The sequence below is a fragment of the Chiloscyllium plagiosum genome, unplaced genomic scaffold (assembly GCF_037043375.1).
Source record: "Chiloscyllium plagiosum isolate Xiang-an unplaced genomic scaffold, Cpla_swu_hap1 HiC_scaffold_11, whole genome shotgun sequence".
In the NCBI taxonomy this organism is placed as follows: Eukaryota; Metazoa; Chordata; class Chondrichthyes; order Orectolobiformes; family Hemiscylliidae; genus Chiloscyllium; species Chiloscyllium plagiosum.
In genome coordinates, this window is record NW_028270149.1 from 5,764,173 (window position 1) to 5,900,346 (window position 136,174).

A 136,174-nucleotide genomic window follows, 5' to 3' on the forward strand; every position below is an offset into this window, starting at 1 on the left:
GTCTCAGTGAGTTTACATTTACACAGAAACAAAAAACATAGAAGGTAGGAGCAGGAGGAGGTCATTTAGCCCTTTGAGCCTGTTCAGCCATTCACCGCGATCATGGTTGATCGTCTAACTAATCCTGCTTTCTCCACATAACCTTTAGTTTCATTTGCCCCAAGTGCTATATCTAGCTGCCCCTTGAATACGTTCAATAAAATTATGGTTCTGTTTTTTCTTATTTGTGGTTTTGTTTTTGAATTTAGCCCGAAGCTGCTTATAATCACTCAGCAGATCTTCTTTCTTAGTCTTGCCTATGTATTTGATTCTTGCATGGATCATGACAACTGGATCTTTCTCCTCCCCTTCCATGTTCCTCTCTAGTCCATGACCTGAATCTTGGGATTAGGTAGGCAACATAGGATTGTCTGTCTTTTCTGTAGAGACCAGTACCATATTGCCTAACTATACTGTCCCATATTACTAATACGTCTCTTTTCTCATTTGAACAGCAGTCTGGACAATAGTACCATGGTCAGTTCACTCATCCTCCCTACAGTATGTGTGTGCCCTTGTCCACAGCAAAAACAAGAGCATTGTATGAACTGGCTGAAGCTCCACCAAAGTTAAATTCGGAATCCTCATATCTGTCTCACACTCAGTCAAAGCCTACTCTCCATGACCATGGACCAAATTTAAGGTAATTAGTCTAAGGGGTATAACAGCCTTCTGAAACACAATGTCTCCATACCTCCAATCCAGGTAACATCTTGATAAATATCCTCTGTACCCACTCGAGTGCAATCATATCCTTCCTGCAGTGTGGCGACCAGAACTGCCCACCAGTTGTGGCCTAACCAAAGTTCTGTAGACCTCCAACACAACCTCCTTTTTATAATCTATCCCATGATTAATAAAGTCGTGTCCTGCATGCCTTAATCACTCTATTAATCGACCCTTCCGCTTTAGGGATCTGTGGATAAGCACCCCAAGATCCCTCTGTTCCTCTGAACTTCCTACTGTCTTGTTATTCATTGAGTATTCCCTTGTCTTGTTACTTCTGTCAAAGTGCATAATATGAGAATAAGGGGTTGCCCATTTAAGAGGGAGATGAATAATTGCTTTTCTCACAAGGTAGTTAGTCAATCTGTAAAACGTTTTAACAGCCAGGCCTGTTGAGGCAGGTCATTACGAATGCTCGAGCCTAAGACTGATAGATTTATAATCATTAAAAGGAACAAGGTAATGGGAATAAAGCAGCAAAGTAGATTGAGAATGATTAGATCAGCCTTGATTTCATTGAATGGTGGAGCACATTTGATGGACTCAATGCACTACATACCTCTTCTCCTATGTCATATTAGGGAATTTGGTGGTGTGAACAGAATGGTGATAGGCATGGTTGGTTTGTCTCTTGTTGTAAATAGTCATTGTTTGGGACTTGTATGATGCAAATATTGCTTGCTACTTTTCAGCCCAAACCTGCATATTGTCCAGGTTTTGTTGTATCTAAATACCATGTATAAGTATTTGAGGTATTGCAAATAGTACTGAATATGCAGTTATCAACACACATTACCAGTTATGATCTTCGACTGGAGATAAGGTCAGTGATGAAGTAGCTGAAAATGGTTGGACATTGTGCAAATGTATCCTCAAACCCTAAGAGAGAAAATGCTGGAAAATCTCAGCAGGTCTGGCAGCATCTGTAAGGAGAGAAAAGAGCTGACGCTTCGAGTCTAACTGACCCTTCCTCAAAACCCTGTCCATCAGAAAAAAAGGCTCAAATCAAGAGTGTCACAGGATAATCTCTGTTTGTCTTTTTGTAGTTCCAACAACATTCAAGAAACTCCAATTCCATCCAGGATGAATCAGCCCATTTGATTAACACCCCATCTAATATCTTCAAGATTCATTCTCTTTATCACCAATGCTCAGTAGCAGCTGTGTGAACTATCCATAAGGTGTACTACAACAAATAACTAAATGCTTCAATAGTGTTTTCCAAATCCACGAGAAGAAAAGGGAATGAAGACACATGGGAGCATCACCATCTATAAGTTCCCCTTCAAATCACACAGCATCCTGACTTAGAGATATATCACTATTCCTTCATTGTTGTTAGGTCAAAACCGTGGAACTTACTTAATAACACTGTGGGAGTAGCTACACTAGATGGACTGAAACATTTCCAAAATGGAGCTCACCAACACCTTCAAAAGCAATTAGTAATGGGCAGCATGGGCTAGCTGGACTAGCAACAATCACATTGAATGAATAGGTCAGTGATATCCACATTGAACAAATAAAAAATAGGGGGTACCATCAGTAATTACAACCATGATGTCAATGCAGCCATTTCATATTTCTTCAGGTATAAGTTTACATATGAGGAATGTGGAGCTAAGACCTACGAAATTGTGGCAGAAGAAGTGAGACACCAGGAATACGTCAAAATGCAGATGGCATGAAGGTAATAAAGTATCTTGAAAGCAATAGTGTTGGGAATAATAATTGATACTTAAGGATGGCATGAAACTGGAAGATATTGGATTGTTTTGAAATTTTCTTAATTATTAACAAATTAAGTGAACAGTTTAAACTTGCTGTTTCCAGGACAATAAAGGCTAATTCAATTCATTTTAATTCAATAGTTAAGTACCTTTAGAGAAAGCTTTCAAGGTAATAAGAGATGAGATGGAGTTTTTAGACACTACTAAAACCTGGTCTTTAAAAATCTATGGGGACTGTAAGCTAAATGTTATGAGAAATCTTTTCTTAGTTTTCTGTTTTATTGACCTAAATAGTCAGAATGGAAAACTCTTGAAGGCATACAGTAGAAGCAGGTTTCTCTCTCTTGAATTTCTTTTTTGGAAGTATTCTAGGAACCTGATATAAAGTTTTTGAATATCAATATTTATGGCTATTTTGTAAAACTTGAAAAGCTGGATGTAACTAATTTCTAAAGGCTCGGAACCAGGATTTTTACAATTAGAACTGATGTTCTACTATGTATCTATGGCTGTCAGCAACTTGATTTTGTTTTCAGCACACCCAAGGATAGCTTGTGAGAAGTAATCACAAGCTATCCTTTGTTTCAAGACTCTTGACCAGCAGGGGGATATTTTTCCCTTTTGTTTAAAACAAATTTATCTGCAAAAATTGTTACTTTTGCAAGTGTGCTTATTTTAAGAATGTGTTGTCTTTATAATAAATAGGTTATTTTAAATGAATTAAGGAAGCTTGATGAATATTTCTTTCGGGAGAAAGTGAGGATTGCAGATGTTGGAGAGGTTTTGGGCATAAGCCCAAATGTTTCTTTTATTCTAATTAGTAGTAGTCAAGAGAAGCAATTGGCCATTTTTGTGATTTAATCAAAAATTTATACCAATGGCATGACTGGTGCAGTACTGGGGTTGATTATCAATGCATTCATCCCATCGCAATTAGAACAATAGTGAATTAAGTTTAATAAGATGGCACTATTGTGATTAACAAAATGCTCCAGCAAGGTTGATAGAGCAGTGAAGGCAACAAAGCTGGTCCATTTTGCTAGACCTACCAAATATACCCATTTGTCACATGCATTTTTAAAACTTTTACCTGCAACTTTAATCTTAAGGAGTGATCCAAATCTGTTTTGAAAGATATTATTGAATATGATTGTTTCAGTCAAAGCATTCTCAACCATAACAACTTAGCGAGTTTTGAGAAGACTTGTAGCTCAGGTTGAGGTTTTGGATATAGGTTTGCTCACTGAGCTGAAAGGTTCATTTCCAGACATTTCATTACCTTACTTAAGTAATATCTTCAGTGGACTTTATGCAAAGCAATGCTAAAACTACCTGCTTTCTATTTATATGTTTGGGTTGGTGATGTCATTTCCTTTGGTGATGTTATTTCCTGTGGTGAAGTCACTTCCTGTACCTTTTCTCAGGGGGTGGTAGATGGGGTCTAACATCGAGTTAGACCCCATCTATCACCCCCTAAAAAAAGTTACAGGAAGTGACTTCACCACAGGAAATAACATCACCAAAGGAAATGACATCACCAACCCAAACATATAAATAGAAAGCAGGCAGTTTCAGCATTGCTTTGCATAAAGTCCACTGAAGATGTTACTTAGTAAGGTAATGAAATGTCTGGAAATGAACCTTTCAGCTCAGTGAGCAAACCTACATCTAAAACCATAACAACTTGTTGAATAAAGAAAAACATTCTCAATTTCATGTTGATTATTTTAAATCTATGTTGATTATTTTAAATCTATGTTGTTTATTTATTATTGTTCTGCCAATGGAAACAATTTTCACCATTTGCTTTATCAAAACCCCTGTTAATTTTGAATGCTTTTATTCAATCTTCTCTGTAGCCAAATGGCCAATGGCCGAAACAACTCAACTGGACATAAGATTGGCTAAAGAACTTCTGCAAACAAGGCCTGATGAAATGCGATGAGGCCAAGATTAACACAGGTCAAAAGCAAACAAAATATCAGTCCGGATCAGTCCTACATAGAAAAAAAATGCTTGAAACTCATGAAAAAGTACTCAGCCAGAACAATAGGAAGAGACATTATGTCTGTGTTACCCAGTTTCACCCAAATCTCTTGGCATTGTGGAGTAATCATATCTTGAAAAAGGGATGGGTACATCTCGGATGACCTGGCCTAACCTCATTGAGTGTTGCGATCTTTGCCACATTGCCCCATTGACTGAAACCAGGGAACATTCTGGAAGGGCTCAAAAAGGGGGAACAATTGGCAGCCATTCCCTCAGTGAAGATTCAACCAGTGAAGACCCTTAAAGAGACCCCCTTTGTACGAAGACAGTGCCCTATCAATGGTACTCAATGAATTGGATTTATCAGCCCAATGAATTTCACCAGGGCATGCTTCTATTTTTAAAGCAGTCAGCCTCGTTCAGGAAGTGATAACTTAATTTGTGAAAGAGTTCCTTCTTTAACTTGTGAGTGTTTAATAAGTTTGAACTGGAATCCTTTGTTTATCTTATAGAGTAAGAGTACCTGGGTATCTGTGATGCATGATTAATAAAATCTCTGCATAGACTATTTCACAGGCAACACCTCCTTTGTCGTCTCTGCTCTTAAGATAAGCAAAGCCGATGCAAAAATTCTCTATTGTGATGGAGCTATTTTCTGGTTAATTAAGTCAGTATAATGTTTGTTTTTAAAAGTGTTTCTATGATATATTGTGATAACTCAAGAGTAATTCTTTAATTTTGGCACTGGCTTGCAACAGGGCAAGATGTGAATACACTATAGGCACAAATATTTACAGTGAGAGCTCATTGAGAACAAGAAACCAGGTGACGGGTACTGAGTGCCTCATCTGATTCCTGTCAAGCACTTAATTCAGCACAGGTACTCAATCATTGGTGATATGTCAGGTTGTACATATATTTTGCTAATCATATATTCTGTTCATTTGACTAATTTACTGAATAAAACAAATGTAGATTTCAGTATGCTAACAAAACATCGTTAACAAATAATCTACACTAGCTGAAGCATCAGAAAAAACTATTCATGATTATAAGCCTTTATTTGTGTCATTTTATCCAATCACTGATTAATATGTCTTCTAGTCATCTACAGATGCACACCGAATCATTGTTCAGTGATCTGCTGGAAACTAATAATGTTGCACTATGTACTGAATTATTAATTATATTATATATTTTTAAATCATAATTTCAATTAAAATTTCTCTTCCTGTTTTTTGATGAGGAAGCAGTTATTCAATCGCTGTTCGTGTGATCACTGGAATCATTAAAGAAACTACGAGCTGTATAGTAGTGTGAACTACCTGGTAAATTGATGTCACTGCCAATCTCATTGATGGAATAGTCACTGGATGGGCCAATATATTTATCATTGACTGAAGGTGAAGGTGGCCCATGGTACACACTGTCTGAGGAAGTTGGGAAGCTATCCTCAAAACTTCTCAGACGAGTTCCCTCTGTAGATTGAGAACTTATGCTGCTTGGTGAACCAATGGCACTGTGAAATACATCTGGATCTATGCTAACACTCAGTGCTTTTGACTGTTTTGGTGTTGATACAAGTGGTTGAGATCCATTTGGATATGTGAACACATCATCATCACCAAAAGAAATTTCACCTGGTTTGAAAACAAATGACTGAGAAACAGGGCTTTTAGGTGTCGATGGAAAAGAGTAATTTCTGTAAATGAATGATTGTGAAATAGGCGACATCTTCAAAAAATTACTGTCCTCAAATACGCTGCTCCGGAAGGAATCACGGGGCCTTGGACTCAGGCTGCCAGGAGGAAAAGTTGATATTATTTGAGGTTTAGGTCTTTCATGAAGAAGTGGTAGTGATAAAGGAGATAGTTGTTGAAATGCAGGGGAAGGAACCAACTGTGGCATTGACTGAGAATGATGAGATGGAGAGAGAGGTGGTGGTGGCACTTTAGGTAGAGGGCTGCTGCTTTGTAATGTATCTTGGGTTCGTAAATATTCAGCCTCAGGTGTTGATACCTGAAGTGAACTGGGTGCTACTGTTTGGTAAGATGGAAAAAATGATAATTGTCTGGTTGGTGAATACATTGCTGAAGGAGTCATTGAAGGATCAAAGGAATCCACTCTTGACTGATGAATATCTTGTGAACTACTTGCAAAGTCACCATGGCTTGGGATATTGCTTATACTGACCCCTCCCATTGTGGGGCTATCAGTGGAAATCCAGCCTTGTAATGATGGTGAGTGTGAAACTTGAACTAGAGGATATGGTGTATCCCTCCTCTGCAGTGAAGTATCCATCATGGATTGATCCTGAGTAGATAATGGTGATAAACCTCCATATGATAGTGAGGGTGCTTGTTGTTGTACAAATGAATGACGAGCTAATGGTAAGGTTGGAGAAGAAACAGTTTGTCTTTGGGGACGGAACTGAATGGGACATGTTTGTGCAACATTTCTGTAGCTCCTTTCTCCTGGAGATATTTGTTGACTTGAGGGTATATAAGCCATTTCGGATTGTTCGTGAAGATTTCGTGAAGATAAATCTGAAAGCTGTTGGCGCGATAAGGTAGGCGACTGGTATTGGGATTGCATCTGAAGCTGTGAATGTTGGCTAAGACCTTGTGGAAATGGAGTTGATGGGTGCATTGAGGATTGGCTAATAACTGGGGTTTGTATTCTCATATCACTTCCCTTTGGAATATAGTGTGCCCTGTGACCCACATCTCCTGATGAAATAGTACCTTGGTATACATATTGATCTGCTTGAGGGGATGCAAAAGGTATATTAACAGATTTTGCTCTGGCTCTTTGTGTTAGAGATTGGGAAGATTGGTATTTTGTTGGTGGGTGAGTAAATGAAACTGATATGGGTGCTGGTGATATGGAAGGTGCTATATGCCTAGTTTGTGAAGTGAATGGTGATGGAGGGGTTTGTGGGCCAACGTGTTGTGAACTTATGATTTGTCTGGAGCTTGGTGACATTGGGTCAGCATATGATTCAACACTTACGATGTCACCATCATCTGAAATATAAGCTGACCTGCTACTTCTCTCTAAGTTTAATGAATCACGAGATATTTGATGCACTTCAGGATCAGGCATGAAATTAATTGATTTTGTCCTCAGAATTGATGAAGGAGAATGAGAATCTTGAAATGTTGCATTACTTCTGTCAGCTTTATATAGAGAGGGTGTTTGTTGTTTCATTGATGAGCTGGTGGAAAGAAGGGGAGCTGATTGAGACAATAATTGTGCTGGAACTGTGTCTCGATGAATACTCCTGACAAGACCTCTGTCAGAAACAGAGCCTGGATGAATTTCTCTTGCTGAAATGGATGGTGCTAGATCATAGGATGGCACCATTTGGGTGGTTGAAAGAATTTGTGAAGTTTCATAACCTGGAAATGTTGAGTCTCTTTCTGAAACAGGTGATGCTACATTAAATGATGGCATCATTCGTGACGTTGAGAGAAGACGTGAAGTTTGATGATCTGGCAAAGCATCACTTTCTGAAATTGCTGATCCTACATCATATGATGACATCATTCTCGGGGTTGAGAGAAGACGTGAAGCTTGGCGATCTGGCATTGTGTCACTTTCCGAAACTGCTGATCCTGCATCATACGACGACATCATTCTTGGAACTGAGAGGAGACGTGATGCTTGGCGAGCTGGCATTGTGTCACTTTCCGAAACTGCTGATCCTACATCATATGATGACATCATTCTCGGAGTTGAGAGAAGACGTGGAGCTTGGCGATCTGGCATTGTGCCACTTGCCGAAACTGCTGATCCTACATCATATGATGACATCATTCTCGGAGTTGAGAGAAGACGTGAAGCTTGGCGATCTGGCATTGTGTCACTTTCTGAAACTGCTGATCCTGCATCATATGAGGACATCATTCTTGGAACTGAGAGAAGACGTGATGCTTGGTGATCTGGCATTGTGTCACTTTCTGAAACTGCTGATCCTACATCATATGACGACGTCATTCTCGGAGTTGACAGAAGACGTGAGTCTTGGTAAGCTGGTAATGTTGTATCTCTTCTTTCTGGTGTAGTAGTGGTCTTGGGTAGAGGTTGGTGTGACGAGGAAATAAGTGTTCGGGATTTTGGTGTTAACTGAGAAGATCTTGAACAAGGACATATAGGTTGAGGTGACAATGGGCGAGGAGAACGTGCACGGGAGATATGTGAACGAAGAGGTCGTGGACAAGTAGGTATTATCCTTGGTGGTGGGAGAGTAATTGTTTCAGTGCTTCTGTTGCTGCACTCACTTGACAAATTGGATGATATGGTTTTCTGAAGTTTTTGCTGTGTTTGACGTCGTGATGGCCTGAATTTTTTAGCATGGCAAATTGATGCGTCTGTCATTTTTGGCGGACAAACAGTATATTTTCTTGTTCCATCTGGAGATCCACTTTCTATAATGGTTATTGTAGGAGATCTGAAATATATTTGGATTTTAAGTATGAATTTACAAGCAAAGCTTTTTGTGAAGATATCTATTAGCAAAAATACTCAACTGTACACAAACTGAATTGTCCCACATAATTTGCAAGTCATAGTGATGCTAGAATTCACATATAGACTACATTCACATTCACATTAGATGTATACTTCTCTGTCAGTTATTTATACAGTCAACATGGTGATCCATATATCTGGTATTAGATTATAAACTCCTCCACCAGTAGTTACTACATGTCCACTTCCCCTACTTCCACCAGAACTAAATGGGAGTATGGGAGGCAGATTATACCATACAAAGTGCATCAGGGTAACAGAACAGAGTATAGAATACAGTGATATAGCCACAGAGAAGGTGCATAGAGAGAAATCAGAACTAATATTTAAGGGGTTTGTATAAAAGTCTGATAACAGCAGGGAAGAAGCTGTTCTTGAATTGGGTTAACTAGAGCCATTCATGGTTGGTCATGTATTATACTCATGGTGGAGTGAGGCCCACTTGGGAAGATGGCACATTTAGCTATGTATGCAGCTGTCAGAAAAAGGAGAGCGACATCTTTTGTGGGCTCATCAGAGACATCTACTCTCTGATTATTCTTGCATTTATTATTCTGTCCCAGCCTCTTGAACCTGGCCTCCATATCTCTATTAGCCTGATTCTGGCTCCTCAACATGGTGCGAGTACCTGTCGTCCCAGCAATGACTACCACTCCTGGGAACTGTTGGGACTGCAGGACGACTGGCTATCCAATTGATTAATGGTTCCTTGAGACCTCTTGAAAGATGGGTAAAAGTTGAACCTCCAACCACACAGCTTAAATTAGCTTCAAAGCATTTGGGGTCTGCTGACCTTTTAGCTTAGAGGATGGAACATTGTGGTGGTCTACTAACTTCATTCCATAAAACATGACCACTTTTCTTTACCTCATTCCCAGCCTATTTTTGATTGTGGTACACACTTTCACTATATTTTATATTGACTACATGTGACAATAAGGGATATTCTATTCTAAATATTCTAATATTTAGAATATTCCAAATATTCTTAATATTCTGAACCAGACTGGAACTAATGTCCTTGGAGGAGTTTTTGCTACTACTTTTGGGGAGGTTTTAAACTAATGTGGCAGGGGGCTGGGAACCAGAAGAGAAAACAAGTAGGCAGCGAGGTGGAAACTGGAGACTGTAAGAATCATGAAGTTAGCATTAACAAGGGGAAGAGTAGGCAGAGAGCCGTTGAAAGCAAAAGAACTGGTGGCCTGAAGTGCATATACTTTAATGCAAGGAGTACAGTGGGTAAGGTAGATGAACTTAGGGCTTGGATTGGCGACTGGGAATATGACATTATTGCAATCACAGAGACTTGGTTGAAGGAAGGGCATGATTGGCAATTAATTGTTCTAGGATACAGGGAGGGAAGTAAAAGGGGGGGAGGAGTTGCATTGCTAGTCAGAGATGATATCATGGCTGTATTAAAGGAAGACACAATGAACACAATGAAGGGCTTGAGTAGTGAGGTATTATGGGTGGAGCTCAGAATTAAGAAGAGTACAGTTACATTGTTAGGGCTGTATTACAGGCCTCCCAAGAGTGAGTGTGAGGTAGAAAAACAAATAGGTAAACAGATTATGGAAAGATGTAGAGGCAACAGGGTGGTGGTGATGGGAAATTTTAATTTTCCCAACATTGACTGGGATACACTTAGTGTCAGAGGTCTGGATAGGGAATTTGTAAGAAGCGTCCAGGAGAGTTTTCTATAGCATTATGTCAATAGCCCGATGAGGGAAGGGGCCATATTGGACCTGGTGTTGGGGAATGAGCCAGGCTAAGTGGGAGAAGTTGTGGTGGGGGATTTCTTTGGGAACAGTGACCACAATTCTGTAAGTTTTGGAATACTCCTATACAAAGACGAGAGTGGTCCTAAGGGAAAAGTACTAAACTGGGCCAAGGCCAATTATATCAAAATTAGAAAGGAGCTAGGAAATGTGGATTGGACACAGCTATTTGAAGGGAAGTCCACATTAGATATGTGGGAGGCTTTCAAAGATAGGTTAAGATAGTGCAGGATCGTCATGTCCCATTGAAAGCAAAGGATACGAAATGCAAGATTCGTGAACTGTGGATGACAGGAGAAATCGTATGAGTAGCCAAGAGGAAAAGGGAAGCTTGCATAAGGTCCAGGCAGCTAAGAACAGAACAGGCCCTGGAGGAATATCGGGAGAGTAGGACCAGTCTTAAGCAAGGAATCAAGTGGGCTAAAAGGAGTTATGAAATAGATTTAGTGAGCAGAATTTAGGAGAATCCCAAAGTCTTTTATTCTTATATAAAAAGAAAGGGGTAACTAGAGAAAGGATTGGTCCACTAAAGGATAAGGAAAGAAAGCTGTGTGCCGAACCTGAGAAAATGGGTGAGATTCTGAATGACTACTTTGCATCAGTGTTCACTGAGGAGAGGGACATGATGAATGTTGAGATTAGAGATAGAAGTTTGATTACTCTGGGTCATGTTGACATAAGTAGGGAAGATGTGTTGGGTAGGCTACAGGTTATGAAGGTGGACAAATCCCCGGGACCGGATGGGATCTATCCCAAGTTGCTGAGGGAGGCAAGAGAGGAAATAGGTGGGGCCCTGACATATCTTTGTAGCATCCTTAAACACAGGTGAGGTACTGGAGGACTGGAGGGTTGCTCATGTTGTCCCCCTGTACAAGAATGGTAGGAGGGATATTCTGGGTAACTACAGACCAATGAGCCTGACATCAGTGGTGGGAAAGTTGCTGGAGAAGGTACTGAGGGATAAAATCTATTTATATTTGGAAAAGAATGGGCTTACCAGTGATAGGCAACATGGTTTTGTGCAGAGGAGATCGTGCCTTACAAACTTAATAGAGTTCTTTGAGGAAGTGACCAAGTTGATAGATGAAGGAAGGGCTGTTGATGTCATATACATAGACTTTAGTAAGGAGTTTGATAAGGTTCCCCATGGTAAACTAATGGCGAAAGTGAAGTCACATAGTGTGCAGGGTGTTCTAGCTAGGTGGATAAAGAACTGCTTGAGCAACAGGAGACAGGGAGTAGTAGTTGAAGGGAGTTTCTTTAAATGGAGGAAGGTGACCAGTGGTATTCCACAGGGATCAGTGTTGGGGCCACTGTTGTTTGTGAAATACATAAATGATCTGGAAGAGGATACTGTTGGTATGATCACAAGTTTGCAGATTACATGAAGATTGGTGGAGTAGAAGAAAGCATAGGGGACTGTCAAAGAATGCAGGAGAATATAGATAGACTGGAGAGTTGGCTGGAGAAGTGGCAGATGGAGTTTCAATCCAGGCAAATGTGAGGTGATGCATTTTGTGAAGTCTAATTCTCGAGCGAATTATACAGTAAACGGAAGAGCCTTGGGAAAAGTTGATGAGTAGAGAGATCTGGGAGTGCAGGTCCATTGTACCCTGAAGTTGGCTGCACAGATGGATAGAGTGGTCAAGAAGGCATATATATGCTTGCCTTCTTCGGACGGGGTATTGAGTATAACAGCTGGCAGGTCATGTTAAAATTGTACAAGACATTGGTTCGGCCGCATTTAGAATACTGTGTACAGTTCTGGTCACCACATTACTGAAAGGATGTGGATGCTTTGGAGAATGTGCAGAGAAGGTTTACAACGATGTTGCCTGGTATGGAAAGTGCTGGCTATGAAGAGAGGTTGAGTAGGTTAGGCTTGCTTTCATTAGGAGAAAGGAGATTGAGGTCTACAAAATCATGAAGGGTATATACCTGGTAGATCGAGATAAGCTTTTCCCAGGGTGAAGAATTCAATAATGAGAAGTAACGCTTTCAAGGTAAGAGGTTAAAAGTTTAAGGGGGATACACGCAACAAGTACTTCACAAAGAGGGTAGTAAGTGCCTAGAACATGTTGCCAGCAGAGGCAGGCACGCTAGATTCATTTAAGATACGTTTGGACAGATGCAGGAGTAGGTGGGGAGCAGAGGAATACAGGTGCTTAGGAATTGGCCGACAGGTTTAGTCAGTGGATTTGGATCGGCTCAGCTTGGAGGGACGAAGGGCCTGTTCCGAGGCTGTAAATTTTCTTTGTTCTTGTACTATGTGCGAATCCGTCTTCTTATGTTCCCTGCCCCAAATCAACTCAAGGGGAGGGTGATTGGGTACGCAATCAGTAGGGAAAGTGCTCCTATGACGTGGAAACCCACTTACAGGAAAGGCTACCAGAGATGGCAATGGTACATGAAATGTCATTGGCTCTAGCTCTTGGTGAATGAGGAACAAAGTATTTAGCAATTGATTAGCAATGATACTAATGTGCTGGTGGTAAGAAAGATATTATGTGCTAAAATTTGAATAGTGAATAATTAGAAAGGAACTTCTAACACAACATTTTATGCATTTATGATTGAATAGTTGAATTAACATGACTCAAAATTTGTAATGTTGCCACTGTCTGAAATATAAGATAATCTGCTGCTCTCTGAACTATCTTCTTTGAATGAACTGTAATGTATTTGATATATCTCCATACTAGATATGATTCAATTTGACAACCCAAAATCTGGATGGCTGCAATGTTTCACTAATTAATCCCTTGAATAATTGGAATTATCACGCATAGTGAATTGGAACATTCCAACAAAAAGGCCATTTCCCTGTTATATATTTACTGTTTTTTTTAACTAATCAACTTTGAATTGTGAGTACACTGACATTTCTTTGGAGAAGTCACGCAACCTTAAACAAAATCATTTGTGATTACCTTTTCTTCTAAAAACTAACTTTAAATGTTTCGTCTACTTACTTATCTTTTTCTTTGGATCTGACAAAGGAGACAGTGTAAAACATTGCAATTAAAGCTAAAATGACAAAGACAGCAATCAGGCTGGCAGCAATTAGGTCTTCTACCATGTCTCTCAAAGACTGTTTGGAATCACTCCTACTAGATACAGGTGCATTTTCCTCTATGAATTCTATGAAAGTCAAGAAAGAGAAAATTGTCATATTAGTCATACCATCTGTTTAGAAAAACATAAGACAGAATTTAAGTCTCACCATCAGTGATCAAGTTGGAAGCAGGGGCTAGGCATTTAATCAGATAGGACGGTGCAAGATTGGGACCTTTCCAGCTTCCTACCTTTGCTCAGTTAAGTCCACAATGGGAAGGATTGTGGATAGATGTTATTGGAGGGCCCTAACTGAGGCAGCCACACAAGTGAAGAGGTTGAAAAGCAAACCCACCAAGGTGGGAAGTCAAAGTCATAGAGTCATAGAGATGTACAGCATGGAAACAGACCATTCCATCCAATTTTTGAGGAGAAAGTGAGGTCTGCAGATGCTGGAGATCAGAGCTGAAAATGTGTTGCTGGAAAAGCGCAGCAGGTCAGGCAGCATCCAGGGAACAGGAGAATCGACGTTTCGGGCATAAGCCCTTCTTCAGGAATGCCTGAAGGGCTTATGCCCGAAACGTCGATTCTCCTGTTCCCTGGATGCTGCCTGACCTGCTGCACTTTTCCAGCAACACATTTTCAGATTCCATCCAATTTGACAATGCTGACCAGATATACTAAACTAATGTAGTTCCATTTGCCAGCACTTTGTTTGTATCCCTCTAAACCCCTCCTATTCATATACTCATCCAGATGTCTTTTGAAAGTTGTAATCATACTAGCCTCCACCACTTCCTTTGTCAGCTCATTCCATTCACACATTACCCTCTGCGTGGAAAAGTTGCCCCTTAGGTTCCTTTTAAATCTTTCCCCTCTCACCATAAATCTATGCTTTCTAGTTCTAGATTCCCTCACACAAGGGAAAAGACATGGTCTATTTATCCTATCCTTCCTTTAAAGGCAACCAATTAGGAATTTGGCATTGGAAGGAGGGAATTGCTCATCTTTTCTTCCAACCTTCCCCTCCCACTCCCAGTCATTGAATCATTCCTTGACACCAAGCCCTGCCCTTACTCAATTGAGTCCTGAGTTCTTCATTGATCCTAGATCATAGGTCTCTCGTAGTTGCATTACTGGCAGCAACCACCATTCCTGGTGAGGCTAATGGGCCATAGACAGCAGTCTGTCTCCGACAGTGCAGTACCTCCTGGGGTGGGGAGGCAAGTTTTCCATTTCTGGGGTCCAATATCATGTTGAAGATCTGATGCAGGCCAACATGGGGGCACCTGCCAGTTCTCCAGCTGGTGGGTGAGAATCCCAATTATCAATATTAAATTTGCTCAGTGATTCAGTAGTCACTACAGCCATATCTTTTCATGCAAAGGTTTAATAAGAAGCTTTTGAATATATTTAATTTAGAAATACAAAATCAAAAATATTTTTATGTTTTTAGAGTGGTGAAGGAGATCACTGCTGCTGTCCAGTCAGATCTACAAAGAACTTTTATGAATTGAGAGTTCAGGTTTCTTTGGTCATAGCTGTGGCAGGAAAGTGATAATGTCATTGGAGTAATAAGCTAGAGACCCAGATCAATGGTTGAGAACATGGGTTCAACCATTAGATTTCACTGAATTCAATTGAAAAACCGTGAATTAAAAGCTCAATTAATGTTGACTGTGAAGCCATTCTTAGTTATCATAAAACAAACATCTGATTCACCCATGTTTTTTAGGATGGAAATTTATCATCTTTAACAGTCTGGCTGCAAGTGACTCCAAACTCATGGCAAGGCAGTTGTCTCTTTTCCTGTCCTCTGAAATGCCTAAGGAAACTGCTTAGTTGTATTAAAGCACTACACAGTCTGAATAAGGGAATGAAAGCAGATGGATCACCTGGACCAAATCTAGGTACCAGGAACAACTTGTTGACCTTGCACAGTCCCCAGTGCTAACATCTGGGAGTTTGTGCCAAATTGAGCAATCAGTCTCACAGACAATTAAGCAAAAGCCTGACACAGCCATTGTCACAGAATAATACCTTGCAGAAAATGTCCCAGGTACCATTATCCACATCATCGGGCATGTTCTTTTCTACCAACAGGACAGATCTACTAGAGGTGGCACAGTAGTATACAATGAAGAGGAGGTTGCTCTGTGACTTATTAACATTGACATCAAAGTCTATGACGTTTCATGGAAACAGGTCAAACATGGGCAAGGAAATCTCTTACTGAAGACCTCCTACTGTCCTATCTCAGCTGTTGAATCAGTACTTTCCCATTTTGAACACCACTTGCAGGAGCACTGAAAGTAGCAAGGGCACAGAATATATTCTTTGTAGTGGGTTTTAATGGGCCTCCTTTTGGGCTGTAACCATTATATAATTTAATTTTTGCATGCATTAAGACAAGCTAAATAAAGGTAGACAGACTTTTTAAAAAAGTTTTCAAAACTTGAGGTTTTTTTTAACCTTTCGTAGTAAAATCTGATATTCTATGAATTTTACCACCATTAACCCAAAAGTCCCGGCTAAGATTTTACTGTGTATTTATTTATAAATAAATCATTTCCATTTCAATTTATGTCTTTCCCAACCTTCAATATCCAACTATGATTTAGATATTATTTTTAACAGAAATAGGTTGTTTTAATAATATTTAAATCAAGACATATGCTTATACAGATGTCTACTGTTCTAACCTATTTCTGGCTCTGTTTCTTCTCCAGCATTCTCATTAATCACTTCAGCAACATCTGGCAAGCCATGAGGTATCTTTTTGCCTGTTAGTAAAAAAAAAGCCTTGACATTCTGTTATGTATTAGTGTAGTTTCCATCTGCTGATTAATAAAATTATAGTCATATAGCATAGAAACAAGCTGTTCAGCATTCCCCCCCCCCCCCCCCCCCCATGCCTTTCTGACTAACAAACACCAAATTAGACTACAGGCAACCTCGGTTATCCGAATATCAATTATCTGAATTTTGGATTATCCAAGCAAGATCTCAAGGTCCCGTAAAAGTTTTATTAACTTCAAATAAAAGCACAGTGAGAGCAGGCAGCCTGGGCTAGCAGCTGGAGCAGGAACAGGGTTGCCATGGGACCCTGTTCCTGCTATTGCCGCTGCCATGGAATGCTGTTCCTGCTATTGCCGCTGCCATGGGTCCCTGTTCCTGCTATTGCCGCCACCACGCAACACTGTTCCTGGTACTGCCGCCTCCACGCAACACTGTTCCTGCTATTGCCGCAACCACCGGAACCCTGTTCCTGCTGTAGCTGTCACCATGGGAAACCTGTTCCTGCTATTGTTGTCACCATGGCAACCCTGTTCCTGCTATTGTTGTCACCATGGCAACCCTGTTCCTGCTATTGCTGCCGCCACGGGAACCATGTTCCTGTTTATGCCACCGCCAAGGGACGCTGTTCCTGCTATTGCTGCTGCCATGGGACCCTGTTCCTGCTATTGCCACCACCACGGGACTCTGACCCTGCTAATGCCACTGCCTCGGGACTCTGTCCCTGCTAATGCCACTGCCTCGGGACTCTGACCCTGCTAATGCCACTGCCTCGGGACTCTGTCCCTGCTAATGCCACTGCCACGGGACTCTGTCCCTGCTAATGCCACTGCCTCGGGACTCTGTCCCTGCTAATGCCACTGCCTCGGGACTCTGACCCTGCTAATGCCACTGCCACGGGACTCTGACCCTGCTAATGCCACTGCCTCGGGACTCTGTCCCTGCTAATGCCACTGCCTCGGGACTCTGTCCCTGCTAATGCCACTGCCTCGGGACTCTGTTCCTACTAATGCCACTGCCACAGGAACCTGTTCTTGGCTATTTCTGCTGACACGGAAACCTGTTACTGCTTTACTGCTGCCATGGCAACCGTTTCTGCTAATTGCTGCCACCACGGAGCCCTGTTCCTGGTATTGCTGCCGTCAACAGATCATGTTCCCAGTATTGCCACTATCGCGGTAACCCTGTTCCTGCTATTGCTGCTGCCATGGGACCCTGTTCCTGCTATTGGCACCACCATGGGAACTCTGTTCCTGCTATTGCCACCACCACGGGACTCTGTTTCTGCTATTGGCGCCACCACGGGGACACTGTTCCTGCTATTGCCACCGTCATGAGACCCTTTTCCTACTATTGCCATTGCCATGGGACTCTGTTCCTGCTATTGCTGCTGCCACATGAACCTGTTCCTCCTATTGCCACCGCCGTGGGACCCTGTACCTATTATTGCCATCGCCATGGGAACCCTGTTCCTGCTATTGCCACTACCACGGGAACCCTGAACAGTTATCCGAACAAGCCGTTATCCGAACAAAGTACTCCTCACTTGTCTCATTTGGATAATCTAGATTGTTCTGTATTCCCATTTACCCACACATGGTCCATAAACTACGATGCCCTGGCATTTTAACTGTTCATCAGGAGATTCTTAAATTGTTGGTATTGCCGTCTTTAGCTGTGATGTTAAAGAAGGTCAAGGATAAAGTATCCCATAGTGCGATTCAAAGAATAGGGTTGGTGCAAATCGATGATGTTGCATATAAATTGTGTTAAAATTCTTGTATCCATCCTTTGATCCCAGTACTTACTAGCATCTTTGAAACCTTGATATGACAGGGATAGTTTTTACTTGTGGTCAATCAGGATTTGAAATTTATAAAGCATTAGTAAACCAAAGGCAGGATTTGTCTAATTTTCATCACTTAATACAAAATCATCACTATGTATGAAATATTTCTATTCTGTTAGAAGACTAATGAAGAGGATGAATTCAAAGTAGAGATGCTAATGCTTTGATCTTTAATTGAAGAAGTGTCATTTTTTGTGTCCATATTTAGAAAATTGAATTTGCATTTCATTTAATCCTTGGAAACATGGATTTGGGCTTATGAATATTAATTTTTTTTCCTCTCCTCTTTGAAGTTAAAAGTAAGTTGAACATTTTCACTGACTAAATGAGATTCATGCAGTTATATTTCAACATGTTAATAAATGTTAAAGTCCACAAAGCATCTAAATGAAGCAATATTTAGCTCAGATTGTATTTCCCTGTGAGTTCTCTTGCTTAACCTCATTGTAACATTATTACCTCATTTGTTTACATAATTACTCCAGCATTTATGCTGGATTTGGAAATTAAATCTGCAGCTGTAAAAAAGCCAACAGCAGATTTTGCAGATTTCAAGAACAATCTGGATGATACACAGATGAATTGTTTACTGGACTAAGTTCACAGTCAGGTTTATGTTGTTGAGGACATCTCTATGCACATTTCTACTGTATTTCTAAATTACATATGCAACTGGAGATCCTACCAGAAATTTCAAGAGGGCACAGCAGAATATTTCAAAGATGCAGAGAAAAGCTCTAAGATTTTTAAAGAGTAATCTACAATTCTATTTGAATGAGATGCAGTTAATTTGTATGCATGGTCAGTTTCTTTACTCCATCTTGGCTACTAGTCACTCTCAATAGAAAATATTTTAATTTGTTTTTCTCAGACCCAAAGCTGATAATTTTATACTTCACCACATTGAACTCCATCTGCCATAACTTGTTCAAGTATGTTATAACAAACCTCCAGAGACTAGGGACTTGAACTGTAACCTGGCACAGAGGTAGGCATGTTACCACTTACCACAAGAGCTTCTCTTAGATTTAGGAAAGCCATGTCACTTTGAAACTTACTCTTCTTATCCTAATTTACTGACATCTGCAAATGCGTATGTACAAATCTCTGTAAATTGAGTTCCAAAAAAGTCATACTGGACTCAAAACATTATAGTTCCTTTCCTTTCTGTACAGATGCTGCATAACTGCTAAGTTTCTCCAGCATTTTCTAATATCTTTTCATTTTTCTAATATCTTGTTTTTTTTCTTTTAAAATTATTTCACATTAAGTCATAAAAAAGATGGTGGAAAACTGAGAGCCCAGGATAAATCCCTAGGTGGCACCACCCTCTCAAATACAAGAACAACTGTTGATTTTTACAAGTTGTCTTTCACTTCCCCAATCAATTACCAACTTATCACAAGGTGATCCCTAATTCCATATTTTTCTCTTTTCAAGAAATCTCTCTTGTGCAGAATCTTATCAAATATATTTTATGTTCATCTAAGAGTCCCAAGACCAAAATGCATCTTAGCTTGCCATAATGGCTATGATCCCAGATGAAAGAGAGACTCATGCATATTTCTTGTAATTGCGGTGTTTCAAATTGTCCTGGAGTTTAGGCTTGTGGGAAACAAACGCTATTTTTCTGGTGTCTGATTGTAATTGTTTTTTGGCTCTTCAAACTTAGGTCTACTAAGCATTTTTTTTCTTTTGAATGATTTAAAAAAAAATCAGAATTACATTAACAATTGGATAGCTTCCCCACTTGTCTGTTTTTAAATATGAAAATGAATGAACAAACAAATGAGCGAATGAATAAATAAATGAAGAATGATTAAATTGCTTAAAATGCAAATTTAGTATTTGAATTAGACTTTATAATGGAAGTTGTTCAGACACTAAGTGTTTATACTGAATTCTATTTTCCAAATAATATTGGGAAGGAAATTCTAAATTGACATCAATCAAATGGACCTACAAATGTTTATAATTTCTTGTGAAACTTTCCAATTATGCCACCAAGGTAAAATTCTGTTCCTCAGTCCGTAAGGAATAGAAAATGATTATCAACATACGAACCCTGTGTTTGTACTGACTGCAACTTGTTGACACTGTTCTGAACCGCCTCGTCATCTGTAAGCTGGCGGGGCAAAGCATGCTTTTGATCTGCTTTTTCATATGACAAACAAAAAAATGCCAGATAATATTTGCATTCAGTTAAAAAATAATACCATTCATATGCACAAACAGGATAAATCAGAAATATTTTAGTCTTGTCGTTGCAAGATTTGGACCCCAGAGCAAATATCAAACAGCTCATTGATGTCAATTTATTATGCTGAGTACATTTTAAAATCATGAAATTGGGAATAATGGAAATGGGGTAATTGTATCTCCAACTGCTTCCATGATCCTTACTTCAATCAGTGAGACTCTGAATATGAAGCAAAGTTTTAAATTTGAAGTTATAATTCTTAGCCAATGTTTCTGTTGACAGTGGATCATTGGTACTTTGGTAATGGCTTGGCTCTCAACTTAGAATTCTGAGTACAAAGTAGAGATAGTGCCATAATTAATCATCTCTTCAAGCCTTTGTGAAAATAATAATAAAATTAAATTGTCTTCAAATTTCTTTGTCTTACCATTTGTACAAGCATCCGAAGAAGCAGTGAGAATCCAAAAGCTTGTGTTTTCAAATAAACCTGTTGGACTATAATCTGATGTCACGTGACTTTTGACCATGTTCAAAGAAACCAGCTTTTGAGATTTGTCTTATCTTTAGGTGACAGAAACCAAAGCTTGATGCACTTTTGTTACTGGCTGACATAGTTACTGATAAAGATAAAATCCTATTGTTTTAGCTTTTATACTTAACTTGGTGGTGACATTAATTTCTGGTGTTAAGATTGTTCAACAAACAAAAGCTATTTTAGTGCTAGGAAGAGGTGGTTACATTGTCTTGATGGATAAAAATTCTACTTGTCAATTAAGAGCATGTCAAACTATATCATTTAAACAAAGAACATTAGAAAATTCATTTTGAAATTTTAAAATACATAAAAAGGATCCATAATGTAACTATTTTTCCAACATGTTACACTGATTTTTTTATTTTAAAAACTATCAGATGTTGACTATTTGGAATAAAGGTACAGAAAAACAGTCATTGATAATTCCTAAGTATGCAGAAGGTGAAACCCTTTTTCCATATCATCCCTACCACATTTGCCGCATCTCATAGAGTCACAAAAGTCTTAGAATCATTGAGTGTATAGCACGGAAATAGATCCTTCGGTTCAACTTGTCCATGTTGACCAGATATCTAAAATAAATCTAATCCAATTTGGCACGTATCCCTTTAAACCCCTCCTATTCATATACCCATCCAGATACCTTTTAAATGTTGTAATTGTACCAGCCTCCACTACTTCCATTGGCAGCTTATTCCATCCACACATCACTCTCTCTTTGAAAAGGTTGCCCCTTAGGACCCTTTTAAATCTTTCCCCTTTCACCTTAAACCTATGCCCTCTAATTTTGGATTCCACCACTCTGGGGAAAAGATCTTGTCTACTTACCCTGTCCATGCCCTTCATGATTTTATAAACATCTATAAGGACAATCCTCAGCCTCTGACACTCAGGGAAAATAGCCCAAGTTTTTTCGGTCTCTCCCTTTAGCTCAAACCCTCCAACCTTGGCAACATCCTTGGGATGCTGTTGATGATTTTCATTGGTACAGGGTGAATATGGTTCTACACCCCATTTATGCCCTCCCTTTAAATGTGACCAGTGAGGAGAGACATGGATTTTACTCCATTATACTTGCCATAAAAAGGCACATCAGGTTTCATTGGGAAACCTTTCCCTAATTGCTTTTGTAAGACCTCATGACGATTCACTCCAATTGACATATACACTGAAAGGAATCAATTACTTCTTTGCTGGTGTCAAGATTCTATTTATGGAGTAGAGGTATCTAGATCAACGAGGCACATTATCAAAATTATAGCTTGGACAAATAGGAGTTAAATTAGAAAGGATATTTTCACACAAAAGGTAGAAATCTTGAATGCTCTCCACAGAACATGTGAACACTGGGAGTCCATGGAAATTTAAAAGATTCAGTTCAAGAAAGTGTTACTGGGGCAGAGTTCCAAAGGAAACGGATGCAATGAAGCTGAGGTATTAATGATCAAATTTTATGCCGTTCTAATGCTTTGAATATTTCAATGCTTCAATTATCTACATAATAAATGCATCTGTTGATTACCTCATACTGTCATCTAAGTACAACGGCACCAAGGCCAGGTCAGAGGCTAGGAATTTGCAGTAAGTAACCTACCTCTTGATTTCCCAAAGCCTGTGCACTATCTACAAAGTACAAGTCAACATTGTGATCGAATTCTCCCCACTTGTCTGGCTGAGTGCAGGGCCAAGCACTCAAGAGGCTTGACATCATCCAGGACAAAGCAACCACTTGATTGAGAACACATCCTCAAACATTCACTCCCTCTACTACTAATACACATTAGCAGCAGTGTATATAAACTACGAGTGGCACTGCAGAAATTCACCTGTGCAGCTTTGGCATCACCTTCCAAAGCTGTGACTACTACCATCTGAAAGAACAAGGGTAGCAGATACATGGGAACAGCACCACCTCCATCCCCAAGCCTGATTTGGAAATATATCACTGTTCCTTCAGTGCTGCTGGGTGAAAATCCTGGAACTCCTTCTCAAATTGCATTGTGGGTACACCGACATGAAATGGACTGCATCAGTTTAAGAATGTAGCTCACCACCACCTCTTCAAGAGCAACTTCTAAATTGAATCATTTAAATTTACACACACCCCGTTTAAGAGATGTATAATAAATGCTGGCTCAGCAATTGATACCACATTCCATGAATAGATAAGAAATCCTTTTTTTAAATGCTTTTCGTATTTAAAATAGGGACATAGAACAAGTTCATGGAACAATAATTCAGTTAGCTTAACATTGATGGTAGAAAAAGTAAGGTCATCTATACTCAAAGATGTAAAAGAAAGCATCTAGAAGTCAAGGATATAAAGAGTGCTTCCCAAAAGAGATGATATTTCGCTCATCCTAAATACCTAATTCTTTGAAGAAATAAAGAGTGGTTTGGAATAATATAGTAGATATTATTTTGTACATTTTCAAAAGGGCTTTGATAAGATTTTGTGTAGCATATAGTGAAGGTCACAGTGTGTGGGAAGTCAGGGTAAGTAGCAGAAGGGATAGTAAACAGGTAACAAATGGCAAAACAAAAGTCAAGATTCAAAGTTATTTCCACAGGTTGATACAAATTGGAAAGTGGTGTCCCACAGAAGTCAGTGCTGGGATCATTATTCGCCATTTGCATAATTACTTGGGATCTGGAATCAGTAATAGTGTAAGGACAACATGCGTTTTTATTTTTCTGTATTTTTGATTGTGGACTAAAATTGGAAAGGGACCATTTTAGAATCAAGTCGACTAAGGCAAGAATCACAGCACTTTTAGAAACAAGCCACTGGAACTCATTATGATTCTTGTTGATTTGCAAGCAGTGGGGAAGAAGAGAAAATGGTACAGCATTGTGATATGTGTTTGCACAGTGAGATTTGACTAGCAACAGGTTGTTATTTGGTTTGTAACCAGTCTTCAATGTCAGAGCCATCAGCCTCACGACAACTGATTGGTTGCTGGGCAGCTGTACAGCTTGCGTGTGTGATCGATATCGAGGCAGAACGTTTCCAGACTGGAAGAAGTAGTGACTGTCTCTATCTCTGCAGCTAAGCCTGAAGACAGTTATTTTCTTCCTACATTTGCTGTAAGCTATTGTCTGTAACCAGGGATTGTGAAATGTGAACATTTAATGTATACATCTCCTGTGCCTTTGGCAAGGACTGTAAGAACCTGAAGGGAGGAGTTTAGAGAACAAAAGGTCTTGGGAGAAGAAAATGAACACCTCATCAAAGCCCGCAGACTGGGGCTAGTGAACTGTGTTTCCTCACAGTTGCTCAACTGATTTGTTTTTGTCTTTGTGTCTGTCTGTACATGTGTGTAGGGGCTTTAAAGTGGTGTTAGAATTTGAACCATTAGAGTAATATATTGATGGCTCATAGTCATTTACCTAAGGCTAGAATTGACTTATTGGTAGTAAATACCAGCTCTTGTTAACTCTGGTCTGTTAACTAGCGGTTTTAAATGCTTTGATTAAGCATAATACTCAGCTTATTTGAAGCCTAAAAATCAACATAGAGCAGCTGAATGGCCAGTTTCTTTGCTGTAAATTCCATGTAATCATTTTCATGTTCATTCAATTGAAATATCTGTTTTCTCCATAAACACACACAGATAGCCCACTTCTTCGAATACTATTTAGTAAAACCATCAAAGACATAATCTTGCACGATGCTTTGCCAATATTTAAACAAAGAGAAACAGAACTCTAACCATGGGCTGCAGATGGTTCCAGTTCTTCCATAAGCACGTCAAAAGCTTCTTCACTAGAATCTATATCATGTTTTTCATTGAGATCGGTACTCTTGATCTCACTCATTTCACTGGTATCTGTAAAATATGTTTGTTTGGCAACAGATTCATTACAGATGCTCACAAAAAAATATAGTGTTTGCCTCTATCATTAATGTTTTCAGTATTGATTAAATTTGTGATAAGAACAGAGAAGATGATAAAAGAGGGGGAGTGTGGCATTGTTAGTCAAGGATTACGGTGGCAGAAAGGATGTTTGAGAACTTGTCTGCTGAGGTTAGAAACAGGAGAGGTCTCCCTGCTGGGAGTTTTCTATAAGCCACCAAATAGTTCCGGAGATGTAGAGGAAAGGATAGAAAAGATAATTCTTGGATAAGAGAGAGAGTAACAGAGGAGTTGTTTTGGGGGACTTTAACTTTCCAAATATTGACTGGAAATACATAGTTCGAGTATTTTAGATGGGTCAGTTTTTGTCCAATGTGTGCAGATGGTTTCCTGACTCAGTATGTAGTCAAGCCAACAATGTACAAGGCCACATTGGACTTGGTACTGGCCAGGTGTTAGATTTGGAGTTAGGTGAGCATTTTGGTGATCGTAACCACAGTTGGGTTATGTTTACTTTAGCAGTGGAAAGGAATAGGTATATACCAAGGAGCAAGAGTTATTGGTGGGGGAAAGGCAATTATGATGTGACTAGGCAAGATTTAGGATGCATAGGATGGGAAAGGAAACTGCAGGCGACGGGCACAATTGAAATGTGGAGCTTATTCACTACGTGTCCTTGATAAGTATGTACCTGTCAGGCAGGGAGGAGGTGGTTTACTAAAGTTGAATCTCATGTCCAGAGGAAGAAGAAGACTTAGGTTAGGGTGAGATGTGAAGGCTCAGTTGGGAGCGTGAGAGTTACAAGTTAGCCAGGAGAGACTTAAAGAGACAGCTAAGAAGAGCCAGGAGGGGACACGAGATGTCATTGGCAGATAGAGTCAAGGAAAACCCTCATGCTTTTTATAAGTTAATCAGGAATAAAAGAATGACGAATGTAACATTTAAGCCAATCAATTACAGTAATGGGAAGTTGTGCATGGAGTCTGAAGAGTTAGGGGATGCGCTAAATGAATATTTTTTTGTCAGTATTCACACAGGAAAAAAAACAATGTTGTCAAGGAGAATACTGAGATAAAGGCTACTAGACTAGACATGATTGAGCTCACAAGGAGAAGGTGTTAGCAATTTTGGAAAGTATGAAAATAGATAAGTCTCCTGGGCCAAATGTGACCTTGATGAGGGTGTAGAAAGATTGGTTAGTAAATTTACAGATGACAAGAAGTCAGTGGAGTTGTAGATAGTGCTGAAGGATGTGGAATCCCTGGTCAAGAAGAAGAAGAAGGCTTATGTTAGGACAAAATGTGAAAACTCAGTTAGGGCGCTTTAGGGTTATAAGGAAGTCAGGAAAGACCGAAAAAGAGAGCTCAGAAGAGCCACGAGGAGACATGAGAAGTTGTTGGCAGATAGGATCAGGGTTAACCCTAAAGCTTTCCATAGGTATGGTAGGAATAAAAGAATGACAAGAGTTAAATTAGGGCCAATCAAGGAAAATAGTGGGAACTTGTGTGTGGAGTCAGAGGAGATAGGGGAAGCACCAAATAAATATTTTTCGACAGTGTTCACTACAGAAAATGAAAATGTTGGCGAGGAAGATACAGAGATACTTGCATCTAGACTAGAAGAGATTGAGGTTCACAAGGAAGAGGTATTAGAAATACTGCAGAGTGTGAAAATAGACAAGTCCCCAGGGCCAGATGGGATCTATCCTAGGATCCTCTGGGAAGCAAGGGAAGAGATTGGCGAGCCTTTGGCATTGATCTTAAAATCATCATTGTCTACAGGAATAGTGCCCTAAGGATAGCAAATGTGGTTCCCTTGTTTAAAAAGGGTAGTAGAGACAACCCTGGTAATTACAGACCAGTGAGTCTCACTTCAGTTGTTGATAAAGTGTTGGAAAAGGTTATAAGAGATAGGATTTATAATAATCTAGAAAAGAATAATCTGATCAGGGACAGTCAGCACGGTTTTGTGAAGGGTAGGTCGTGCCTAACGAATCTTATTGACTTTATTGACAAAGTGACCAAGTAGGTAGATGAGAGTAAACCAGTTGATGTGGTGTATATGGATTTCAGCAAGGCATTCGATAAGGTTCCCCACAGTAGGCTATTATACAAAATGTGGAGGAATGGGATTATGGGAGACAAAGCAGTTTGGATCAGTAATTGGTTTGCTGAAAGAAAACAGAGGGTTGTAGTTGATGGAACATGTTCATCTTGGTGTCCAGTTACTAGCGGCGTACCGCAAGGGTCGGTGTTGGGCCCACTGCTGTTCATCATTTTTATAAATGACCTGGATGAGGGCTTAAAAGGGTGAGTTAGTAAATTTGCGGATGACACTAAGGTCGGTGGAGTTGTGGATAGTGACGAAGGATGTAGTAGGTTGCAGAGAGACATAGATAGGATGCAGAGCTGGGCTGAGAGGTGGCAAATGGAGTTTAATGTGGACAAGTGTGAGGTGATACACTTTGGACGTAGTAATCGGAATGCAAAGTACTGGGCTAATGGTAAGATTCTTGGGAGTGCAGATGAGCAGAGAGATCTTGGTGTCCACATACACAGATCCCTGAAAGTTGCCACCCAGGTTGACAGGGTTGTTAAGAAGGTATTCAGTGTTTTGGCCTTTATTAATAGAGGGATTGAATTCCAGAACCAGGAGGTTATGCTACAGCTGTAAAAAGCTCTGGTACGGCCACACTTCGAGTATTGTGTACAGTTCTGGTCACCGCATTATAAGAAGGATGTGGAAGCTTTGGAAAGGGTGCAGAGGAGATTTACAAGGATGTTGCTTGGTTTGGAAGGAATGTCTTACGAGGAAAGGCTGAGGGCCTTGAGGCTGTTCTCATTAGAGAGAAGGTTGAAAGGTGACTTAATAGAGACATACAAGATAATCAGAGGGTTAGATAGAGTGGACAGAGAGAGCCTTTTTCCAAGTATGGGACGGCAAACACGAGGGGACACAACTTTAAAGCGATGGGAGATAGTATAAGACAGATGTCAGCGGTAGTTTCTTTACTCAGAGAGTAGTAAGGGTATGGAATGCTTTGCCTGCAATGGTAGTAGATTCGCCAAGTTTAAGTGCATTTAAGTCGTCATTGGACAGGCATATGGACGTACATGGAATAGTGTGGGTGGGATGGGCTTCAGATTAGTATGACAAGGTGGCGCAACATCAAGGGCCGAAGGGCCTGTACTGCACTGTAATGTTCTATGTTGCAGGTTATAAATGGACATAGATAAGCTGCAGAGCTGGGCTGAGAGGTGGCAAATGGAGTTTAATGCAGTAAAGTTTGAGGTGATCCACTTTGGAAGAGGTAACCGGAATAAAGAGTGTTGGGTTAATGGTAAGATTCTTAGTTTAGATGAGCAGAGAGATCTCGGTGTCCATGTACATAGATCCCTGAAAGTTGCCATCCAATTGATAGGGTCTTTATGAAGCTATACAGTGTGTTAGCGTTTATTGTTAGAGGGATTGAGTTTCAGAGCCACGAGGTCATGCTGCAGCTGTACAAAATTCTGGTACAATCACATTTGGAATATGGCGTACAGTTCTGGTCACTGAATTTTCAGAAGGATGTGGAAACTCTGGAAAGAGTTCAGAGGAGATTTACTAAGATGTTGCCTGGTATGGAGGCAAGGTTTTATGAGGAAAGGCTGAGGGACTTGAGGCTATTTTGGTGAGAGAGAAGAAGGTTGAGAGGTGACTTAATTGAGACATATAAGATAATCAGAGGGTTAGAGGGGGCGGACAGTGAGAGCGCTTTTCCTCAATGGTGGTGGCTAGCACGAGGGGACATAGCTTTAAATTGAGAGGTGATAGACGTCGGACAGACGGCAGAGGTAGTTTCTTTACTCAGAGAGTAGTAGGGGCATGTAATGCACTGCCCGCAACTTTCCGGGCATTTAAATGGTCATTGGATAAACATATGGATGAAAACGGAATACTGTAGGGTAGATGGGCTTCATATTGCTTTCACAGGTTGGTGCAACATGGAGGGTCAAAGGGCCTGGACTGCGCTGTAATGTTCTATGTTCTATGGTCTAAGTCTCCTCCACATTTTTTTCAGCATTTTAAGGAAAGATCTCCTCTCTCCGTGTATTACTAACTGTACCAACACGTTATGAAGGTTTCTTCTTAGTACTTTTGGTGGCTTTGCTGAAAGCCTGAAGATTTTCTGTGCTTGCCTTATGTTAGGGTAGGTGTAGAGAAGACATTTCCACTTGTGAAAGTCCAAAACTAATTTTTCTAAATGTAAAATTGTCACAATAAATCTTATAAAGAGTTCAAGAATAACCTCTTTAGCCAAGTTGTGGAGGTGTCAGTGTTGAACTGAGATGGACAAAGTTAAAAATCACACAACACCAAGTTATCGACCAACAGGTTTATTTGGAAGTACTAGTGCTGCTCCTTCATCAAAAACAATGACTGCAGATGCTGGAAACCAGATTCTGGATTAGTGGTGTTGGAAGAGCACAGCAGTTCGGGCAGCATCCAAGGAGCAGCGAAATCGACGTTTCGGGCAAAAGCCCTTCATCAGGAATAAAGGCAGTGAGCCTGAAGCATGGAGAGATAAGCTAGAAGAGGGTGGGGGTGGGGAGTACAATGGGTGAGTGGGGGAGGGGTGGAGTGGATAGGTGGAAAAGGAGATAGGCAGGTAGGACAAGTCCGGACAAGTCATGGGGACAGTGCTGAGCTGGAAGTTTGGAACTAAGATGAGGTGGGGGAAGGGGAAATGAGGAAACTGTTGAAGTCCACATTGATGCCCTGAGGTTGAAGTGTTCCGAGGTGGAAGATGAGGCGTTCTACCTCCAGGCGTCTGGTGGTGAGGGAGCGGCGGTGAAGGAGGCCCAGGACCTCCATATCCTCGGCAGAGTGGGAGGGGGAGTTGAAATGTTGGGCCACGGGGTGGTGTGGTTGATTGGTGCGGGTGTCCCGGAGATGTTCCTTAAAGTGCTCTGCTAGGAGGCGCCCAGTCTCCCCAATGTAGAGGAGACCGCATCGGGAGCAACGGATACAATAAATGATATTAGTGGATGTGCAAGTAAATCTTTGATGGATGTGGAAGGCTCCTTTGGGGCCTTGGATAGAGGTGAGGGAGGAGGTGTGGGCGCAGGTTTTACAGTTCCTGCGGTAGCAGGGGAAAGTGCCAGGATGGGAGGGTGGGTTGTAGGGGGGCGTGGAGATAACTAGTGGGGCAGAATTGTAAGACACAGAATTTACAGCAAAAAAAATCACAGTGTCATTCAATTAAAATGATATATTGAACAAACCTAGTCTTTAATCTTTTAGAATGGATTGCAGGTTTCAGTTCATTAATATGTAAATCCCAGAACTTCTTTTAAGTCACATTCTTGAGATAACTTAAATGTTTCATTAAAAAAAAGTGACATCTCAGCTCAGATGACGTATTAAAAGTGTGAGTTTCGAGTCTATCTTTATCCCAATCTTGATTCAGACAGGTTCTATTTCCAAAGTAGGAATTTATAAAATGTGACATGGATTGACTGCCTGCACTGATTGCCTGCAGGTTGTGCGCTTTTTGAGCAAAACAGAATCTATCTGCAAATATAATTCTGCAAATGCAAATTCACCCCACAGACTTATATGTGTATGTGTATGCGTGTGTGCACGTGAGGGAGAGAGAAAGAGAGAGAGTATGAGTGTGTGCATGTGAGTGTGCGTGTTCATGAGAGAGTGAGTGTTTGCATGTGTGTATGCTTGGTAGAGTGTGTGTGAGAGTGTGATGGAATATAAGCTTGTGAGAGGGTACGTGTGTGGGTATGAGTGTGAGAGTGTATGTGTGTGTGGCTGAGAAAGAATGTATGTTTGAGAGAGGGTCTGCATGAATGTGTGAGTATGTTAGAATGTGTGTGGATGTGTGCTTGTGCGTGTGAGAGTGTATAGTGTAGCAGGGTTGCCTGTCGTGTGAAATGGACCCAAGGTCCCGGTTGAGGTCATGCTCATGGGCTCTGAACTTGGCTATCACCTCTGCTTAGCCACTCTGCATTGTTGCATTACCTAATGTCCTGCAAGGTGGACTTCGGGATATGCAACAATGCAGTGGATGAGCAGAGGCTGATAGCCAAGTTCAGTACCCATGGTGATGGCCTTACCCGGGACCTTGGGTTAATTTCACACTACAGGTGACCCCACTACACTATACGCTCTTACAAGCACACATACACACACACTTTTACATACTGATACACTCGTGCAGACCCTTTCTCATATACATACTCTTTCTCAGCAACACATACATACAACCCCACACTCACACCCATGCACAAACCCTCTCATAAGCTTATATTCCGCCACACTCATGCACATACTCTACCAAGGACGCACACAGGCAAACACACTCTCATGCACACTCACTCTTACACTCTCACACTCACACTCCCATTCTCTCTCTCCCTCACATGCACACACACGCACACATGACCATTTAAGTCTTGCAGATGCATTCTATTTTTGTTCAAAAAGCATGCAACCTGCAGGCGGTCAATGCAGACAGTCAATCCATATAACATTTTATAAATTCCTACTTTGGAAATAGAATCTGTCTGACTCAAGATTGGAATTCAGACAGACTTTAACTTTACACCTTTAATACGTGCACTGAGCTGAGATGTCATTTTGTTTTATAAAGCCTTAAGTTATCTCGAGAATGTGACTTAAACAAAATTCTGAGATTTACATATTAATGAACTGAACTGAAACCTGCAACCTATTCTAAAAGATGAAAGATTTAATACCAGTCCAGATTTGTTCAATGAATCATTTTAATTGAATGACACTGTGATTTTTTGCTATAAATTCTATGTCTTATGATCCTGCCCCACAAGTTACCTGATGAATGAGCAGCACTCTGAAAGCTAGTACTTCCAAATAAACCTGTTGGACTATAACCTGATGTTGTGTGAGTTTTTTTCTTTCCTCTTTATCCAAAGAATGGCAAGAGGGTCGAATGTGCAATTATTTGGATTAACTTTGTTTATCATCATAAACTCATTGAAGGAAAATCTACATAAATACAAAAGGAGGAAAAATAGAAGGAAATAGGGTATCAGAATGGGGTAAGATGAACTGGAGCATAAAGAGACCACCATGGAGCATACTCGCTGACATTGAGCAGCTGGGTTAATGGTCTGTTTCTGTGCTGTAAACATGAGGTAATCGTTTTCATGATTCGATCAACACAGACATATATTTGCTCCATGAGTGTAAACCTATTGTCCACTCCTTTAAAACCTGATTTAGTGACAGAATCAAAAAAGGTAACCTGGCATAATGCTTTCCTGATATTTAAACAGAGATGAACAGACATCTAACCATGGGCATTTGATGACTCCAGTTCTTCCACAAGCTTGTCAAAGGCTTCTTCAATAGAAGAAGCATCATGCTTTTCAGCAAGGTTGGCTCTTTCAATTTCACTGGTATCTGCAAAATATGTTTGATTTGACAACAAATCAATTATGGGTGCTTAATCTTTTTTGCCTCATTCATTAATGCTGTCTGCGTTGATTAAGTTTGAGAATAAGTTTCTCTGGAGATGCTAGCTATTGTTAAACATGTTCAGGGAAGATTTTATCTGGTCTCTATGTTATCTGTTCTTATCTTGTATTATAATTTCCTCTGGCCACTTTTACTGATTGTGTTCAGTCCGTTTTCTTCTTCTGATTGGGGTGTGATATTCGCTGTCCTAACACAGTTAGAATATAACTTTTGTTTGCTTTTTGGGATTGTGCTAACAATTGACAATTTCCTCCATTCCCTTTTGATGCCAGTATTAACAAGTTGAATATTTTTTCTGGTTGTTATTGTTCAGGTAGATGTCCAAGAAATATTTCCACTTGAGCTCAAAGATAGAGCTCATTATAAAATGATCACTAACAAATATTAAGAAGAATTCAATATTATCCAGGGATTGGTTAGAATATGCAATTTGATACCGCATGGAATGGCTGAGCTAATACCACTGACAAATTAATGTGAACTATAGAAATTCAGGAGGAAGAAAATAACCTAAGTACAGAAAACCTTTTTTTTACCAGCACCTATGGGACCAGGAGTTGCTGGATGATCAAATATTCTGGATAACCACAAACCCTGACCAAGCGAAGCCGCGAGACATCTACATCACTCAAAAAATCTATGTAAAAACATCATCACACCAACTAAAATCAATGAAAAAGACACATGGCAAATAACAGAAACATAATGCAGGAGATATGAAAATCTCTGTTATACTTTATTTATATAATTGGATGGCATGGTGGCACTGCTGCCTCACAGTCAGGAACTTGGGTTTAATTCCACCCTTAGGCGACTGTGTGGAGACTGAACATTCTTCTCTTGTCTGTGTGGATTTCCTCCCACAGTCCAAAGATATGCAGTTTAGGTGGATTGACAATGCTAAATTGCCCATGATGTCCAGGTTAGGTGTAGGTTAGATGAATTAGGAGAAAGTGAGGACTGTAGATGCTGGAGATCAGATCTGAAAATGTGTTGCTGAAAAAGCACAGCAGGTCAGGCAGCATCCAAGGAGCAGGAGAATCGACATTTCAGGAATCATTCCTGAAGAAGGGCTCATGCCCAAAACGTCGATTCTCCTCCTCCTTGGATGCTGCCTGACCTGCTGCGCTCTTCCAGCAACACATTTACAGCTTAGATGAATTAGCCATGGGAAATGCAGGGTTATCGGGATAGGATAGGGAGCTGAGTCTGGGTGGGATGCTCTTCAGAGCATTGATGTGGAGTTGTCAGACCGAATAGCCTGTATCCACAGTGTACGGCTTACATGGGACATCTTTCCTATAATAGGAGACCAGAATTAAATGCAGTGTTCTAAAAGTGGTCTGACTAATGTCCTGTACAGCAGCAACATGACATCCAAGCTCCTATATTCAATGCAATAAAGGTAAGTGTATATCAAACTCCTTCCTCATTACCCTGCAACTTCACGTTCAATATAATGTGAACCTGCACCACAAGGTCTCTTTATTCAGATACACGCCCCAGGACCCGACCATGAAGTCTATAAGTCCTGCTCTGACTTGCTTTATCAAAACGCAATACCTCACATTTATATAAATTAAACTTCATCCGCCCATCTCGGCCCATCTGACCAGGATCCCATTGTAGTCCGGGTTATCTGAAGATAACCTTCTTCACTGTCCACTACACCATCAATTTTGCTGTCATCTGTAAACCTACTAAAAAATGTGACATCTCAGTTCAGACAATGTATTAAAAGTATGACGTTAGAGTTGGTCCATTCCAACCTGGATTCAGACTGGTTTTATTTCCAAACCAGGAATTTATCAAATTCCTCACACCTTTAATACATTGTCTGAGCTGAGATGTCGCCTTTCTTTCATATACTGTTAAAACCTTAAGTAATATGGGGGCAGTGAATTGAAAGAAATTCTGGGATTTACATATTAATTGAAACTGCATTCCTGTTCTTAGTGATTAAAGACTTACCAGTCATCTAGGTTTGTCCAGTATATCACACCAGTTGCATGACATTTTGATCTTATAAATTCTGTGTCCTGTATATCCTGCTTCACTAGCTACCTGACAAAGGAGTAGCGCTCTGAAAGTTTGTACTTTCAAATAAACCTGTTGGATATAACCAGGTATCCACCCCAACCCAACACTGGAACCTCACATTATTGACTGTTAACACATTAGGAAGGTTTCTTCTGTTCGCTATGAGTGACTGTGTTAACACACTGTGAAGATTTCCTCTGGTTGCTATTAGTGACCATCCCAACAAAGTGTAAAAATTTCCTCTGGTCACTGGATGATACTGACTGTTAACAAAGTAAAGATTTCCTCTGGCCAATGTGTGCTCATGACTGTGTTGACATGTGAAGCATTCCTCTGGTCATTGTGTATTAATGACTGTTAAGACAGTTTGAAAATCTCCCTTGTTAACTGTGTTAGCAGACTGAAAATGTCCTTTAGTTGTCAGTGACTGAGCAAGTACAGCGTCTAATTTTTCTTCCAATCTCTATTGCTTCTGAAGCTACAAAAATGCTTAAATGAATTTAGATCAGGATTTTGTTACAATTTGTGAATTTAGGAAATTTCACATTATGTTTACAAAGTGCTAACATGCAGGCCAGTGAAAATGTTCCCCCCCCCCCGCCAACTATATTATGATCGATTTTGAACTAGGCAAAGACTATGTTACTATTACAAATTTTATACAATTTTAAACTGATCAATATTCAGGAAAGAAATAATAACTAGAGAGAGCAAGCATGTAGATACATCAGTATTATGTGAGCAATGAGGAACTGTTATTTTGAAGCTTGAAATATTGGGACTAAGTACTACAAGAAGATTGAATTGAGTTTTTTTTAGTCATGAAGGGTTTAAGAGAATGAATAAGACTTGGGAGATAGGGATGAGAGAGGACCAGTTTAAAATTGGCAAATAGAATTGGCTGAGGGGGTGAGAAGAAATTTATTTATTGAGAGCTCTTGAGCTCTTATTTGAGACACTTGCAAGTTGTTTGCCCAAGGATAAAGTTGAGACAGAGATCATTGTACCTTTTGAGACAAGAGTAGATCACTTGAGAAATAGAAGATGCAAGTCTATGGATGAATGCAGAAAAATTTCCTGGTGTAAAATTAGCACAGAAACTTTCATTATTTAATTACAAAATGCAAAAAAAAAGTCAGATGAGACTTGAATCCTTAACTTTCTTTCTATCTCCACACACTAGCTGAGTTTCTCAAGCATTTCTGTTTCTATAACTCGGGAACCCAAATAGCCCAATGAACATCTCTTTTTGAGCATGAGCTTACAAATCCAAATATCAGTCACGTTCCATAATTCTCAAAGCTTATTATCTTTTAAATCTTCTTTCTCATACTATTTGTTTTAAATTTACATTTAAATAAATTAGACTGATGTCTGATGCTAGTGACCTTTAACTTGAAGTAAATATTTCCTTATCCAGGCCACTTTATATTTCACAATCCCATTTCCCATAATAACAAGATTGGAAAAAAAGATTAAATAGGAACATAGGATTTAGGAGGCAAATTAGGGATTTGATCCTGTGAGCCTACCTGGTCATTCGATTAGATGATGGTTGATGTGTTTATGTTTTCAGCTCCACTTTCCTCCCTGTATACCGTAACCCTTAATTCCCTTGTCTATCAAAACTCTAACTAAATCTTGAAAAAGATTAAAGACTCAGTCTCTACTACCTTCCAGGGCACAGAACCTCAGCGAAGAAGTTCTTTTCATCTCTCTTTTAAAGGGAAATGTCTTATTCTTAAGCTCTGTCTCTTAGTTTTAGACTCCGTCATAAGAAGAAACATCCTCCCCATGTCCACCTTAACAAGATCCATCAAGATCTTGCACGTTTCATTAAGATGACCTTTGATTCTTCAAATGGGTTCTTCTAAACTCCAATGGATTTCACCCTATGCTAATAAATCTTTCTTGATTTAACAAGCTCTTCATCTCAGAAAAAACTAAGTGAACCTTCCCCAAACTGTTACTAAAATACATAGAACATAGAATACACAGCACAGTACAGGCCTTTGGTCAACGATATTGTGCCAAACATTTATCTTATACTAAGATCAATCTAACCTAAACACCCCTTAATTTACTGCCATCCATGTGCTTGTCCAGCAGTCGCTTAAATGTCCCCAGTGTCTCTGACCCTACTATCACCACATGCAGTGCATTCCACGTACCCACCACTCTCTGCATAAAGAACCAACCGCTGACATTTCCTCCCATACCTTCCTCCAATCACCTTAAAATTATGACCCATCTGACCTGGGGAAAAGTCTCTGGCTATCTACTCTATCTGTGCTTCTCATTACCTTGTGCATCTCTATTAAGTCACCTCTCTTCCTCTTCTCTCCAGTATGAAAAGCCCTAGCTCATTTAACCTCTCTTCATAAGACAAGCCCTCCAATCCAGGCATTATCCTAGTAAATAACCTCTGCACCCTTTCTAAAGCATCAACAACCTCCCTATAATGAGGTCACCGGAACTGGACACAATATTCCAAGTGTGGTCTCACCAGGGTTTTATAGAGCTGTAGCAAAACCTCATGGCTGGTAAACTCAATCTCCTGTTAATGAAAGTCAAACACCGTATGCCTTCTTACCAACCCTATCAATTTGGGTGGCAACTTCGAGGGATCTATGTACGTGGACTCCAAGATCCTGCTGTTCCGCCACATACCAAGAATCCTGTCTTTAATCCTGTATTCAGCATTCAAATTCGATCTTCCAAAATAAATCATTTCACATTTATCCAGGTTGAACTCCATCTGTCACTCAACCGAGCTCTGCATCCTGTCAATGTCTTGTTGTAGCCTGCAACAGTCCTCGACACTATCTACAATTCTACCGACCTTTGTGTCATTGGGAAACTTACTAACCCACCCTTCCAATTCTTCATCCAAGTTATTTACAAAAACTAAAAAGAGCAGAGGAAGAAGTTGTGGTCACTGTCACCGAAATGCTCTCCCACTGACAGCCTGGCTTGGCTCGTTGTCTAGCACCAAATCCAATATGGCCTCCCCCCAGTCGGCCTTTCTACATACTGAGTCAGAAATCCTTCCTGGACACACCTGACAAAATCGGCTCCATCCTGATCATATGCACTGAGGATGTTCCAATCAATATTGGGGAAGTTGAAGTCACACATAACAACAACTGTTACATCTGCACCTTTTCCAAGATCTTCTGTCCAATCTGTTCTTCCATTTCTCTGCTGCTATTGGGAGGTCTATAGAAAACATTCAACAAAGTGACTGTTCCTTTCCTGTTACTGCAGCTGTGATACATTCTCTAATTAACAATGCTACTCCCCGTCCTCTTTTATCCCCCTCCCTTTCTTTTTAAAATATCTAAACCTTGAAACATCCAGCAACCATTCCTGCCACTGTGAACTCCATGTCTCCATTATGGCCACAACATCATAGTTTCAAGTACTGATCCAAGCTCTAAGTTCAACACTCTTATTCTTGATAGTCCTTGCATTGAAACAGACACACTTTAACCCAACCCTTTGCCCTATCGATTGTGTATCCTTACTGACAGACTCTCTGCATTCTATTTCTGCCTGTTCAACAACTACCCTCTCCTCTGATCTCTGGCTCTGGTTCCCATCCTCCTGAAGTGTTCTAGCAAATCTCCCATCCAGGATATTGGTGCCCTTCCAGTTTAAGTGTAACCCATCCTTCATGTACAGATCCCACCTTCCCCAGAAGATACCCCAATGATATAAGTATCTGAAGTCCTCCCTCCTGCACCAGCCCTGTAGCCACATGTTTAGCTGTGCTCACTCCCTGTTGCTCACATCACTAGCACATTACACTGGTAGTATTCCTAGGATTACTACTCTGCTCGTCCTGCTTTTTAGCTTGCAACCTAACTACCTGAAATCACTTTTTAGATCCTCATCCCTTTTTCTAGCTATGACATTGGTGCCTATGTGCACCACGACTTCTGGCTTCTCACCCATCCCCTTCAGAATCTTGTAGACTCAATCTGAGACATCCCAGACCCTGGCACCTGGGAGGCAACATACCTTCTGGTAGGAAAGCAAAGTATCAAATGGTCGTAGAGAGTCTGAAAAGGGATAGGATTAGGATTAGGTTACATGACTGGGCAAAAAATGTAGCTGGTGGAGTAAAGGTGAACTTTTGTCCATCAAAGAATAGAATAGAATAGCCTTTATTGCCACATGCACTCAAATGAGTGCAGTGAAAAGTTTGTAATGTCACTTCTTTAGCATTATTTTATGTACAAGATACCTCAGTACAGATACTTATAGTGTTTGTTACAGAATTGAAAGAGTTAAAAGAAAGTCTAGCATAAGAATACAAAACTGCTGTTCATGATTAGTCTTTAGTTTTTGTCTTTTAAGCAAGTATAGAATTTCTGGAAAAGAGACATGCTGTTGAATCTTTAAATCTTGCACTTCTCAGGACAGATGCAAGAACACCAAATTGCAAAATAAAGACCAATTTATGTTTGAGAAAGAGTGATGAATGGTTGAATTATTCAAGGAATTTCCATTGATCATGCATTAGGGAATAGTCACCCCCTCAGCTTTTGTTTGATGGGAAAATCGATTCTGGTTGAGGCATTGCCATGAGGTCTGTGCTGGACAAATTATTTCCACCTAATTTGGTGCCACAGGCAAGTTTAGCTACCATAAATTTAGTCCCCTCATCTAAGTCATTAATACAGATTGTAAACATTTGAGATACCACTATCTGTTATACTCCTCTTGGTACAGCTTGCCATGTCAATAAATATCCATTACTTGTACTCTCAGCTTTATGTTTGCTAACCAATCTTTAACCATATTAATATGTTAGCCCTATACCATTGGAATAGATCAACATAGTTTGGGGGTAGAATCAAAAGTGAAGGACACCAAAGGGGTGGGGTAGGTAATGAATGAGGCACGTTTACTAAGATATAGCCAGAAATCTTAATGGATCTTCTAGTGAGAATTTCTCCAAACAACTCAAGAACTCACACTTAGCCAAAAAAGTGGAAGATTCAGCCTATTATTTCTGTTTGTTGAAGACAAGAACTGGCATATGAATATTGGTAACTTCTAGCAAGTCTAAGTAAACCACATTGTGAGCCATGAAAATAACAAATGCTGGAGTACACAGTGGTTCAGACAGCATCCATGGAGAGAAAGCAATCTAATGTTTTGAGTTGAGAGAACTCTTTATTAGGGCTGAAGTGAAATGTGGAGGGTGCAACATTTATGCTAATGTTGGGGCGAGGTTGTATTGTGGGGGTGATAGTGTGTTGAGTGCTGGATGAGAAAGGATGTCGCTGGTTCAGATTAAGTGAAATTCACATGAGGTAAGTCTGAGTCGTTGGTAGTTGCTGAGAAAGGAAACATCTTGTGGAAGCAAGTTTTGGCAAACACCCTGTTGAACAGAAGGGAAATGGAAAGCAATGAAGATATACACAGTGAAAAAGACAACCAAATTCCTGTTGAAAGGAAGAGCAAGCTGTTTGCCAAAACTCTTCCACAGCCATGTTTCCTTTCTCAATGTCTGCCAATGACTCAGACTTACCCCACATGGATTTCACTTAATCTGAGTTATCAACATCTTTTCTCATACAGCACTCTACATCCTACCACACCTCCACACCCCATCCCCTGCCAACTATAGCATAAATGCTGCCCCCTCCATGCTTCACTTCAGCTCTGATGAAGGGTCATCTAGACTTGAAACATTAGCTTTACTCTCTCTCCATGAAAGCTGTCTGACCCTCTGTGATCTCCAGATTTGTTGTTTTCAGTGCAGATTCCAGCATCTGCAGTAATTTGCTCCTAAATTGTGAGCCCAACTGATCCTCTTAAATTGGTTGTTAGTGCAATACATAGTGGGGGTTGTTTAGCTTATTTGGCTGGACAGCTAGCTTGTGATGTAGAGTGAGGCCAACAATGTGGTCTCAATTCCCACACTGACTGAAGTTACCATGAAGGACTTTCTTTCTCAACCTTTCCCCTTGCCTGAGACATCCTGATTCTCAGGTTCAATCCTGCGAACATGTGACAGCATCCAGTGAAAGCAGATTGAGAAGCAGTGTTCTGATCAGCACAAAAATCATCTTAACAAACCATATGAACAGGGACCACTGAACCATTTCCCTCTCCCCATAACACCCATGTTTCTTTTTCCATCTGTACATGTGTAGAGGGAGAGCTTATTAGTAGTTATATACTGATGGTTCATAATTCATAGCATCGCAGAGTTTTTACAGCACAGAAAGGGGTGCTTTGGAGCAACAATTCTGCAGCAGTTGTCAAACATCTAATCCTATTTTTGAGCACTTGGCCCGAAGCCTTGTGTGTTATCAGTTTTGTAATAAACAGTAATTCTTATTAATTACAGAAACTTGGCCAGGATGTCTGTTAACCAGAGTCTAAAAGGCATATGATTTGAGCAATTCTGCATACTTTTCAAAATCTTTAACATTTATGATGATATTGGGAATAACTGGGCTTGATTTTCAACAGCTACCCCAATGAAGTGTAAGAAACATAACAGGGCAAACCGATAGGAATCTCACCTTGTGAGAAAAGAAAGTGAAAAGCGTAGGTAGTTTTGAATCTATAATAAAAATATGGAATTTGCATAAAGCTACGATGAATTGCAAACTCTAAACGTAAACTATGATGGCAGCCATACAAAATTAATTATTGAGATGTGCGTTATTCTGCATGTCATACATTTGTTGTTGAACTACATAGGTACAAAGTGCTTTCTGAACATAGGCACCACAAAGGGCTTCTTGGTAATTTCTTGAAACAAGACTTAGTCCCCATAATGTGGCTGAAGTTCCTGAAAGCATTTCTATTCATAAAATGCTCAATACATATGACTGGAGCAAAGTCCAATTGTTTGAACAACAAAACCAGCAAATTTACCTCAGCTGAATTATCAGCAGACCATTTTATCGCCAATTCTGTTTCCTGGTGCCACACTGCCCTCAAGGACTTTGAGGCTGCAGCATTTATAAATTTTTGTCAGTGTATTAAATCCCAACACTACCCCAACACATTTTCACAGCTGAGCCTCAGCATCACATTGGGTGTGGATTTACTTTAGCGAATTAGTTGAACTATTATGAGGAACAGTCAACAATTAAGGAATTAACTGAACAATAGCAGTCACAACGTCCTGTTAACTCTACCCACAGAGTATGTTCCATTCTCATATATCTGCTACCTCTGTATGCACTATATTGCATAGTTACCTGTATGTGTCTCCTTTGAGCTTCACAATTCTTAGATTGCTTGAGAATCTTTTACAAATCTTAATTTTTTTCAATATTTATAAACATGAGATCAATAGATTATTGTTTTTCTAACCAGGCATTATGTTCATTTCCAACTCGTCCAGTCGTTCCTCAACTGTATCATCATCATCATCATCATCTGACAGATCTATAGGTTCTGGGTCATCGTTGTCGTTGTCAGAATGGCTTTCTCTTGCAGATTCTATAGTATCTTTGCTACTGTCTGTAACGTAAATTTGGGAAATTGTTAGAGTGGATTTATGACTTTACTGCAGAATAAAAATGTAAGTAAAAATGGATGCAGCAAAATTCTCTTGATCTTTGCAGCCAGTTAAGTTATATCTTGGTCTCTTTGTGCAAGATAGAAATCTTCAAAAACAAAGCATCTTATACATATACATATATATATATCTTCTGCTGGATAAACTCAGTCCTCATTATCCATGTGGGATAGAAGCTTGGACCTCCTACGAGTAACAAATAATGCGGATACCATTCCTATGTACCTCTCCCATGTGCTGCAAAGGAATGCCTTCGGTTTACCAAGCCATACCGGATATGACAACAGGAAGAAATAAGTTGGGATCTGGGGCCGACTTTGCAAGTACAAGAATCCACTGGTACCAAAACAGTGCATAAAGTGTACTGAATGTAAGCTTTTGGCAAAGTTTCCACAACACTATGGAATCTACATCTGGATAGCGATACCATGCTAGATGTCATCTAACATGTCTGGTGCATTCCACATAAAATTGAACAGCAGAAGAGATAAGTTGGCCTGTATTTGAAAAAAAATTACAATACTAGTCCAATATCCATTTGTTACGATACAAAGGTGAACCCCTCTATTAATTAAACCAAACATCCAATGAAGCTCACCTCACCTCATAATCTGTTAAAATATGAGAGACAGAGAACTCCTAGATTCCACTATTTAAAGAAAATAACATCAATTTATTGTTTTAACTCTAAAAGTTAACATTAAACAACAACTTTTCACAACTCTAAGGCCTCCCTTTCTCTTAACTCTATAGCAATATGCTGTACCAATAAGACACTTACTAAACTTACATCAATTTAATTTCAACACCACACAGCTGCTGTTTCTTCCGTGACTTCATTCTTCTGGGTTGCTGATTTCACTGGGTTGTCTTCCTTTTTACTGCGAGCATGTTTCAAATGAAAATGTACCTTTGATAGAGAGTATTTTCCGATTTCTTTGAGAGCAAGATGTTAGATGTACAATTAATTCTCTTTGAGTTTCTCTCTTTATGGCAGTTGCTATATTACCAATTTTCAAAATGTCCACAATTTATACCCTCCCTCAACATCAGATTGTCTAATTGGTTTAATTTAATTTAAACTGATTGGTTAAATTTGAATAGTTGCCATAACAGCAACCTAAATTCAGGTATCCATTTCACAACCAAATGTAACATACTTTCAATTTTCCAGTATACTCTGGGACTGCCATCTAGTCACATACACAGGAGCTTGTAATCTGTCAGTTCAGAACAGCATTAACTCTCTCTGAAAGGTACAGTTTATGCCTTCAAATTCATAACACCTTTCTTTTCCACATAAACCTGAATATTTCTTCTTTTCAGACATTTGAGTAAATCGCTATGTAAAGTTACTAATGAATCCCATTTCCCTGGATTTTCATATTGTGATGAAACTGCTCCTTTAACAAGGTTATACTGTCCTTGGCTTCTTTCAGAGAGCTCGTAAATGACACAGACTCTGAAAAGGGTCTATTTCTGATGAAGGACTTTTGCCCGAAACATCGATTTTCCTGCTCCTCGGATGCTGCCTGACCTGCTGTGCTTTTCCAGCACCACTCTAAACTAGACTCTGGTTTCCAGCATCTGCAGTCCTTGTTTTTACCTACAGACTCGGAAAAGTCTGGATTTGAGGGTGTTTAGAGCCAATTTATTTATAACTAACAGATACTGCCTCAGACAGAATGCTTTCAATTTTTAAAAAATGGTGAAAGGGGAGTGGCCAGTTCTCCCAGCTCAGCTTTTCTCTGTTTTGGTTTGTTTTTAAAGTAGAGTTAAAAAGCTGCTGGACCCAAAGAAGCAGGTCCAGGCTGGTACTCTCTCTCTGACCTCTATCGTGCAAGAACCTGTGTTTGATTTTACCTTTTGTGCCAAGGGGGGATTATGGGGATGGTTGCAAGGATTTGGAACAGTATCATTAAGTTGGGATGATCTGTTGGGTTTTGGGAGATGTTAAGCTATTCGGTATTCTGTTTTCTGTTGTTTGTGTTTCATTTAGTAATCTTGTAAATAAATTCTATTTTGTTTAAAACTGAGTGGTTTGACCAGCAGCATTTCTCCTGGAATATCCACTTCACACCTGCTTAAAACAACTAGCAAAGTTTGGGTCTGGACTACTTTCTTGAAATGTTTTGAGGGGGTCTGGCCCATCACAGATTGGGGGCTCATCCAGATTTGCTCTATTGTTCCAATTTGGGATTAGGGTTGTTGGACTCGAAGGCAGTGAGTGGTAGGTGTCAATTTCAATCCGTGAGGGATAGAAATTGGGGAAAAGAGAAATCCTCACTTGGAAAGGGAAAAGTAGATCTCATGAAGATCAGAAGGATAACTTACCACAGGGTAAAAGGGAAACCCTTGAAGGGAACAGAGAAAAACCTTATCAAGTCGAAAGGAAATTGACTGAGGTGAACTACTTGATAGGGACTCCAGACAGAAGGAAATCTCACATGTGAATATGTTCACAAGCTATTTTGACAGGAAAAGAAAGCAAGAAGACAATGTGTTATTGGTTACAACACAGAGGGAAGAATCAAGTTCAGAGGATTCTGAATTGGACACTCCTAAAATTAAATTGAACATTAAGGAAGTTGTAAAAAATTAGGATAAGTTATTGAGTTACTTTCCAGAGTAAAATCAAAATGACCTGAAAGAGTTCTTCCAATCACATGGGGAGATATGTGGAAATCAGCTGGGACGTACAAACCTAATTATGCATGAAGTAAAAATAGGGGATACTGTTCCAATTAAGCAACATCCTTATAAGCATAATCATCTAAAGTTGGCACAGGTTCAAAAGGCGATTGAAAACATGCTCCGAGATGACATAATCAAAGTGAGTTACAGTGACTGGAGCTCACCCATGGGTGCTAAAGCCACATGATACCCAACGGTTATGTGTGGACTATCGCAAAGTCAATGCAGTTACAAACACTGATGCATATCCGATTCCATGTTTGAAAGACTGTGTTGAAAAGGTGGGACAACCAGAGACTACTGGCAGGCAATTTTGTCATAAAGACAATTTTGGCTTTCATAATGCTGAATGGTCAGTATCAGTTTCAAGTCATGCCATTTGGCATGAAAAAAGCGCCAGCTACATTTCAGAGATTAACCAATAAGGTCATTGCCAGATTAACCAAGTGTGTTGTATGTATCTATCACCTGGTGATTTTTAGTCACCCATGGAAGGAACATTTACAACATTTGCCAGACTTGTTTGATCAACTTCGGAAGGGGGTCTTGATGATAAAGCTGGCTAAAAGTGAATTTGCCAAAGTCCAAGTCACCTTCCTGGGCCATGTTATTGGACACAGACAAATGGCCCCACGGGATGCAACAACAAAGGTAATTGGGGAGGTTCCCACACCATCGACAAAAAGAGCAGTACAATGGTTCCTGGGATTGAGTGGATTTTATTGAAAATTCATACCAAATTTTAGTGTGGCTGCTCCACTCACTGAATTGCTAAAGAAAGGCAAGAAGTTTCAGTGGACAGTCAACTGTCAGAAGGCATTTGACAGCCTGAAAGCTGTGTTAACCACTGTTTCTGTATTAGCCACACCTAATGACACAAAGTCATTCAAGATGGCTATCAATGCAAGTGATGTGGATATCGGTGCTATGCTCTTGCAAGAAGATGATGAGAAGATAGAAAGATCAATATTTCTCCAAGAAGTTGAACATTCATCAGGAGAAATATTCGACGGCCGAGATGGAGACTTTGAATTTGGTGTTGGCGTTACAATATTTCAGTGTTTATGCTACCAGTTACATATCTGAGACAATCATATACACTGATTATAATCCATTGAAGTTTGTGGAGAAATTTAAGGGCAAAAATGCCAGCTTGTTAACAGCCATTAAATGTGAAAATTGTGCATTTGGCAGGATGAGAAAATGTGATTACTGATGCATGATCACGACTTGAATGAGAAACAGAGGCATTTGGTAGCAGGAGTACAACAGAGTGGAATGAAATGTAGCTGTGCATGATTGCACATTTATAGTCAATGTAATATATATGTGTGTTTTTGAGTACTAAAACAAAGAACAAAGAAAGTTTACAGCCCAGGAACAGGCAATTCAGCCCTCCAAGCCTGAGCAGATTGAAATCTACTGTCTAAGCCTGTCGCCCAATTCTGAAGCATCTATATTCCTCTGCTACCCACCTACTCATGCATCTGTCCAGATGCATCTTAAATGAATCTACTGTGCCTGCCTCTACCACCTCTGCTGGCAACGCATTCCAGATGCCCACCATCCTCTGTGTGAAGTACTTGCCGCGTGTATCCCCCATGAACTTTCCACCTCTCACTTGAAAGTGTGACCTTCACCTGGGTTAAAGCTTGTCTCTATCCACCCTGTCTATACCCTTCATGATTTTGTAAACCTCAATCAGGTCCCTCCTCCATCTCTTTTTTGCTAATGAAAACAAACCTAACTTACTCAACCTCTCTTCATACCTAGCACCTTCCATACCAGGCAACATACTCGTAAACCTTCTCTGCACCCTCTCCAAAGTGTCCACATCTTTTTGGTAATGTGGCGACCAGAACTGTACACAGTACTCTAAATGTGGCCGAACCAATGTCTTGTACAATTTTAACATGACTTGCCAGCTCTTATATTCAATACCCCATCCAATGAAGGCAAGCATACTATATGCCTTCTTGACCAGTCTATCCACCTGTGCAGCAGCCTTCAGGATACAATGGACCTGCACTCCCAGATCTCTCTGCCCATCAACTTTTCTCAAGGCTCTTCCGTTCAATGTATAATTTGCTCTAGAATTAGTCTTGCCTAAATGCATCACCTCACATTTGTCTGGATTAGAACTTTCTCTCCACAGATGCTGCCCAGCCATGCTGAGTATTTCCAGCATTTCCTGTTTTTTTTATTACAATGGATTATGGCTGACAGGGTATTCCAGAAATAACGACACAGGGAAGACAAGGAAATGGCCCATGTGAAGCAAAAAAGATTTGAAAATTTTGGAAATTAGAGACAAAATTGATGTTTGAGTTCAAGAAGGGAACTTGAAGTTGTATTACGAGTTCTCAAGGCACTGTTGAGATGATGGAAAGGGCCTGTGTAGAACTGTGTAGATCAACATGTCACTCAAAAAAATGCAGATAAAGCTGGGACCCATACAGGTTCGTTAAGCAATACATTTTATCATAAGAATTGTTAACTAAGTCAATGTGAGACCAAGTTTGACCATGTGAAGAAGGGTGGTGGTGGATTGAAATTTGTTGGGCCTCTGTTCAAGGAAGAAATGAGAAGCCTTCAGAATATTCTGATGGGGAATGTAGGTATGAGAAGAATAAACGTTATTGTTCAAAAGATAAACATTATTGTTTAGGGTCAGGAAACTAAAAACTGTAAATGTGGCAGGGGAGTGAGAAGAGTCACATATATAAATGGATGAGACCACCGAGGGGAGATAGGAAAAGAATGAAAACAGATGATTTGGGTATTTATTCATTACTGTCTGTGAGACGTGTTGATTGCTCACATTCCTCCACACCGACCCGCCGAAGCGCAACACACCCAGACCCATTCCCCTACATTAACCCCTTCAACTAACACTACGGGCAATTTAGCATGGCTAATTCACCTAACCTGCACATTTTTGGATTGTGGGAGGAAACCGGAGCACCCGGAGGAAACCCACTCAGACACGGGGAGAATGTGCAAACTCCACACAGAGAGTCGCCTGAGGCAGGAAATGAACCCGGGTCTCTGGCGCTGTGAGGCAGCAGTGCTAACCACTGTGCCACCGTGCCACCCACAATGGCAATTCAAAAGTACGTTATTGGCTGTAACACACATTGGATGTTATGAGGCCACGAAAGGTGCTCATGAAACGCAATTTCTATCTTTCTATTTTATCAGGTGCCCATGGTAACACTTTAGACAAGCAGCAGGAAGCATAGAACATGGTACCAGCACTGTTAATGATCTTTTTCCACAGCTACTAAATCAAAATTACCAGAGATTATCAGAAGAGCCCCTAAGGATAATTCAAGCCAATATTATGTATATTAGTCATCAAAGTATAAGCAAAATTAAGTTGAACAGCAGTCCTACCTCTTTGTATTTGTGGCCAAGCATTTTCTCTGAAGCTATCAAAAGGTTCATTCCTCCTCAATATTCTTTTTCCTTTTCGCTTTTTTGAATTATGTTTCAGCAGATCTACAACATATAATTGTCATGCCAAAAGACATAGAACTTCATCACAAAAGCTTAATTGTACAAATTCATCTTCCATTCTTAAGCATTTAATACATACATAATAACATTATCTTCAAAGGTTATTTTAAAATTGCTACAAACTGCAGCAATAGTTAATTATTCAACATGTGAAATCTTAACAGGTCCAGTTGAAATATCTCTTTTCGCCATTTCAGTGAAACTAAAGTAGCGCAGATAAAAGGATTGCATGTGATTTTTGGTGTTCCATGGCATCAGCTGCCATAGATTCTTAAAGCAGCATGATATGATATTTTTCAGGGACACTGCAGAAACATGCTAGAGATCAAATGTTACTGATATGGCTATTTTGAAGTGAAATATAAAGATCTGCTTCTTCAAACAGGATAGAAGTGTTCTCAGACAGAATATTAAAGAAAATCATTCATACTTAACTAGTGATTTTCTATCCATGAATTAACAGATTAGCAATAGTTTGCTCCCCTCTCCTACAACTCAACTTCAAGAAAATGTAGTTGTTTGCTGGGATTACCAGATCATGAAATCATCTTTAGGGCCCCCTTACATGATGCTCGTAAGCTTTTGCAAGTACTAAAGAGAGAAAACTGATCTTGAACACAGTGGATCTAAAATTAATCTCACCTCCTCACAATTTCAATATTTTTTAAACCAACTACCATTATTTTGGCTTTTGTGCATGAATTATTTTGTCAATTACTCTCTCCCTCCCCTCCACCCTATCACAGATATTGCATCTCGCTTTTCCTCCCTGCTCCCCTTTCATTTATTCAAAACCTATTGTATTTCTGTTTCTCAGTTCTAATGAAAGGTCATTGATCTGAAATATTAACTCTGTATCTCTCACCACAGATACTCCCAGACTAGCTGAGCATTTCCAGCATTTTCCACATTTATATCAAACATTTTCTTTGTCTGTAACACAAAGCATGATTGGTGTAATCTCCTACACTATGTTTAGTTAGTCAAGATGTGGAAGAGGAACTTATCAGATGCTTTTCTTTAAGTTGCGTGGACTTTGATGTCTTCTTGGAGATTCAGTGCCTGTATGTGGGTGGGGATTGGTTTGCACCAGCTGTTCTTATATAGTTCAACATTGTAATATGTTTTTATTTTTTAAGTATGCTTACCAACAGAGCCAATCAGCATTCTTGTCAGTTGCTAGATGAAGATATTTAGTCAATGGACACTCCTCAACTTGTAGGTTTTTGAGTCACTGTTGAATTGCACCACAGATGTAGCCCAGGTGGACTTGCCAAACCCACTGTTATTGAATGGCTGCACCCAACAGCTGTGCTCAGTTGGGCAACAATTTAAAAGAGGCTACTATCAACATAGGAAATTGGTGTTCAGGCAGCAAGGTTGCAGTGATGAAGTGATTTCTGGTGGATGATTTTCTCTGTGAAACCTTCTGCCTCAGGCCTTTCAGCTGTTACTTCTCAGCAGGGTTGTTTGACCATATGTGATGGCATGAGTGTTAATGTACTGAGTTGAGGATGACATTAACTAAGGGTAGGTTTTGAATACAGGAGTCATTTTCCAGTATCATGCCTGTTCCAATGATCTTCCTCATGTTATAGGGATGGGAACAATGTTGATCAGGACTGGGAGGGAAGGGAGGTAAGTTATTTGAAGACTACCTGTGCTGATGTGCATTGTTGAATTAAGTAGCGAATGAAGACATTAAATGTGGGTAATGTGTACAGCACTGGGTATAGTGTTCTGCAGTAAATATAGAATGGAATCAGGAGTGTTCCTTAGAGTTTGGCCTGTAGTTTCCATGTGGAATTGGCTGGATTACTGATGAGTTGTTGCAAATTTGTTTTGCAATCTTAAGGTGCTGAATTTTTATCTGTACTTGTGTGATAAAATTTAATTAAACAACTAATAATCAAAAAAAAGTTACAAGTAATAGCAGTTTAAAAAAAAAACTGGACTTTAGACACCAGTCATGTCATGACTTTTTAAATTGAAGGAAATGCATGGCTGTTGACGGGACTGTAATTAAATCCACTATTAAAACTGGTGTAAGTAAACTTTTAGGATATCAATATTACATCCCTGTTTATAAAATATATGTAAGGAAAATAAGAGTTGGTTATTATTCTGACCTTCCTCTGTTGCCCGCTGGAAGTTCTTTATGACCTCCTGTATCTTCCTCTCGTCAGGGTCTTCTAGAAGTAATTCATCGTAATCTGTTCCCAACAGAAATGATTACAGAATGTCGAGCGCAGATTTGCATCTAAATTCTTTTGTCACACATCAATATATTCAATGAGATTTTATAGATCACATGTTAAGTCAAATATCCATCTGCTCAGATTGACATTAAACTCTGCAGATAAGTACTGGTGATCTCCAATTGCAAATATTCTAATTACTATCTTGATCAGCAGCAATCAGTCATTTATTCTCATTTCCTTGTTCTTTCTCTACAATCACTTATGTTCTTCCTTTTCAAAGACATATCCAATTCCTTTATAACAATTGAACATTCAGAAAATTTAAATTAGATTTTTGGAAGTTAAATGAGAGTCAATCTTAATTATTCTTCTCAATTATCAACCAACATGTGAATTTAATTGTCCTGAATATAGTATGCTAGTCACACAGCGTTCATGTGGTGCAATGGTAGTGGCCCTAACTCTAAGCCTGGAGATCCACATTCAAGTCCTATTTGCTCCAGAGCTGTGCCATAACATCTCTAAACAAGTTGATTGGAAAATAGATAATCCAATCACACACCACTGAGTAGCATAACATCTGGTCACAATATTTCAATCTCAGTGTTTTTTTCTAATTAAGTTCCAAATGGTTTTTAATATGTGTTAAATTGCTAAGCAATATTTCAATAATATTTTTTCACTTTAAGATTAGAAATGTGCAATTCTTTGGGAGGTGGAAGTATAAACCATGCAAAATATAATTTGTGACAATACCACAGTTAATCAAATATGTGCAATTTAATGTTCCCTTTAAGTCCAAAGAGCATACTGTTGTGCCTTTTTCCAATCAATTACAAGTTTTTATGTTGGGACAATTTACATGTTCGCTGGATCTTAAATGCATCTTTTACTCACATATTCCCTTGGTTCATAAGGACAAAAAGCCATAAGAAACAGGGACAGAAGTAAGACATTTGGCCTCTCCAGTCTGCTCTGCCATTCAATAGGATTATGGCTGAACTGACATATCATTTTCCTGCATTCTCCCCATAACCCTTGATCCTCAACTAATTAAGAATTTATCTATCTAAGCTTCAAATACACCAAAGGACTCCTGCTACTGTCTATGGCAAAGAGCTCCAATGACTTAAATAAGTGGCCTACACTGCTCACAGTGCCCCAGCTGTGGTCTCCCCAGCACTTTGTTCAGGTCCAGTAAGACTTCCATACTCTTATACTCCAACTTCTTGAAATAAGGTTCAAAGTCTGTGAGAAGATTTGTAGCTCGGGTGCTCGTTGTTGTGGTTCTGTTCGCAGAGCTGGGAATTTGTGTTGCAGACGTTTCGTCCCCTGTCTAGGTGACATCCTCAGTGAAATAAGGCCCAAACACATTCCATTAGCCTTCCTGATTACCTGCTACATCGATGTTCTAGCTTTCTGTTTTGTGCCTAAGTCCTTTTGTATTGCAGCTTCGTGCATTTTTTTTTCTATTTAAATAATATTCTATTATTTTGTTCTCTCATCCAAAGTGAAAAAACTTCACATTTGCCCACATTATACTCCATTTTCCCACTTTTTGCCAACTTACTTAACCAATCAATACTTCTCTGTAAACTATTTGTATCCGTTTCCACTGATTTTTGTGTCATCTGCAAACTTGGCTACAGTACATTTGTCTTCTTGATCTAAGTCATTTATATTGTAAACAGTTGCAGTCGTAGTACTGATCCCTATGGAAATGTCACTGGTCACAAGTTGTCAACATGAAAAATGACCCTTTATTCCCAATCACTGATTCCTGCCCATTAGCTAATTCTTTATCCATGCCAATACATTACCTCCAACACTATGGACTCTGATCTTATGACAACTTTTTTGTGACTTATCTTTTCAAATATGAGGGTGGCACAGTGGCTCAGTGGTCAGCATTGCTGCCTCACAGCACCAGGGACCCAGGTTTGATGCCAGCCTGGAGTGACTGTCTGTGTGGAGTTTGCACTTTCGCCCCGTGTCCGCGTCACTTTCTGCCAGATGCTCCAGTTTCAGCCCACAGTCCAAAGATGTGCAAGTTAGGTGGATTGACTATGCTAAATTGACCATTGTGTTCAGGGATATGTAGGTTAGGTGTGTTCGTCATGGGAAATGTGGAGTTACAGGGACAGAATAGGAGTTTGGGTCTAGGTTAAATGCTCTTTGGAGAATTGGTGTGGACTTATTGGACCAAATGGCCTGTTTCCATACTGTGGGGATCATATGGATTCTAAAAATTTCCTGGATTTCCAAATTCAACACAAGTACTACCCCCTCCCCTCTGGTTGAGATGTCCTTGAAATGTTCTAATAAACTAATCAGACATAATTTGCCTTTCCTGAAGCCATGCTGACTTGGCTTGATTAGATTATAATTTTCCAAATGTTTTTCTAAAGAATGCAAGGATTTTTGGAAAATTACAACCAATGCAACCGTTATCTCTGAAGCTGCCTCTTTTAGGATACTAGAATGTAACCCATCAGTGTCATGGGACTTATCTGCTTTTAGAACCCTTGATTTGTCTCATACTACTTCTAACAGTTTTATTTGGAACTACAAGCTTTCAGAGCTCTGCTCCTTCATCAGTGGAATAGAATCGTAGGACATAGGATTTACAACAAAAGATCATAGTGTCACACACTGATGCGATATATTGAACAAACCTAGATTGCTGTTAAGTCTTTCATCTTTTAGAATGGCTGCAGGTTTTGATTCATTAATATGTAAATCCCAGAACTTCTTTCAAGGCACATTCCCAAGACAACTTCAGGTTTTATTAAAAAAAAGATGAAATCTCAGCTCAGATAATGTAGTAAAGATGTGAGTTTAGAGTCTGTCTGTATTCCAATCTTGAGTCAGACTGGTTCTGTTTCCAAAGTAGGAATTTATAAAATGTCACATGGAGTATAAAAAATATTGACTGTTTACAGATTGTGTGCTTTTCGAACAAAACAAAATGTATCTGCAAATACAATTCTGCAGATGCATATTCACCCCACAGATATATATTGTCTGTGAGTGCATGTGAGGGGGAGAGAGAGAGTGAGTGTGTATGTGTCCATGTGAGAGTGTGTGTGTGCTTAATAGAATGTGTGCATGAGTGTGATTCAGTATATGCCTGTGAGAGGGTGTGCACATGGTTGTGAGTGTAGGGTGTGTGTGTGTGAGCCTGAGAGAGAGTATATGTATGAGAGAGGATCTGCATCAGTGTGTGAGTATGTAAGACCAGGTTATAGTCCAACAGGTTTAATTGGAAGCACACTAGCTTTCGGAGCGACGCTCCTTCACAATCACCTGTTGAAGGAGCGTCGCTCCGAAAGCTAGTGCTTCCAATTAAACCTGTTGGACTATAACCTGGTGTTGTGTGATTTGTAACTTTGTACACCACAGTCCAACACCGGCATCTCCGAAGTATGTAAGAGTGTGTGTGTATGCAATTGTGTGTGAGTGCGTGTGTTGTGTGTGAGTGCGCGTGTGAGAGTGTATAGTGTAGTGGACCTTGGGTGCATACCATACTACTGGTGACCTCAGTGATACCAGAATTGCACACAGTATTCTAAATGTGGCCTAACCAATGTCCTGTACAGCCAATATATGACCTTCCAACTCTTATATTCAGTGTACCGACCAAGCATACCATACGCTTCATTTACTACTTTGTCTACCTATGACTCCACTTTCATGAAACTATGAACCTGCACTCCAAGGTTTCCTTGTTCAGCAACACTCCCCAGTCCTTACCACTAAGTGTATAAGCCCCACCCTGATTTGCCTTTCCAAAATGCAGCACCTCACATTAATCTACATTAAACTCCACCTGCCACTCCTCAGCTCAAGATCCCGTTGAACTCTGAGGTAACCTTCCTCGCTGTCCACTACACCTGCACTTTTGGTGTCATCTGCAACCTTCCACTACCACCCCCTGTCTTCTACCTTCAAGCAAGTTCTGTATCTAAATGACTAGTTTACTCTGTATTCCATGTGATTTAATCTTGCTAACAAGTCTACCATGAGGAACCTTGTCGAATGCTTTACTGAAATCCATATAGATCACATCCACCACTTTGCCCTCATCAATCCTTTTGTTACATTCAAAAAACTCGATCAAATTAATGAGAAACAATTTCCTATGCACAAAGCCTTCTTGATTATCCCTAATCAGTCCTTGTCTTTCCAAACACATGTAAATCCTGTCCCTCAGGATTCCGTCCTACAACTTGTCCACCACCAATGTCAGGCTCACCAGTTTATAGTTCCTTGACTTTTCCTCACCACCTTTCTGAAATAGTGGCACCACATTAGCCAACTTCCAATCTCTGGCACCTCAACTGTGGTATTGATGATACAAATATCTCAGCAACAGGTCCAGTCATCACTTCCCTAGCTTCCCACAGAATTCTAGGGTACACCTCAACAGGGCCTGGGGAATAATTCACCTTTCTGCATTTTCTAGCACCTTCTCCTTTGTAATATGGACATTTTTCAAGAAGTCACTATTTATTTCCTCAAGTTCTATATCTTCCATATCTTTTTCCATAGTAAACAATGATGCAACATTCTAGTTTAGCATATCCTCCATCTCTTGCAGTTCCATAGCAGTTTTGATGACATACTCTCACATATATGACCTCATTCTCTCACTTTAGTTGAGTTTAATTGCCAGGCCACATCATTTACCTATGCTTAGCTCGATTTCACTGAAACACTCACTCCAAGTCATTGCTAGCCTGTCATGAATTGGACACCTGCGTCTTATCATTGTCCAGTGGGGTGACAGCATACCCACTCTTGTTATTATCCCATTTTCCATTTGTAGTTTGCATCCATGAAAGGCAAGTGAAGGCATGGAATGTAGCTTACAGTGGATATTGTCAGTATTCAGCCCCACCTGATTATCAAGTACCTTCCCAGAGCCTCCATATCCCCTTTTATCTGGATCTACCTCGACAGACCTTTTTCACCACCCTGGTGTAGAAACATACTACAGTGAACTTTGCCTCCAATGGTCCTCCTTAACCCTAAACCTTGACATTACTCTTCAATGATGCCTATTCTGCTCTTCTATGATTAAGAATGTATTGCTGGAAAAGCACAGCAGGTCAGGCAGCACCCGAGGAGCCTGAGAATCGACGTTTCAGGCTGGAGCCCTTCAACTCTGATCTCTAGCATCTGCAGACCTCACTTTCTCTCTGTTCTTCCATGGTGCCTGCTGGAGGTCATGGTCATGGTCACTGCCAATAACATCTCTCTCATCACTAAATTATGCCCTCCAGTGCTGTTCCACTTTGAAATTCACCACATCACTATCCCTGTCTCCACATCTATACGTTTTTGCTTTCAGCTTCTAGCACTAACTCTCCCACCACTTTTGATTGTAAAACTCCCTGATTGTCTCTACCGAACGCTTCTTACAGCCACTTTAGTGCTCAACATACAGACACTCAGGATTGTTTTCAGCCAGGCCTCTGATGGACACTGATGACCAGCCCCAGGAATGTTTGCCAGACTCCTGACCACTGCCTTTATAGCTCTCTGATGGACAATGTGCAATTCCTCTGACTACGTATGATAGCCCCACAGGACTGACCATTGGCTACCCCCTGTGCTACAGTCAGACACATCCCTAGAACGTGCCAACCTGACCAGACGACTGAATGTGGCCAAACCCTGGACCATGTGCAGACTGTGCCCGTGATTTTCTGACTGACACTGGCCACCTTTGTATTGACTGAGGACAAGCCTCATCCACTTTTTGACAAGGCCATTTGGTTGAATAAACATGTAATGTGTTTGCCATGCAAGAAAGTGGCATACGCTGTCGGTGATCGCTTCACGAATGTGCCATAGAGTAAGATGTCATCCCATGCTCTCGGTAAGACCCAAACTGAGAAGCAGCCTAACAGGAAAAGTAGCATTTAAAATATAGCAATACTTTTAGCTTTTGGTTCTGATTGAAGTGCAAACATGCAAACAGTGTTGAAAGGTGTGGCGCTGAGAAACACAGCAGGTCAGTCAGCATCTGAGGAACAGAGAATTGATGTTTTGGGAATAAGCCCTTCATCATTGACTCTCCTGCTCCTCGGATGCTGCCTGACCTACTGTGCTTTTCCAGCACCACACCTTTTGACTCTGATCTCCAGCATCTGCAATCCTCACTTTCTCCTAATATGCAAACAGGCATAACATGGTAAAGCAAGGCATTGATACTGACAGCATGCAGGTTGCCTTTAGATCAAGTACTGAGAACAAGTGAGTCACCCTGAGATGCAGTCTTGTCCAATCAATGATCTGGTTGTCTATCTGTGCACTCAAAGTGTCCTTGCACAAAGGGTTCCTTAATGTTAATTGCTGGTGAGCACTGCAATCTGAGTCAATGCTTCCTAAATGTCCTGCAAGCAAATTGGAGATGTGATGAGTCGATGAACGTCAGATGTCAATGTCCATGGATGAGGGATGCCCAGGGATAGTGCAACTGCTGTTGGGTGGTGAATAATATGATATGGCCCTTCGTAGGCAGGACCATGCTGGAGTCGCCAGGTATGTTCTGTGACTTCCAAGTTACGGATTCTCAACTGCTAGCTTGTTTGACAATTTTGGTGAGAAAGGAAACTAAATATTAATGATGGTTTTTATATTTGGTTTTTATTAATATGGTTTTTTACAAGATTTAATCTCCCTCATGAGGCAATTTGCCATGAACTAGCAAGAAACATGCCACCTGAGAGATATGTAAAAGATGCAGCAAGTTGTTCCTGACATTGAGATAGACCTTGCTGGGTGTTTTGCGTGATTCTGCCACAAATCGTGCCATAGCTGCGTTATTCAAAACCCTCTAAGATTCAACCTAAGGTCTATGTTACAAAGGTGTAGAGGTGTACTGTACCTTTAAGAGAGTTGAAAAGCTATCAAGGACTGACAAAGCACAGAGAGTCATGAACAAAGCATGAATGTAACACTTGGAAAGAAATAGCTACAGCAGAGTTGCCATGAAACAAAAACAAATTCAAATTTGGCCAATCAGTTTAAATTATGCCCCAAGCTACCAAAATCAAACTAAACTTGTATTTAGTATTTGATAATATTAAAGCCTATGGTACAATCTGTTTTTTTGGGGGTATAAAAGCGGACATTTTGAACAGTTAGGAGAAGAACCACCAAGGACATACACAAACATAGACTGCGAGTTGAAGACTGCAACTCCCTGAAAGGTACCTGTCTCTAAGAAGTTTGTGCAGCAGAACATCAAACCAACCTAGAGAACATCTACAAAGGAGAATTGACAAAGCTGACTTGTTTTTGAAACTTTTGTTTCGTAAATCTTAATCAGGATATTTTTAACAGACCTGTAATGTAGAGTGGAAGGTAAAATATATGTTTAAGAGAAAGGAGTTGCAAACAGTTGTTGGTTTTAATATTCTCTGTTGGACTTAAAGAATAAAATTGTTAATTTTTAATTTAAATAGTGACCTCTAGGATAATTCTTTGCCTCTTGAATTTTAACAAATTACGACATGAGCTGAACTTTTCTGTGTGTCTGGTTTAAATTAGCAGAGGGGTTTACCCCATGTCATAGCATCTATTATATCAACACAACTTGTAACCAGTTGCTAACATGCAATAAACTATTCCTTGTTAAATACAAGAGACTTCTAGTTATACCAAGAAGTGGATTTCTTCTACCCCACTAGACCAAGGAGACCCTGAAGTTTCCTATGCTTAAAAAGGAAGGTGGCAGAAAGTTTTATCTCTGGCGGCTGCTCATAAAGCACAAGACCATATGACAACAGCACCTGTAAGTTCCCCAAGGGACGCAATATACTGACTTGGAACTATATCAATGTTCTTTTACTGTCACTGGTTCAAAATCCTGAAGCTCCATTTCTAACAGCACTTTGAATATACTAAGCGACATGGAATGCAGTTGTTCAAGGAATTTGGGGATGGGTACTAAATGCTGACCCTGATAACAACATTCATATTTGATAAAGAATTTAAAATAGTCTCCAACTCCTGACCATATTTCCTAATCTTCTTCTTCCCTTCTTTGCTTCTCTGGTTTCTTCCTCACTTAAACTCCTCCCAACCTAGGATCAATTATCCACTTCACCTTCTCACCCAGCTTCACCTGAATGCTGTACATTCATAACAAGTCTGAAACATACTTTTATTTATTTTTATTACAGTTAATTTTAAAAATAAGAGGGAACATTGAAGAAATGAAAATGCATCTCAGTTTTGAAATAAAAACAAAATCAACAGCAATAAACTTGGTGTTTATCTAATGTTAGAATTACTGGAAGTGTTGGCATTTCTAGCATCTGTTCATTAAAGTTTCCAAAGAATGCTTCTGCATGGATATTACAAAGAAAATCTTGATTTAGAAAATCAAAATCTAATAATGCATTACAAATTATAGATTTTTGGGGGCTACATTGTAACTTCTCTAAGTAAGGCTCTGTTACTGGGAAAATACTTTTAAAACTGTCAATATTTGCTTGCGATGCCTGTTTATCAGTAAACTGAATTATGATTGGTATTTACCAAAAGGCTAAGGAAATGTGGCGTGTCCATAAAGACTCTTTCCAATTTTTATAGATGCAGTGTGGAAAGCATTCTTTCCTGATGTATCATGGCTTTGCACGGCAACTGCTCTGCCCGGGACCATAAGAAACTACAGAGAGTCTGAAGACAGTTCATCACTCAAGCCAAACATCCATTCATTGAGTCTATCTATATTTCTTGCTGCCTCAGAAAGGCAGCTAACACAATTAAAGACCCTTCCCACCCCGGTTATAATCTCCTCCAACTGCTTCCATTGGGCAGAAGATGCAAAAGCTTGATACATGTACCAACAAATTCAAGAATAGATTCTTCCCCACTGTTATAGACTTCTGAACAGACCTCTTAAATTTCAAATTTAACGTTGACCTTGCTCTTTGTGAACTTTCCCTGCAGCCGTAACATTGCGTTCCTCACTCTGTTTTATTACCCTAACACACTTTGTATGGTATGGTCTGCCTGTATTGCATGCAAAACAAAACTTTTCACTATACCGAGGTACATGTGACAATAATAAACCAAATCAAAATTTACAGGATGAAGTATCTGATACAAAATCCTTGATGCAAAACCCATCATGGCACCTTGTAGAGATTTGAGTCAGATGCTACATGATTCACATACAATGTCTGACATTAGGTTTCATTTCACTGAACAGAATGGAAGATCAAGGGGAGCTGATCTGATATTGCTCATTTTTACCAGCTCCTGAGACAAATTCCCACTCCATTGAGTTTTCAATTACGACATGCCTTCTCAACTTCTTTGAGGTATCTTGTATAAGGTTGTAGTGATAGGAACCATGGCCAGGTGGATCTCATTGGCCATGAAATTCTTGATTGAGGTTGTTAACCTGACCCAATAAGGGACCCCTGGCTGACAGATATAAACAAGAGATTAAATAACAGGTGTGCTTGCCCTTTGAGGTGAAGGGCAGTGTTTGTCACTGGCCACCCGGGTGTTTTTCTATCTTCCTGGTGGTGGAAATTGAATAAAGATTGGTGCACTTTGTGTCTTTCACTGTGTCTCACACCTGCACACACACACACCATGGGTGCTGGGGATAAAATAAGCACTACCGCACTTAGGCGGTAGTGTGGGGTTAAAAGAAAAAAAAAAAATAAACAAGAGATTAAATAACAGGTGTGCTTGCCCTTTGAGGTGAAGGGCAGTGTTTGTCACTGGCCACCCGGGTGTTTTCCTATCTTCCTGGTGGTGGAATTTGAATAAAGATTGGTGCACTTAGTGTCTTTCACTGTGTCTCACACCTGCACACACACACACCATGGGTGCTGGGGATAAAATAAGCACTACCGCACTTAGGTGGTAGTGTGGGGGTTAAATTTTAAAAGAAAAATTAAAAAAAATAAAAAAAATAAACAAGAGATTAAATAACAGGTGTGCTTGCCCTTTGAGGTGAAGGGCAGTGTTTGTCACTGGCCACCTGGGTGTTTTCCTATCTTCCTGGTGGTGGAAATTGAATAAAAAAAAGAAAAAAAAGAAAAAAAAAAGAAAAAAAGAAGAAAAAAAAATAAACAAGAGATTGGGGGTCTTTAGGGCCGACTGCCTGCCCCTCTTCCGCGGTTACATTAGGGCCCAGGTATCCTTGGAGAAGGAGCACGCGGTGTCGACCAACACCCTGGAGTTGTTCAGGGAGAGGTGGGCGCCGGAAGGAGTGGAGTGCATCATTTCTCCCTCCAACTCTATTTTGATTTAGTCCCTACCCTCCCCTTCACTGTTTTGATCACACAGCACTGCCCTTTGTTGTGAAGGGCAGTGTTTGTCACTGGCCACCTGGGTGTTTTCCTATCTTCCTGGTGGTGGAAATTGAATGAAGATTCGTGCACTTTGTGTCTTTCACTGTGTCTCACACAATAATAAAAAAAAATAAAATAAACAAGAGATTGGGGGTCGTTAGGGCCGACTGCCTGCCCCTCTTCCGCGGTTACGTTAGGGCCCGGGTGTCCTTGGAGAAGGAGCACGCAGTGTTCACCAACACCCTGGAGTTGTTCAGGGAGAGGTGGGCGCCGCAGGGAGTGGAGTGCATCAATTCTCCCTTCAATTCTATTTTGATTTAGTCCCTATCCTCCCCTTCACTGTTTTGATCACACAACACTACCCTTTGATGTGAAGGGCAGTGTTTGTCACTGGCCACTCGGGTGTTTTCCTATCTTCCTGGTGGTGGAATTTGAATAAAGATTCGTGCACTGTGTGTCTTTCAGTGTCTCACACGTATACACACACACCATGGGTGCTGGGGAAAAAATAAGCACTACCGCACTTAGGTGGTAGTGTGGGAAAAAAAAAAAACAGGGACCTACCCTCCCCCTCACTGTTTTGATAAAAAAAAACAAGAGATTGGGGGTCGTTATGGCCAACTGCCTGCCCCTCTTCCGCGGTTACGTTAGAGCCCGGGTGTCCTTGGAGAAGGAGCACGCGGTGTCGACCAACACCCTGGAGTTGTTCAGGGAGAGGTGGGCGCCGCAGGGAATGGAGTGCATCATTTCTCCCTCCAATTCTATTTTGATTTAGTCCCTACCCTCCCCTTCACTGTTTTGATCACACAGCATTGCCCTTTGATGTGAAGGGCAGTGCTTGTCACTGGCCACCTGGGTGTTTTCCTATCTTCCTGGTGGTGGAATTTGAATAAAGATTTGTGCACTTTGTTTCTTTCACTGTGTCTCACACCTGCACACACACACCATGGGTAAAAAAGAAAAAATAAATAAATAAACAAGAGATTGGGGGTCGTTAGGGCCGAATGCCTGCCCCTCTTCCGCGGTTACGTTAGGGCCCGGGTGTCCTTGGAGAAGGAGCACGCGGTGTCCACCAACACCCTGGAGTTGTTCAGGGAGAGGTGGGCGCCGCAGGGAGTGGAGTGCATCATTTCTCCCTCCAACTCCATTTTGATTTAGTCTCTACCTTCCCCTTCACTGTTTTTGATCACACAGCACAGCCCTTTGAGGTGAAGGGCAGTGTTTGTCACTGGCCACTCGGGTGTTTTCCTATCTTCCTGGTGGTGGAAATTGAATAAAGATTTGTGCACCTTGTGTCTCTCACTGTGTCTCACACCTGCACACACACACCATGGGTGCTGGGGAAAAAATAAGCACTACCGCACTTAGGTGGTAGTGTAGGGGTTAAAAAAAAGAAGAAAAATGAAAAAAAAACAGGAGAGTATTTAGTCCCTACCCTCCCCCTAGAAAAAAAAATAAACAAGAAATTGGGGGTCGTTAGGGCCAACTGCCTGCCCCTCTTCTGCGGTTACGTTAGGGCCCGGGTGTCCTTGGAGAAGAAGCACGCGGTGTCCACTAACACCCTGGAGTTGTTCAGGGAGAGGCGGGCGCCGCAGGGAGTGGAGTGCATTATTTCTCCCTCCAACTCTATTTTGATTTAGTCCCTACCCACCCCTTCACTGTTTTGATCACACAGCACTATACTTTGATGTGAAGGGCAGAGTTTGTCACTGGCCACCCGGGTGTTTTCCTATCTTCCTGGTGGTGGAAATTGAATAAAGATTTGTGCACCTTGTGTCTTACACTGTGTCTCACACTTGCACACACACACCATGGGTGCTGGGGAAAAAATAAGCACTACCGCAGTTAGGCGGTAGTGTGGGGGTTAAAAAAGAAGTATAAACAGCAATGTTAAAGGCACATCTTGTCAAGAATAAAAAATAAACAAGAGATTCAGAAGGTTTCCACAGTCTAGGGACTAGCTTTGAGCTGGCTATCCACAGCCTGTTTACGTGCACATGTGAATAAAGGGTGACTTGGTGACGGGATACTGGCTTCTGTGCAGTTATTTAAGTGGCAACAAGAGAAAAATTATATGCCTGAAGAAAATTCACTCACAACAATCATCTTTGAGTTGGGGTAAGCATTTCTGGTATCATACCTTTAATTGGGAAGCTTGATTCATTCGATTCTGCTGTCAAAGAGGGGATAAGTATGTGGAAAGATGTAATTTTTTTTTCAGGCAAATGACATTTGGGCAGATGAAAAGCAACGAGTAATCCTTCAGACTGCTTGTGGACCTACAGCATTTTAAGGTATTAGGATCTTTACTTTCCCTGAGGCACCAGATATTAAAACCTTCCAAGAGTTGATGGATATAGTTAAGGAATATTATGACTCCAAACCTTCTCTAATTGTGAGACACTGTCAGTTTTATTCAGCTATATGAGAACCCGGGGAATCTGTATGGAGATTTTTGATGAGGATAAGTCCACTGGCAGCAACATGTGATTTTTGGCTAATCCTGAATGAGGTGCTGAGAGACCGTTTGATATGTGGGATTAATGACATCATCATGTAAAAGCACCTACAAGCTGAAGCCCAATAGGACTCCTAACAGGCACTACAACTGGCTTCATCATTAGAAAATGCTGCACGTGGAGCATGGGAGTTACAGGACATTCAATGGAAGTGGACATCTGACTGAGCTTGAGGGAACACCACTAGAGAATAGGCAATCACAGATCCTTAGCAGGTCATATCCTGAGCAGAGGGACCTGAGGTTTTAGATAGCAAAACCCTACAACGAAGCCGAGCCTTGGCCAAGTGGTTATAAAGCTTGACAGGAAGGGCTCAGGACTATCAAAAAGGCCACTTTACATGTTGACTAGGAAGCAAGTTTGCAAGGCCTGCACAGTGCCATTTACCTTATGGGCAAAGGTAAAGGTGGAAATCAGGAAGCTGGAAAGTGAAAGAATCCATCAAACTGGTCCAGTTTGCGGAATGGGCAGCTCCGGTTGTACCAATTGTGAAGCCTGATGGTTAGGTTTGCTTTTGTGGGGATTTTAAGCAAACAGTAACTTGCTTTTCATAGTTGGATAAATACGCAATCCTTCACATAGAGGGCTTGTATACAAAACTTGGTGGGCAGGGGTGTGTCCTTCACGAAGGTGGACATGAGCCAGTATGACGAGATAAGGAGTCCCAGAAATATGCCACAATTAATACCCATAATGGTTTGCATCAATATACAAGAGTGCCATTTTGGGTTTAATTAGATTAGATTAGATTTCCTACAGTATAGAAACAGGCCTTTCAGCCCAACAAGTCCACACTGACCCTTCGAAGAGTAACCCACCCAGACCCATTCCCCTATCCTACATTTACCCCTGATTAATGCACCTATTGCTATGGGCAGTTTAGCATGGCCAATTCACCTGCACATCTTTGGATTGTGGGAGGAAACCGGAGCACCTGGAGGAAACCCACGCAGACATGGAGAGAATTGCAAGCTCCACTCAGACAGTCACCCGAGGCTGGAGTCGAACCCGGGTCTCTGGCGCTGTGAGGCAGCAGTGCTAACCACTGAGCCACCGTGCTTCCCCTTGTGCCCTTTTCAAGTGGACGAAGGAGAACATTTTACAAGAGCGACCCCAGGTTTCCATTTATCTGGCTGGTGTGTTAATAACTAGGAAAACCAATAAAGAACACTTGGAGAACTTAGACATAGTGCTGAAACATTTCTTCCAGATGGGCATATGCCTTAGAAGGGAAAAATGTGTGTTCCAGGTGCCCCAAGTGACCTACTTAGGCTTTGGAGTTGACAAAGCCAGGTTACACCCATTGCAAGATAAATGTGCATGACCTCCCAAGTCTGTACCTGAGCTTAGTTCTTTCCTTAAATCAGTGAATTATTATAGAAAAGTCATATGAAACTTGGCTTCCATCTTACACCTGCTTTTGAAAAAGGGTCAGCCTCGGAAATGGTTAAAAATCACACAACACCAGGTTATAGTCCAACAGGTTTATTCGGAAGTACAAGTTTTGGAGTGCTGCTACTTCATCAGGCAGCTGGAATGCCAATGCCAGCTACAAGCAAGAGAGACAGTTTATTTCAAGGGACAAAGTTTGGTGCTGGAACCACGAAAATGGCTGGGCTTGGGCATGAGCTGAAGTCAACATGAGGTAAGGTCCCATGACATACAAACTTTGTGTAGGTGAGACAGTCCTGAACAAAACAGTGCAGGAGCGAAACATACCTGGGCCCCCAGAACAGACAGAAACTATGAGTTCTCTCCTCCATCAATTCTGTCAGAGACTGAGTTCTCTCCTCCATCTAGCATGAAGAAAACCTCAAACTCTGAGATGGATGCAGCCTCAAGACCCTTACCACTGAAGAAGAGGAAGAAACTCTCTCTGAGATGCTCCGGGCGCAAGAGACAGGCTCGGTGCCACTCGTGTCCAAGTCCAGAGGGAGGGTGCAGTAGGGATGTAATGATTGAAATCATGGCCAGACGGATATCATTGGCTCCTCCAATCAGTTGGCTGACACATGTAAACAGGAGATTCAGAAAGTCTCCTCAGTCTAGGGACTGGCTGGTCATAGCCTATGGACAGTGCATTGTAAGGATAGGGTGACTTGGTGACGGGATACTGGCCTCTGTGCAATTATTTCAAAGGGCAATGTAATTGAAGCTTCTTGAAGCAGAAATATTTTATCATCTTCAAAAGTGCCATTCCTGATATTCTGAAAGTTGTAATTCCTGACAGAGATAGAAATCCTTTCCCCCTTCCATCGAGTAAACCTGAGCCAGAAAACAATTCCATCAGAGTTCCTACCACTCTTCACTTAAACAGGAAGTATTGGATGAGCAGCACAATTCCTTCTTCCTCTAATCAGTGAAGTAAATAATCCAAAATAAGCTGAATTGTGAGGTTATGGAATAGGCACACATTCCTCATCATCGTACCCTCCAACAAATAGAAGGGCTTGCATTGAGAATATCAGAATCTATATCTCATTGAAAAGGAAGTACAAGTTTCACAAAAGGAAAAGTAACTCAACATCATTTCAATAAAATATGTTTGTTTACTTTCAGCTACCCCTCTCCAACTCATGCTCTTCCCATTCTCTCTTCACCAACTGTCCATGTTCCCTCTCCTCCATCTACTTGCTTCTGTTCTCCTGGTAACATATCCCTTTCCAAGTCCCCTCTCCCTGTCCATATTTTTACTTTTCTCCTTTCTTTCTTGTCTCCTACCCTTACAGTCTTTGTACCTATCCTCATTCCCCTTTTCTCTTTGGTTCAATGATTCAATTTCTCTTCTCACTTTGCTTAACATGAATTATGCTCAGTCACAGCAATTAACATGAATTATACTCAGTCACAGCAGATCTGCAAGTTGCATTGTATTCACAAACTCAATGATAAGAAATGATAGTTTACCTGGTATTGACTCCTCCTTAATCATAATTTCAGGAGAAGGTCCAATGTCGATTTCTGCAAACATTATAAAAATATCCTGATTAATAAAGTCAGCTGCTGTTGTAATATGCTATTGTAATAATATATATTACAAATATGTAGAGTCCAACTTTCTATCAAAAATTACATGTTGGACTAGAACCTGGTGTTGTGTGATTTTTAACTTTGTACACCCCAGTCCAACACCGGCACCTCCAAATCCTTAAGTGAAGGGATCAAAATGATAGATTGTGGTCCTCCAGGTATGATCTCATGAATGCCCTATGTTGGTGTCGTAATACTTGATTACTTTTATATTCCATTCCCTTTTCATTAAAGCCTAACATTCTATTTGTTTTTTTTTAAATTACCCGCTGTGCTACAATGCAAGTCTTTTGTGATTCATGTGAAAGGACACCCAGATCCCATTGGACTGCAACATTCTGCAGTTTCTCTCTGTTTAAACAATACAGTTGGTTCTGTTATTATGTGGTAGTTCTGTTATTATGTGGTAGTTCTGTTATTATGTGGTAGTTCTGTTATTATGTGGTAGTTCTGTTATTATGTGGTAGTTCTGTTATTATGTGGTAGTTCTGTTGTCATGTAATCCTGTATTAAAAGAAAATCACTTAATAGCAGCACCATGTAAACTAACAGGGCTGGAATCATGTTATCGCCAATACATGCTTTAAAATTTATGCTTTAGAAACAGTGTCCTCAATTTGTCAATCCTGTTATGATTAGATTCCCTACTGTGTGGAAACAGGCCCTTTGGCCCAACCAGTCCACACAGACCCTCCGAAGAGTAACCCACCCAGACCCATTTCCCCTCTGACTAATGCACCGAACACTATGGGCAGTTTAGCCTGGCCAATTCACCTGACCTGCACATCTTTGGAATGTGGGAGGAAACCGGAGCACATGGAGGAAACCCACGCAGACACGGGGAGAATGTGCAAACTCTACACAGACAGTTCCCCGAGGCTGGAATCAAACCTGAGAACCTGGTGCTGTGAGGCAGCAATGCTAACCACTGAGCCACGGTTAACAAAACATGTGTTATAGCAGAATGACTTGTATTGTGCTTTTCTATCTTCCTGTGAAAGTGGACAACCTCAAATTTTCCTATATCATATTCCATCTGCCAATATTTTTGTGCACTCCAACCTTCAAAGACTTCTATTATCCTCATTACAACTTGCATTCATATCTATATTTGTTGTAAGCTTTGTAGCAATAAAATCTGTTGTTCCATCCAAGTTGCTATATATATTGTGAACATTTGAGGTCCCAGCACTAATTACTGTGGTAGCTAGTTATATTTTGCCATCTTAAAAGTGTCCAGTTTTCACATTTTTTCTTTTTCTGTTAGTTAGTTAATCCATCTTCAATCAATGCTAACATATCATCTTGAACAGGATAAGCACTTACCTTATTGAGAGATGATTTAGGTGGCACCTTAATGAATGCCATTTAGAAACCTAGGTGTGGTACGTCTATTGGTTCCTTGATGCAAGGAGTCAGTATGGTTTTATGAAGGGTAAATTGTGTTTGATAAATCTTTGCAAGTTCTTCTAGGATGTAACAAGCAAAGGTGATAATGGGGATCATACAGATATTTGGATTTCCAGAAGGCATTTGATAAGGTGCCACAAAAATGGTTAATACATAAGACATGATCAAACAGTTAGATATAATATATTAACTGAGATAGAGAATTGGCTAACCAACAGCAAGAAGAGAGTCAGGATAGTGCAGAAAGATTTAGGCAGTTCAGGAGAGTGGTGCAAGAAATGGTTGATGAAATTCAATGTGAGCAAATGCAAGGTCTTACATTTTGGAAAAAAAGAATACAGGGACAGACTATTTTCTAAACGGTGAGAAAATTCATAAAGCCAAAGTACAAAGGGATCTGGAAGTGCTAGTCCAGGATTCTCTAAAGGTTGAGTCCATGGTTAAGAAAACAAATGTAATGTTGCCATTAATCTCAAGAGGCTTGGAATGTTAAAGCAGCAATGTGCTACTGAGACTTTATAAAGCTCTGGTTAGGCCCCATTTAGAATACTGTGTCCAGTTTTGGGCCCTACACCTCAGGAAGGACATATTGACACTGGAGCGTGTCCAGCAGAGATTCACATGAATGGTAGGCCTAATATATGATGGACGGCTGAGGATCCTTGGATTGTATTCATTAGAGTTTAGAAGGTTGAGGGGAGATATAATAGAAACTTACAAGATAATGCATAGCTTAGAAAGGATGGACGCTGGGAACTTGTTTTCGCCAGGCAGGGATACTAGGATAATAGACAATAGACAATAGGTGCAGGAGTAAGCCATTCTGCCCTTCGAGCCTGCACCACCATTCAATATGATCATGGCTGATCATCCTTAATCAGTATCCTGTTCCAGCCTTATCTCCATAACCCTTGATTCCACTATCCTTGAGAGCTCTACCCAACTCTTTCTTAAATGAATCCAGAGACTGGGCCTCCACTGCCCTCTGGGGCAGAGCATTCCACACTGCCACCACTCTCTGGGTGAAGAAGTTTCTCCTCATCTCTGTCCTAAATGGTCTACCCTGTATTTTTAAGCTGTGTCCTCTGGTTCAGCACTCACCCATCAGTGGAAACATGTTTCCTGCCTCCAGAGTGTCCAATCCTTTAATAATCTTATATGTCTCAATCAGATCCTCTCACAGTCTTCTAAACTCAAGGGTATACAAGCCCAGTCGCTCCAGTCTTTCAGTGTAAGATAGTCCCACGATTCTAGGAATTGACCTCATGAACCTACACTGCACTCCCTCAATAGCCAGAATGTCTTTCCTCAAATTTGGAGACCAGAACTGCACACAGTACTCCAGGTGTGGTCTCACCAGGGCCCTGTACAGCTGCAGAAGAACCTCTTTGCTTCTATACTCAATCCCTCTTGTTATGAAAGCCAGCATGCTATTAGTCTTCTTCACTGCCTGCTGTACCTGCATGCTTACCTTCATTGACTGGTGTACAAGAACACCCAGATCTCTCTGTACTGCCCCTTTACCTAAATTGATTCCATTTAGGTAGTAATCTGCCTTCCTCTTCTTGCCACCAAAGTGGATAACCATACATTTATCCACATTAAACTGCATCAGCAATGCATCTGACCACTCACCTAACCTGTCCAGGTCACCCTGTAATCTCCTAACATCCTCCTCACATTTCACCCTACCACCCAGCTTAGTATCATCAGCAAATTTGCTAATGTTATTACTATTACCATCTTCTATATCATTAATATATATTGTAAAAAGCTGCAGTCCCAGCACTGATCCCTGCAGTACCCCACTGGTCACTGCCTGCCATTCCAAAATGGATCAGTTTATCAATACCCTTTGTTTACTATCAGCCAAACAACTTTCAATCCAAGTTAGTACTTTGCCCCAATACCACGTGCCCTAATTTTGCTCGCTAACCTCCTATGTGGGACTTTATCAAAAGCTTTCTGAAAGTCCAGGTACACTACATCTACTGGATCTCCCTCGTCCATCTTCTGAGTTACATCCTCAAAAAAATCCAGAAGATTAGTTAAGCATGGTTTCCCCTTCATAAATCCATGTCACCTATCCTGTTACTACTATCCAGATGTGTCGTAATTTCATCCTTTATAATAGACTCCAGCATCTTTCCCACCACTGAGGTCAGACTAACTGGTCTATAATTTCCTGCTTTCTCTCTCCCACCTTTCTTAAAAAGTGGTACAACATTAGCCACCCTCCAATCCACAGGAACTGATCCCGAATCTATCAAACTCTGGAAAATAATCACCAACGCATCCATGATTTCTCGAGCCACCTTCTTCAGTACCCTGGGATGTAGACCATTAAGACTTATCAACCTTCAGACCTAACAGTCTCTCCAACACCAATTCCTGGCAAATATAAATTCCCTTAAGTTCAGATCCTTCAGCCACTGTTTCCTCAGGGAGACTTCTTGTGTCTTCCCCAGTGAACACAGATCTGAAGTACCAATTCAATTCTTCTGCCATTTCTTTGTTCCCCATAATATATTCCCTTGTTCATGTCTTCAAGGGCCCAATTTTAATCTTAACCATTTTTTTTGCCTTTCACATACCTAAAAAAGCTTTTACTATCCTCCTTTATATTTTTGGCCAGTTTACCTTCGTACCTCATTTTTTCTCTGCGTATTTCCTTCTTACTAATCCTCTGTTGTTCTTTAAAAGTTTCCCAGTCCTCCCTTTTCCCACTTATCTTTGCTATGTTATACTTTTTCTCTTTTAACTTTATATGTTTCTTAACTTCCCTCATCAGCCACAGCCACCCATGCCTCCTCCTAGGATCTTTCTTCCATTTTGGAATGAACTGATCCTGCAACTTCTGCATTATATACAGAAATATCCACCATTCTTCCTCCATTGTCATTTCTGCTAAGGAATTGCACCATTGAACTTTGGTCAGCTCCTCCCTCATAGCTCCATAGTTCCCTTTATTCAACAGAAATATTGTCACTTCCAATTGTACCCTCTCCCTTTCAAATTGCAGATTGAAGTCTATTGTATTATGGTCACTACTTCCCAATGGCTCCTCCACTTCGAGGTCCCTGATCAATTCTGGTTCATTGCACAATACGTGGGCACAGCCTTAGAATTAGAGGGGTCAAATTTAAAACAGAAATTAGGAGACATTTCTTCAGCCAGAGAGTAGTGGGACTGTGGAATTCATTGCCATGGAGTGCAGTGGAGGTCGGGATGTTAAATGTCTTCAAGGCAGAGATTGATAAATTCTTAATCTCGCAAGGAATTAAGGGATACGGGGAGAGTGCGGGTAAGTGGCATTGAAATGCCCATCAGCCATGATTGAATGGCGGAGTGCACTCGATGGGCCAAATGGCCTTACTTCCACTCCTATGTCTTATGGTCTAATGGATTCAGATTAATAAAGCATTGCCATGGAGAATCCATCACTTATTAATTGGCAGGTTACATTTTAAATTTTAAACCAGGCAAGTTGACTCTGATTTTGGTTGACTCTTGGTTCCCCTTAACTTGGTATTCTTACAAATTGCCCTGATGAATACAAGAGATCTCATCAAAATGTGTCTTCTTTCAGCAATACATAATTACTTCAATGACCTTTTCATGGCGATTATAATTATCTTAAATTCCTTACCCATCCCTTTTACCTCCTTATTTAAAATTATTTCTGGGTTATTATTTTTATCGGATGAACTACTTTATTCTCTGGAATTCAGAAGAATAAGGGGAGATCAAATGGAGGTATTCAAGATGATAAAAGGTGTGGAAAAAGTAGATGTGGAGCGGATGCTTCCTCTTGTAGGGCATTCTAGGACGAGAGGTCAAAGGATAAGGGGGAGCAAATTTAAAACAGAGTTGAGGAGAAACTACTTCTCTCAAAGAGTTGTGAATCTGTGGAATTCACGATCCCAAAGTGCAATGGATGCTGGGACAATGAGTAAATTTAAAGAGGAGTGAGACAGATTTTTAATTGGTAATTGCAGAAAAGGCAGGAAAATGGGGGTGAGAAGCATATCAGCCATGATTAGATGGCAGACCAATGGCTGAATGGCCTAGCTCTGCTCCTATTTCTTATTAGGCACTTACGTACCTGTCGTGGTGAACAGTTTTCTTGAACCACTGTAGCCCATGGGGCGTTGGTACACCCAGAAATAATTTGGCAACATTGCATTCATTCCACATAAAGTTAACAAGGACTAGGAGAAACTCTCCTCCCGTTGAACAGTGATCCAAGACAAAACAGGATAGTCATGTTATAAAAGTGTTGGAGGAGCTGAGCAAGGTTAGCAGCATCTGTGGAAAGAAAAACAGACTCAATGTTTTGAGAGCCAACTGAATTTTCTTCAGTACTCCCAACATCAAGTCTGTTCTTCTCTCTCCACAGATGCTGCCAGACCTTTTGAGTTTCTGCAGCACTGCTTTTATTTCAGATTTCCAGCTTCTATAATATTTTGCTTTTATTGGGATGGTCATGTTTTTTGGGGTGGCTAATCATCCCACAAATCTGCTACAAACGTGCTTGAGCAGTGCACAACCATCTTTAGTTGCCTCATCTGTGACCTCTCTCTCATAAGGTCAGAAGTTGGGCTGTTCACTAGTGATTGCACAATATTTTATGTTACTTGCAACTCTTCAGATATCATGGTAAGATGTGGCAATGTGAATGTGAATATGGACAAAGCACAAGCTTCGGCTACACGGTACATAACATTTGTGTGACGTGAGTGCCAGGCAATAACCATACCAATACATGAATTAGGACTGAAGCAGGCCATTTGGCCCCAATGACCTTCTCTATCATCCAGTAACCCTTTATCCTCATTGCTTTTCACTTCCTCAAATAACTCCAATAAGTTATTCAAACATAATTCCCCTTTCATAAAACCATGTAGCCTTTGCCTGATTGCATTGTGTTTTTCTAAGTACCTGCGATAACCTCCTTAATAGTAGATTCTAACATGTCTGCATCCTTTCTTGAGTCTAGCACTCTTATTCACTATTTTCTAATTTAATCTGTTAATTCCATATGTGAGGGGTTTAGGAAAAAATAAAACCAATAAAGCTACTATCTCCGCAGGACTTTTTAAAAAATGCTGGAATGATGCGATTCAGGACGTGTCAGAATTTAGTCATTACATGTTCTGAGTTAGTCATTACAAGTTCGCAAAAGCAACAACATTCTGCTGGACATTCACCTGGTGCTGCTACTTCTGTTGGCTTCTTTTTCTTAATCAGTTCTGTGTGGACACAAGAGAAATGTCTTGGTTAACAAAATCATTGCATCACAGTAGTTCATAAAAAATTCTAAGTAATCGGCTGAGTGTTAATAGTCCTTTGAAATGGGGCTTTGAGAGAGAGAGAGAGAGAGAGAGACAAAAAGAGAGGGAAAAACAGACAAAGAGGTTAGTTCAGGCAGTATGCTGCAAAATGGCGAGAATGGGTGCTGGTTAGACTGTCCATATTTTTCTGACAACCACACCATTTGCCAGTAGCAAGGAAGAAAGTGCACCTCCCTTCTATAAAGTGGTCAAATGGGCTACTGAAGTAGCCAGACAGAGTTCTTCTCACCACTGCCGAAATACAGGAAGCATGAACCTCCAATTTGACTCCTTTTACCTCACAATACACCTATTAATTTTAACTCATCCTTGGAATAAGAGCATTGCTGAAAAGCCTATTTGTTACCCAACGCTAACTTTCCCTGAGCATGATGTAGAGGTGTCGGTGTTAGACTGCATTAGACAAAGTCAAAAATCACTTGATACAAGGTTATAGTCCACCAGCTTTATTTGAAATAGCAAGCTTTTGGAGTCTCTGCTCCTTACTCAGGCAACTAACGAGAGACTCAGTGACTAATGTGAACTAATGAGAGCAACTCGGCACCAGTTGAATTGAGAGGAGGAACAGCGAGGACCAGAGACCAGCTGGGAGGATAGGAGTAAAGTTGAAAAACTTACCTCAAGAGTTTAGCATTCTTCATTTTCTTGGCAGCAGTTGCAGTAAGGGGAGTGACAACGAAGGTTAGAGGCCAGATGGGAGGGTAAGAGTAAAGTTTAAAAACTTACCTTGTGTATAGGCAGAGCGCATGCTGAGCAGGAGTAGACACAGGACTGCTGGGTAAGTGAAGCTTTACATTTGGGCTGTTTCTTTACCCGAAACACTACTCGGGTAGTGTCTCCCACTCATCTTCCTCTTCTCAACAAAAAAATGGTTCTGTGCGCCAGATTAATAAGGCGACTAGTCTTTTTTTTCCTCCCTTTTAGTTTTCAGTAGGCTCGTTGGGAAGTTAGAGTAGTGGGAATGGAGGTTAGGGCAGTTGAATGTTCCTCCTGCAAAACGTGGGAGATAAGGGCCACCATTAGTGTCCCTGATGACTGCATCTGCGGGAAGTGCACCCACCTTCAGCTCCTTAAAAACCATGTTAGGGAACTGGAGCTGGAGCTGGATGAACTTTGGATTATTTGGGAGCCTGAAGGGGTTATGGAGAGGAGTTACAGGAAGGTAGTCATACTTCTGTTAAAAGAAAGGTAGATGGATTACCGTCAGGGGATGGAAAGGGAACTGGCAGGCAGTGCAGGGACCCTCTGTGGCTGTTTCCCTCAACAACAAGTATGCTGTTTTAGATACTGTTGGGAGGGGGACTTATCGGGGTAAGCAATGGGACACAGGTCTCTGGCACTGAGTCTGTCCCTGTTGGTCAGAAGGGAAGGGTGAAGAGGAGCAGAAAATTAGTCAATGGGGACTCCATATTTAGGGGTACAGACAGGAGGTTCTGTGGGAATGAGAGAGACTCACGGTTGGTGTGTTGCCATCCAGGTGCCAGGGTTTATGATGTCTCTGATCGTGTTTTCGGGATCCTTGCAGGGGAGGAGGAGCTGCCCCAAGTCGTGGTCCACATAGGCACCAACGACATAGGTAGGAAGATAGATGAGAATTTAAGGCAGAAATTCAGGGAGCTAGGGTGGAAGCTAAGAGCTAGGACGAACAGAGTTGTTATCTCTCGTTTCTTGCCCGTGCCACATGCTAGTGAGGTGAGGAATAGGGAGAGAAAGAGGTTGAACACGTTGCTTCAGGGATGGTGCAGAAGGGAGGGTTTTGGATTCCTGGATAATTGGGATAGGTGAGACCTCTACAAACAGGATGCTCTTCACCAGAACTAGAGGCGTACCAATATCTTAGGGGGGAAATTTGCTAATGCTGTTCAGGTGGGTTTAAACTAACTCAGCAGGGGGATGGGAACCTAAATTGTAGTTCGAGTATAGAGGAGGTAGAGAGTAGGGAGGTCTGAAATATGGTTTCAGAGTTGCAAGAGGGCACCGGCAAGCAAAACATTGGTTTGAAGTGTTGATTTCAATGCCAGGAGCATCCGGAATGAGGTGGGTGAACTTATAGCATGGGTCGGTACCTGGGATTTCAATGTTGTGGCCGTTTCAGAGACATGGGTAGAGCAGGGACAGAATGGTTGTTGTATGTTCTGGGATTTAGATGTTTCAGTAAGAACAGAGAAGGTGGTAAAAGAAGTGGGAGTGTGTCATTGTTGGTCAAGTACAGTATTACGGCTGCAGAAAGGACGTTTGAGGATTTGTCAACTGAGTCAATATGGGCTGAGATTAGAAACAGGAAAGAAGTCTATAGGCCTCCAAGTAGTTTCAGAGATGTAGAGGAAAGAATCACAAAGATGATTCTCGATAGGAGCAAGAGTTAACAGGGTAGTTGTTATGGGGGACTTCAACTTCCCAAACATTGACTGGGAATACTATAGTCCAAGTACTTTAGTTAGGTCAGTTTTTGTCCATTGTGGATTTTCTGACACAGTATGTAGACAGGCCAACAAGGGCAAGGCCACATTAGTTTTGGTATTGGGTAATGAACCTGGCCAGGTGTTAGATTTGGAGGTAAGTGAGCATTTTGGTGATAGTGACCACAATTCAGTTATGTTTACTTTAGCGATGGAAAGGGATAGGTATACACCAGAGGGTAAGAGCTACAGCTGGAAGAAAGGCAATTATAATGCGATTAGACAAGAATTAGGATGGATATGATAGTGGAGGAAACTGCAGAGGTTGAACATAATAGAAATGTGGAGTTTATTTAAGGAAGAGCTGCTGTGTGTCATTGATAAGTATGTACCTGCCAGACAGGAAGGAAGTTGTCGAATGCAGGAGCCGTGGTTTACTAAGGAAGTTGAATCTCTTGTCAAGCGGAAAAAGAGGGCTTATGTTAGGATCGGATGTGAAGGCTCAGTTAGGGCGATTGAGAGTTACAAGGTAGCCAGGAAAGATGTAAAGGGAGAGCTAAGATGAGTGAGGAGAAGTTGTTGGCAGATAGGATCAGGGAAACCTTAATGCTTTCTATAGCTATATAAGGGATAAAAAAATGACCAGAGTAAGATTAAGGCCAATCAAGGACAATAGTGGGAATTTGTGCTTGGAGTCAGAGGAGACAGGGGAAGTGCTAAGTGAATATTTTTCATCAGTATTCACACTGGAAAAAGACAATGTTATCGAGGAGGATACTGAGAAGCAGGCTATTAAACTAGAACGGATTGAGGTTTACAAGGAGGAAGTGTTAAAGATTCTGGAAGCATGGCATTCCAACCGGAACTCTATCAACAAACACATCGAGCTAGACCCCATCTACCACCCCCGAGAAAAAGAACAGGAAATGACATCACCACAGGAAATGACATCACCAGCCCAAAGAAGCCCAAACATATAAATAGAAAGCAGGAATCATGTACAGTACTTCGCCTGAGGCCCACTGAAGATATTACCTAGTAGGGTGATGAAACATCTGGAAATGAACCTTCCAGCTCAGCGAGCAAACCTACATCCAGATCCTTTGGCACTGTCCACAACTGTACTGACTTTAGTGTCATCAACAAGTTTACTAACCCATCCAACCCAAAGAAACCCAAACATATAAATAGTAAGCAGTAATTACCAGCAGTGCTTCGTCTGGAGGCCCACTGAAGGTGTTACCTAATATGGTGATGAAATGTCTGGAAATGAATTTTCCAGCTCAGCAAGGAAATCTACATCCAGAACTTCAACCTGAGCTACAAATCTTCTCAAAACTCACTTCTCACAGCGCCAGAGACCCGGGTTCAATTCCCGCCTCAGGCGACTGACTGTGTGGAGTTTGCACATTCTCCCCGTGTCTGCGTGGGTTTCCTCCGGGTGCTCCGGTTTCCTCCCACAGTCCAAAGATGTGCAGGTCAGGTGAATCGGCCATGCTAAATTGCCCATAGTGTTAGGTAAGGAGTAAATGTAGGGGTATGGGTGGGTGGCAGGTCGGTGTGGATTTGTTGGGCCGAAGGGCCTGTTTCCACACTGTAATCTAATCTAATCTAATCTAATCTAATCTAAATGCTGAAGGATGTTGCAGTTTACAGAGTGATATAGATAAACTGCAGAGCTGGGCTGAGTGGTAGCAAATAGAGTTTAATGGAGTAAAGTGTGAGGTGATTCACTTTGGAAGGAGTAACAGGAATGCAAAGTACTGGGTGAATGGTAAGACTCTTGGTAGTGTAGATGAGCAGAGAGATTTCATTGTCCATGTACTTAGATCCCTCAAAATTGCCATCCAGGTTGATAGGATTGTTAAGAAGCCATACGGTGTGTTAACTTTTATTAGTAGAGGGATCGAGTTTCAGAACCATGAAGTCATGCTGCAGCTGTACAAAACTCTGGTGCGGCCGCACTTGGAGTATTGTGTACAGTTCTGGTCACTGCATTATAGGAAGGATATGGAAGCTTTGGAAAGGGTTCAGAAGAGATTTACTAGGATGTTGCCTGGTATGGAGCGAAGGTCTTACAAAGAAAGGTTGAGAGACTTGAGGCTGTTTTCATTAGCGAGAAGAAAGTTGAGAGGTGACTTAGAGTCATAGAGTCATAGAGATGTGCAGCACGGAAACAAACTCTTCGATCCAACCCGTCCATACCGACCAGATATCCCAACCCAATGTAGTCCCATCTGCCAGCACCCAGCCCATATCCCTCCAAACCCTTCCTATTCATGTACTCATCCAAATGCCTTTTAAATGTTGCAATTGTACTAGCATCTGGCAGCTCATCCCATACACGTACCATCCTCTACGTGAAAACGTTGTCCTTAGGTCTCTTTTATATCTTTCTCCTCTCACCCTAAATCTATGCCCTCTAGTTCTGGATTCCCTCACTCCAGGGAAAATACTTTGTCTATTTATCCTTTGTCTATGGTCCATGCACCTGTATGACTTTGTACACCTCTATCAGGTTAGCCCTCAGCCTCTGATGCTTCAAGGAAAAAGATAATCAGATGGTTAGATTGGGTGGACAGTAATATCCTTTTTCCTCGGACGGCAATGGCTAGCATGAGGGGGTAGAGCTTCAAATTGAGGGGTGATAGATATAAGACAGATGGCAGAGGTAGCTTCTTTACTCAGAGAGTAGTAGGGGGCGGGGAACACACTGCCCGCAACAGTTGTAGACTCGCCAACTTTACGGGTATTTAAGTAGTCATTGGATAGGCATATGGATGAGGATGGAATAGTGTAGGTTAGATGGGCTTCAGATTGGTTCCACAGGGCAGTGCAACATTGAGGACCAAAGGACCTGTACTGTGCTGTAATTTCTATGTTCGAATACATCAACACAGAATCTATAGGTAAAAGATCAAAGAGTCACACAACATGCAAATGTATTGAACACATGCATGGTAGATACTCATGTGACGTGGCCAATGATGTCTATCTCATATGCAGCAGGCAAAGAGGCATGGTATATTGGCAAGACCAAGCAGACACTACAACAATGGATGAATGGACACCTTGCAGCAATCGCCAGAAAGGAATGTTCCCTCCCAGTGGGAGAACACTTCAGCAATCAAAGACATTCAGCCATAGATCTTTGAGTAAACATCCTCCAAGGCAGACCTTGGGACACTCAACAACAGAGTTACCAAGCAGAGGCTGATAGCCATGTTCCTTGAGGATGGCATCCCTTGAGGACGGTGTCAATTGTACCTTGGGTTCATGTCACATTACAGGTGACCCACCCACATTACATACTTTCACACACACACTCACACACATGGACACATACATACACACTCCCTCACACAAACATACATTTACACAGACCCTCTCTCTCTCTCTCACACACAGGCATATACTCCCTTGGAGGATTTGTTATTCAGCCTGTCAACACTCCACTCACACCATTTGTACTATCTTTTGACACTCTTAATAACCTGGAATATCTTGAAATGATGTCTCCACCTATAAATTCTGTGCCTGTGCGCGTCTCTCCACTTCACCTGACATAGGAGCAGTGTTTTGAAAGCTTGTGATTTCAAATAAACCTGTTGGACTATAACCTGGTATTGTGTGATTTCTGACTCAAAAAAACCCAATACATCTACTATCTCAGTCGAGATATTTTAGGACACTAGGGTGAAATCCATCAAGACCTAGAACATAGAACATAAAACAGTGCAGCACAGGAATGGGCCCTTCGGCCCATGATGGTAAAAACAATGACTGCAGATGCTGGAAACCAGATTCTGGATCAGTGGTGCTGGAAGAGCACAGCAGTTCAGGGAGCATCCGACGAGCAGCAAAATCGACGTTTCGGGCAAAAGCCCTTCATGTTGTGCCGAATATGATGCCAAATTAAACTAATCTCTTCTGCCTGCCTTTGGTCCATATCCCTCCATTCCTTGCATGATTGTGTGCTTATCTAAAAGTCTCTTAAATACCTCTATCGTATCTACCTCCACCACCACCCCTGACAGCACGTTCCACACTCCTACCACTTTCTGTGTAAAGAACTTGTTCTTCACATCTCCTTTGAACTTTCCCCCTCTCACCTTAAATGCATGTTTCCTAGTTTTAGGCTTTTCAACCCTGGGAAAATGATTCTGACCATCAACTCTATTGAAGCATCTCATAATATTATAGACTTCTACAAAGTCACCCCTCAGCCTCTCCCACTCCAGAGAAAACAAATTGAGTTTTTCTACCATCTCCTTACATTCTAGATCAAGTTAGCAAATTCAAAACCATTGTGCTGGATATTTACCTGGTATTCCTATTTTTGTTGACTTTTTTATCTCAATCAATTCTGTGTGAACACAAACAAGAAAAATACCTTTGTTAACAAATCTATTTGCTAGTTTAGAAATCTCTTGCAAATTCCAAATATTAGACTGAATGTTACCAGCACTCAGGGACATGATGGGAATAGGGGGAAGATGAGGGGTGTTGTAAAATGGTGAAAGAAGGTGTAGGCTGACTGTTCATTCTCTTCTTGCCATCATGCTACTTTCACAACAGCAGGGAAGAAGGTGCATATCTCTCCTCTCCTGTGGCCAAAAGAGCTACTTAAGTAGATCTTCCTAAAGTGGCAGGAATGCTGTAAACTTTCATTTCTCACTTGGCCTCTTTCATCACCACAATCCATTCTAATTCATTTTAACTTATCCTTGGGATGTGAGCATTTCTGCAAAGCCCAGCTTTTTTGGGGCATTCTAATTCCCATTGAAAAGGTGGTGGTGAGCTGTCTTCTTCAACATTGCGGCCCTTGACTTGGATGAATAATTTGACACTGAATGTGGTATTAAGGAGCCCTCGCAGAATTAAAGTTAATGAAATCAGGAGAAATTCTCCACTAGTTGGATTTATATCTAGCACAGAGGAAGGTAGTTGAGCTGCTGCAGCCCAATCATCCCAGGATATTAGACAGAAGGCTTTCAGTGTCCAACTATCCTCAGCTGGTTCATCAATGATTTTTCATAAAGTAATAGAATTGTACAGTCTTACAGCACAGAAACAGACCCTCCAGTCTGACCATGCGAAACATAATCCCAAACTAAACTAGTCCCACCTGTCTACTCCTAGCCCACATCCCTCCAAACATTTTCTGTTCAAGTATTTATCTAAATGTCTTTGAAACGTACTAACTGTACTGCACCCACCACTTCCTCAGGAAGTTCATTCCATAAGTGAATCACCCTGTGTAAAAAAATTGCTTCTGATGGCTTTTTAAAAATCTCTCTCCTCTCACCTTCAAAATCTCTTCTCCTCTCACCTTAAAAATATGCCCCTAGTCTCGAAAGTCCCCATCATAGGGAAAAAGACAATTACCATCAACTCTTTCTATATCTCTTATTATTTCATAAACTTCTATCAGGTCATCTCTCAACCTTCTAAGCTCCAATAAAAAATGTCCAAGCCTATCCAGCCTTTCTTTATATCTCAAACCTTCCATACCCAGCAACATCCTGGCAAGATTCTTCTGAGCTCTCTCCAGCTTGTAAATATACTTCCTATGACAGGGCGACTAGAACTGGACACAATATTCCAGAAGAGGCCTCACCAATGTCATGTACAACCCACATAATGTTCCAACTTCTATACTCAAAGTACTGAGCAATGGAAAGAAGTGTGGCAAGCACCTTTTTAACTATCCTGTCTATTTTTCTTCTGCCATGCGGTCAAAAGTGGGGTTTTTTCAGTGGTAATTGCACAATATTCAGTAATATTTATGACTCTCAGATACTGAAGCAGTCTATGTCCACATAAATTAAGTTTTAGATAATATTTAGATTTTGTCTAAGTGGAACATAACACTTATGTTACTCACGTACCAGGCAATAACTGAATGAATATTCGAATTAGCAAATACAGGCATTCTCTCTCACAAGCCTGCTCTGCTATTGAGGAAAGATCATGGCTGATTTGACTTTGACCACAGTTTCACACCTACATGATAACCTTTGACACCCTTATGAATGAAGAATCTACCTGTCTCTATCTTAAAAATATTTAATAATTTGACCTCCGCTGCACTCTTGGAAAAGAGTTCTAAAGTATTGTGATACTGAGAAAAAATTTATCCTCTTCACTGTTTTAAATGGGAAACTGAGACTGGTTTTTAAACCAAATTGCCTAGTCCTAGCCTTTCCCAATAATGTGTAAAGTGAACCTTTTCCAAACCCCCACTTGTAATGTGTTTATATCCCTTCTGTTTTAAATAAAGGGACCAAAACTATTCATAGGACTGAGGGTGTGATCTCACTGAGGCCTGTACAGCTATAGCAAAATATCCTGCTGTTATCTATTTCCCTAGCAATAAAAGACAACTTTTCATTTATTTTTCGAATCAATTGCTGTTACTTGTATATTAACTTCTGAGCTTCCTGTACCAGGGCCTAGACCCCTCTGTGCCTCAGAATTCTGCAAAATCTTTACATTTAAACAAATAGTACATTGCCTGTCTATTCTTCCTGCCAATGTGGACAAGTTCACATTTTCCCACATTATTCAGCACTTGTCAAATGTTTGCTCACTCATTTAGTCCTTATATTCTAATCACAACTTACTTTCCTACCTACTTTTGTATCATCAGTACATTTAGCAATTATACATTTGATCTCTTCATTCATTTCTTCCTTGATCTAAGTTGGAAATAATTGCAGCCCTATGGTACTGCACTGGGCACATTTTGCGAGTCAAAAATGACCCATGTATGTCAATTCTCCATTTCCTGTTAGATATTCAACCCTTTATCATGGTGAATACCCTATGTCCTGCAGCTCGAGTGTTTATTAGAGTTTGATTAAAGGTAGTCAGCATGGCTTTGTGAGGGGGCAGGTCATGCCTCACAAACCCTATTGAATTCTTTGAGGATGTGAAAAAACACATTGATGAAGGTAGAGCAGTGGATGTGGTGTTCATGGATTTTAGCAAGGCATTTAGGCTCATTCAGAAATAAAGGAGGCATGGGATACAAGGAAACCTGTCTGTCTGGATACAGAATTGGCTGGCCCATAGAAGGCAGAGAGTGGTGGTAGGTGGAAAGTATTCAGCATAGAGCTTGGTGACCAGTGATGTTCTGCATGGATCGGTTCTGGGACCTATGCTCCTTGTAATTTTTAGAAATGACTTGGATGAGGAAGTGCAAGAGTGGTTTAGTAAGTTTGCTGATGACATGAAGGTTGGTGGTGTGGTGGATAGTTCTAGAACAAAGAAAGATATTTGCATTATTGGGGCCTATCATCCCAGGACATTGCTGCAGAAGGTTTTCAACACTGTGCCCAAAGCCCTCCCATTTTCAATTGCTTCTATGCCCATCATCAGGTCAAAAATGGGTTTGTTCTCAGATAATTGCACAATCATCAGCATCATTCTTTCAGGCTGAGCTGGCTGACCCAATTGCAATCACTACAAATTGCTTCACCAGTGACTTTCCATTCAACTTAAGTAAGCAGTTAGGAAGTTTGTTGATGTTTCACAATGATTGTATGATTTGCAACTCTTTCAATACTGAAGCAGTCCATACCTTGAAACAGTAGGACAATAGATAACATTCAAGCTAATGCTGAAAAACAACAAGTGGCATTGATGCCACAGAAGTGTCAGATAATAACCATCTATGACAAGGCAGAAATTGAACTGAAGAAATATTGAGGCAACAATTGCTGAGTGGGTTATAATGTTAAGGTAAGACTGACCTCTTGACTCCCAAAAGCCTGTCCGCTATCCATAAGGAATACTCCGCACTTTCCTGGATGAGTGTAGCTCCACTAACACTTAAGAAACATAATATTACCCAGGACAAAGCAGCCGATTTGACTGCCACCACATTCGACATTAACTCCCTCCATTTCTGGCACACAGTAGCAGATCTGGCTGGACAATGTTCGATGATATAGACAGGCTGGTCAGATGGACTGAATGCTGGCAAATGGAATTTAATCCTGAAAAGTGAGAGTTTTGCATTTTGGGAGAATGAGCGAGGCAAGGGAATACACAATGAATGGTAGGAATTTAGGAAATACAGAGAGTCATAGGGAACTTGGTGTGCCTCTCCATATATCCCTGAAGGCAGCTGGACAAGAAGATAAGGTAGCTAAGACAACAGGTGGGATACTTGACTTTATTAGTCAAGACATTGAGTAGAAGAGCAGGGAAGTTATGATGGAATTATATATAATGTTAGTTAGATCTCAGCTGGATGTACACAATCTGTTTGCCACACTATAGCAAGGATGTGATTGCACAACAGTGTGAAGAAGAGATTCACCAGGATCTGAGGCTAGTGCAATCAAAGAGGTGAGACAAGCTAGGGTTATTTTACTTTGAGCAAAGAAGGCTGAGGGAGGGATTGGATTGAGGCACACAAAGTTCCGAGGGCAGAATGAGGGTAGATAGGGGAAACTTTTCCCATCATAGATGTATCAATAACCAGGGAAGACAGTTTTAAGGAAAGGAGCAAGAAGGTTAGAGGGGATTTGAGGAAAACCTTTTACACACAGAGGGATGTAGATATCTGTATCTCACTGCCTAAATAAGGTGCTAGGGGAAGAGTCATCAATACATTTTCAAATTATTTGCATGAACACTTGAAACACCATGGCATATGAGGGTATGGGTCAAATGCTAGAAAATTGGAAGAGAATGAATGGATGTTTGATGACTGCTATAGACATGATGGGCTGAAGGCCCTCATTCTGTGCTGTAAAAGCTCTATGACTCTCTAGAACACAGAGTGCACCAGTTACAAGATGTACTTTAAACATTAACCAAAACTGATGATTTACTTAATATTACCTACTAATCCATGATCGCCACCAACTAGATGTACAAGGACAGCCGGCAAATCAGAACACTATAAGCTTCAAATTTCCTGCTGCATCACTCTCACCAATTTAAAATCCTATAACTTCCATCATATAAAGAGTATAAAAGTTTATTAAACATTTTCAACATTTGAAATTTGGATCTCAAAGAAAAGGTAGATATTGGTTTCAGTTCTGTGATTGTAAATTACTTGCTTTCTTCAGTAGATCAGAAAGTTACTTGGAACAGCGAACTAAATACATAATTTCCAAGAAACACATGATTTAATTCAAGTGCCTTCATATGGTACCTGGTGAATTAATTGCTGAACGTTTACAATGTTGAATTTTATGACACCAAAAAGACAGATAGCCAGAGGTCAGAATTAGCTTTCAGTTCAGAAGAACAGTTTCATATCAGCAGAAGGACAGGTTGCTTGTCAAAATCTCTAGACTATGAATTTTCACTGGTAAGAAAATCTCTAAGAAGAGAGATCTTTGTAGAAGCATTTAGGTTGTGAGAACTGAAAAGAAGTTCAGATTGTGAGGACTGAAAATAAATCTAGGTCAACTGGACTGGAAAAAGTAAGTTGAGTAAGAAATATTCAAATTAAAATAGGATTTGAGTATCTGTAAAGGATATTGCTTGGGAAGAGGTTGAATCTTCATTTTTGGTTTTGAAGTTAAGATAGTTTTAAGTTGTCATAGATAGTTTTATAATTTTTCTTTTGTTTAATAAATTGTGTTCCTTTGTCGAAAGAAAATTCATAGTAGCATGCAAGTTTATTCATTGACTAGGTACAAGAGGAGCTGGAAATGTGTTGCTGGAAAAGCGCAGCAGGTCAGGCAGCATCCAGGGAACAGGAGAATTGACGTTTCGGGCATAAGCCCTTCCTGAAGAAGGGCTCTGATCTCCAGCATCTGCAGACCTTACTTTCTCCTCTAGTTACAAGAGGAACTAAACTATGAAAATAAAACTTATTATCTACAAGCCAGATTTCACTGTCAGATCAGACTTGTCTGATATTCCCATTATCTGCAATCATAATTGGACCAGGGATGAAACATGACCTGCTGCAGTTCAAGAAGACAGCTTATGTCTCAAAGATAAATTGGAGATGGACAACAAAAGTTTGCTCTGCCAGCAATGTTCACATCCCTGGAATGATGGAAAGAAACAGCTAATATAATTAACTCCCCACCCTCGTATACAGACCCTTTGCCTCTCCTTTGATGTAGCCATGGATGTCGAACTGGAAACTTGACCCATGTTACATACGTTAGGTAAAAACATTACAAATTTGGGTATACAGTCACCTTCACAGTCACTGACAGTGCCTTCCTCACCTGACCTAGAGGCTTAGGGTCTGGTTTGAAGATGTGGCAGAGTTCTGTGAGCACTTCTTTCACAAAGCACCGATACACTCATTGCTCCTGCTCAGATGGCAGTATGAAAAATGATCCTGGAAGACCACGGATAGATATGGCTTCTTCTGAGAGTCCTCTTCCAACCCTTCCCCATACCTATCTGACCAGCAACTTCTCTGTTATGTGAGTTTAAGAGAAACAAATAGCTCAAGCAGTGATTTTTAAAAGTGTATCAACAAATCAGTGTAACACACTGATTGACATCACAGTGTCCAATTCCTGCCCATTCTTCTACCACTGTACTAATACGCTAACCAAGATGGCATCTGGGTGGTACTAAGCCCTATATGCCTGTCTAAGATAAACTCCAAAGCAATACTTACAGTGACAAAACCAGGGACACTACAGAGCCCAGTGTTGCAGCATCTGAGTTCTGAGATAATGGTGTGGTTTCTTAATCCCCTCTTTTAGCTATCTTTGACACAAGATCAATTTAACTGTAAAGTCCTGAAACAAGAATTCATGTCCATCAAATTCTACAATGTTGACCAGTTTCAACCAAGACCATGGAATTCTTACCCAATGTTCAACGAATCAATGGATGATCTGTGCCACTTTTCTCTGAGAAGCTTAATGTCAATACATTTCAATCAGGCACTTAGGTGGGCAGATATTCAGCACTACTAGTGCCACTAAGAGTAGAGGACACTGCCAGTATAACAGTGGGAATTTCACCGGGATGCAATAGAATGTTAGTTAGATCTCAGCTGAAATTTGTACACAATCTGGTTGTCACACTATAGCAAGAATGTGATTGCACAACAGCATGAAGAAGAGATTCACCAGGATCTGGGGCTAGTGCAACCAAGAGAGATGAGATAGGCTAGGGTTGTTTTCCTTTGAGCAAAGAAGGCTGAGGGAGTGAATACAGGAGGGGAAGGGTATGCTGGAATAATAGGTGAAGGGGATTGGAAACAAGGAAAGACAGTGTCTTCCTGTAAGACACTTCCTTCCTGATAACAGAACCTTCATTGGTCACAGAGTGCCTATCAATAGGTGACAATATGTTGCCAAGTGCTGGCAGATCTGACTGGGATTTCTGGCTGGATGGATAATCCACTGGTTGTAATGTTCCAAAATTCCTTGGATTCTGGAAAGGTTCCAGTGGATTGGAAAAATGCTAATGTAGTACCTTTTTTCAAACAAAAAGAGGAAGACGTCAAAAGTAGGAAACTACAGACCAGTTAGTTTAATATCTGTCATATGGAAATTGTTGGAATCCATTATTAAGGAAGTAGTAATGAAGCATTTGAAAAGTCAAATCACAAGCCATCAGAGTCAGTATGGTTTTATGAAAGCTAAGTCATGTTTGACTAATTTGCTAGAGTTCTTCAAACACATGACAAACAAAATCAATAATGGAGTTTTTGTAGATCTGATATATCTAGATATCCATGAGACATTTTATAATGTGCTTCACAAAAGGATAATACACAACATAAGATCCTATAAGCCTGAATAGAGATTGTCTAACAAACAGAAAGCTGAGAGTTGGAATAAATGGGTCCTTTTCTAGTTGGCAAGTTGAAACTAGTTTGGACCACAGCGTTTGGTCCTCTGGTCCCTACTAGCTATAAATGATGGATGCAGTGATTAAATGTACTAGAGCCAAATTTGCAGATGAGACCAAAATAAATCGGAAAGTAAGCTGGAACGTAGAGGTAAGAAATTTACAAATGGATGTATTATTAGGTGAATAAATTAGGTGAATGGGCCAAAATGTGTCAGATAGAGTTTACAGATTTGATTTGATTTGATTTATTATTGTCACATGTACCTAGGTACAGTGAAAAATCTAGTTTTGTGAGCAGTACAGGCAGATCATAACATACAAACATTATATTGAACAGAGCAAGGAATACAAAGTTACGGCTGCAAAGAAGATACACAAAAAAGGCTGAGAAGTGGCAGATGGAGTTTAATTTAGATAAATGTGAGGTGCTGCATTTTGGGAAAGCAAATCTTAGCCAGAATTAGAATATAGAACATAGAAAAGTACAGCACAGAACAGGCCCTTAGGCCCACGATGTTGTGCCAAGACTTAATCCTAATGTAAAATAGAGTAACTTAACTTAAGCATGCCTCAACTCATAGCTATCTCATGTGCATGTCCAGCAGTCGCTTAAATGTCCCCAATGACTTTGCTTTCACCACCTCAGCTGGTAACGCATTCCATGCATTCACAACTCTCTGCATAAATAACCTACCTCTGACGTCTCCTTTATACCTTCCTCCTAATATCTTCGAACTATGACTTCTCGTACCAGTCGATCCTGCCCTGGGGAAAAGCCTCTGGCTATTGGCTCTATCTATTCCTCTCATTATTTTGTACACCTCGATCAGGTCTCCTCTCTTCCTCCTTCTCTCCAGAGAGAAAAGTCCGAGCTTATTCAACCTTTCTTCATAAGGCAAGCTCTCCAGTCCAGGTAGCATCCTGGTAAACCTTCTTTGCACCCTCTCCAAAGCCTCTGTATCTTTCTTATAGTAGGGTGACTAGAAATGGACACAATATTCCAAGAGTGGTCTCACCAGGTACACGTAGAGCTGCAGCAAAATCTCGCAGCTCTTAAACTCGATCCCCCTGTTAATGAAAGCCAAAACACCATATGCTTTCTTAATAACCCTATCCACTTGGGTGGCAACTTTGAGGGATCTATGTACTTGCACATCCAGATCCCTCTATTCCTCCACACTGCCAAGAATCCTGTCTTTAACCCTATATTTAGCATTCGAGTTTGACCTTCCAAAATGCATCACCACTTTGCATTTATCCAGGTTGAACTCCATCTGCCATTTCTCAGCCTAGCTCTGCATCCTGTCTATGTCGCACTGCAGCCTGCAGTAGCCCTCTATATTATTAACGACACCTCCAACCTTTGTGTCATCGGCAAATTTACTAACCCACCCTGAACCTCCTCATCCAAGTCATTTATAGCAGAGGCCCAAGAACAGAGTGCTGCAGGACCCCACGCAACACTGTCTTCCAGGCAGAATACTTTCCAACTACAACCACTCTCTGCCTTCTGTCAGCCAGCCAATTCTGAATCCAGATAGCCAAATCTCCCTGTATCCCATACTTCCTGACTTTATGAATGAGCCTACCATGGGGAACCCTATCAAATGCCTTGCTGAAATCCATATCCACCACATCCACTGCTCGACCGTCTTCGACCTGTCTTGACACCTCCTCAAAGATATCAATAAGATTTGTGAGGCATGACTTGCCCCTCACAAAGCCATCCTGACTGCCTTTAATCACACTATGCTTTGCCAAATTGTCATAAATCCTATCCCTCAGAATTCTTTCCACACCTTTGCTGACCACAGACGTGAGACTGACTGGTCTGTAATTGCCAGGGATTTCCCTATTACTCTTCTTGAAAAGTGGAACACTCACCTCCTTCCAATCCTCCGGTACGACTCCCATGGAGAGTGAGGAGGCAAATATCCTCACCAGCGGCTTAGCAACCTCCTTTCTCGCTTCCCGGGGCAGCCTAGGGTAAATCTGGTCTGGCCATGGGGACTTATCAATCTTAATGTTTTCCAAAATTTCTAGCACATCATCTTCATCAATCTTGATCCGGCCAAGACTTATCCCAGCTCCTCTAAGTTTTCATTTACAACAAGTTCCCTTTCCTTGCTGAAAACCGAAGCAAAAAACTCATTTAGGGCTTCCCCTATCTGCTCAGACTCCATGCACAAGTTCCCTCCGCTCTCCCTGATCACCCTACCTTCTCCCTGATCATTCTCTTATTCCTCACGTATGAGTAAAACACCTTTGGGTTCCCCCTAATCCTTCTTGCCAAGCCTTTTTCATACCGCCTCTGGGCTATCCTCAGTCTATTTCTGAGCTACTTTCTAGCAAGCCTGTAATCCTCTAAAGCTGTGCTCGATCCTTGCTTCCTCCACCTTACGTAAGCTGCCTTCTTCCTTTTGATGAAAAGTTCCTCTGTTGTCGTCATCCAAGGTTCCTTAATCTTACCCCTTCTTACCTGTCTCAGAGGAACAAATTTGTGCATCACTCACAAATATCTCTGCATGAATACATCCTATCAGTTGTATGACACCTTGGTCTTTTACGAAAAGTTCTGTGTCCTATGATCCTGCCCCACTAGCTACCTGATGAAGGAACAGCACTCTAAAAGCTTTTACTTTCAAATAAACCTGTTGAAATAGAACCTGGTGTGGTGTAATTTTTAACTTTGTCCACCTGAGTCCAACATCGGCACCTCCATATCAGGACTAGAAATCAAGCCATACTATTCCTGGAATTGTCACAAAAGTTCTAAGATTTTATATAAATATGCAAAATCCCATTATCTGTCTGTAGAAGGGTGACCAGACTCAAAACATTAACTCTGCTATCTTCCCACATATGCCCACAATTTCTGTTTGTGTTTCAGATCTCAAGCATCTGCATCCTTGTTTTATGTAGTCTCCAATTTATCAGTATTTTAGACCCAGCTTGATAGAAAGCATGGGCCAGATTTCTGTCTTATGAGGAATTACTATTTAATACAAATAAATAAATCTACTTACAAGTAAAAAAAAAGTATAAACCATCATATAACCCCATTAGTTAAAACTCTAAAACAAAAATAAACAGACAATGATGCTGTGAATGGTGGGAAAGATTGAGAAGGCAGTTCAATGATCCCTGTCACAGGGTTCACTGAGATGAACCATTTGATTTGTCAGGAGTTGCTGCTCCTTGATATCCTTTCCCCATATACTTTCACTTTCTTGCAAAAGGCCAGAACAACTGGTTCTCACTTACAAAGTCCCTGGCCTATTGGTTAAAAGCCATAGTAAAACCAAAATAAATAAATGAATCCAAACAAAAGTCTTTATATATTCCAAATCAGCAAATTCATGAACCCAATAATATTGGCCAGAATGATTACCTGGTGTTGGTATTTCTGTTGTCTTTTTTACCTCAATGAATCCTGTATAGTCAAAAGAATGGTATCTTGGTTAACAACATCAAAGCTGTTATAGTAATGAAATACATATTTTAAATACTGAGCTGGGTGTAACCAGAGCTCAGAGATAAGATGGAGATGAAAATGAAGGGGGTGGGGGGGAAAGCTAAGTATCATTGAGCCTGAGCAAAATTGATGTGAGTTGGAAGAAATTCTCCAATAGTTGGGCTCATCTAGTGTGAGAGAACATGGTCAATGCTGTTGAAGCTCAATAGTCTTGGGACATTGCTGCAGGAGTTCCTAAGACAGTATCTAATGCCCAACCACCTTCAGCTACTTCAGTAGTGACCTTCCCTTCAAGGCAAGATCAGAAGTAGGGATCTTTGATGATGTTGCGCAGTGTTCACAACCATCTACAACTCCTGACACAAATGCCAGGTAATAATCAGATATATAAATAAGTATATAAGTATATATAAATTAGATATACACTGAGAAGCAGATCTAATCACAGTGGATGCTGGAGAAACTCAATATGTCTGGGAGCATCTGTGGAAAGAGAAACAGAGTTAACATTTCAAGTCCATAATGACTTCTTCAGAACAGCTTGAAATGTTTCTCTCTCCACAGATGCTGCTAGCTCTGCTGAGTTTCTACTGCATTCTCTCTGTTTCCTTCAGATTTACAACATCTGCAGTATTTTGCCTTTATTCAAGCATATCTAATCATCTCCCTTTGACAGTAAGCAGCATTCCCATCCTTAGTAAGTTTGTAGATGACACCAAAATTGGAGGTGTAGTGGACAGCGAAGAGGGTCACCACAGATTACAACAGGATCTTGACCAGATGGGCCAATGGGCTGAGAAGTGGCAGATGGAGTTTAATTCAGATAAATGCGAGGTGCTGAATTTTTGGAAAGCAAATCTTAGCAGGACTTATACACTTAATGGTAAGGTCCTAGGGAGTGTTGCTGAACAAAGAGACCTTGGAGTGCAGGTTCATAGCTCCTTGAAAGTGGAGTTGTACGTAGATAGGATAGTGAAGAAGGCGTTTGATATGCTTTCCTTTATTGGTCAGAGTATTGAGTACAGGAATTGGGAGGTCATGTCATGGCTGTACAGGACATTGGTTAGGCCACTGTTGGAATATTGCATGCAATTCTGGTCTCCTTCCTATCAGAAAGATGTTGTGAAATGTGAAAGTGTTCAGAAAAGATTTACAAGGATGTTGCCAGGGTTGGAGGATTTGAGCTATAGGGAGAAGCTGAACAGGCTGGACTGTTTTCCCTGGAGCGTCAGAGGCTGAGGGGTGACCTTATAGGGGTTTACAAAATTATGGGGGGGCATGGATAGGGTAAATAGGCAAAGTCTTTTCCCTGGGGTCGGGGAGTCCAGAACTAGACGGCATAGGTTTAGGGTGAGAGGGGCAAGCTATAAAAGAGACCTAAGGGGCAACTTTTTCACACAGAAGATAAGACCATAAGACATAGGAGCGGAAGTAAGGCCATTCGGCCCATCGAGTCCACTCCGCCATTCAATCATGGCTGATGGGCATTTCAACTCCACTTACCCGCATTCTCCCCGTACGGGTATGGAATGAGCTGCCAGAGGAAGTGGTGGAGGCTGGTACAATTGCAACATTTAAGAGGCATTTGGATGGGTATATGAATAGGAGGGGTATGGAAGGATATGGGCCGGGTGCTGGCAGGTGGGACTAGATTGGGTTGGGATATCTGGTCGGCATGGACGGGTTGGACCGAAGGGTCTATTTCCATGCTGTACATCTCTATGACTCTATGATTCTGAATGCTCCTCTATCGGTATTAACCACACACAAAATTTTGAGAAGTTTTATAATACTGTGGTGTCAACAATTGGTTACGCATATTGGGAATATTGTGCTGGGTGATTCCCCTCCTGTCCCCTTAAAGTCTATTCACCATCCACGTGACACATCAGGAATGAAACAGAATACAATCCACTTACCTGGAAGAGTGCAGATCTAACAACAGTCAAGAAGCTCAACACTATCCAGATCAAAGTAGCCTGCTTGATTAACTTTTCATCCATCATCAATATTCACTTTCTTCATCAATGGTGTAGCATGACAGTTAGTTACTAGATTTTCTGGGTGACTTCTCTGGATAACAAGACCCTGCTAATGAACCTGCCCCAGTTCTAATTTCTGGGACGTTGGAAAATGCTAAGATTTCCATCAGCACAATCACACCTGCCCAATCCAATCCCAGTCAAAAAGTGTGATGCTAGAACTACCCTAACCCTAACCCTATTGCAGGCAGCATCCGAGGAGCATAAGCTCCTCCTCAACTTGAAACGTCCACTCTCCTGCTTCCCGTTGCTGCCTGACTGGCTGTGCTTTATCAGCAGCACACTTTTTGACTCTGTTCTCCAGTACCTACAGTCCTCACTTTCTCCAAATCCAATCCCAGCACCACTGGGTGTGCTCTGGGATGTGGAAAATACACTCTGCCCACTCTTTCTCATAACCTGAAAATTATAACTCTCAGCATTGCGGTCAATTCCGTCTCTCTCTAACTAAGTAAAACTGATCCAAAACGTAATCTCAGAAGCCTCAATTCAAAGTATTGTCACAATGCTGGTCTTGTTACAAGGCTACTATGCCAATTGGGTACTCTCTCTCTCTAACTTCAGGCCTGTAAGCCCTGGTTTGTTTCATTTTTACTCTTTTTGTTAAGGGATGTGTTTATTGGAACTGTTGCAAGTATATTCAGAACAGCATCATTAATTCAAGATAATCTGTTGGGTTTTTGGATAGGATAGGTTATCCGATATTCTATTTCCTGTTCTTGCTGTTTCATTCTGTAATTTTGTAACTAAAATCTGTCTGTTTAAAACTTGGCAGTCAAACTAGCTAATTTATTCCAGGAATATCCACTATACAGTTACCTAAAACAAATAGCAAAGTTACATTCTGAGCTACCTGCTTAGAAATGCTTTGAGGGGTCAGGACTGGTCCATACCAGTATGAACTAAAACCTCAAGAGTTCCCCCTCCCCGCTTTCTACCACATCATACTCCCTCATTTACCATCCACCTGCCAGATCATAGGAAAATTGACCCCTGTCTAACTCTCCCCACCACAGAGATATTTAATCTCTGGAACTCACCTTAATGCACTTAACCAAGTTTGGAAATATGATTACATCTCATGGAAGAGAAAATCACTGAGAAAAACATTGCTTAACAAATCACCTCAAAACAGTTTTTTGCCATTTCCATTTATTCATGTAATCTCCATCAGCTCCCTTGTCATCTATTTTCCCTGCTCCTAATCACCATCGCCATTAACATGTATTCTCTCTCTATCCATCTTCCCTCTTCTCCTCCTTTCTCTCTCAACTCTTCTGTTCTCCTCTTATTTAATCCTCCCTATCACTTCACCCTTTCCTGTCCTCACTTGGGGCAAATTTCCCTTCATGTTTTCATGCAACTTCATCAGGCTGCTGCACAGTCACTACAGCTCTGCAAGTTACCTTTTCTAAAGTGCATTGGTATATTGGTAATGAAATACCAATTATTCAAAAGAAGACAATGTATGTTCCACATCAGCAAGTGAGCAAAACTAACAAAACTGAGTGGGATAATTACCTGGCACATTTATTTCCTTTGTCTTTTTTACCTCTATGTATCCTGCATGGGCATAAGAAAAAAATATCTTGATTAACAAAACCTCTGCTGTTAAATAATCTATTACAAATTTCAAATATTGGTCTGGATGTTGCCATCTTTCAGGGATGGGCTGCGGGAGAATGTCCGGGGGGTGGGGGGAAGGTTGTTGGAAAATCTCATGGATTGCACTATCTTTTTCCTGCCATGATGCTATTTTACCAGCAGTGGAGATAGTGGTGGATAACTTTCCTGCCTAAAGACCAATTTAGCTACTTCTGTAGTCAGCTAAGGGCTGTCTTCACCCATAAGGATTCTTCTATCATCTGGGCATCCCTTGACTCCAAGGGGTAATACCCTATTAGTAAATCCTGGTGGAATCGCTGGTGCTGAGTGCAACCTCCTTTGATTCCTCAATTCTCCCAACCATATCTCACTGAGTAAGTCTAATTGCAACCATGAAACCATATCACCTAATAATAATGCTCTGCAGTCCTCAATCTCTTGCAGAACAAGGTGATGCACAAATAAGGGTGGCAGGATTCATGGCTGTCTGTTCTCATCTTCTTGAAAAATAATAGTCAGTGTTATTGAACTGACTGTTGCTAAGCACTGGCAGGATTGGGAGCACTGAAGATGGCTGTCTATTTCCACTTCTCGTTTTCCCTTCCCTCTTTCCTATAATCATTTCTGCACATTCTTACACAGGTTTGTCCTTTGCTATAACCCAAATTGTTCTAAAAGTTTCATCCTTGGGTTGCATGCATTTATGAAAAGTCCAGCATTCATACAGATGGTGATGAGCTGGCTTTGTCAACCATTACATTCCATGTAGTGAAGGTACACCCAGAAATAATTTGACAAAATATTCGGTGAATGTGATATTAAGGAACTTGAGCAAAACTTAAGTTAGAATTGGGAGGAATTTTCCATCAGTTGGAGTCATTTAGTATGAAGGAACATGCTTGCATGGTTGAAACCCAGTAGTTCCAGGACCTTGCTGCAGAACTTCCGAAGAATATTACCCTAGTTGCAACCATCTGCAGCCACTTCACTCAACCATTTGTAGTTCCTCAGCTTCAAGGCATACCATGGCCATTAGCAGCAATATTCAAATGTGCACTAAGGCTTATTAAGTAAGGAACAGTACGACATAAGTGTCAGCCCATGACCATCTCTGGCAAGCATTTGCAATCAACCCCCTCTACATTTACAGCAATTCCGTCACTGAAACCCCCTCTATCAATGATGCCTGGATAACTGAGCTTTGGGGAGTTTTATAAATACTGTGGCTTCAACAACAGTGCAGAGAATGGGTATCTTGTGGTGAGTAACTCACCTCTGGACTCCCCAAACCCTCACAACAACCATAAGGCACAAGTCAAGAGTGTAATTGAATACTCTCCACTTGCCTGGGGGAATGCAGCTCCAGCAACACTCAAGGAGTGCAAAAATATTCAACATCCTCCTCTGTCTTTTTCTCCATTGTTAACTTATGTACATTCATGTTTTTTTTATATTTATCATTACTTCACCTTCCCCATGCCCCAAAATTCTGACTTCATAAATGTAGGCAGTCAGAAGTTGTATAATTATTCCAGAATGTATTCTCTTCAGACTTGAGAGATTAGTAAGACTTTTACTTGAGGACTGCTGATCTTAATCTGATCCTGATCTTGATTGGCCTCTGGAAAATACTTTATATCTGGGGTATATTTTGCTGTGGATGTTGTTCCTGCTGAAACTCAATAGTTAGCCCAAGACCTTATCCGGAGAACTTTTAATCTCCTGAATCTCCTTCACGTTGGAAGGCTTCCTGCTGATTCAAATGATAGTCTCAATCTAATATTGGCAACCTTTAATGCCATGACCATCCATCATTGAAGATATTGCTCTGTAGTATCCAGGATTTCCAAGCCAGGTAATTGATTATTGATTTGAAGCGGTCTCTTTTTTGTATGTCCTGGATGTTCAGCCCAGACAATTTCATTTTTCTGACTGTGCCCTGATCTATGGACATTGCTCTAGCTTCCATGAAGTCATAGGTAGTCCATCTCCATTTTTGTTAACAATTGTTTACTCTCAATTTACTGACACATCTTCATTTGCCATCTGTTGTTGTTTTCCTGGTGGACTGGATGCTTACATATGCTTTGTTGGGACACAGGAGAATTGCTGCTCACAGTATCGTCTCTGAGACTGGCGTTGCTTGAGTGACAACTGATTGAAAGTGTCCTTCAGTGCTGACGACATGGCAAACTCTTGCAACAGTCTTGTAAAATCTGTCACTTCTTTCCTGTTGTCAGTATGCTTGGATTTCACCATGAATCTACGGTTGAACAAGGCCAAGATGTATGTGCAATGTCAAAAGTGAGAAGACTCATCTGTAAATTATAGTATCTTTAACAACTCTCCTATCTTTTTTTGTTTGCTGTGCTCTGAAGCTTTATTCAAACTGTGTCATGTAGATAAACTGTAATTCCTTTTTCTTTACCAAAGGTTTATGATCTGACAGGAAAGTGACACCCAATCATGTATCACTAAAATTTATGAAATAAAAACAGAAATTGCCGGAAAAGCTCAGCAGATCTGGCAACATCTGTAAAGAGAAATCAGAGTTAATGTTTCGGGTCTGGTGAACCTTTCTCAGGGTTAAAATTAATGACATGTCAAATGCCATAAACACGTTCTATGAAATCCAAATAGTTTGGATCACCACTTTTCCTGAGCAAAACCTTAGATATCTTTTCCAAAGGAGGTTTGACGTCATATCTGGGTATATTTTTTAATCTATTTATCTTTTTGTATGAGTGAGTATTTAATTGTTTGCTCCCTGAAACCATGTAATATTTCTCATAGAGTCATAGAGATGTACAGCATGGAAGCAGACCCTTCGGTCCAACTCATCCATGCCGACCAGATATCCCACCTGACAGCACCTGGCTCATATCCCTCCAAACCCTTCCTATTCATATACCCATCCAAATGTCTCTTAAATGTTGCAATTGTGCCAGCCTCCACCACTTCCTCTGGCAGCTCATTCCATACACGTACCACCCTCTGTGTGAAAACGTTGCCCCTTAGGTCTCTTTTATATCTTTCCCCTCTCACCCTAACCCTGGATCCCGGACCCCAGGGAAAAGACTTTGTCTGTTTACCCTATCCATGCCCCTCATAATTTTGTAAACCTCAGCCTCTGACGCTCCAGGGAAATCAGCCCCAGCCTGTTCAGCTTCTCCCTATAGCTCAAATCCTCCAACCCTGGCAACATCCTTGTAAATCTTTTCTGAACACTTTCAAGTTTCACAACATCTTTCTGATAGGAAGGAGACCAGAATTGCATGTAATATTCCAACAGTGGCCTAACCAATGTCCTGTACAGCCACAACATGGCCTCCCAACTCCTGTACTCAATACTCTGACCAATAAAGGAAAGCATACCAAACACCCTCTTCACTATCCTATCTACCTGCGACTCCACTTTCAAGGAGTTATGAACCTGCACTCCAAGGTCTCTTTGTTCAGCAACACTCCCTAGGACCTTACCATTAAGTGTATAAGTCCTGCTAAGATTTGCTTTCCCAAAATGCAGCACCTCACATTTATCTAAATTAAACTCCATCTGCCACTTCTCAGCCCATTGGCCCATTGATCAAGATCCTGTTGTAATCTGAGGTAACCCTCTTCGCTGTCCACTACACCTCCTATTTTGGTGTCATCTGCAAACTTATTAACTTCTCCCTGTTATGCTCACATCCAAATCATTTATGTAAATGACAAAAAGTAGAGGCCCCAGCACCGATCCTTGTGGCATTCCACTGGTCACAGGCCTCTAATCTGAAAAACAACCTCCACCACCACCACCCTCTGCCTTCTACCTTTGAGCCAGTTCTGTATCCAAATGGCTAGTTCTCCCTGTATTCCATGAGATCTAACCTTGCTAATCAGTCTCCCATGGGGAACCTTGTCGAATGCCTTACTGATTTCCATATAGATCACATCTACCACTCTGCCCTCATCAATCCTCTTTGCTACTTCTTCAAAAACTCAATCAAGTTTGTGAGACATGATTTCCCACACACAAAGTCATGTTGACTATCCCTAATCGGTCCTTGCCTTTCCAAATACATGTACATCCTGTCCCTCAGGATTCCATTCAACAACTTGCCCACCACTGAGGTCAGGCTCACCGGTCTATAGTTCCTTGGCTTGTCTTTCCCACCCTTCTTAAACAGTGGCACCACATTAGCCAACCTCCAGTCTTCCGGCACCTCACCTGTGAGTTTTGATGATACAAATATTGCAGCAAGAGGCCCAGCAATCAATTCTCTAGCTTCCCACAGAGTTCTAGGGTACACCTGATCAGGTCCTGTGGATTTATCCACCTTTATGCATTTCAAGACATCCAGCACTTCCTCCTCTGTAATATGGACATTTTGCAAGATGTCACCATCTATTTCTCTACAGTCTATATCTTCCATATCTTTTTCCACAGTAAATACTGATTCAATATACTCGTTTAGTATCTCCCCCATTTTCTGCGGCTCCACACAAAGGCTGTCTTGCTGATCTCTGAGGGGCCCTATTTTCTACCTAGTTTCCCTTTTGTCCTTAACGCATTTGCAAAAACCCCTTGGATTCTCCTTAATACTATTTGCCAACGCTATCTCATGTCCCCTTTTTGCCCTCCTGACTTCCCTCTTAAGTATACTCCTATTTCCTTTATACTCTTCCAAGGATTCACTCGTATCCTGTCTATACCTTACATATGCTTCCTTCTTTTATTAACCAAACCCTCAATTTATTTAGTTATCCAGCATTCCTTATACCTACCAGCCTCTCCTTTCACCCCAGCAGGAATATACTTTCTCTGGATTCTCGTTATCCCAGTTCTGAAGGCTTTCCATTTTCCAGCTGTTCCCTTACTTGCTAACATCTGCCCCCAATCAGCGTTCAAAACTTCTTGCCTAATACTGTCAAAATTGGCTTTTCTCTAATTTAGAACTTCAACTTTTAGATCTGGTCTATCCTTTTCCATCACTATTTTAAAACTAATAGAATTATGGTTGCTGGTCCCAAAGTGCTCCCCCACTGACACCTCAGTCACCTGCCATGTCTTATTTCCCAAGAGTAGGTCAAGTTTTTCACCTTCTTTAGTAGGTACATCCACACACTGATTCAGAAAATTATCTTGTACACACTTAACAAATTCCTCTCCATCTAAACCTTTAACACTGTGGCAGTCCCAGTCTATGTTTGGAAAGTTAAAATCCCCTACCATTATTACTCTATTATTCTTACAGATAGCTGAGATCTCCTTATAAAATTGTTTCTCAATTTCCCTCTGACTATTAGGGGGTCTATAATACAAGCTGAAAATGTGTTGCTGGAAAAGCGCAGCAGATCAGGCAGCAACCAGGGAACAGGAGAATCGACGTTTCGGGCATAAGCCCTTCTTCAGGATTCCTGAAGAAGGGCTTATGCCCGAAACGTCGATTCTCCTGTTCCCTGGATGCTGCCTGACCTGCTGCGCTTTTCCAGCAACACATTTTCAGCTCTGATCTCCAGCATCTGCAGACCTCACTTCCTCCCGGTCTATAATACAATCCCAATAAGGTGATCATCCCTTCTTTATTTCTCAGTTCCACCCAAATAACTTCCCTGGATGTATTTCTGGGAATATCCTCCCTCAGCACAGCTGTAATGCTATCCCTTATCAAAAATGCTACGTCCCCCTCCTCTCTTGCCTCCCTTTCTATCCTTCCTGTAGCATTTGTATCCTGGAACATTAAGCTGCCAGTCCTGCCCATCCCTGAGCCATGTTTCTGTAATTGCTATGATATCCCAGTCCCATATTCCTAATCATGCCCTGAGTTCATCTGCCTTCCCTGTTCGGCCCCTTGCATTGAATAAATGCAGTTTAATTTATTAATCCTACCTTGTCCCTGCCTGCCCTGACTGTTTGACTCACTTCTATTCTCAACTGTATCAAGAGTGACCTCTTTCCTCATTATCTTCCTGGGTCCCACCCCCCCACCTAACTAGTTTAAATCCTCCCGAGCAGCTCTAGCAAATTTTCCTGCCAGTATATTAGTCCCCTTCCAATTTAGGTGTAATCTGTCCTTCTTGTACAGGTCATTTCTACCCCAAAAGAGATTCCAGATGTACTGGGAGTAATCCAGATGTTACTACTCTCGAGGACCTCATTTTTAAATTCCTGCCTAACTCTCTGTAATCTCCCTTCAGACTCTCAACCTTTTCCCTTCCTATGTTGTTGGTTCCAATGTAGACAATAACCTTTTGCTGACGCCTCTCCCCCATGAGAACATTCTGCACCCTCTCTGAGACATCCTTGATCCTGGCACCAGGGAATCAACACTCCATTCTGATTTTTCACTGCTGGCCGCAGAAATGTCTGTCTGTACCTCAGACTGGAGAATCCCCAAACACAATTGATCTCTTGGAACCCAATGGACCCCTCATTGCATTAGAGCCTGTCTCAATACCAGAAACTTGGCTTTTCATGCTGCGTTTCCCTTAGAATACATCACCCCCTACATTTTCCAAAACAGCATACCTGTTTGAAATGGGTATAGCCACAAAAGACTCCTGCACTAGCTGCCTACCTCTCTTACCTTTCCTGGAGTTAACCCATCTCTGTGACTGTATCTGCGACTTTCTCCCCTTCCTATAACTGCCATCCATCACATACTATTGCTGTTGAAAATTCCTCACTGCTTCTAACTGTCTCTCCAACCGATCCATTTAATCTGATAAGATTTGCAGCCAACAGAATTTATGGCAGCTGTAACCCTTAAACTCTCTTTCAGCTTCCACTTCTGACAAGAAGCGCATATCACTCTACTAAAGACCAATTTTGCTTCTTCAGACCCAGAAAATAACACTGTCTATTTCTCTACAAACACTGCCCCAGGTTAACTGAATATTTATGACTTATGCTTTAAGTTTAATCAAGAGACATATCTCCAAAAACATGTAATCAAGAAAGAACCCACTCTACTCACTACTGCAGACTTTCTGTAGGAGACACTTAAAACAACAATACATTTATCTGCTTCTGTGCTGTGAACTTCGCTCAACAGTTCCTCCAAGATCAGTTGTGAATTTCACTGTTCGTTAATTTTCCCAGACACACTCCAATGTCCAGTGATATATGAATTTAAACAGCAAAGGCAGTGTCAGTTTCTTTCTCTCTCTCCCCTGCAATGTCCTCACCATGTGCTTCCTTTGTCTGTTCTTCTCCCTTTTAAAACTGCCGTTGTTTTGACTTTTTTTCCCCAAAGTTCCAAAACAATGCAACAGCTTATAAAACAGTAATTGCTGCTCCTGGAATTCGAGGAAATCACCTCCAGCACCTAAAATACCTCAAAAAAGGAGCAGCTCTTACAGCCAGAAAATTTTCTAGATGAAGCATTCTTTCGGCATGGTTGGGCATTGCCAGTACCTGTGAGGTTTTATTGTTCCACAGGGCTGAAGCTGGCCTTTATTGTGTGCTTAGTATATGCTTCAGAACAATTCTGAAGAAGGATCACTGGACTTGAAAAGTTAACTCTGTTTTCTCTCCAGCAGCCACAGTTCGTTGTTTACCTTAGTATATGCCACTTGGCTTCCTAGCCGTGGCTTGTTATATGCCTCTTTCAGTGTATTTGTACCTTAATGAGTGATTAGTCTGTTTCTCTCCAGACAGAGGATTTTTTCTTTAATGCTCAGAATCTGATGAAGAGATTTTCAAATTTGAATAGCTTTTTGCCAAAGTCAAATTTTCTTTGGATTGTAACAAATCTGCCAAAAATTCATTAACAATTCCAACAGCAGTTCTGTCTCTTTTGAATTCTTATTTCAACACTTCATAATGACAGAGTTCCATGAATCATTGCTTTATTCTTTTATATGATGTGGGCATTGTTGTTATCAATCCCTAATTGTTTTTGAACTGAGTAGCTTGTTAGGACATTTCAGATGATAGTTAAGAGTCAATCACATTATTGTGGGTCTGCTGTCAGACCAGGTCAGACTCGGTAACAAAGGCAGATTTTCTTCCATCATGAATGAGATGGGCTTTTTACAACATTCAATGATGGTTTCATAGTAACACTTACTAAGACTATCTTTATGTTCCAGAAGTTAATTTAATTTAAAGCCAACCAGATGTCATGGTGGCATTTGAATCCATTTTAAGAACATTAATCTGCTGTCGGTCCACTACCATTACTATTATATCACCACCTTCCCTGATTTGTAGAGATTATTAATTAAATTATCTGTTGTTTGCTAAAATCTTCTGATAAGTCTTGCCTTTCCATGAATTTGTTTGTTCTGTGAAGTAATTATTAAAACTTGTTCTTCAACATTGTCTGTGCCTTCTTTAACAGTTTGACAAGTTACAACGCCACCTCCTACAGAAGCTACTTATTACAACAGTGCATTAATTTGTTCATACTCAGTTATAATACTTGATAATAGCACAAGAATTGTTTTCTCTGAGATTTCCAATCCTGTTTTTCTGAGTGGCCTATCTCTGATATGAAGCATTTGTTGGAAGTATTATTTCTCCTTTTTTTTCTTCATGTATTTATTTCTTCTGATTCCTTTGAGGTTGTTTTAAATATGTAGCATTTCAATGTTGTTAGCAATCTGCAGTCTTCAAGTTTGTATTGTTGCATCAGTGGTGTTTAATTTCTGTTTCTTCTGACTTCACTTTTCTTCTGACTTTTAAACTTTGTAACATAGAAAGTTTGCAATATTTTCTTTGCCTGCGTATTTTTAGTTCAGTATTATAGCTTCACATGAAGCTTTAAATTTACCAAATATCCTGAGACAGCATCTTCCAAACTCACAACCAATTCTATTCTGAAGGACAAGGGCGTCAGATACATGGGAACATCACCACCTGCAAGTTCCTCTTCAATCATTCACCATTCTGACTTGGAAACATATTGCTATTCCTTCAGTAGCTCTGGGTACAAAAGTAGCAAATTGTGCTGTCTTACTTATTTTAAGTTGTAAATTATGTTAAGTAGTAACACTATGTACTGCTTACTAGAGCTTGCCTTCCTTTTTTAAGAAGCCAAATTGTGGTTTCCCCCTTCTGGAGGATTTTTCATATTCTGCAGCTATGATGAAGGTTTCCTACTTCTTCATTGGCAAAATAGATATTTTCCTGCTTTTCTTGGTCCAAAACACAAATGCAAATCTTCTGGCAAAACTTTTATGATAAACTTGTGTGGTTTCACAGTTAATAAATCCTCCCACCGAAATAGCAATTTAAATTATTAGCATCTAACACCTGTAAATCTTAATGTTCTTCTAAATGTCTTGTTCCCTTCTTTAATTGGATTGATTCCTCAAGTCTTTAAAACTTTCCCTTAAGTTGCCAAATATAAACTGAACACCATTTCTAATATAGTTGCCTTGGCATTAATTAATTTTGTGGCTCTTACTCCAACCAATAATAATTCGGCCTTAGGAAGCTTACTCATGATGTTGGCAACATTCATTTGGAAGGTAAGTGTTCGCTTCCTTTTTTTTAAATCTTTCTCAGCCTGATCTTTTAGCCCATTTTATAAAATGTTTCCCCTTTTTACTCCCCTTTCTGCCATCGTACTCTGCATCTTGCCAGTTCAGTTACTTTTTATGCTTTTGACAGGCCACATTATTTGATCCTGTATCTGCTACTAGTTCTGAGTCTTGAATGCTGCTTTCACCCTGTTGCTGCTCCCATGAGTGATGGCAGCTGTTTCTCAGCTTATATGTTTCGACTGCTCACAAACTGTCGGTATCTTTTTAAAGTGGTAATGTATTTAAAGTGCTAAAATTGCTTGATTCGATTACTTACAGTGTGGAAACAGGCCCTTCAGCCCAACAATTCCACACTGACCTGCAACCCACCCAGTCCCATTCCCCTGCATTTATCCCTTCACCTAACACTACAGGCAATTTAGCATGGCCAATTTACCTAATCTGCACATTTTTTGATTGTGGGAGGAAACCAGAGCACCCAGAGGAAACCCATGCAGACATGGGGAGAATGTGTAAACTCCACACAGAGAGTCGCCTGAGGCAGGAATTGAACTCAGGTCTCAGCGCTGTGAGGCAGCAGTGCTAACCACTGTGCCACCCCACCGCGTCTTCAGAATATTTTTCCTGGGTCAGACAGATTCTCCATTCTGTTGTGGCTTTTCAGCAACGACATTTACCATTGATCACAGTGTCATGTATAAGGAATGGTGCTGCCATTAAACCTCCTTTCTAGATGATTTCAAATTAACCTTCAGAGATCATGCGACACACCTCTGGAGCAGGTGGGACTTGAACTTGGACCTCCTAGCTCAAAGGTGGGGACATTGGAATTTGTCAATAAGATCCTGAGCCCACACCTCCTTTCTATGATGTGTCTAAGGGCCTGCCTAATTGTCAGTGGTAGACAATAGAACACTGTTAAATCTTAACAAAAACGTATTTGTTTTAAATATCGAAGTGCAGTTAACTGTATGGTAGCAACAGGTACAAGTTACATTGACTAGTTAATTTTTGTAATTATGCCTATCAAAGACCTAGAGGTGGCACTTTGTCTCCATTGGGGTTTTGTGCTAGACTCCCTGAATCTCCATCCAAAACCTTCAAGTAATTATAAGCATTTCAGAACCACTAACTTATAGAAAATTATTTAGTTGAATTCAGAATTTCTAAATCAATACCTGGTTACACAGTGTTAATATTAAGTGAATGAAAAATTTAACAAGTGTAATTATTACAATATTTCTTGAAAATTTACCAAAAATGAAAGGTGGTAATATGCAGACCAACACTTGACTGTCAGTTACTACTATTTTACCCTCTTAATTAGAAGTTGAAGGTTTAACCCCCATCCCACTCTCGAACAGAGATTCATGATATGATAAGTACCACATCATGCTATTGAGGGAACGCTGTATTGTCGGATGTTCTGGAAACAAAGATACCGATGTTCTATATCACCTATCTATGCCACATCTGTGACTGTGCTTAATTCCAAATATTACGTGTATGTATATATATATATATATATAATCTAGTAAAGTTACTCCACTCCCACCTGCATTGTAGTCACACTTATACACAATCATTTAATAAAATCCTTGCAAGATGCGTCATTTAATCGCTACTGAACAATTTATAACTAAACAAAGCTTTGATGTCTGCTGAAATCACAGGCAAAGGAGCATTGGCTGTGGATGGAACGCAAAGTAGTATAGTACCAGTCTGTTGTTCAACAGGCTGAAACATATTTTCTCAAGACACATGCCATGGCCGGTGTTAGGATCTACCAAGCAGAAGTGGCGACCTCATTCAGTCTAAATATTAGCATCCATTTTAAACTCATTTCATTTATAATGTTACATCATTGTTGCAAAATCGTTAATTACATGTTCAGCACTATCTGGCAGGTCTGCCAATCCGGACTACTTATAACCCACACACTTTCACTATTTGGTTAAAATTCTTGGGCACTATGACTTACGATCCACAGACTTTAATTCTGTTGTTTGGTCATAGAATGGAATTTGACAGAAAAAAGCCAATTGGCACATCATACATATATGATGCATCTTTATTGGAGCTAATTAAATGCCCCACTCCACTGTGATTTCTTCATTCATGCCTTTTTATTTCAGTCTGTACATTAATATATCCCATACCATTTTGAAAGCTACCAATGAAGGTCACTACCCTTTCAGGTAATGCATTCCTGAAAACAACGATTTGCTTCATAAACCAAATTCTATTGAAGGCTGCTTTAGAATTGGAGGATTGGGTGATGCAAAAAAAGTGGACTTTGATCTTTTGGCAATTGACAGGCAGAAAATAATGACTGATAACAGATAAACCTACAGAGAAGTGGGCTGTGATTTTTATTCCTGATGAAGGGCTTTTGCCCGAAACGTCGATTTTGCTGCTCGTCGGATGCTGCCTGAATTGCTGTGCTCTTCTAGCACCACTGATCCAGAATCTGGTTTCCAGCATCTGCAGTCATTGTTTTTACCTTGTGATTTTGACGGACAAGTGTCACTAAGCAAAATTGTTTCCTCTTGATGTCACGACACTCCAGTAGGAGGAGAGAGAGAGTGTAAATGCAATTTCACAGGCTCTTCCATGCTCCACCATACCAGGCAATGGAAGTAAAAAGTAACCTTAATATCTTGACAATGTTAGCACAACGTTGATTTCCTTCTGGAACTTTACCCAAGTCTGAATTTAAGACCTTCTCTTCCAACTGTAAAGCATCTGATATGCAATGATTTTGAGCTTTCATGATCTGGATCCAATTGGACGCAAATTTACAAGAGAAAGCTCACCATTATTCATGCTTTTATCATAAATTGGCAACTTACTCAAAAAACTTATAAAGTGGCTGGCGAGATGTATGAGGACGCCATTCAGAAGATTAAGTTGCATTATTGGGTTGGAGATAAGTTGATTCCCTAGTTTGCCACACCATCGAGGAAATAGGAGCGGAAGGGGAAAGGAAATCCTGAGCTAGGGCCCACACACTATTGAGGGAAAAGATTAGGAAGGGTCTTGTGGCAGTGGAGAGTTGAGACACTAAGTGCTTCTACTTAACGTGCTCTCCACAGAGCTAGGTATGAAGTAAAGAAAGCACAACATCCAAGTTTGAAAAAAACCCAACAGTTTTCACAAGTCCTAAAAAAGAAAGGGGAATTGGTATGTCTGGTAACTACTCGTCTTGCTCTGAATAACAGTATTCTGTGGCTAAATAGCCTGTTGATCAGAATGATCTTTAAGCCAGATTGGCTGCTTTGGACACTAACCATCCAGATTGACAGATGGCTCGCCAACAAGCCCAGGATGCTAAGAGCCAAGGGCTGTAGAACCAGCTGCTTTCCCACCCAGTCCCTGATTTCAGAACATTGCTGCTGGAGTTCGTCAGGTGGTATTCCTGGCTCATCCACTTTCAGTTGCTTCAGCAGTGACCTTATAAGGTCAGAATTCAGGATGTTCACTGGTATTGTGCAGTATTCAGTAACATTCACATTTCCTTGGTTATTGAATTGGTTTGTGCCAGCACGACATGGTTAAGCTGGTATGTGGCAAATAATACCTATGCCTCACAATTTGTTTCAGGTAACAACCATCTCCAACAAGAAAATGTAATCATCTCCTCTTGACAATCAACAGTGTGGCCATCAATAAGTTCTCTACTATCAATATCTTGGGGCCACCATTGACAAGAAACTGAACTGTTGAAGCCTGTTAAATACTGAGGCGACAAGAAATGATCAGAGGCTGAGAATTCTGTGGTGAAGATCCATGCTTCCTGACAAACCCGTACCTCCACAAAAGCCTGCCCATGATCCACAAGAAACAAATCAGAAAAGTGCCGGAATGCTCCCCACTGCACAATAAGTGCAGCTTCAACAACACTGTTGTCTGAAAACAAGGTACTCACAACCATCCAGGACAAAGCAGCTCTCTTAGACTTTAAATAAGTGTACACTGGCAGTAAAATGTATGATCTATAGGAGGCTATAGAGCTGCTCATTAGCAATTCTTTAACAGTACTTGTAAATCCATGATGACCACCACCTAAAAGAACAAGGCCAGAAGGCACATGGGAACATTCAAGATTTTAACAAGTGACACACTATCCTAGTTTAGAACTGGGATCCAGATCCTTCTCTGTTTCTAGATCAAATTGCAGTGACACTCATCTAAACAGTGGCTGTACCCCCACCATAAGGATTGCAGTAGTTCAAGAAGGCAGCTCTTACTTCCTCTTGGGCAATTACAGATGGGTGATTAGCTAGCTTTGTTATGTTTTGTTAGTTTAGCTAAGAGGCATAACCAAGTCTTTGATGGGTCTGAACAATAAATAGTTTACTACACATTAAGAGACTACGTACAGTCTTATAAAAGCTTCACCAACTCTGCTGAAGCCTTGACACCTCTCTCTCTCTCTCTCAGTCTATTATGTGAATTTATATATCATCACTATGGGAGATGTGACTCTCACTATTCTAGACTTTTACCCTTTCAAATCTTTATGCTCTATAATCACATTTACATACAACCCCATCTCTTCAAGTCTCTTTATAACTATACCTTATCTTGCTTTAGTCAGACTCAGAAGATCAGTCATCTCTCTCTGAACTTCTGCTTCTTGAATTGGATGTCCTTCAGAATGGCTTGGATTATCAGGTTCTTGTTGAATTTTAGGTTTAACATCTGGTTCATCTAAATGTACAATTAATGTCCTTAAAGAATAAAGATAAGGTTTATCCTTTTTTCTCTAGTAGTAATTTCCAAAGTTTGTACTAAAGAATACTTCTATTAACTTTCATCTCTTTGTATAATTACATCTTCTGTGCCTTGAAGTCTCATCCATACCTTCTTTACTTCCTTCAACTTGGGTAAGTTTCTGGCATAATATCTGATCTTATAGTTAGAAGTGCTTGTTTCAGTAAAGTATTTCACTGCCATACACTGTCCTATAGTCCTGAAATTCTAGCTCAGGAAGAATCACATACAAAAGACAGGGAGATTGCTAGATTCTAAAGGGACAATGAGTATAAGGGCACTTTATCTGAATGCCCATAGTATTCAAAACAATGTTGATGAACTTGTTGTGCAAATCAATGTAAAGGGGTATGATTTAGTTGCCATTACAGAAACGTGGTTACAGGATGGTGATGACTGGGAATTGAATATCCAAAGGTATCAGGTAATTAGGAAGGATAGGCAGGAAAGTAAGGAAGTTGGGATCATGCTCTTAATTAAGCATAAGATTAGGGTGATGGGGAAAGACAATATAGGATCTTAGGGAAAAATGTTGAATATATTTGGATGGAGATCAGGAATTGTAAAGGGAAGAAGTCATTGGTGGGAGTAGTTTATAGGTCATCCAATACTAATGCTACAATGGCACAGGCGATCAATCAAGAAATATCTGATGCATGTAAGAATGGAACGGCAGTAGTTGGGGGGACTTTAACATTCACATTGATTGGCCAAATCAAGTCGGTAGAGGCAGTCTTGAAGAGGAGTGCAGAGAACTCATCCGTGATCATTTTCTTGAACAGCATGTCATGAACCTACAAGGAATTGTGCAATCTTAAATCTGGTCCTTTGTAATGAGATAGGTGAAATTAATGATCTCGTAGTTAAGGATCCTCTCGGAAAGAGTGATCTCAGTATGATTGAATTTAGGACAGAAATGGAGGGTGAAATAGCATCATCTAAAACCTGGGTGTTATGCTTAAACAAGGGAGACTATAATGGGATGAGAAAGGAGTTGGCTAAATTAGACTGGGAACACAAGTTATATGGTGGAACGGTTGAGGAACAGTGGAGGACTTTCAAAGAGATTTTTCACAGGGCTCAAGGAAAGTATATTCTGGTCAAAAACAAGGATAGCAAGGGTAGGAAGAGCCAGCCTTGGATAACCAAGGAAATAAAGGGAGGCATCCAATTAAAAGCTCCGGCTTACGAAGTAGCCAAGAGTAGTGGGAAACAGGAAGATTGGAAAAACTTTAAAAAGCAATAAAAAATCTCGAAGCAAGCAATAAAGAAAGGAAAGATAGATTATGAATGCAAACTAGCAGAGAATATAAAAATGGGTAGGAAAAGTTTTTAAAAATATATAAAATGGAAAAGGGTGGCTAAAGTGAATGTCGGTCCCTTACTGGATAAGAAAGGGGAATTAATATTGGGTAATGCTGAAACAGCTGTAGCCTTAAATTAACTATTTTATGTCAGTCTTGTCACAATGTTGATCTTTTTACAAAGTTATTATGCCCTTGAGTTTTTTTTTCCCAGAGACAGGGATAATTGGCCAAGCTCCAACTAGGCTGGGTTTGAAAGGTTTATTGGGGCCCTTCTTAGTTATACTGAACAGATAATGCCTTCAGCCTAAGACTTTCATGTCTTAAAACACCAGTATAATCAAAGGGGAGTGGTCAGCTAGCTGTGTAGCTAGTCTTCATTTAGCTGAGAATTTTTGGAAGTTCAGCAGTAGTGTGTGTGAAGAAAGACTGCTGCGGCAAGTCCAGCCTGGTTCGCTCTCTCTCTCTGGCTTAAAACCTGTAAGCCCTGGTTTGTTTCATTTTTACTGTTTGTGCTAGGGAATGTGTTTATTGGGATCGTTGCAGGTATTTCCAGAACAGCATCATTAAGTCAGGATAGTCTATCAAGTTTTTGATAGAATAAGTTATCTGGTATTCTATTTTCTATTCTTTACGTTTCATTCCATAATTTTGTGTATAAATTCTATTTGTTTAAAACTTGACAGTCGAACTAGCTAATTCACTCTGGGAATATACTCTATACACTTACCTAAACAAATAGCAAAGTTTTGGTCTGGGCTACCTGCTTAAAAATGTTTTAATGGGTCGGTCCCGGTCCATAACAGTCTTCATAGTGGAAGATGTGTCTAACATGCCAACGAATGATGTTATGGATACAATGGAAGGTGAGGACCTCAATTCAATTGTTATCACTAAAGCTGTAGTGTTGAGCAAATTTGAGGGTTTCTAAAGGTAGATAAGTCCGCTGGTCCTGATAGATTGCTTTACAGGGTGCTGAAAGAAATTGCAGAAGTTATGGTAGATATGTTCGTGGTAATTTACCAAAATTCACTGGACACCAGGCAGATTCCGGCAAGTTGGAAATCAGCAAATGCCACACTGTTGTTTTAAAAAGGGTGTAGCTAAAAGGCAGGTAGCTATACGCCAGTTAGCTTAACATCTGTAGTTGGGAAAATGCTGGAGGCTATCGTTAAAGAAGAATTAGTGAGACATCTAGATGGAAAGAGTTCCATTAGGCAGACGCAGCATGGATTCAGGAAGGGAAGGTTGTGATTGACAAACTTACTGGAGTTCTTTGAGGATGTAACAAGTGCGATGGATGGAAGGGAACAGGTGGATGTTATATACTTGGTAAGATGTTACATAACAAAAACTTATTCATAAGATAAGAATGCATGGACTTGTGGGGAATATACTAGCATGGATAGAGGACTGGTTAACCAATAGAAAGCAGAGGGTTGGGATAAATGGGTGCTCTCTGGTTGGAGGTCAGTGGTGAGTGGGGTGCTGCAGGGACCAGTGTTGGACCTGCAACTGTTCATGATATTTCTGAATGATTTTAAAGAGGAGACCGTGTAACATATCCAAGTTTGCTGATGGCACTAAATTGAGTGGAAAGGCATACTGTGCAGAGGATGTGGAGGGTCTGAAGAGAGATTTAGATAGGTTAAGTGAGTAGGCAAGGATTTGGCAGATGGAGTACAATGTTGGTAGGTGTAAGGTTATTCACTTTAGAAGTAAAAATAGTGGGTCAAAGTATTATTTAAATGGTGAAAGATCGCAGTATGCGAGGGACTTAGGAATGCTCGTACATGAATCGCTAAAAGTTGATTTGCAGGTGGAACAGGTAATCAGGAAGGCAAACAGAATATTTGCTTTCATTGTGAGTGGGATTGAATTTAGGAGCAGGGAGGTTCTGCTGCAATTGTGCAAGGTGTTGGTGAGGCCACACCTGCAGTATTGTGTGCAGTTCTAGTCTCCTTACTTGAGGAAGGATATACTGGCTTTGGAGGCAGTGTAGAGGAGGTTCACCAGCTTGATTCCGGAGATGAGGGTGTTACCCTATGAGGAGAGGTTAAGTCGCCTGGGGCTGTACTTGCTACAATTTAGAAGAATGAGAGGGGTTCTTATGGCCACATATAAAATTATGAAAGGGATAGATAAGATAGAGGCAGGCAAGTTGTTTCTGCTGGTGGGTGAGACTAGGAGACATGGCCTCAAGATTAGGGAAATGATTTAGGACAGAGATGAGGAGGAACTGCTTTTCCCAGGGAGTACTGAATCTATGGAATTCTCTGCCCAAGGAAGCAATAGAGGCAGCTACATAAAATATATTCAAGATGCAGTTGGATGGGTTTTTGCATGGTAGGGAAATTAAGGGTTATAGGGATAATGCAAGTAGGAGGAGCTGAGATGAGGGATAGATCAGCCATGGTTCGATGGGCCAAATGGCCTCTTCCTTCTTGTATTATGATGAAATATTTTAGGAATTTGTGTTGAGCTTTATTTTTATCAACAGTTCTGATTAGTGCTAGTCCATGTAGAAATGGAATGCTATTTGAAAATCATCATGCACATTTGATCACATTTTAATGAGTCTGATTCCTCTTTCAACTTCACCATTGGACTGTGGATATCTCAGGACCATGTAAGATACACAATACAGAATTCCCCTCTAAGTGTGTGAAGCATGCAATTGCAAATTGTAAACTATGATTGTAGACCATCTGGTCAGGAATGCCATACGTTGCAAAGATCTCACTAAAGCTCTAACGACTTTTCTTGGAAAATCAGATGTTTTGCGGCCACCTCTTGGTTTCAGTTTCTGTTCAATCTTGTACTGCCTTGCCTTGTGTAATAGAACTGACCTTGGATCAGATCAGCCTGCTTTTTATTTAAAGTTGCTCTTTCTAAGGGAACTAAATTTTCCATGCTGTCCAATGTACCATTAAATTTATTTTTTGCTGTCTTTAAAAATTGTTCACCAGATTCCCCTTGCTGTTAAGTTCTCTGCCTTGAAGTCTGGTCGATCAGGATTTTCTTCACAGACCACCATGCCTCTCTGGCAAAGCCTGAATACTTTTGCAGGTTAATTTTCTGACTTTCTATGTCTCCACATTGATTATGAAAGAGCTTTGATTCTTCACTGTCTCTTTCCAAGATCTCCAGAATTTTGGTGCCACCTTTTTCAGGTCTGACTGCGCAATCTTCCTTAAATGTAGTTCTTCGAAGTTTTCTGATTCCTTAGCAGCTACTATTACAGTTATACCCCTATTTACCATTTTGTCTAACAGGGCCTAATGCTGTTCACCATGATGAGGGAACAACCTGGATAGATATGGCTGCCTGCAAGAGCCTTTCTTCCTCTCTCCTCCTTGTGTGAGTAGCTTCTTCTCTTCTCCAGAGCCTCTACATCTCCCTCTGATGTTGCAGCCCAAAGGGAATTGTGAATTTAATACCCACTGCATGGATGATGTTTTTCACCCAGAACTCTCACAGTCACAACTAACACCTTCGACACATGCAGCACCACACCGACTTCACCACAATTAGCACTTATCTGAAAACCCAGTATTTCCTCCAACTCAGTCAGAAGCAGTAAAAATTAATCATGTTCAGCGTGTGAATGGCCAGTAAGAGACCCACAGATCCCCTCCTCGCCTCTCACCATTCTGACTTTGGACTACATCATTGCTTCTTCAATGCCATTTGGAACTCCATTCTTAACAACATGACTTAACACTAACTTCCCAAGCAACACTGTCATCCCATAAACAAAAATAAAAAGGTAGTCACAGCAAGTTTGAGTGCTGACATGAAATCAAAATTCACAATGACTAATGTCTCACTCTGCTCCCTGCCCACACTCCTAACATTTACATCAATGCCTTCACCGAGTTGGCATCTGGGAAGCCTTGTACCTCAAATAGCAACATTTAATGCCAAAATCACAAAGCTTATAAACCCTAATATTGGAGCATCTAAGTTTTTACCTCATGATGAAGCTTTTCAATCCACTCTTTCAACTTTCTCTGATACAAAATCAAAATAATTGTAAGATCTGAAGGTGGGAATTCATATACATCAATTTCTAAAATGTTAGTTAGGATTTCATGTGAGCAATGGGGATTTTTCTTAGTGGCTGGAGAATCAATGTGAGCCCTGCGATGCATTTTCTTGAGAGGCCTGATGCTATTTGATTTCAATCAGGCATTTATCTGGGCAGTTCTCTAGTATGACCAACAACACTGGGAGCATTGAACACCATCAGTAAGACAGTGGCAAATTCACTGGGGCTTGCTGACAATCATAAATAGAGCACAGGAGGGGAGAGGATTGCCAGGAAAAGGGATAGGGAGCACGGTAGATAACAAGGGACGAGTGTGCCCCTGTGAGACTTCCTCTACCTACGCCAGGACTTGACTGGGAAGGAAATACCCATGAGCAAGTAACAACTTGCTGGGCTGCTGGTAAATCTGACTGTGTTTGTTGGGTGGACTTCTGAGATCCCCACCTACTACTGATATTCAATCAACAGCAGCAACCTATAGGCCTTCCTGCCCTGCCATGAATTGTCAGCGAGATCTCAATCAGCATGGTTCCACCCACTTCCAATACCCACTTTTGAACACTTCCTGGTGAGATGGTTGCACCTATCCATTTTTCCACTTTTTCTCATCTATTAAAGTTTGTCTATCTCAGCTGCAAGACCAATCTGATCTTCCTGCGCATGATTAAAACTCATCCCATAAATAATCCATTGCTTCAGAATGACAGTGTAGTGATTCGAGTGAGGTCAGCCAGGTGGATGTCATAGAAGGTGGTTCCCCTGATTGGGGCTGTTAATCTGGTCCAATCAGGGAGGTCTGGCTGACAGTTATAAACAGGAAAGGGCAGTGTTTGTCACTGGCCACTCGGGTGTTTTCCTATCTTCCTGGTGGTGGAATTTGAATAAAGATTTGTGCACTTTGTGTCTTTCACTGTGTCTCACACCTGCACACACACACCATGGGTGCTGGGGAAAAAAATAAGCACTACCGCACTTAGGTGGTAGTGTGGGGGTTAAATTATAATTTTAAAAAAACAAACAGGAAAAAAAAAATAAACAGGAGCTTTCCCCCTCCAATTCTATTTTGATTTAGTCCCTACCCTCCTCTTCACTGTTTGATCACACAGCATTGCCTTTTGATGTGAAGGGCACTACTTGTCACTGGCCACTCGGGTGTCTCCTTTCTTCCTGGTGGTGGAAACTGAATAAAGATTCATGCACCTTGTGTCTCTCACTGTGTCTCACACCTGCACACACACAACATGGGTGCTGGGGGAAAAAATAAGCACTAAGCAAAAAAAGGGGTGCCAGACATCCTGAGAAAAAAGACAAGAAAAAAAAGAACAGGGTTGTCAGAGGTTCTATTCACTCTGAGAGCTGGCTCTGAGGGAGCTGGATCAGTGTCAAGGACACTCCATGTGTAAAAAAAAACAGGAGCTTTCCCCCTCCAATTCTATTTTGATTTAATCCCTACCCTCCCCTTCACTATTTGATCACATAGCATTGCCCTTTGATGTGAAGGGCAGTGCTTGTCACTGGCCACTTGGGTGCTTCTTTTCTTCCTGGTGGTGGAAACTGAATAAAGATTTGTGCACCTTGTGTCTCTCACTGTGTCTCACACCTGCACACACACAACATGAGTGTGAGGGAAAAAATAAGCACTACCACAATTCGGCGGTAATGTGGGGGTAAAAGGAAAAAAAAAATAAACAGGATCTTTTCACACTGAGAGCTGGCTCTGAGGGAGCTGGATCAGTGTCAAGGACTCTCTGTGTGTAAACAAAGGGTGATTGGTGATGTGATACCTGCCCATGTGGACTTATCTCAGACAGCTGAGCTAATACACTGATATCTCTCAGTTTCCCTGTCACTTCACTCTATCCCATTTGCCAAACCCCAGCAAATCAAATATTCCTCATCATGAAAGGCATGGAAAAGGTGAATAGCCAAGGTTTTTTTTTTCCCAGGATAGGAAAATTATGAGTCCAAAACTAGAGGGCATAGGTTTCAGGTGCAAGAGGAAAGATTTAAAAGCGATCAAAAGGGTGACTCTTTCACACAGAGGATGTTACATGTAGGGAATGAACTACCAGAGGAAGTGGTGGAGGCTGGTACAATTACAACATTTAAAAGGCATCTGGGTGGGCATATGAAAAAGGAAAGGTTTTAATCATGGCTTCAATGTTGGGTCATATATTCAGAAATATCCTAATCAGTGTGCCATGGACAGCAAAGTTAAATATACATTCAAGTTCAATATCTCCCCCTCTGCCTCAAGTGCAATCAACCAGGAAGAAGCCTCCAGCAAAACCAAGAGTAAGAAATGTTGTCCTCATTGAAGGTGTCCAAACTCCATTTTTGATGCCCAGGACCACATTTAGAGGTTTGATGCCACATGACTTGGCCAAACTGGCATTGCAGGGTCTAACTTGTAGGAACTAACATTCCAAAAACAGATGTTGACTACATAGTGTTTTGTTATGTCATTCAAGAAGCCAAAACAAGCAATGTTGTTTGAGAGTGTTTTTTTTAAATTCCTTGAAGCAATGGTGACATCATCAGAGAGACTGAGGGCTGAAGCAGAACAGGCTGGAGGCCTGAGTGGTGTGGGGATGGCCAGTATGCTTGGAGCAGAACAGGAAAGATCCTTAGACTGTGGACCAGTGCGAGCCCAGTTAGACCATGTGTGGTAACCTCCTGCAATTTTTGGCTGCAGGCCAGTTTTAGAAAGGTTGTAATGTTTATCATTTTATTTCTTATTTCTCTAACTTGCACTGTGAATAACTGTAAGGTAATATAATTTTCTTTTTTTAGTTGCTCTATTTTGCATCTAAGATTTTTATCTAGATGCTTTATACCTAAGATGGCACCATGTGGGGCAACATTTCACTATACTCCTGTACTTCTGTACTTGCATACATCTTGCAAGAAACTTAATTATAATTTTAGAGGGATATGGGTCAAATGCCAGCAAATGGGACTAGATTAATTTAGGATATCTGGTTAGCATGGATGAGTTGGACAAAAGGTTTCTGTGCTGTACAACTCAATGATTCAGTCTCCCTAGTGCGGAAAAACTCTTAAGGTCTGGAGATGGGAAAATGATCTTCGTCAACACCTCACCATTAAATATGGAATTGGGCCTTGAAAATATGGAGGGACATGTTGTAATCCAATTATGTAATCTGGGCATTGTTGGCTAGGCCCATATTTATACCAATCCATATCTGACCTTCAGAAGATGGTGGTGATCTGCCTTTGTGAACTACTGCAGTCTTTTTGATGAGTGTACACTTACAATGCCATTACAGAAGAAGTTATACAGGCATAAAGCATGGAATCAGACCTTTTGGTACAAATCATCTATGTTAACCAAGTTTCCTAAACTAAACTAGAAACATTTGTTTGCATTTGAACCATATCACTCTCTACATTTCCTATTCATGTTCCTGTCCAAATGTCTTTTAAATGTTGTAATGGTACCTACATTTACCCCTTCCTCTGGCAGTTCATTGCACATATGAACCACCCTCGGTATTAAAGGTTATCCCTAAGGTCCCTTTTAAATGTTTTTTCTTATTACCTCAAAATTACACCCTCAAGTTTTTAACTCCGCTATTCAAGGGAAAAGGCCTTTGCTCTTCACCTTATCATGCCTCAAGCTGCTTCCTCACCAAATTTCTAATTGAATATCAGAGGTGAGGATGTTTGCTGATGCTGTACAAACTTCAGTATTATTTGTTTGCAGATATTTAAAAAAATTATTTGTGGGGTTAGGATGGCATTGGCTGGGTCAGCAATTATGGCCTTTCTTAACTGACCTTGAGAAGGTGGTCGAGAGTGTGGTGCTGGAAAAGCACAGCAGGTCGGGCAGCATCCAAGCAGCAGTAGAATTGATGGTTCATCAGGAAGGGCTTATGCCCGAAACGTCAATTTTCATGCTCCTCAGATGCTGCCCGACCTGCTGTGTTTTTCCAACCCCACAATCTTGACTCGGATCTCCAGCATCTGCAGTCCTCATTTTCTCTCTTGAGAAGGTAGTGGCAAGTAACCTTCTTGAACTGCTGTCGTGCTAGGGTACAGATATACCCAGAGTTCTATTTTAAAATGAGCTGCAGAAAGTTGATCCAACGGCACTGAAGATGACAATTATAGTTCCAAGTCAGAATGATGTGTAACTCAGAAGGAAACTTTCAGGTGATTGCAGTCCCAAGTATGATTAGATTTCCTACAATATGGAAACAAGCCATTCAGCCCAACAAGTCCACACCAACCCTCTGAAAAGCAATCCACCCAGACCTATTCCCCACCTCATTTACCCCTGACTAATGTACCTAACACTATGGGCAATTTAGCATGGCCAATTCACCTAACCTGCACATCTTTGGATTGTGGGAGGAAACAGGAGCACCCAGAGGAAACCCATGCAGACATGGGCAGAATGTGCAAACTCCACACAGACAGTCACCCGAGGTGGGAATTGAACCCAGGTCCCTGGCGCTGTGAGGCAGCAGTGCTAACCACTGAGTCACCATGCCGCCCCACTGAGCCACCGTGCTGCCATGGGTATCTATCCCCTTCGTCATTTCAGGTGGGAAGGGTCAGACGTTTGGAAAGTACCGCTACCACTATACGCCAGAGGTGCATTGAGTGAATAATAAAGGGAGCAGATGGGGTGCCAGTCTAGTTGGCTACTTTGTGTGAGAAGTAGTCAAAATTCTTGAATATTGTAGGATCTGCACTTATCCAGGCAAATGGATAGTATTCCATCACACTAATAAATTGTCTTTTGTACAATGCAAATAGGCTTTGTTGAATTAGAAGCTGCATTACTCATTGCAGGATTCCTCTGACCCAGCTTGAAATTCCACGTCTTAATTCCTGATACAATAAATCTTGTACTTCCCAGCAGAGAAGAATGCTCGCACTCCATCCAGCGAAGAAAACCGATCCCAAAAAGTAATCTCAAAATTCCAAATCCATGCAGAAAGTGCAGCTCCAATCATATGGTCCCATTCAAATTCCCCAATATAACTAGATGATTGATCCCCTCAGAATCAAACATTCTATTCTCCCTACTTGGTAGAAATTCAAAGGCCTGACATCAGGAATATTTCTCTCATCCCCACCTCCCTGTTAAGCAAGAAATTGGGATCTAGCAATATGACAGGTTATTTCAGAGAAATGCAGAGAAACAAGGGAAACAAAAATGTCCCCCACAATACGTGCATCCAGTCCACCCACCAAACATCAACCTTCCCTTCACAATATTTCACCTTTGTTACTTATACTCCCTGATCCGAATCACTACTTCCATACTCTGTGTCCCATCCCCCTGCATATCCTCCGTAACTTTTCATCTGTACCCAATGATCTCTTTACCTTCTCATTTGGCCTCACCTGGAGACCACACAGTCACTGCAGCTCTGCAACTAAGTTTTCACTATGTATTAAGTCAATTGCAGTTAAACATTAAAAATGTTAAAAAAATGAACCAAATCAAGTCAGTGTAAATGCTTAATTATCAGGTGAGCAAAATCATTGACAGTATAATGAGTATTTACCTGATCCTGTTTTTTTTGTTAGCTTTTCTATCTTAAGGAATTCTGTATGGGCATAAGAAAAACATCTTGGTGAACAATGTTTTCTGCAATCATGATAATCTCTGAAAAACTGCAAATGTTGAGAGTGATGTTACCGGCGCTCAGGGATGGGCACAGGTGCTGGGTAGTGCTGTACTGGGAGATGGTGGTTGGGCTTCTGAAATGGTTGGCTTTGATAAACTGTGACATATACTTGTTATGGACCAAGCGAGACCCCTTGAAACATTTCAAGAATGTAGCCCAGACCCTAACTTTTCTATTGTTTTAAGCAGGCGAAGCATGGATATTCCAGGAGTGATGCAGCTGGTCAAACAATCTGTTAAACAATGGTGGCACAGTGGCTCAGCGGTTAGCACTAGTGCCTCACAGCACCACAGACTTGGGTTCGTTTCCAGCCTCAGGTGACTGTCTATGTGGAGTTTGCATGTTCTCTCTGTGTCTGCATGGGTTTCCTGAGGGTGCTCAGGTTTCCTTCCACAGTCCAAAGATGTGCAGGTTAGGTGAATTGGTCAAACTAAATTGCCCGTAGCGGTCAGGGATGTGTAGGTAAGGTGCATTAGTCAGGGTAAATATAGAGTAATAGGGTAGGGTAACAGGTCTGGGTGGGTTACTCTTCGGAGTGTCGGTGTGGACTTGTTGGGCCAAAGGACCTGTATGGAATGCTTTGCCTGCAACGGTAGTAGATTCGCCAAGTTTAAGTGCATTTAAGTCGTCATTGGACAGGCATATGGACGTACATAGAATAGTGTAGGTGGGATGGGCTTCAGATTGGTATGACAGGGTGACGCAACCTCGAGGGCCAAAGGGCCTGTACTGCGCTGTAATGTTCTATGTTCTATGTTTCCACACTGGAGGGATTCTATGAAAACAGAATTTATTTATACACGAACAAAAGAAAATTGAATTTAGAATAACATAACTTTATGAAAACCCAATTAAACTCTATTGCAACTTAATGATGCTGCTTCAAGTACTTGCAACATCTCTATAAACACCCCCTTGGCAAAAAAAAGGTATAATCAAACACAGGTTCTTACAGGCAAATGTCAGAAAGAGAAAGAAAGAGAGGATCAGCATGGAGCTGCTTCTTTGGATGCCCAGCAGCTTCTCTGAGTTCCTAGCTAAAACCTAACCAGCAGCTGCAAACAAAAACAGCTTGCTGAAATCAAACCTGGAGTTGTGAGAACTGGCCACTCCCCTTTCATTGTACCGGTGTTTTAAAAAAAAACACTTAAAATGTTTCTCAAGTCAATATTTCCAGACATATTAGAACCTCTGTCGTTATGACCCCTCTGGAAAAAAAACAAGGACAACACAACCTTGTCAAAGGAGCTGCATCATCACACACTTGAACGTTTTGAAAGCAAATAGGCAGTATGTCATATTTAATGATGGATAATATATTCCTGAACAAATATTCATTCTTCTGAGACACACAAATACAGCAGGAAAGGTGAATCACTTGTGACTAACAAAAGATCTGTGGAAAGAGAGCAGATTTAACATTGTGAATCTGAAGAAGTGTCACTGGACTTGAAATGTTAATTCTGTTTTCTTTCTGCAGATGTTCGCAAGACCTGCTGAATTTCTCCAGCAATTGTTGGTTTTGTTTCAGATGTCAAGCTATATACAGTTACCCTTCATTTTACTTGAACTTCCTTTGTTAGCCACAGGTGATTCACCTTTCCTGCTGTATTTGTGTTGTAGGGATACCACAATGATGTTAGGAACACAGTCCCAGGATTTTGACCTATCACCAATGAAGGAAAATGATGTAAAATTCCAAATTAGGATGGTATGTGACATAAAAGGGAATTTGCAGGCAGTGAAGATACCAAGCATCTGTGCCCTTGTTTTTGAAGATGGTAGAGTTTGTGGGACATACATAGAAATTGCTGGAAAGGCTCAGCAGGTTTGGAAGCATCTGTGGAGAAAATCAATGTTAATGTTTCTGGTCAAGTGACACTTCTTCAGAATTTGTAGAGTACATAGATTTGGAAGATGCTGTTGAAGAAGAGTGAGTTTTTGCATTATCACAGAGCATCTAGCATCTGCTGTTCCTCAACATTAATAGTGAAGGAAGTGAATGTTAACGGTTGTAGATGTACTGCTCATTGATCAGATTGCTTTGTCCTGGATGGTGAGAAGCTTCTTGAATATTGTTGGAGCTGCCCTTATCCAGGCATGCCTTGAGTCCACTGGTAAAAGAACTGGCTTTACAGAATGGGAGGTGAGTTACTTATTACTAAAATACTAGCTCCTAACTTTTAATCACAGAAAGGGTAGTCCAAAACAGTTTCAGGTCAATAGTAACCCCTGAGATGGTGACCAGTATGGGATTTATCAAAGCTAATGCCTCTGAACATCAAGGGTTAATGGTTAGACACTCTTGATGAAGGTGGCCATTGCTGGGCACTCATGTGGCACACTGTGTCACTTGTCATTTATCAGCCCATGCCAGGATATTGTTCTGGTCTTGCTACATTAGGAAATGGAAAGTATGTCTATTTAAATGTCATGAATAGTTCGGAAGATTGTGTTGTCATTAGCGAGCATCCCCCAGTCTGACTTTATGATGGAGGGAATGTTATTGATAAAGCAGCTAAAGATGGCTGGGCTTAAGACACTACCCTAATGATTTCCTCGAGCTTAGATGATCAATTCCACAAATTGTGATTTTGCTGTGCCGCTTAAATGCAATATTTCTGTAACTGCTGATGACATAGAACTGCCTAAGGAATACAGAGGATGCAACAAAGCTTCAGGGGGCTTGGATCCCTGAACCAAACTAATCCCCACTCCACATATTGTGTTTCTCTTTCTTTGACTATCATCTTTCTACTCCTTCTTCCTTCTTCTTCTCTCCTATCCTTCTGGCCCTTAACCCTTCCCCCCTCCTCACCTGGTCCTATTATTCCTTCATCTCCTCATTCTGTCTCACCTGGATACTGCATAGTTACGGCCATTCTACAGATTAGCTTTCCCTATGTATGAACTCAACTGCAGTTAACATTAAAGGGAAGGCACAAACAAATTATTATAAGCCATTTCAGATTTTTAAACAGAAGACTGGCAAAACCAACAACATTGTCCTGGATATTTACCTGGTGCTGCTTTGTCTGGCATCTCTTTTACTGCAAAACTTTCTACATAGGCATAAGGAAAATATCTTATTTAACAAAAACATCAGCTGTTATGATAGTATATTCAAAGTCATAAACATTGGGCTAGATATTTCCAAAATTCAGGAAGAGGTGGGGATAAGAGATCTGGAGACAGTGTGCTGCAAAATTATAAGGGGATTATGGAGTGGAGAATTATGATTTTCTTTCCACCATCACATTTTTACGAGCGATGGTGCATGTGTGGGAGCGGAGTGAGGTGATGGAGAGACGGGGAGTTAACTGCCCTGTTTAATAAAGAGGTTATAAATTTTGGTGAATCTTGGTGGGCATCCTTGTGGGTGGGGTTATGGACTCCTGTTCTTTCACACCTCACAGTTGCTTCCTCAATGAATTTCTAAAAGAATATCAGAGGTGATAATGTTCTCTTATGCTGTGCAATGTTCAGTAACATTTGGTTGCAAATACCTTTTAAAATTTGTTTGTGGTATGTGGGTGATATTGGCTGGGTCAGCAATTATGGCCCTTTCTTAATTTACCGTGAGAGGGTGGTGACAAGTAACCTTCCAGAATTGGTGTACTTAATGGGGTGTAGATACACCCAGAGTGGTCTTTTGAAAGGAATATAGTATGTAGACCCAGCGACACTGACAATGACAATTACAGTTCCAAGTCAGAATGATGTGTGACTCAGGAAATTTGCAGTTGATGTCAATGCCAAGTATCAGCCCACTTTGTTATTTTACTTGGTATGGTTCCATGTTTGGAAAGTGCTGCTTCCACGATATGTTGGGGGTGGATTGAATGAATGATAAAGATAACAGATGGGATGGCAGTCTAGTTGGCTACTCTGTGTGGGATGCAGTCAAAATTCTTGAGTATTGTGGGATGGGCACTCATCCAGGCAAATGGATAGTACTCCATCAAGATTTCAATTTGTGTCTTGTACAGTGTAGATAGAGTTAAGAATTACACACTGTGTGCATGGGAGGGCAGGTTTATGAGTGTGTGTGAGAGAATGTGTGCATGTGTAAGTGTGAGGGTAAAGTGGTATAAGTCTGTGAGCGTGTGCACGTGTAGATGTGTAAGTGTGAGGTATGAGAGAGAGCTTGTGCATGAGAAAGGTCCCAGTTGAGGCCATCCCCATGGGTACCGACCTTGGCTATCAGACTCTGCTCGGCCACTTTGCATTCTCCACCCTCCCCCCCCCCCCCCCCCCCCCCACACACACACACACACGTATACGTTTGTGGGGTGAATTTATACTTGCAGAATTGTGTTTTATTTTGCTCAAAAACAGCATGAATCTATGTAAGATTCTGTAAATCCTTTTTTTGGAAATAGAATCAATCTGAACATTGGGGCACAGACGGTCTCACACAGGGCACTTCACACCTTCAGTGCATTGTCTGAGCCGATGAAGGGGCAATGCTCTGAAAGCTGGTGCTTCCAAATAAACATGTTGGACTATAACCTGGTGTTGTGTGACTTTTACACTTGTATACCAGTCCAACACCGGCACCTCCAAATCATGACAGTGTGGAAAGGCTTTGTTGAGTTAGGAGCTGAGTTACTCATTGCAGGATCCTAGCCTCTGACCAAGCTCTAAATTCTATCTCTTATTCCTGAGACAGTGAATGTTCTATTTCCCAGCAGAGAAGGATACGGCCTCTCCATCCAGCTGACGAAAGCTGATCTCAAAAATATCTCCTCAAAATTTCAAACATGAAGCCCAATCAGAAACTGTATCCCCAATTATACTGTCCCATTCAAATTCCAGCAACGTAACTCGACAATTAGAACGTAGAACATTACAGCGCAGTACAGGCCCTTCGGCCCTCAATGTTGTGCCGACCTGTCATACCAATCAGAAGCCCATCTAACCAACACTATTCCATGTATGTCCATATGTTTGTCCAATGATGACTTAAACGTACTTAAAGTTGGCGAATCTACTACCATTGCAGGCAAAACATTCCATACCCTTACTATTCTCTGAGTAAAGAAACTACCTCTGACATCTGTCCTATATTTATCCCCCCTCAATTTAAAGCTATGCCTCCTCGTGCTTGCCGTCATCATACTTGGAAAATGGCTTTCCCTGTCCACCCTATCTAACCCTCTGATTATCTTATATGTCTCTATTAAGTCACCTCTCAACCTTCTTCTCTCCAATGAAAACAGCCTCAAGTCCCTCAGCCTTTCCTCGTAAGACCTTCCTTCCATACCAGGCAACATCCTAGTAAATCTCCTCTGCACCCTTTCCAAAGCTTCCACACCCTTCTTATATAGCCGGGACCAGAACTGTACATGATACTCCAAGTGCAGCCGCACCAGAGTTTTGTGCAGCTGTAGCATAATCTCATGGTTCTGGAACTCGATCCCTCTATTAATAAAAGCTAAAACACTGTATGCCTTCATAACAACCCTGTCAACCTGGGTGGCAACTTTCAAGGATCTGTGAACATGGACACCGAGATCTCTCTGCTCATCTACACTACCAAGAATCTTACCATTAGCCCAATACTTTGCATTCCGGTTACTCCGACCAAAGTGAATCACCTCACACTTGTCCGCATTAAACTCCATTTGCTACCTCTCAGCTCAGCTCTGCAGCTTATCTATGTCTCTCTGTAACCTAAAACATCCTTCGTCACTATCCACAACTCCACCGACCTTAGTGTCATCTGCAAATTTACTAACTCACCTTTCTACACCCTCATCCAGGTTTTTTTTAAAAATGACGAACAGCAGTGGACCCAATACTGACCCTTGCGGTACACCACAAGTAACTGGACTCCAGGATGAACATTTCCCATCAACCACCATCCTCTGTCTTCTTTCAGCAAGCCAATTACTGATCCAAACTGCTATGTCTCCCACAATCCCATTCCTCCGCATTTTGTACAATAGCCTACTGTGGGGAACCTTATCGAACGCCTTGCTGAAATCCATATACACCACATCAATTGGTTTACTCTCATCTACCTGTTTGGTCACCTTCTCAAAGAACTCAATAAGGTTGTGAGGCACGAGTTACCCTTCACAGAACCGTGCCGACTTTCCCTGATCAGATTATCCTTTTCTAGATGATTATAAATCCTATCTCTTATAACCTTTTCCAACACTTTACCAACAACTGAAGTAAGGCTAACTGGTCTATAATAACCAAGGTTGTCTCTAATCCCCTTCTTGAACAGGGGAACCACACTTGTTATCCTCCAGTCTTCTGGCACTATTCCTGTAGACAATGACGATTTAAAGATTCGGCAATCTCCTCCCTGGCTTCCCAGAGGATCCTAGGATAAATCCCATCTGGCCCAGGGGACTTATCTATTTTCACACTCTGCAGGATTTCTAATACCTGTTCCTTGTGAACCTCATCCCACCTAGTCTAGAAGCCTGTATCTCAGTATTCTCCTCATTTTCTAGAGTGAATACTGTCGAAAAATATTCATTTAGTGCTTCACCTATCTCCTCAGACTCTACACACAACTTCCCACTACTATCCTTGATTGGCCCTAATCTTACTCTCGTCATTCTTTTAGTCCTGAAATACCTATAGAAAGCCTTAGGGTTTTACCCTGATCTGCCAACAACTTCTCATGTCTCCTCCTGGCTCTTCTGAGCTCTCTCTTTAGGTCTTTCCTGGCTACCTTGTAACTCTCAAGCGCCCTAACTGAGCCTTCACATCTCATTCTAACATAAGCCTTCTTCTTCATCTTGACCAGAGATTCCACTTCCTTCGTAAACCACGGCTCCCGCGCTCTACAGCTTCCTCCCTGCCTGACAGGTACATACTTATCTAGGACACTCAGGAGCTTTTCCTTGAATAAGCTCCACATTTCTATTGTGCCCATCCCCTGCAGTTTCATTCCCCATCCTATGCTTCCTAAGTCTTGCCTAACCGCATCGTAATTGCCTTTCCCCCAGCTGTAACTCCTGCCCAGTGGTGTACACCTATCCCTTTCTATCACTAAAATAAACATAACAGAATTGTGATCGCTATCACCAAAGTGCTCACCTACCTCCAAGTCTAACACCTGGCAGAGCTCATTACCCAGTACCAAATCTAATGTGGCTTCACTCTTTGTTGGCCTGTCTACATACTGTGTCAGGAAGCCCTCCAGCACACACTGGACAAAAACTGACCCATCTATAGTACTCGTACTATAGTGTTCCCAGTCAATATTTGGAAAGTTGAAGTCCCCCATGACAACTACCCTGTCTCTCTCACTCCTATCGAGAATCATTTTGCCATCCTTTCCTCTATATCTCTGGAGCTATTTGGAGGCCTATAGAAAACTCCCAACAGGGTGACCTATCCTTTCCTGTTTCTAACCTCAGCCTAGACTATCTCAGTTGACGAGTCCCCAAACATCCTTAATGCAACTGTAATACTGTCCTTGACCAACAATGCCTTCTTGGAATCAAAGCGTGAAATCAGGAATATGTCCCTCATCAGCACCTCCATACTAAACAGGAAATCAAGACATGAGAGACTGTTTCATGCAGAGAACCGAGGGACATACAAACCTCCTGCTGAACCATGTATCACCCAATGCTCTGCACATTTCCCCCTCACCACTTACACTTGCTGATCCGAATCACCACTTGTGTGGCCAGTGACCCATCCCACTGCCCATCCTCTTGCCCATCTAACTTTTCATCTGGACCCAATGATCTCCTCACAATTTTATCCTGCCTTACCTTGAGACTCTGCTGTCACTGCCTCTCTGCAACTTATTTTCATTCTGTCTTAATGTAGTTGTCGTCAAAAATTAAAAGTTTTTATTAAAGCATTGAAACAAGTCAGTACACATTCCTAAATATCAAATGAATAAAATGATTAACTTTTTCTTGGGTGTTTACCTGGTCGTGGATTATCTGCTGGCTTTTGTATCTTAATCAATTCTGTATGGGCATAAGAAAAACATCTTGGTGAACAGATAATCTATGACAAAATGCAAACTTTGTGCCTGCAGTTACTGGTGATCAGGGATAGGCACAGGTAGTGGGTAGTGCTTTAATGGGAGGTGGGGGTTGGAGTTGTAAAATGGTTGGGTGGGTGGTTTAGCAAATACATCTAAACATTTGGAAGTGGACAGGCAATGGGTTATATTTAATGAAGGATAACATATTCCTGAACAAACATACATTCTTCTACCACACACAAATACAGCAGGAAATGTGAATCAACCCTGGCTAACAAAAGAAGTGAATGTTAAGTGAAGAACTGCAGATGCCTGCAGATCTGAAACAAACCCAGAAATTGCTGAAGAAACTCGGCAGGTCAGGCAGCAATTATGAATAAAAAGCAGAGTTAGTAATTTGAGTCTGATGAAGAGTGACTGGGCGTGAAATGTTAACTCTGCTTTCTTTCTAGACCTGTTTGCCAGACCTGCAGAGAATCTCCAACAATATCAGTTTCTGATCATGAAGTTAAAGACAAAATTAGTCAATGCAAGTTGATCAGAGAGCTTCCAGAAAAAAAATGCGATAAATGCAAAATTGGGAGCAATTTCAAAACAGTAATGCACAAAGGCACTTGTGAAAATTAGGAATTAGTATTAATCACTGAGATGGAACTTGAAAAATTATGTGGATTTAAGGCTGATTGATTCATTTCCAGAGTGTCAAAGAATGTGGTTTTGGAATTAGTGGTTATTTTGGAAGTTCCATGGATTCTGTAAAGGTTCCTGCAGATTGGGATGTAATAGGATTTTCTCTTTTTTTCACCCTCAGAATTTTGGCATCTCTGGCAAGGCCAATATTTATTTCCCATGCCTAATTGCACAGAGGGCAGTTAAAAGTCATCCACATTGCTGTGGGTCTGGAGTCACATGCCAGCCAGACCAGGTAAGGATGTTAGTTTCCTTTCCTAAAGGACATTAGCAAACCAGAAGGTGTTTTTCTAACAATCAACAATGGTTTTATGGTCATGATTAATTCCAAATTCTTTATTGAATTCAAATTTCAACGTTTGCCATGGCAGCACTTGGCCAGAAAATTAGCTGTGTTTTTGGATGAAGAATGTAGCAATAATACCCACTATTAAGTCCACTGTTAAAGAAGCACGTGTAAGAGAAAATGGAAACCATTAAGCCATTGTCATTTAATGCCAGCATTGGGATGGCACAGTGGCTCCGTAGTTAGCTCTGCTGCCTCATAGCACCAGGGACCTGGGTTTGATTCGAACTTTGGGTGACTGTCTGCTTCAAGTTTGCACATTTTCCCTGTGTCTGTGTGGGTTGCCTCCCACAATCCAGAGATGTACAGGTTAGATGATTTGGCCACACTAAATTGCCTACAGAGTACAAGCGAGGTGGACTAGCCATGGGGAATGTTGGGTTACAGGAATAGGGCAGACGTTGTGGGTCTGAGTTAGGTGCTCTTCAGTGGGTCAGTTTGGACTTGATGGGCCAAATGGCCGGCTTCCACACTGTAGGGGTTCGATGACTGAGCAGGAGAAAAAATGTTGGAAACGTTGATAAACTATGTCATGACTAGACACTTGCAAAGTAATAGTATGATTGTCAACATGGATTCATGATAGGGAAACCATGCTTGACAACCTATTTTCAGGATTTCACTTGAAGGATTATTAAATTCCAATATGTGGATATTCCAAATACTTTTGTAAGGGTCACACTTAGGTATGTAAACTAAATTCAAGCACATCAGATTCAGATTATTATACTAGTTGAAAATGAAAATTGGTTAACAGGTAGAAATCAAAGGTAAAGGGAGGATGGTACTCATTATTGGGGTACCATAATGATCTATGGTACAATCACAATGGTTCAAATTTTTTAGAAAGAATCATTCATGCCATATTGGTTCAGATGGCATTTATTTCTTATCCTTAATTGCTTTGGAGAAGCAAGTGGTGAATTACTTTGTGAATTTCTTGAACAGCTGCAGTTCTTGGGATGTAGGGGTACTACAATGATGTTAGGAACAGAGTTCCAGGATTTTGACCCACCAACAGTGAAGGAATGATGATGTAATTCTGAGTGTAAGATGATGTGTGACTTGAAAGGGAATTTGCAGGCAGTGATAATGCCAAGCATCTGTGCCTGTGTTCTCCAAGATGGCAGAGTTTGTGGGTTTGGAAGGCGCAGTTGAAGAAAAGTGAATTTGTAAATGGTGCACTCTGCTGCTCCTTTGCGTCGGTGGTGAAGGCAGTGAATGTTAAAGGTTGTAGATGGACTGCTAATCAAGTGGATTGTTTTGTCCTGGATGGTGTTGAGTTTCATGAATGATGTTGGAGCTGCCTTTATCAGACAAACGGAGAGCATTCTATCACACATGTCTTGTGTCCAGTGGTTGGGGATCAGCATTTGGGGAATGGGATGTGAGTTACTTATTCCTAAATTCCTAGCATCTAACTTATTCTTTTTGCCACTCTAAGGCATCCCCAGTGCAGTTTCAGGTCAATAGTAACCCCTGAGATGTTGACAGTGTAAGATTTAGCAATGCTAATGACTGTGAACATCAAGGGTTGATGGTTAGATTTTCTCTGGATGAAAATGTCCATTATTGGGCACTCGTGGCACAAATGTCACTTGTCACCTATCCTCAATTACTGCCTGATCTGCTGTGCTTTTCCAGCACCATACTCTTGAATCTAATCTCTAGTATCTGAAATCTTCACTTTCTCCTACTTATCATCCCATGCCAGGATATTGTTCTGGTCTTGCTACATTAGAAAATGGACTGTTCAACTATGTAGGAATCGTGAATAGTTCAGAATATTGTGTTGTCATCAGCGAGCAGCCCCTCGTCTGACCTTATGATAGAGGGAATGCTATTGATAACGCAGCTGAAGATGGCTGGGTTTAAGACATTACCCCAGTGATTTCCTCGGGCTTAGGTGATCAATTCCACAAATTGTGATTTGTTTATGCTCAATGCAATATTTCTGCATGAGGAATGCAGAGGATGCAACAAAGCTTCAGGGGGCATGGACCGCTGAACCAAACTAATCCCCACTCCAAATATTGTGTTTCTCTTTCTTTGACCATCATCCTTCTACTCCTTCATCCTTCTTCTTCTCTCCTATCCTTCTGCCCCCTTAACCCTTCCCCCCTCCTCACCTGGTCCTATTATTCCTTCACCTCCTCATTCTGCCTCTCCTGGATACTGCAGTTATTGTCATTCTGCAGATTAGCTTTCACTATGTATTAACTCAACTGCAGTTAAACATTAAAAGTAAGAGACAAATAAATCAAAATAAGCCATTTCAGATTTTTCAACAGAAGTTTGGCAAATCCTACAACATTTACCTGGTGTTACTTTGTCTGGTGTCTCTTTTAATGCAAAAATTTCTACATGGGCAGAAAGAAAGTATCTTAGTTAACAAAAAGATCAACGGTTATGATAGTCTATCAGAAATCACAAATATTGGGATAGATGTTTCTGAAATTCTGGAACAGGTGGGGAAAAGAGATCTGGAGACAGTGTGCTGCAAAGTGACAAGGGGATTGTGGAGTGGAGAATTATGATTTTCTTTCCACCATCATATTGTTACGAGCAATGGTGCAATGTGTGGGGGCAGTGTGGGGTGGTGAAGTGACAGGGACCGCGCAGTCTTGTGTAATAATGAGATTATACATTTTGGCGAATCTTGGTGGGCATCTTTGTGCATGGGGCTGTGGACTCCTGTCCTTCCACAAGATCCACCACCTTATCACACCTCACAGCTGTTTCCCCAGTGAATTTCAAAAAGAATATCAGAGGTGATGATGTTCTCTTATACTATGCAATGTTCAGTAACATGTATTCACAAATGATTTTTAAAATTTGTTCGGGTATTTGGGTGATATTGGCTGGGTTAGCGATTAAGGCCCTTAATTTACTGTGAGAAGGTGGTGCAGTTAATTCAGAATTGCTGTAGTTAATGGGGCGTAGGTACACCCAGAGGGCAGTTTTGAAAGGAGCTGCAGGGTGCAGACAGTGAAGATGACAATTACAGTTCCAAGTCAGAACAATGTGTGACTCAGGAGGAAATTTGCAGGTGATGTCAATCCCAAATATCTGCTGATATTTCAGATGGTACGACTACAGGGAAAGTGCTGCTGCCACTCTTTGTTGGGAATGGATTGAATGAATGATAAAGATATTAGATTGGAAGCCAGGTATAAGTGAGGACTGCAGATGCAGGAGGTTAGAATCAAGAGTGTGGTGCTGGAAAAGCGCAACAGGTTAGGCAGCATCCGAGGAGCAGGAGAGTCGACTTTGCTGCTCCTTGGATGCTTCCTGACCAGATTGGGTGCCAGTTTAGTTGGCTACTTTGTGAAGGATGCAATCAAAATTCTTGAATACTGTGAGATCTGCACTCATTCCAGGCAAATGGAATGTACTCCATCACAATTTGAATTTGTGTCTTGTACAGTGTGGACAGGCTTTGTTGAGTTAGCAGCTGAGTTACTCATTGCATGATCACTACCCTCTGACCAAGCTCTAAATTCCATCTCCTATTCCTGATGCAGTGAATGTTGTATTTCCCAGCAGAGGGGGATATGGACTCTGCAGCCAGCTGAAGAAAGTTGATCTCAAAAATATCTTCTCAAAAGTCCTAACATTAAGCCCATACAGAAACTTATCCTCAATCATACTGTCCTATTCAAATTCCAGCAACGTAACTAGATAATTGACCTTGTTGGAATCAAACGATTCCCAGGCTGAAGAAATTCCAAACCCTAAAATCAGGAAAATTTCCCTCATCAGCATCTCCTTCAAAACAGGAAATCAGGATATGAGGGACTTTTTCATGCAGTGAAGCAAGGGACATACAAACCTCCTGCTGAACCATGTATCACCCAACGCTCTGCACATTTCCCCCTCACCACTTACACTTGCTGATCCGGATCACCACTTGTGTGGCCAGTGACCCATCCCACTGCCCATCCTCTTGCCCATTTAACTTTTCATCTGGACCCAATGATCTCCTCATGATTTTATCCTGCCTTACCTGGAGACTGTGTAGTCACTGCCGCTCTGCAACTTATTTTTCATTTTGTCTTAATGTAGTTGTCGTCAAAAATTAAAAGTTTTTAATAAAGCATTGAAACAAGTCAGTACACATTCCTAAATATCAAATTAATAAAATGATTAACTTTTTCTTGGGTGATTACCTGGTCCTGGATTTTCTGCTGGCTTTTGTATCTTAATCAATTCTGTAAGGGCATAAGAAAAACACCTTGGTGAACAGTGTCATCTATGATTATGATAATCTATGACAAAATGCAAACTTTGTGACTGCGGTTACTGGCGATCAGGGATAGGCACAGGTAGTGGGTAATGGGAGATGGGGGTTGGAGTTGTAAAATGGTTGGGTGGGTGGTTTAGCAAATACATCTAAACATTTGGAAGTAGACAGGCAATGGGTTATATTTAATGAAGGATAACATATTCCTGAACAAACATACATTCTTCTACCACACACAAATACAGCAGGAAATGTGAATCAACCGTGGCTAACAAAAGAAGTGAAAGTTAAATGAAGAACTGCGGATGCCTGCAGATCTGAAAAAAACCCAGAAATTGCTGAAGAAACTCGGCAGGTCAGGGTGCATCTGTGGATAAAAAGCAATGGTTTGAGTCTGATGAAGAGTGACTGGGCGTGAAATGTTAACTCTGCTTTCTTTATAGACCTGTTTGCCAGACCTGCAGAGAATCTCCAACAATATCAGTTTCTGATCATGAAGTTAAAGACAAGATTAGTCAAAGCAAGTTGATCAGAGAGTTTCCAGAAAAAAAATGTGATGAATGCAAAATTGGGAGCAATTTCAAAACAGTAATGCACAAAGGCACTTGTGAAAATTAGGAATTAGTATTAATCACTGAGATGGAACTTGAAAAATTATGTGGATTTAAGGCTGATTGATTCATTTCTAGAGTGTCAAAGAATGTGGCTTTGGAATTAGTGGTTGTTTTGGAAATTCCATGGATTCTGTAAATATTCCCTCAGATTCAGATATAACAGGATTTTCTTTTTCATTCACACTCAGAATTTCAGCATGTCTGGCGAGGCGAACATTTATTTCCCATGCCTAATCGTCCAGCGGGCAGTATAAGGTAAACCACATTGCTGTGGGTCTGGAGTCACATGTAGGCTAGACCAGGTAAGGATGGTAGTTTCCTTTCCTTAAGGACATTAGCAAACCAGAAGGTGTTTTTTCTAACAATCAACAATGGTTTTATGGTCATGATTAATTCCAGATTCTTTATTGAATTCAAATTCCACCACTTTGCACGGCAGCACTTGCCAAGAAAACTAGTTGAGTTTTTGGATGAAGAATGTGACAATAATTCCACGAGTAATTCCACTGTTAAAGAAGCAAGTGTGAGTGAAAATGTAAACCATTAAGTCTTAGTCGTTTAATGTCAGCATTAGGTTGACACGGTGGCTCTGTAGTTATCTCTGCTGCCTCACAGCACCAGGGACCTGAGATTCATTCAATCTTTGGGTGACTATCTGTTTTGAGTTTGCACATTCTCCCTGTGTCTGTGTGGGTTTCCTCCCACAATTCAGCGATGTGCAGGTTAGGAAGATTGGCCACACCACATTGCCTACAGAGTACAAGCTAGGTGGATTAGCCATGGGGAATGCTGGGTTACAGGGATAGGGCAGGTGTTGTGGGTCTGAGTTAGATGCTCTTCAGTGGGTCGGTTTGGACTTGACAGCCAAATGACCAGCTTCTGCACTGTAGGGGTTTGATAACTGAGCAGGAAAAGAAATGTTGGAAACGATGATAAACTATGTCATAGCTAGACACTTGCAAAGTAATATTATTATTGTGAAGTATCAACATGGATTTATGAGGGGGAAATTATGTTTGACAACCTGTTGTGAGGATTTTACTTGCAGGATTGTTAAATTCCAATATGTGGATATTCCAAATATTTTTGTAAGGGTCTCACATAGGTATGTAAATTAAATTTGAGCATATCAGAGTTGGGTTACTATACTAGTTGAAATAAAAATTGGTTAACAGTCAGAAATCAAAGGTAAAGGAAGCAGTATACTCATGATGGCAAACTGTCATTAGTGAGGTACCATAATGATCAGTGGTATAATCACAATTGTTCAAAATTTTTAAAAACAATCATTCATGCCATATTGGTTAGATGGCATTTATTTCTTATCCTTAATTGCATTGGAGAACCAGGTGGTGAATTACTTTGTGAATTTCTTAAACAGCTGCAGTTCTTGGGATGTAGGGGTACCACAATGATGGAAGGAACAGAGTTCCAGGAGTTTGACCCACCAACAGTGAAGGAACGATGATGTAATTCTGAGTGCAAGATGATGTGTGACTTGAAAGGGAATTTGCAGGCAGTGATAATGCCAAGCATCTGTGCCTGTGTTCTCCAAGATGGCAGAGTTTGTGGGTGTGGAAGGAGCAGTTGAGGAAAAGTGAATTTGTGAGTTAGTGCAGGCACCTTGTAAATGGTGCACTCTGCTGCTCCTTTGCATCGGTGGTAAAGGCAGGGAATGTTAAAGGTTGTAGATGGACTGCTAATCAAGTGTATTGCTTTGACCTGGATGGTGTTGAGCTTCTTGATGTTGTTAGAGCTGTCTTTATCAGACAAGTGGAGAGCATCCTATTACACATGTCTTGTGCATAGTGTTTGGGGAACAGGCATCGGGGAATGGGATGTGAGTTACTTATTCCTAAATTCCTAGCATGTATTCTTTTTGCCACTCTAAGGCATTGCCAGTGCGATTTCAGGTCGATAGTAAGCCCTGAGATATTGACAGTTGGGTGTTAGCAATGCTAATAACTCTGAACATCAAAGGTTGATGGTTAGATTATTTTGGAAGCTACCCAACCTGCAGTGCTTTTCCAGCACCATACCCTTGAATCTAATCTCTAGTATCTGCAGTCCTCAAAATTTCCTACTTGTCAGCCCATACCAGGATATTGTTCTGTTCTTGCTACATTAGGAAATGGAAAGTATGTCTATTTAGATGTCATGAATAGTTTGGAAGATTGTATTGTCATCAGCGAGCATCCCCAAATCTGACCTTATGAAGGAGGGAATGTTACTGATAAAGCAGCTGAAGATGGCTGGGTTTAAGACACTACCCCAATGATTTCCTCGGGTATTGATGATCAATTCCAGAAATTGTGATTTGGATGTGCCACCTAAATGCAATATTTCTGGAACTGCTGATGACATACAACTGCAAAAGGAATGTAAAGGATGTAACAAAGCTTCAGAAGGCTTGGACCGCTGATCCAAACTAATCTCCACTCCAAACATTGTGTTTCTGTTTCTT

At 40.8% G+C, this 136,174-nt stretch overlaps 1 protein-coding gene across 1 annotated transcript; it reads right to left on the minus strand.

Annotated features, from left to right (window-relative positions):
• Positions 1 to 4,377: 4,377 nt before the first annotated feature.
• On the minus strand, positions 4,378 to 72,039 carry LOC148148739 (uncharacterized). The gene is made up of 12 exons (XM_087992301.1): positions 72,000 to 72,039; positions 66,362 to 66,415; positions 50,536 to 50,619; positions 48,284 to 48,388; positions 46,495 to 46,501; positions 41,986 to 42,128; positions 36,814 to 36,819; positions 20,559 to 20,648; positions 16,552 to 16,632; positions 13,768 to 13,936; positions 8,264 to 8,937; positions 4,378 to 8,011 (listed from the first exon to the last, which is right to left on the minus strand). The coding sequence occupies exons 1-12, from the start codon at positions 72,037 to 72,039 to the stop codon at positions 5,742 to 5,744; spliced, it is 3,723 nt and encodes a 1,240-aa protein (XP_087848427.1). The 3' UTR covers positions 4,378 to 5,741.
• Positions 72,040 to 136,174: the final 64,135 nt, after the last annotated feature.

Coding starts and splice junctions, on each gene's coding strand:
- LOC148148739 (XM_087992301.1), bottom strand. CDS start 72,039: ATGGGCTACAGTGGTTCAAGAAAACTGTTCACCACGACAG. Junction 50,620..66,361: donor TAAGGAGGAGTCAATACCAG/GTAAACTATCAT, acceptor TGTTGGGAACAG/ATTACGATGAATTACTTCTA. Junction 8,938..13,767: donor AGATCCAAAGAAAAAGATAA/GTAAGTAGACGA, acceptor AATATATTTCAG/ATCTCCTACAATAACCATTA.